Source organism: Mesoplodon densirostris, chromosome 3, assembly GCF_025265405.1.
Source record: "Mesoplodon densirostris isolate mMesDen1 chromosome 3, mMesDen1 primary haplotype, whole genome shotgun sequence".
Classification (NCBI taxonomy): Eukaryota; Metazoa; Chordata; class Mammalia; order Artiodactyla; family Ziphiidae; genus Mesoplodon; species Mesoplodon densirostris.
The window spans coordinates 114292224-114419790 of NC_082663.1; the positions used below are offsets into that span (position 1 = coordinate 114292224).

The 127567-nt window shown below is 40.3% G+C and overlaps 3 protein-coding genes across 4 annotated transcripts; 1 reads left to right on the top strand and 2 right to left on the bottom strand.

The window, feature by feature from the left end:
• Positions 1-20738: 20738 nt before the first annotated feature.
• CDKL3 (cyclin dependent kinase like 3) lies at positions 20739-57992 on the bottom strand. Its single transcript, XM_060093358.1, has 9 exons — positions 57712-57992; positions 57253-57435; positions 53741-53938; positions 45319-45497; positions 28491-28603; positions 26084-26223; positions 23392-23480; positions 21178-21331; positions 20739-21071 (listed from the first exon to the last, which is right to left on the bottom strand). The coding sequence occupies exons 2-9, from the start codon at positions 57415-57417 to the stop codon at positions 20739-20741; spliced, it is 1371 nt and encodes a 456-aa protein (XP_059949341.1). The 5' UTR covers positions 57418-57435; positions 57712-57992.
• A 101-nt stretch (positions 57993-58093) lies between these two features.
• Positions 58094-76718, top strand: UBE2B (ubiquitin conjugating enzyme E2 B). 2 transcript variants are annotated; one of them, XM_060093361.1, is made up of 6 exons: positions 58094-58203; positions 63996-64076; positions 65852-65877; positions 69589-69678; positions 72999-73087; positions 74348-76718. In XM_060093361.1, exons 2-6 carry the CDS (start codon positions 64051-64053, stop codon positions 74474-74476), a joined length of 360 nt encoding a protein of 119 aa, XP_059949344.1. In that variant the 5' UTR covers positions 58094-58203; positions 63996-64050; the 3' UTR covers positions 74477-76718. The 2 variants fall into 2 exon arrangements, with proteins under 2 accessions (XP_059949344.1, XP_059949343.1); XM_060093360.1 differs by lacking the exon at positions 58094-58203 and adding an exon at positions 61761-61923.
• A 7580-nt stretch (positions 76719-84298) lies between these two features.
• CDKN2AIPNL (CDKN2A interacting protein N-terminal like) lies at positions 84299-91613 on the bottom strand. The gene is made up of 3 exons (XM_060091946.1): positions 91350-91613; positions 89907-90006; positions 84299-84679 (listed from the first exon to the last, which is right to left on the bottom strand). The coding sequence occupies exons 1-3, from the start codon at positions 91586-91588 to the stop codon at positions 84668-84670; spliced, it is 351 nt and encodes a 116-aa protein (XP_059947929.1). The 5' UTR covers positions 91589-91613; the 3' UTR covers positions 84299-84667.
• Between the last annotated feature and the right edge of the window lie 35954 nt (positions 91614-127567).

Below are 127567 nucleotides of genomic sequence, written 5' to 3' on the forward strand. Positions count from 1 at the left end.
AGAAATGTATAGGCATAGTTTCAATAAATATTCTGATACCACTAGATATTGTTTAAAGGACAGCAATTAAAGGAACCAATTTTCTAAACTCAAATCTATCAAACAACAATCCAAGGAAGACTGTTGATAGCAGATTATTCCATTATAAATCTGGTTTTTAAGGTTTTTCATGAGGCAGCAGATGCTTTAAACATTTTAATAATACTGTTCAATGTAATAATTAGTAGCCACAAAGAAATTACTCAGAGATGCCCAAGAGATGCTGCCTGAAATGTATATAAATAATCTAGGGCTCGGTTTGAAAGGTCCTAAGACTTTGGAGTCATTCACCTGAGGAAACCCAAACCCTAGCGTGCATTTTTATTACATTTATCACCTCAGGGAGTAAAAACCACTGATTTAGAGCAAAAAGCACTGCCTCATTAGGATCCCATCTTCACACACTAGTTCAGTCCAACAGGGAACTGAATGGCTAGTCCTGTTAGATCAGGGCAGACACTAGTTCCAGGTCCTGAAAATGCTGGACATTGAGCTCCCTCTGGAGGAGGTTAGGACTAAGTGACTTCAAAGAGAACTTCAGAATCATCTTTACTCTTTGGCAAGAGGGGCACAGAGACAACGTAATAGCCCCTGGATATCTGCTATCCATTAAATGAAAAGCCAATTGTGAAGAGCAAGCACCTTAACCCAAAGTTAGTCTGAAAGTCAATCGGAAGCAAACTTCATTTTATTTACCTCTTTGAGTTATATATTTCGTGTATTCTTTCGATACCATCCAATTAAGCAAGCAAATTACTTCACTTATTCTAAGCCAAGAGAGTTAAGTGAGAGACCTTCATAACACTGAGACAATACTCACACAATTTCTCACTCTATGGCAAGTACTAAGGGTACTAATTTAGGACTTGCCTAGTCTCCTGACACGCAGTCACTAAAGAAACAGAAATGTGGTGACTTAAGGTGGATAATTTAAAATTCTGACCCAGATACTGTAACTCACTTTGTAGAGCATTATTTCTTTTTACCCTTTCACTTGCCTTACCTGAATTTCCTTGTCTCTTTATAAATTTTGAGATACAATTTTTCTAACTTATCTGAGATTCCTCTGAATTCTGTTCCTAAAAAGCATCTTCCAGTTTTACCTATAAATGTAACTAAGCTTCAATTCCTCCGTTAAAACACTAACAAACTGGGCTTCCCTGGTGGCGCAGTGGTTGAGAGTCCACCTGCAGATGCAGGGGACACAGGTTCGTGCCCCAGTCTGGGAAGAACCCAGGTGCCGCGGAGCGGCTAGGCCCGTGAGCCATGGACGCTGAGCCTGCGCGTCTGGAGCCTGTTGCTCCACAACGGGAGAGGCCACAACAGTGAGAGGCCCGCGTACCGCATAAAAAAAACAAAAAGCAAAAAACAAAAAACACTAACAAACTAAGTTCACCTTGTCTACTTCACATTTAAACTCCATGCTGAATGACTGCTATTCATTCCTTGTTCAGCTACTTGAACAATGAATATTAGCATGCTATAGGAAGCACATTCTACCACACCAATAAAATTATTTCATATTTTATTCTTTGGTTTTTTTCAAGTGATTACTATGTAGGTGCTTAATAAATTCATTCATTCATTCACAAAGAAAATGTTATTGAGTGTCAATATATGCTAGGCACTATTCTATGCTGGGGAATATAGCAACAAACAGAACACTAAATTCCCTGCCCTCATGTAGTTCATAGTTTATTGGACAGACACCATTAATAAATAAAGCTTGTCAGATAGAGAAATGCTATATGAAGAAGTAAAACAGGAAATAGGAATGGGAATGGGGAAAATTGTCATTTTAAGTAACATGGTAGAGAAAGCTTCATATATGAGTAAAAGGAGGTTGTCCTGAACAAGAGAAGGTAAAGGAGGGAACCATGCAGTGACCTGAGGAAAGATATTTCTCAGCAGAGGAAACAGCAAAAACAAAGGTTCTGAGGCAGACAGATAGTCAGGAACATCAAGGAGGCCAGTGGGCCTGGAACAGAATGAGCAATAGAGAAGAGAAGTAGCAAATAGCGTCAAAGAGAGGGTAGAGGCATACTGTGTAGGGTCGTGGAGGTTATTGTAATGTCTGTGCTTTTACTTTGTGTGAAGTGGATAGCATGGGGGGTTTTGAGCAGAGCAATGACATCATCTGATTTGTGTTTTATTAAGAATACTCAGGCAGGGGGAGGAGTCAAGATGGCAGTGTGGGAAGACACGGAGTTGGCGTCTCCCCACAACTAGGGCTCCTGCTGGCCGCTGGTAGGGGACTCTGACCCCCAAGAAGATGGGAGGAAGCCCAGAGTGAACCGGTAGGATGTAGGGGGACCAAGAGGGGAGGAGAAGTGGAGGCCACACAAGATCGGCATCCCTGAGGCTAGGGAGATCAGGAGAGGCAGATGGGAGAGACTCTCCAGGAAGAGCAGGAGAGGAGGGGAGGGTGACTGCCCCACCCACTTGGGCCCAGGGAGCCTGCTGAGCGGGTCCCCTGCCCTCCAAGACCCACCCTTAGCCCTCCCCGCCCCCCGACCCTGGCTACATTGGTCCTGGGGGCATAGGAGGGAAGCGGGTGTCGGGGGGGTGAGGGGGGTGGGATCAGGAGAGGCAGGTGGGAGGGGCCCTCCCAGACCCCATACCAGAGGAGCAGGAGAGGAGGGCATTTGCTCTGCCCACTCGAGCACAGGAAGCCTGCTGGGCTCCCAGGTGAGGTTCCCTGCCTTCTGAGACCAGGGGTAGGGGTTCCCGCCTGGGCCCCTTCTGTTCCTTGAACATAAGTCGCACCCGCCACAGCTCCCAGGGCCTTTTCCAGCCCTGTGGGTCCTGAGCATTGGCCCTGCCCACTGCCCAAACCTCGCCCTTGCTTAGGCCCTACTCTCCACAGTCAAGACCTTCCCCCACCCCACATCCTCGCCTTTTTTTTTTTTTTTCTTTTCCCTCCTCCTCTTTTTTACTACTGTGGTACTGATGTACCTTCTGGTTGTTGATTCATCTATATATATATATTTTTTTTTTTTTTCTTTTTTTCTTTTTGCGGTATGCGGGCCTCTCACTGTTGTGGCCTCTCCCGTTGCGGAGCACAGGCTCCGGATGCGCAGGCCCAGCGGCCATGGCTCACGGGCCCAGCCGCTCCGCGGCATATGGGATCCTCCCAGACCGGGGCACGAACCCGTATCCCCTGCATCGGCAGGCGGACTCTTAACCACTGCGCCACCAGGGAGGCCCTCATCTATATTTTTATTTTTACATTCTTTCTAACATATCTGTTAGTTTCCTAGTCTAATTTTATTTTTTACTTTGTTATTATTCTCTTTTTTTTTTTGCTGTCCCACGCTACTTGAGGGATCTTGATTCAGGAGGCTGGGGTCAGGCAGAAGCTCCTGCAGTGGGAGCTCCGAGTCTAAACCACTGGACTGACAGAGAACCTCAGACCCCAGGGAATATTAATCAGAGTGAGGTCTCACAGAGTTCCTCATCTCAGCACTAGGACCCAACTCTACCCAACAGCCTACAAACTCCAGTGTTGGAAGCCTCAGGCCAAACAACCAGTAAGACAGGAACACAATCCCACTCATAAAAATTAAAAAAAAAAAGAGACGGCAAAAAAATATGTCACAGATGAAGGAGCAAGGCAAAAACCTATAAGACCAAATAAATGAAGAGGAAATAGGCAATCTACCTGAAAAAGAATTCAGAGTAACCATAGTAAAGATGATCCAGAATCTTGGAAGTAGAATGGAGGCACGGATTGAGAAAATACAAGAAATGTTTAACAGAGATCTAGAAGAACTAAAGAACGAACAGATGAAAAACACAATAACTGAACTGAAATGAAAAGTACACTAGAAGGAATCAATAACAGAATAACGGAGGCAGAAGAAAGAATAAATGAGCTGGAAGAAAAAATAGTGGAAATAACTGCCGAGGAGCAGAATAAAGAATAAAGAATTGAAGACAATCTCAGAGACCTCTGGGACAACACTAAATGCACCAACATTCGAATTATAGGGATCCCAGAAGAAGAAGAGACAAAGAAAGGGTCTGAGAAAATATTTGAAGAGATTATAGTGGAAAACTTCCCTAACATGGGAAAGGAAATAGTCACCCGAGTCCAGGAAGCACAGAGAGTCCCATATAGGATAAACCCTAGGAAAAACACACCAAGACACCTATTAATCAAACTAACAAAAATTAAATTCAAAGAAAAAATATTAAAAGCAGCAAGGGAAAAACAAAAAAATAACATACAAAGGAATCTCCATAAGGCTATCAGCTAATTTTTCAGCAGAAACTCTGCACGTCAGAAGGGAGTGGCAGGATATACTTAAAGTGATGAAAGAGAAAAACCTATTACCAAGATTATTCTACCCAGCAAAGATCTCATTCTGATTTGATGGAGAAGTCAAAAGCTTTTCAGACAAACAAAACCTAAGAGAATTCAGCACCACCAAACCAGCTTTCCAACAAATGCTAAAGAAACTTCTCTAAGCAGGAAACACAAGCTACGAAAAAGACCCACAAAAACAAACCCAAAACAATTAAGAAAATGTAATAGGCACATATATATCGATAATAAACTTGAATGTAAATGGATTAAATACCCCAACGAAAAGACACAAACTGGCTGAGTGGACACAAAAATAAGACCCATATGTATCCTGTCTACAAGAGACCCAGTTCAGACCTAGGGACACATACAGACTGACAGTGAAAGGATGGAAAAAGATATAACATGCAAATGGAAATCAAAAGAAAGCTGGAGTAACAATACTCCTATCAGATCAAATAGACTTTAAAATAAAGACTGTTACAAGAGATAAGGAGGGACACTACATAATGATCAAAGGATCAATCCAAGAATTATAAATGTTTATGCACCCAACATAGGAGCACCTCAATACGTAAGGCAAATGCTAACAACCATGAAAGGAGAAATCGACGGTAACACAATAATAGTAGGGGACTTTAACCTCCACTTACACCAATGGACAGATCATCCAAACAGAAAATAAATAAGGAAATACGAGCTTTAAATGACACAACAGATATAGACCAGATAGATATAACTGATATTTATAGAACATTCCATCCAAAAGTGGCAGAACACACTTTTTTCTCAAGTGCACACAGAACATTCTCCAGGATAGATCACATCCTGGGTCACAAATCAGTCCTCAGAAAATTTAAGAAAATTGAAATGGTATCAAGCATCTTTTCTAACCACAATGCGAGACTGGAAATCAATTACAGGAAAAAAAAACTAAAAAACACAAATACACAGAGGCTAAACAGAGTGCTACTAAATAATCAAGAGATCACTGAAGAAATCAAAGAAGAAATTAAAAAATACATAGAAACAAATGACAATGAAAACACGACGACCCAAAACCTATGGAACACAGCAAAAGCAGTCCTAAGAGGGAAGTTTATAGCAATTCAATCTCACCTCAAGAAACAAGAAAAATCTCAAATAAACAATCTAACCCTACACTTAAAACAACTAGAGAAAGAACAAAGAAAATCCAAAGTCAGTAGAAGGAAAGAAATCATAAAGATCAGAGCAGAAATAAATGAAATAGAAATGAAGGAAACAATAGCAAAGATCAATAAAACTGAAAGCTGGTTCTTTGAGAAGATAAACAAAATTGATAAACTCTTAGCCAGACTCATCAATAAAGAAAGGGAGAGGATGCAAATCAATAAACTTAGAAATGAAAAAGGAGAAATCACAACTGACACTGCAGAAAAACAAAGGATTATAAGAGACCACTACAAACAACCATATGCCAATAAAAAGGACAACCACAAAGAAATGGACAAATTCTTGGAAAGGTACAATTTTCCAAGACTGAACCAGGAAGTATTAGAAAATATAAACAGACCTATCACAAGTAATGAAATTGAAACCATAATTAAAAATCTTCCAAGAAACAAAAGTCCAGGACCAGATAGCTTCACAGGCGAATTCTATCAAACACTTAGTGAAGAGCTGACACCGATCCTTCTCCAACTCTTCCAAAAAATTGCAGAGGGAGAAACACTCCCAAATTCATTCTATGAAGCCACCATCACCCTGACAGCAAAACCAGAAAAAGATACCACAAAAAAAGAAAATTATAGACCAGTATCACTGATGAACATAGATGCAAAAATCCTGAACAAAATACTAGCAAACAGAATCCAACAACACATTAAAAGGATCATACACCATGATCAAGTGACATTTATCCCAGGGATGCAAGGATTCTTCAATATATGCAAATTAATCAGTGTGATACACCACATTAACAAATTAAGGAATAAAAACCATATGATCATCTCAATAGATGCAGAAAAAGCTTTTCACAAAATTCAACACCCATTTATGATAAAAACTCTCCAGAAAATGGGCATAGAGGGAGCCTACCTCAACATAATAAAGGCCATATATGACAAACCCACAGCAAACATCATACTCAATGGTGAAAAACTGAAAGCATTTCCTCTAAGATCAGGAACAAGACAAGGATGTCCACTCTTGCCAGTCTTATTCAACATAGTTTTGGAATTCCTAGCCATGGCAATCAGAGAAGGAAAAGAAATAAAAGGAATACAAATTGGAAAAGAAGAAGTAAAACTGTCATTATTTGCTGATGACATGATACTATACATTGAAAATCCTAAAGATGCCACCAGAAAACTACTAGAACTAATCAATGAATTTGGTAAGGTTGTAGGATACAAAATTAATGCACTGAAATCTCTGGCATTCCTATACACCAACAACGAAAAATCCGAAAGCGGAATTAAGGAAACAGTCACATTTACCACTGCAACGAAAAGAATAAAATACCCAGGAATAAACCTGCCTAAGGAGGCGAAAGACTTGTACTCAGGAAACTATAAAACACTGATGAAAGAAATCAAAGATGACATAAACAGATGGAGAAATATACCATGTTCTTGGATTGGAAAAATCAATATTGTGAAAATGACTATACTACTGAAAGCAATCTACAGATTCAATGCAATGCCTATCAAACTACCAATGGCATTCTTCACAGAATTAGAACAAAAAATCTTACAATTCGTAGGCTTCCCTTGTGGTGCAGTGGTTAAGAATCTGCCTGCCCATGCAGGGTACACAGGTTTGAGCCCTGGTCCAGGAAGATTCCATATGGCGCGGAGCAACTAAGCCCATGCGCCACAGCTACTGAGCCTGCACTCTACAGCCTGCGAGCCACAACTACTGAAGCCCGCGTGCCTAGTGCTCATGCTCTGCAACAAGAGAAGCCATCCCAATGAGAAGCCCACGCACTGCAACGAAGAGTAGCTCCCACTCACCACAACTAGAGAAAGCCTAAGCACAGCAACGAAGACGGAACGCAGCCAAAAAAAAAAAAAGAAAAACAAATCTTACAATGTGTATGGAAACACAAAAGGCCCCGAATAGTCAAAGCAATCTTGAGAAAGAAAAACGGAGCTGGAGGAGTCAGGCTCCCCAACTTCAAACTATACCACAAAGCTACAGTAATCAAGACAGTATGGTACTGGCACAAAAACAGAAATATAGATCAATGGTACAGGATAGAATGGCCAGAGATAAACCCATGCACATATGGGCACCTATTTTATGACAAAGGAGGCAAGAACATACAGTGGAGAAGAGACAGCCTCTTCAATAACTGGTGCTGGGAAAACTGGACAGCTGCATGTAAAAGAATGAAATTAGAACACTACCTAACACCATACACAAAAATAAACTCCAAATGGATTAAAGAACTAAATGTAAGAGCAGACACTTTAAACTTTTAGAGGAAAACATAAGAAAAACACACTTTGACATAACCACAGCAGGATCTTTTTTGACCCACCTCCTAGAATAATGGAAATAAAAACAAAAATAAACAAATGGGACTTAACTAAACTTAAAAGCTTTTGCACAGCAAAGGAAACCATAAACAAAACAAAAAGACAACCCTCAGAATGGGAGAAAATATTTGCAAATGCAACAACGGACAAAGGATTAATCTCCAAAATATACAAACAGCTCATGGAGCTCAGTATCAAAAAAACAAACAATCCAGTTAAAAAATGGGCAGAAGACCTAAATAGACATTTCACCAAGGAAGACATATAGATGGCCAAGAGACACATGAAAAGCTGCTCAACATCACTAATTATTAGAGAAATGCAAATCAAAACTACAATGAGAGGGCTTCCCTGGTGGCGCAGTGGTTGAGAGTCCGCCTGCCGATGCAGGGGACACGGGTTCGTGCCCCTATCCCGGAGGATCCCACATGCCGCGGAGCGGCTGGGCCCGCGAGCCATGGCCGCGGAGACTGTGTGTCCGGAGCCTGTGCTCCGCAACGGGAGAGGCCACAGCAGTGAGAGGCCCGCGTACAGCAAAAAAAAAAAAAAAAAAAAAAAAAAAAACTACAATGAGGTATCACTTCACGCTGGTAAGAATGGCCATTATCAAAAAATCTAGAAACAATAAACACTGGAAAGGGTGTGGTGAAAAGGGAACCCTCCTACACTGTTGGTGGGAATGTAAATTGATACAACCACTCTGGAAAATAGTAGGGAGTTTCCCTAAAAAACTAAAAATAGAACTACCATATGACCCAGTGATCCTACTACTGGGCATATACCCTAAGAAAACCATAATTTAAAAAAGAGACATGCACCACAATGTTCACTGCAGCACTATTTACAATAGCCAGGACATGGAACCAACCTAAATGTCCACTGACAGATGAATGGATAAAGGAGATGTGGTACATATATACAATGGAATATTACTCAGCCATAACAAGAAACGAAACTGAGTTATTTGTAGTGAGGTGGATGGACCTAGAGTTTGTCATGCAGAGTGAAGTAAGTCAGAAGGAGAAAAACAAATACCATATGCTAAGGCATACATATGGAATCTAAAAAAAAAAAGAAAAAATGGTACTGATGAACCTAGTTTCAGGGCAGGAATAAAGAGGTAGGCATAGAGAATGGACTTGATGACATGGGGTGGGAGGGCAAAGCTGGGGAGAAGTGAGAGTAGTATCGACATATATACACTACTCAATGTAAAATAGTTGGCTGGTGGGAAGCAGCAGCACAGCACAGGGAGATCGGCTCAGTGCTTTGCGATGACCTAGAGGGGTGGGATAGGGAGGATTGGAGGGAGGCTCAAGAGGGAGGGGATATGGGGACATGTGTATGCATATGGCTGGTTCGCTTTGTTGTGCAACAGAAACTAACACAGTATTGTGATGCAATTATACTCCAATAAAGTTGTATTAAACAAAAAAAAGAATACCCAGCCGGTGAGTTGGTAAGAAAATGAAGGTTGAACAAGCGTGAAAGTAGGAAGATCAGTTACTAGAAGACTACTACAAAATCCAGGCAACAAATGTTGTAAATAGCAGTAGAGTGGTAAAAAGTAGTCAGATCCTGGAAATAGTTTAACGGTAGAGCTGAAAGGACGTAGGTTAGAGATGTAGAGAGAGAGAGAAGTCAAGGATTACTGCAAGATTTTTCTCCTGAGCAACTGGAAGAAATGGAGTTGCCCTTAGCTAAGATGGGGAAACACGGAGGAGCAGCAGAGAGTGGGGCAGAGATCAGGACCTTAATTTGGGACATGATAAGTTTGAGATACCTATTATACATTTTAGCAGAGCTATTGAATGGACAACTGGAAATTTGAGTCTGGAGTTACATGGTCAAGTCCAGGCTAGAGAGAGAGAATTAAGAGTCATCAGTATATAAATGATATTTAAAGCCATGCATCTGGATGAGCTCACCAAGGGAATGTAGAGAGAGTGTGGTCTATTCACACTTGTCTAATATATTGTCACTCATCCTAAGATTGCTAAGAAATAGTTATAATTGATTAGTTATAGTTGTTATTTGGAAACCTATCAGAAGGCAGACAAACATAGCACCCTTCTTTAAAATGTCATTAGCAAAAGAAGAACAGATTTGTGCACCTTAATTTTGAAACTTGAAGACCCAGAAAGAATGACCAGTTGGTTTACAGTCATTTGGAAGAACAGTAGATAATAATCACTATGAACTAATAACTTTTGACAAGCATTAGCAGCCAATAAACTATCCAACCTGTCTAACTATGTCTACTGCTAAAGTTCTACTGGCAAACTTCATACTTCAAACTTTCATATTATTGGCAAAGAATTTACAGAATAAATGATCATTACAATAACCAGAATAAGAACAACAAAAAGCACAGGCAAGTCCCTACAAATTCCTGTCCCCATATCTATATCCTTAGGGATACTCTTAAACTAAAAGAACAGACAATCAGAGACATTTTTATAAGATAGGGCTACAACTAGTGACTAGATCTCTCCACTTTCAGAATTCTTTAACTAAACTTCTAGTTCCAGCCATGATTAATAGGTATTGATATTACATTAAACAATGGTAAAACTGGAAAAAATAAATTAAACAACTGTTTTCAGACAATGAACAGCAGATAAAGGTCAATTTCATCAGATATATAATAGTCCTAAATATATAGGTACCCAATAACAAAGCTTTCAAATGCAGAAAGCAACTACTACTAGAACTGAAAGGAGAGATAAATATATAATTACAGTTGAAGACTTTAATATTCCTCCCTCAGCAATTAATAAACCTGTATACTGAAAATTAGTAAAGATATGAGACATAAATACCTCATTAGCATAAACTCAGGTATGGTTGAAAGGGGCTTATTATGAATAACAAAGATGCTCCTCTCACTCCTATCAGTCAGGAAATTATAAAGGTTTTGGGACCTCTGTGTCAGGAAAAGGGGACAAAGACCAAATATTTGTATTTCTTATTATATCACAATATTACAAAGAGCAAATTAAACACAAAATAGAGGAAAGAAAAGATCATAAATCAGTAAAATAAGAAACAAACAATAGAAACAGTAAAACCAAAAGTTGGTTCTTCAAAAAAATTAGGAAAATTGATAAACCTCTAGCTAGACTAACCCCCCAACAAACCCCTACAAATTACCAATACAAGAAATGATAAGGGGAATATCACCTCTTAAATGATAACAAGGGCAAATGATAAACAGTGTTTATGCCAATAAAAATCAACAACTTTGATGGAATGGATAAATTCCTTGAAAGAGGCAAATTACCAAAACTGACCCAGGAAGGACTTCCCTGGTGGTCCAGTGGGTAAGACTCTGAGCTCCCAATGTAGGGGGCCCAGGTTCGATTCCTAGTTGGGGAACTAGGTCCCACATGCATGCCACAACTAAAGATCCTGCATGCCGCAATGAAGATCCCGTGTGCTGCAACTAAGACCCAGCACAGCCTAAATAAATAAATATTTTAAAAAACAAAAAACAAAAAACCCGACACAGGAGAAACAGCAAATCTGGATAGCTCCATATTTATTAAATAAATTTAAGGAAAATTGAAGTTGCATCTTAAAATCTTTCCACAAAGGAAACTTTAGGCCCTGCTGGCCTCACTGGTGATTTCTAACAAATGTTTAAGGAGGAAATAAAATCAATCCTACACAAATCCTTTCAGAAAAAAGAAGAGGAGGTAAAACTTCCCAACTCATTTTATAAAGCACCTTAACACTGATATCAAAAGCAGGCAGGGCTTCCCTGGTGGCGCAGTGGTTGAGAGTCCACCTGCCGATGCAGGGGACACGGGTTCGTGCCCCGGTCCGGGAAGATCCCACATGCCACGGAGCGGCTGGGCCCATGAGCCATGGCTGCTGAGCCTGCGCGTCCGGAGCCTGTGTTCCGCAATGGGAGAGGCCACAACAGTGAGAGGCCCGCATACCGCAAAAAAAAGCAGGCAAAGACAACACAAGAAAAGAAAAGGGACTAAAATCCCTCATTAGTGTAGATGTCAAAATCTTAATAAAATATTAACCAATCAAATTCAATACAATACTTAAAAAGGATCAAGTGGAGCTTAACGCTAGGAATGTAGGGTTAATTTAACATTAAAACATCAATTAATGTAATTCACATTAACAGAACAAAGGAGGGAAATCATAAAACATCTCAGAAGATACAGGAAAAGTATTTAACAGAATTTAATACCTGTTCATGGTATGGACACTCAACAAACAGAAACAGATGGAAACTTCTTCAATATAATAAAAATTATCTAATAAAACCTACTATTAACATCATACTTAATGGAAAAGGCTGAATGTTTCCTCTCTGGTATAGGAAAAAAGGTAAGAATGCCCACTCTCACTACTTCTGTGCAACACTGTCACACATCATAGAAACACTGGAAAGGAAGAAGTAAAACTATCTTTATCGGCAGATGTTATAATTGCTTATATAGGAAATCCTAAGGAATAGACTAAAAAAAGAAGGAAGGAATGAAGGAATGAAGGAATGAAGGAAACCTAATAGAATAAATAAATTTAATTTAGCAAGGTCTCAGAATACAAGATCACAATAGAAAAACAAATTGTATCTCTGTAATACTAGCAACAACCAACTAGAAGATATTAAAAAAACAATACCATCTATAATAACATGAAAAACTAAGACACATGGGAGTAACTTTAATGAATGATGTATAAGACTGCTACAAAGTATTACAGAAAAAATTTAAAAATCTAAATAAATGGAGAGTTTATACCATGATTCTGGGTTGGAAGACAATTTCTAAGATATCTATTCTCCTCAAATTGACGTATAGATTTTAACACAATCCCAGTCAAAATCCCAGCAGGCATTTTTGTAGAAATTGAAAAAAAAGGACAATCCTTTGATGTAAGGATCAACAAATATATAAATGTAATAGGCAATGGGCAGACCTATATTTACCGAACCCACCACAGGAACAACTCTTAATTTCCCTGGATGAGATTAGTTACTAAAGCTAACAGGGAGTCTGTTAGAAAGATATGTTATATATAATAATCTGAGCTGTTAATTTTAATCAACCTTTTAATGAGTTGAAGAGATCATAATATTGTAATAAAGAAATTATGTTTCCTTTGTTTTTCATGTCTATTTAGTAAATACAAAATCAGGCAGAGTCCTTGTAAAATACCAGATAATCCCACTTTATTGTTTTTTGAAAAATATGACAATCAAGAATTTTGGTAGTATACCTCTTCTGGGTCATACATAAATAGAAAAAGTTTGTACCACATAAAAGGCACTATCAGACTGAACTAGGAAACTGGAAGAGTGCTGTCAGTTGTTGAAAGGGATAAAAAAATTAACATTTAAACACCATATAATTTTCTGATACTTTATAAATATTATAAGTTATAAATATTATAACAGAACATGTTAGTCAGCTATGTAATCATGTAATAGTAATGAACTGCTTTTAGAAAAATGTCAGATATTTCATTGAGCACTCACTTCAGGAAGCCTGAGCATTCTAGGAAATAACTAACACTTAGGTTATGTGACTAGCAGAGGGCAGAGAGCAGCATAAATACAGTGTGTGTCATATGACAGGATGTGTTACCTACTCAGTAATCACGGCAAGTAAAGAAGCAGGCAGAGAGGAGATGACTTTATAATTCCCAATCAAGACATCACATCAACAGAATTCTTAGAAGAAAGAAGAAAACAGTGAATGCTTTGCTAACAAAACAAAGTTGGATGATGATACCAACGAATTGCTGTCTCAACAGCTCATGTTACATTTCTCTTGTTCATAAAATTAAAAGGGAAGACTTGCCAATTTGTATTTTTAAGATTTAAAAGAAGACACTACCAAAAAAAAAAATCTGTTCCTCTTCAAATTCTTCCCCTTACAATGGCCATCTCCACCCTAAAATTAGAAACTAAGCCAATAAGTGGGATAAGAATGTAAATACATGTTGCCAAAACCTTGTCTGTATTAATGTTAAGTTATATGTAACAATATATTCTATATAAACTACTAAATGATAAACATGCTGGTCAAGCCAAAAGATTTGCTTCAATGCTTTGCTCAATTTCCATCCTTTTAAACAACCTTCATGATGTTTGAATACTGCTCCAGAACGTCCAGTGTGAAACCAAACCCATGTTTCATGCTTATTAAGTGTATTTGTTTGCTCAGAAATGTTTGGTGCTCCCAGACATTGAGATCTCACTTTATTACACACTTAGAAACTTTTCCATCTATAATTATAAAGTTCTGAACCAAAGCTAAGAATGACCACTAATCAAACATGACTGAGATAACAGGTCATCAAATAAAATTATATGACTTAACGCAAGCTGTAGTTTTATTAGGATGTACCAGTCAGGAATTTTTTATAAATTAATGTTCAAATTAAGAAAACATGAATAATTTAAAGATTAATAAATTTTAAAACAAGTTTAGGTGAGTATACACATAACTACACCGGATTTACGATATATCTGTAGAATTCTCTAGTCAGCATTTTTGTGTATGTAATATTAATAAAAAGAATTTTTTTTTAACCACACAGTGATTCTGGGATTCCCTGAATTTTCAGCTGCTGCATTTTCTACTCTACATCTGGCAGGTTCTTCTTCCTTTCAGTTTGTGCATTTCCTGTATTCTAAAAAGTAAATAGAAACAGGACCTTAATTGAGGAAATGGTGAGTCTTTGGCTAAGGAAATACAGCCACAGATAAGTACTTGTAATTTGCACCTGGTGGTTATTTTATAAGGTACAGGAAGACTATTTAGCAAAGTATTCCTTATTATCATCATGAGACAAAACTGAAGGTGGCTTTCCTATGGACTCTTCTCTCTTGCCTAACTCACTCATCAGCAGTAATTAGAATTTCTCTCTAGGTCACAGAGTCTATTCAGTTCATGTATATACTATTAACTGGGAAGTGCCTGGATGTGATTTGGTAATTCAAAAACAAATGAATGAATAGAACAAATAAGTTGCCATTCCCTATCTTAGTTTTTAAAAATACGTCATATTCTCTCAAGCTCTAAACTAACAAACTACCAACTCGAAATTTAGGAAATTTTCTTAATTCTGACATTAATTTATTAAAAGCATTTGAACCAGTCATATGCAATTTCAGTAGCTTGTCAAAACTGCATTTGAATGATTAGTACAAATAAACTACAACAATCATTGATGACTTCTGGGTATTTCTAACAACTACAACTCTTTCAATGTTACTCTTTTTTTTTTTGGCGGTACGCGGGCCTCCCACTGTTGTGGCCTCTCCCGTTGCGGAGCACAGGCTCCGGACGCGCAGGCTCAGCGGCCATGGCCCATGGGCCCAGCCGCTCTGCGGAATGTGGGATCCTCCCAGACCAGGGCACGAACCCGCGTCCCCTGCATCGGCAGGCGGACTCTCAACCACTGCGCCACCAGGGAAGCCCTCAATGTTACTCTTAAAAAGATCGTCTTTTCAGGAGTTCTACACCATATGTACAAAAAGGGGTTTTCCTTTCCTACTTACTTTTGTATTTTTAAAATGACAGAACTGTCTTAAGAGTTCCTTTCTTCCTGCATTAAAATGTAATTTTAGTTCTGGGGGCTCTCATAGGACAGTAGGATAAACACATGTAGCACATTACTAGTCTGCCCAAACTCAAGAGCCCTAACTCACCCAATCATTCAAAAAATGTGCAAATGGTGTGCTGTTCAACATGCTGTGACCCAGGTTTAAAAGTTTAAAGCCACCTTATTACTTTTTATAACAAACTAGAAGATAACCATTAATGCCTTTCTTGTTCTACCTAGAAAATATTTCTTTTCTGCAAAGTTGACTGTGGAGTTGTTAACAAGTTCTAGTCCAGGAATAAGGCATAAATGTCACTGTGAAAATATATCTAACAGTGTCTGATAACTCTTACCTGAATGTTGTAGAGATTAAATAGACTTAGTTAAAATACCTTCTTACATAATTTCAGATCAAAGTTTCTATCTTCTAATTTCTTCAAATTTCCTTAGGAAGTATGTACTAATTTTATCATGAATAAAAATGTAGTCAATTTTGTTTAGAAAATAAGAAACTGAGATAAAGTTAATGACCTCACAGGTGTACAGGATAGAAGGCTGTCAATATAATTTAATTCAGTGGGTGCTCAGCATAATCCCTTTCCCTTAAAAGAGTACCTTTAAAGAGTATTCATTTAGATGTTGATGGCTTCAAGATTCCCAAATAAAATTCAAGATTATCTGATAGCTGAGAGCAAATCTTTGAAAATAGGACAGTAGGTAGAGAGCAGAGATGGGGGAGTAAATTGTACAAAAAAACAGGAAGAAAAAGGCCAAAGACAAAATACATATGTTCTTGTGGCCAGTATAATCCTATGTTTATACCATTATTCCTTTCCTCTGGCATGGTTTACCCACCACCAGGTAGTACACATAACACACATACTATTTTCCCTGAGTACCATATATTCAATCACTCAACATTCAAATGAGAGTTCGTATTTACTACCCTCAAAAAATAACTTTTAAAAACCTTTCATAATTGGTTATTCTAGGAAATTTTAGTTCTGTTTCTAGAGGTCAAAGATTACAGAATTATGAATTTTTATCTGACTTTCCAACAGTAATAACTAAAAATATATACTCAGTCAAGGGTTCTAAACAGCATTACTTAGTAAAAGCTATAAATAAAAAAGTCTTACCTCTTGTTTTTCTTGATATTGATCTGTATTAAGTTGGTATTTTAGATGAATCTGTTTTCCTTGATTCCCTCTTCAGCACTTTTATCTGTTTAACTTTTGCAAAAATATATACAACAATGAGAACTTGTTACTCCTACCTTGAAATTTTACTTTCCTTTTCAAGAGTTTTAAATGGAAATTCTGATATACACTAAAGTCAGTTTCTGAGTTTATTATAAAGGAACTGAACAAATCATGAGTTGTAATGGTATTATGTGCCAAATATAAATGATTTGTTATATAATTTTACTAACAGTCTACCAGCCTGTCCTCTAAATAAAGAGGACATTTATTTATAAAATTCTGAGTGTAACTGTTAAGTGGATCAGATAATTCCTCTTGAGCTATGCAAGTACTATTTTCTTGCTCTTATATTATCTTTTCACAAGGTGTCACTGTTCTTCAAAGAAACATAATAATAGCACTGCAAAAAAATGAGTTTCATTTTATGAGCTCAGTACATGTTATAAATCTTAATCTACTAAATCCTTGGATGCCTGAAGCACACATATCATTCCTCCTATTATATGGGCAAGTTATCACAGAGAAACAGAAGAAACTGATTTACCCCAGGTCATATACTAAACCAAAACACCTTCCTCAAATACTGTTCTAACATTCCAACAAAATTGAGCTAATGAAAATTTTACTTTTTAAAGTTTTCTTAACCCTCTTTTAAAGTTATCTCCTTTAAGTCTTACCCATTATTTGATTATGGGAAAAAATTTTTCATCAGCTGAAAATATTTTGCATAGCAATATACTCCTTTCTACCTAAATCACATTATAACATCTAAGTTATATTACCAAAAAAGGTCTTGTAAAAGATTAAGTCTGTAGATTTCCAAAGCTATGCAACAAATGTGTACCTTCCAGTCCTTTCATCTCCTTTGACTGTACTGTGAAAGGCAATTCTGGGAAATGGAATTCTTTCCTGTTAGTTCTGGAAAAATTCAGCTTCCTTTTGTTTCCATTTGCCATTTGGTCACTTTGACCTGTTCACTCATTAAACACACCCTTCTCCATTTGGCTCTAAAAAAAACAAATAAACAAGAGTTAATTTGAAGAAAGGTATGTAACTACTTATTGAATGACAAGCCTACGAATGCCAGCCATTTGGATGGTATAAGATAGGCATACAAATAACTATCTTTGCAAGGTTATTTTAATAAGTAAGAAGTAGAAGAGAGTACCATCAAACATATAAACAGATCAAACTCCAATAAAAATTTTATAAACTTTTTCTAGCATATTCAATATGCTGAGAATAGTCTTGATCACGAGAACCACAGCCTCAACTTTTAATTTTTGATCCTATTCATTGCATTTTGACTTTGGACAAATTGCTTCAGTTCGTTTTATTAATAACTTATTTTTCTATTTACAAAATGATGTGCTCTGGACACTGGGAAAACCCAAAGGAAAAAATTACTTGTGAACTCAGCATTTTGGAAAAACTTTTGTGTTACCTGTTTTTGCTCACTTGACAACAGATGATAGAAACTTTCTTAGGTTAATGAACACTCTTCTACAATGTAATGCATAGTATCCCACTGTGTGGATGTACTTTAACGTACTTAACCAGTCACTTGCTCTTGGATGGATTTGTGTTGTTTTCAATGTTTTACTATTATAAATAACACTGTGCTTCAATTTTTTTTTTTTTTTTTTTTTTTTTTTTTTTTTTTGCAGTACGTGGGCCTCTCACTGTTGTGGCCTCTCCCGTTGCGGAGCACAGCCTCCGGACACGCAGGCTCAGCGGCCATGGCTCACGGGCCCAGTCGCTCCGCGGCATGTGGGATCCTCCCGGACCGGGGCACGAACCTGCGTCCCCTGCATCGGCAGGTGGACTCTCAACCACTGTGCCACCAGGGGAGCCCCTGTGCTTCAATTTTTAATTGAACTATTTTCCTATGTGAAAAATGAGGAAATGAACTACATTGATTATGTTTTCTTCTGAAAAGATTTATCTATTTGGTAATTGCTCTTAATCTAAAAAGTAAGTTAGGGGCCTCCCTGGTGGCGCAGTGGTTGAGAGTCCGCCTGCCGATGCAGGGGATACGGGTTCGTGCCCCGGTCTGGAGGATCCCATATGCCGCGGAGCGGCTGGGCCCGTGAGCCATGGCCGCTGAGCCTGCGCGTCCGGAGCCTGTGCTCCGCAACGGGAGAGGCCACAACAGTGAGAGGCCCGCATACCGCAAAAAGAAAAAAAAAAAAAAAGAAATAAAAAGTAAGATATTAAAATCATTTCTTGGAAGTGAAAAACCAAAAAGTCTTGTGACTTTTTAAAAAAATATATTTATTTATTTGGCTGTGCCAGGTCTCCATTGTGGCATGCAGGATCTAGTTCCCTAGCCAGGGATCAAACCCGGGCCCCTGCACTGGGAGTGTGGAGTCTTAACCACTGGACCACCAGGGAAGTCCAGTCTTGTGACTTTTAAAGGTGAAAATCTTAACTTCTTTTCCCAAGTCACACATTAAATACACAAATCAAGTTATAAGAAATTAAAATTGTGAAAGCACTAAGGAAATGATGACCTATTTTCACCTCAGGAAAAAAAAAAAAAGGAAACTAAAAGCACGTTAAAAAAAATGTTAGAGCCCCAAACATAGAGAAAATGACAGAAGGTGGGGGGATAATGTTGAAAGAGGCCATATTTTAATGACGAGCTTCTTGCCTTACTTGAGTGGGACTTGTATCCTCATGCCTATTAGATATAACTTGTCCAACAGATTGTGAAGAAGTACGTCTCTTTTTTGCTCTTTCAGTTAACCTATTATTTAAAAAAATGAGAAGTTATTAGAACTTCCCAGAAGTGCTTCTGTTTTAGCTTCAATAATGATGTTATACCATGGTAGTCTACTATTTGAACAATAAGTGCGAAAATGCAACTGTTAGTCCTTAAGTACCAATTGCTCTAAGTAAAAAGGTGAAAACAGTGCAGAGAACAACTCACTCATGGCTAACATCAGTGGTGACAACCATGTTGTGAGGTTACTCCAGCTGGCCTACTTGGTCCCTTCTGTCTGTTCTGAACCTGGATCTCTTAACTACTGGGTTCATGAACTTCCGAGCTGTCTGACCAAGGCTAGTTTGTAACTATGGTTATTGCAACCATGGTTTAGGAGTCACCTCAAGAACGACTGGACACCTGCTGTCTATATTCTGTTGTACAGACATGTCCACTTGCCACCTCTGCAGACCACTAAGCTTCACAACTTATAGCCCAAATCAGTCTGTTAGGATTGGCTTAGGATAACTGAACTAAGCCTCCTTCTCCAACTAGAGCCATAGTAATTTCCCTAAATTTAGAATGGGCCCTGATGCCTTGCTAGGCAGACCCTTGTCATCCATTACACTGCCCTTGATTAACCAGACTCATGGTACGAGTCTCTCAATCTGTATTAGTGGTTAAATCTAAAATCGGTCCAATATGCTATTTTTCTCCCAAAATTTGACCTTGAAAAGCTACTTGACTACACACGATTATTTTCAACTATCTTTTCTCCATTTAGACAATTTGCTATGATACAAAAATAAAGCTTACTTTATTATTCAAAGGCACACCAATACCAAAACTGAGGTCACACTACATTTTTCTCTTCAAATGGGAAGTAATTTTTCTGAGGGACTTTTTTTTTTTTAATGAGGTTTTTCCAAACAGCATTAGTGAAAAACTAAACACCTAGATAGCCAAGAAAAGTTAATTTCTTCTGTAGCATTCATACGAAGCACTTAGTAATGGCCCATTATATGATTATAATTTCAATATACCTTCAAATTCAGTTTATATATAGACACTACGAAGTTGATTCTTTGAAATACCATTATATAAAAACACTGTAGGGGCCTCCCTGGTGGCGCAGTGGTTGAGAGTCCGCCTGCCGATGCAGGGGATACGGGTTCGTGCCCCGATCTGGGAGGATCCCATATGCCGCGGAGCGGCTGGGCCCGTGAGCCATGGCCGCTGGGCCTGCGCGTCCGGAGCCTGTGCTCCGCAACGGGAGAGGCCACGACAGTGAGAGGCCCGCATACCGCAAAAAGAAAAAAAAAAAAACAAAACACTGTATTACTTATGTCCATTATCTTCTGTTTCTTTTCTATTAAAACTCACCTTGAATTGTAATGGGAGAGATTTGAATTAGGATTTGAAGCCATCAAATTCCTGCTAGTTAGACTGATGGGTGGCATCACCATACTACTTCCAGCATGTGGATTGTCTTTCATGACCATAGAGTTAGTGCTGGGATTGACAGGGTTTGGTGGTTCACTGATTACAGGTTTTATATCTTGAGACATAGTATGAGCAGTTTCAGCTGCATCCTGTTGACAATGTCCACCTTCACACTCTATCTTTTTTGGTTCTAAGATATCTCCTTTTCCTCCTTTAACTTTAATAACTCTGACTTTGATTTCCTTGGGCTTTTTCTCTTTTTCCATTTCCTAGAAAAGATACACCCAAAATCTGAGTCAGGAGAACAGTTATTTTTATCATTAGAGTACTAACTATAAAATAGTTATACTGGCTAAAAAGAAGACCGATTTTTACCTTTCCCAAAACTGAAGTACTTAGCAGTGTATTGGTATAAATTGTTTTTCTATCATCTTTCATAAATTCATTTTCTTTAGAATTCTCTTTTGGCTTTATGAATGAATTGACTTTTGCTTCTTGTAGCAATTTAGCTCTCAGTTCTGGTATGAATCTGATAAAACAAGCAATATCAAATACTTTTATTTATGTTGATAGAGTATTTTATCTTTAAAAGACTTTCTAATCAATTAATTTGCATTTGAGCTACAGCATAAATAAGTTATCAGTAATGCATGCCGAGAGATGGCACAATATTTACCTAAAACAAATTGTTTCCTGGTAAAGATACATCTTTCTAAAATTTTTCCATGGTAATCTACTATTAATAAACCTTTTACAAGATAGACATATGAATTAGATTCCTTTTGTGATGCAAAGTTTACTTAATAAAAGCATCGGGTTTTTTTTTTTTTTTTTTTTTTCCGGTATGCGGGCCTCTCACTGTTGTGGCCTCTCCCGTTGCGGAGCACAGGCTCCGGACGCGCAGGCTCAGCGGCCATGGCTCACGGGCCCAGCTCCGCGGCATGTGGGATCCTCCCAGACCGGGGCACGAACCCGTATCCCCTGCGTCGGCAGGCGGACTCTCAACCACTGCGCCACCAGGGAAGCCCAAAAAGCATCGTTTTTAATTTTGATAAATATACTATTATTTTCAAGGAAGACTCAGGCCACTTTGTCCCTTTTGTGGTTCTTCAAAGTAACAGGACTTAAAAGATGAACTAGTTTCTAAAATCTTACTCTAGACAAATATTTTCAGAACAAAATGTAATAGAATACATCGATATTGAAGGGAGATTGTTTTGGTTTTAGTTAGACTTTTTTAAAGTTATTTATTTTTTAATAGAAAATCCATTCACATGGCTCAAAACTCAAAAGGTTATACCGAAAAGTCTCCTTCCCACCCCTCTCCCGGAGTTGCACAGTTTCCCTCCTTGAAGCAGCTACTGCCATCAGTTTGGGACTGAATGAATTCTACCATGAATGAATTCTTCCCTAGAATTATAGTAAAGGGTAGTGTGAGGAGATGAAGAAAATAACCAGTATCATTAGTTTGGCTGAATAAGAAAATGCACATTTCTGTTAAAACTTGCTTGCATTGCAGAAGGTCCATGAAAAAAAGAGGCCTCTTATCCAAGTAAAAGGTCTTCCCCCAAACATTTTCTGAGGCTTCTATTATTGGAACTCAAGAACTTTCACCCCATAGTAGTAAAATCCTAATATCTAAATACCCAAGAGAAATCAGTCTATGTAGAATTGATAGGAAGCAATTTTTTTATTCAGTAACTGACACTTCTTATCAATGGCACTTTTAATATATCTTCTCATATTTTTAGATTAAAATTCCTGAAATGCCTGAAGTTCTAGTTACTCTCAAAGATTCCCTTTTCTTTGCCTTTTTCTATTTTGGTCTATCTTCAATGGAGGTCCTGGTCTTTTTTATGCCTGATCTTAACTCCATCACATTTTTAATTAATATTCATGTTTGTGACCTCGTATCCAAAGGCAAACTGAATGATTTTTCAATTAATGAGAAACTTTTCCCGTTTCTTTCAAAGCCCAAATAGAAAATGGTGTGTTTTTTTAAAAAGCATGGCTGACTTATGAATCTACATTGTCATTATATATTTTAGATACAATGTGAGACAGAGACAGGCTTTAAGAGGCATGGTCCCTGTCTTCAAGGAACTTCCAGTTTGATGGGGAGAACAAAACAACAGGAACTGCAACAGAGAACATGTAAAGCAGAGAAAAAAAATCATCTGTGAAATGAATGCTAATTGTAATATGTAGATCAGAGATGCTATCAGAGAGGAAAAACTGGACTATTCTGAGTCAGAGGTCTAAATGGTAACAAAGCTAGAAACTATTGATTGTTTATTTAATGTTATCTCTGGCCTATAATGAGAACTGAAAATGCATGTGAAGAGCTTAGCACACTGCCTAGGACATAGTAACTGTGTAATGAATGTTATGTACACTTTTTTTTATTATTAGAATTTTCACCATGACACCTGTAAGTCTACCATATACTTAGTCAATACAGAAACTCAGTAAGTTTTTGATAAATTGAATTCTTCTGTTGTGTAACATTAACCTACATAGCAATTTTCATGCTAGTAAAACATCCTAATATAAGACACGAAAAAGTCCACACTCACTCAAAATGCTTACTTTTCAATAAATCCATCTCTAGTAAAATATTCATGATGCAAAAGATCAGTAGATGATATCCTCTTAGAAGGATCAATTTGTAAACAAGCCTAGAAAATGAAAAAAGATTCTATGTTAAACAAACTCTTAACAGGGCTTCTAAAGGTAAATGTTAAATTTATTTCACAAATGTAGGTGTAATTAATTACCCAGAGCTAAAATAGTTCTTGAAAAGATGGAATTAGACCTCAGGAACTTCTGACAGTGAGTTCTGACCACTTATTTCCCTAAGAAATTTGTACTTGTAAGGCATTATTACAGGTTAAATGGTCTGTGATTCTAGCCAAAACAGAAGTCTATTTCTGCTGGAATCAGCAGGAATTAATTAGCTCATTTTGATCCTCTTATCAGCCCTGTAAGGTGGAAAGTTCATGGATTATCATTTCCATTTTACAGAACTAGAGGCATGATTAGTGATTTTCGAAACTAGAATTTTAATTCATATTGTCTGATTACTAATCTGGTGCTCTTTCTATGGCATAAAAGTTTCACAAATATCCAAGCCCCCAAATCTTTCAATAACCCATTATCAGAACAGCTCTTTTCTGTTTCTCTATCTTGGGAGGACTTCAACTGAATAGAGAACCAAAAAAACCCCACAAAACAAAAAGAGACAATGGAAGTAAGAGTTTTGGATAAGGGGCTTCCCTGGTGGTGCAGTGGTTAACAGTCTGCCTGTCAATGAAGGGGATGCGGGTTCGAGCCCTGGTCTAACTAAGCCCGTGAGCCACAACTACTGAGCCTGCGCTCTAGAGCCCGAGAGCCACAACTACTGAGCCCATGCACCACAACTGCTGAAGCCCACGTGCCTAGAGCCCGTGCTCCTCAACAAGAGAAGCCACCGCAATGAGAAGCCCATGCACAACGATGAAGAGTAGCCCCACTTGCCACAACCAGAGAAAAGCCTGCAGACAGCAACGAAGACCCAATGCTGCCAAAAATAAATAAATAAAAATTTAAAATAAAAACTTATAATATTCAATGTTAGATTGAGAATGGAGATTTATATCCAATGCTACTTGAGTATAAATTAATGAAAGCTTTCTGGAGAAAAAAACAGCAAAATATATCAAAAGTCCTAAAAAGTGTAAACCCTTTGGTCCACTAGTCACACTTCTAGGAATTTATCCCAAGCAAACAATACAAGTTCATAAAGACATATAAAAGATGTTCACTGTAGCAACTTTACCAATAGTGAGAGAAAAAACCTGAAAACAAATGTCCAAATTGCAAGATCAGTTAAATAAACTATAGTACAGTCATACAATGAAACACTGTGTAAACCCTAAAATTATGATGTAGCTCCACATTTACTGACATGGTAGTATGCTTAAAATACACTGCTAAGTGAAAATAAACAGGTTACACAGCAGTGTGTAAAGTATGATACCTTTTAAAAAGCATAAACTTCTATGCATGTAGTTGGTTGGGAAAAGCCCAGAAGTACATAAACCAAAATGTTAATAGTAATTTTTCCTGGATTGTGGGGTTGGGAAAATCTTAACTTCTCCTCTCTGTTTATCAAGTATTCCTATTTTTCTTATGATCATTATATATTCTTTGTATGATCAAAACTATGACACGAAAAAAGAAAGAAACTGAAGTGAAAATATAGTAAACAAGTCTTATCCTTTAATAAACTCTAGTTCTTTCCAAGTACCAAAGAAACAACCTTCTTCCTTTGATAATACTCTTTAGATGTTACATGTCATATGTTTAGTTTTATCTAAATAACAGCAACAACAGTTAATATTAACAACATTTGTTGATAGCTTATTCAAGGCTCTGTGCTGAGAATATTTCTACCATTACCTCATTTAATCCTCCAGCTCCAGAAAATAAATATTGTTAATGTTGTTTTATAGCCCAGTAAACTGAGGCACGGAGATTGACTTGCTCAAGTTTACAGAGCTAATTAGTGACAGAGCTGGGTTTTAAACAAAGTTCATGTGAATCCAGAGCCCCTTCTTATAAACACCACACTATACTTGCTTTGAAATTTAGGTAACTACTTTTTTAAGGGCTGTACATTGGAAACAAGGTACCTTAGTTGACCCTGGGAAAGGAAATTGGCTGGAAAGAGAAAATAAATAGAAACAAGTAACTCTCTCACATTTTGAATTTTGTACTAAGTATGCTGGTATATTTATTATGTAGTTCAAAATAAAATTTAAATTTTAAACTAACTTAAAAGTGCTATATAATGTTTTTGCTTCCTCCGATTCAACCTGAATTTTGGTACTGGTGTATCCTCAAACAACATTAAAACTGCAGCTGCGAACGCCTTGTGAATACATTAGAATACCACTGTACAAGGAACAAATCCCCTGGGTAGATTGCTAGGAAGACTGGCTGTTAAGAGGTGTTGATAAACATGGTAAGTCCTTTAAATTTTCCAGTTTATCCCTAATTATCAATAAAATTGGGATAAACAAAAAATAATAGAAAGGATTACCCCAGGGGCCTTTCATTTCTAACAGTCTGTGACTTTTAACTTCTCTGAACTTAAGACATAAAGACAGAGGGATATAGTAACTTTTAACAGATAACATTACTTCATGAATCCTTTCAGAATTTCATTAAAGTAATATCCTAAAACTGTATTATAATTTATGCAAATTTCCCAGTATAAGTCCTTAATCTCTTAACATACATGAACAATATCTGCCAACAATCCATTTAGCTTTGGGTATTTTTTTCTTGCATTTTTGGGGTGTTGAACTTGAGGAAGGACCACCCCAGCAAAAATGGGATTCTTGGAAAAGATATTCTGCAAGTGAGGTGTCAAATTGCCTGAAAAGAGAAAAAATATATACATAAGAAAACCAGGAAATTATTCTACAATCAAAATAATAAATTGTTATGTAGTCTGCATTAAATTACTAAAAAGGGAGAATAACAGTTAAGTTCTTTTAATTTTTTAAAGTTGAACAAGGAACTATCTGAATACAGCATAAAAAATGTGAGTTTCCCCAGTAATCTATTGATAGTACATAGGCAGTAGAAAATATAAAACCACATGTGCATATTTTTTTCCCAAAATACAAGACATATAATGCCACTAGAAAAGGCACATTCAACTTTTACATATTTCTATAAGGGTATATAAATGGTTTAACTAGCAAGTGTTCATCAGCAAAGCCTTACTCAAAACAGCTAAAATACTAAAATTATATAGAAATAGGAACCCTGCAAAGAAGAAACAAGGCTATAGAGTAGTAGTAGAATGGAAAGAACTATAAATAGGAGTGGAGAGAGCTAAGTTCTAACACTAGTTCTGCTATAACTAATTCTGTGACCTTGGGCAAATCTTCCTTTTCTGTGCCTTGGTTTCCTCATTTGTAAAATAACAAAATCGATCCCACCATCTCTAGAGGTCCTTCTAACATTAATCTCATAACCAGAACTTTAAAGATGACAGAAAAGGGGCTTCCCTGGTGGCACAGTGGTCGAGGGTCCGCCTGCCGATGCAGGGGACGCGGGTTCGTGCCCCGGTCCGGGAGGATCCCGCATGCCGCGGAGCAGCTGGGCCCGTGAGCCATGGCCGCTGAGCCTGCGCGTCCGGAGCCTGTGCTCCTCAATGGGAGAGGCCACAACAGTGAGAGGTCCGCGTACCACACACACACACACACACACACAAAAAAAAGATGACAGAAAAAAGTATGATGCTTTAAGGCTCTGAACTGTATCTTTAATCAATATTTACCCAGATACACGGTTTTTATAGTTGTTCACAGTACCTTTCTCATGATCCTGTAATTACATTGTTTATGTATAGCTTCCTCACCACAAAAAAGGCTCCTCAAGCTCCTCATTCAGAGGTATATATATATAAAATCCTTGAAACTGCATGAGCAATGCTAACCATGAAAATGTTTTGGTAGTCAAAGCAGATCAGCTCTCTGCTTATCTACTGTGGTTTAAAAAAAAGTTTTCTCAGTAAATAATTGGTTTTCTATCTCCAAGCACTTTTATTTATTTATTTATTTATTTATTTATTTATTTATTTATTTAGGCTGTGTTGGGTCTTCATTGCTGTATGTGGGCTTTCTCTAGTTGTGGAGTGGGGGCTACTCTTTGTTGCGGTGCACGGGCTTCTCATTGCGGTGGCTTCTCTTGTTGTGGAGCATGGGCCCTAGGTGCGTGGGCTTCAGTAGCTGTGGCGCTGGGGCTCCGTAGTTGTGGCTCGTGGGCTCTAGAGCACAGGCTCAGTAGTTGTGGTGCACGGGCTTAGTTGCTCCATGGCATGTGGGATCGTCCCAGATGAGGGCTCGAACCCGTGTCCCCTGCATTGGCAGGCAGATTCTTAACCACTGTGCCAACAGGGAAGTCCTCCAAGCACTTTTAAAAAGCATCAAAATCAACTCTATTAAAAGTCCTCTTTGAAAGAAGCAAATATTTGTAGAAGCCAAACTTTTAAAACAACTTTCAGACAAATTGAAGTAGGTTCCTATTTTACTATTTTTCTTAGTATCAACCATCAAAACATGGCATAGCTATTTGCATCCTGGCAAAGAAAAATATTATTTGCAAAAACAGAGGAGAGGGACTTCCCTGGTGGTGCAGTGGTTAAGAATCCGCCTGCCAATGCAGGGGACACGGGTTCGATCCCTGGTCCGGGAAGATCCCACACACCACGGATCAACTAAGCCAGTGTACCACAACTACTGAGCCTGTGCTCTAGAGCCCGTGTGCCACAACTACTGAAGCCCATGCGTCTAGAGCCCATGCTCCACAACAAGAGAAGCCACTGCAATGAGAAGCTGGAGCACCACCATGAAGAGCAGCCCCTGCTTGCCACAACTAGAGAAAGCCTGTGTGCAGCAACAAAGACCCAACGCAGCCAAAAATAAATAAATAAATAAATTTATATTAAGGAAAAAAAAACGGAGGAGAATTTTCTACCTTTTTTATCAGCCCAAAGCATCCATCTACTCCCATCTATCAAAAAAATACACTTCCCTGTTCTTATAAAGGAAACATGAAATTTGAAAATCAAGCAGAATTGATCTGGAAACACTTATTTGAGGCATTTAACAGTATATTTCAGTAATACCTACCTACTTTTAACACAACTTTATGAAGTAAATCCAAATCAGAGCTGCTAGGAAGATAGGGATTTCCAGTGGCCATCTCAATGATCACACAACCCAAAGCCCAGATATCCACAGGTCTGAAACAGACAAGAATAAATCACTTTTCATAGAAAAATATATAAAACATCTTTTCTGAAATACTTTTTTTTTTCTTTTTTTGGCTGCACTGTGGGGCTTGCGGGATCTTAGTTCCCCAGCCAGGGATTGAACCCATGCCCCCTGCAGTGGAAGTGCAGAGTCCTAACCACTGGATCACCAGGGAATTTCCTAAAAAATAACTTTTAAAATAAAGTTAAGGCTAAAGAAAACAGAATGGTTAAATGGTATCATTTATCAATTTTCACTACAATATCATATAGCAACTTTAGGATATATATTAAATATTATCATGTTTTATTAGTAACTTAAATAGTTTATATTCAAATTGCATGAGAAGCCATGTAGCAGTCCAAAATAATTAATTATAATTCTAAAATTGTTTCAAATACTTATATAAGGACATTATGATAAATGGTTTATGATGTAGAATAGCTGAATACTAAAATCATCTTGTACTTAGAAAGTAAAAATTAAAAATCTTAAATATTTTATCACTTACTTTCATTTATTTATCTTAATGCATTGTGAGTCATCCATAATTCAAGCTTTTTTCCCCACATAATCAGTTTTTTAAATAGATAAAAAGATGCCCAAACTTACATTCAGAAGAAATTATAAATAAACACTATAATGAGATCTATTTTTCACTGATCCAACTGACAAAATTTATAAAATTTGATAACTGCTATGTTGGTGAGGCTATGGAAAATGAATACTCACATGTACTGCTCTGGGAGTATAAATTTAAACAACTTCTTTGGAGGAAAATTGGCAAAAGCTACTAAAATTTTAAATGTACATACTTTTGACTAAACACCTTTATTCTTAAGAACTTATCCAAAGATCTACTCACACTTGTGCACAAAGGTAAATTATAAGAGAATTTCACTGCAGCACTGTTTGTAGTAGAAAGATTGGGAACAACCTAGACATCCATCAATACAGGAATAGCTATGTAAGTTTTTGTACAACCACACAATGAAATATTACTCAGTTGTTAAAAAGAATAAGGTAGGTCTATCTGCATGTGTTAATATAAAGTGATCTCTGAGATAAACTCTCAAGTAAAAAAAGCAAGATTCATTAAAGAAATCAGAGGAGATCTAAATATAATAAATGGAGAGACATTCCATGTTCATGGATAGGAAAACTCAATATTGTCAAGATGTCAGTTCTTCCCAACTTGATCTACAGATTCAACGCAATCCCAATCAAAATCCAATTTGGAGGGGACTTCCTTGGTGGTGCAGTGGTTAAGAATCCACCTGCCAATGCAGGGGACATGGGTTCGAGCCCTAGTCTGGGAAGATCCCACATGCCGCGGAGCAACCAAGCCCGTGCACCACAACTACTGAGCCTGTGCTCTACAGCACACAAGCCACAACTACTGAAGCCTGTGTGCCCGGAGCCCGTGCTCCACAACAAGAGAAGCTACCGCAATGAGAAGCCCATGCACCGCAACAAAGAGTAGCCCCCGCTCGCCACAACTAGAGAAAGCCCACACACAGCAATGAAGACCCAACGCAGCCAAAAATAAATAAATACATTTATTTTTAAAAATCCAATTTGGATATCAATAAATTGATTCTAAAGTTTATATGGAAAGGCAACAGAACCAGAAAAGCCAACATGATGTCGAACAAGAACAAAGTCAGAAGAAAGACACTATCTGACTTCAAAATGTACTATAAAGCTACAGTATGTGAGACAGTGTGATATTGGTGAAAAAATAGACAAAAAGATCAAGAGAACAGTATAGAGTGCCCAGAAACAGACTCACAGAAATATACTCAACTGATCTTTGACAAAGGAGCAAAGGCAATTCAGGAAAGAAAGTCCTTCTAATAAGTGATACTGGAACAACTAGAAATCCATACACAAGAAGAAATGAACCTAAACATAGAGCTTACACTTTTCACAAAAATTAACTCAAAATGGATCATAGACCTAAATGTAATATGCAAAACTATAAACTTCTAGACAATAATATAGGAGAAAATCTAGATGACCTTGGGTTTGGTGATGAGTTTTTAGATACAATACTAAAAGCATAATCCACAAAAGAAAAAAAGGCTAAGAAGTACATCATTAAAATTTAAAACTTTTGCTCTGTGAAAGACACTGTTAAGAGACTGAAAAGAGAAGCCACAGAGTTGGAGAAAATATTTGCAAAACCCATAACTGATAAATGAACTGCATCCAAAATATACAAAGCACTCTTAAAACTCAATAATAAGAAAACAATCAGGGACTTTCCTGGTGGCACAGTGAATAAGACTCCACACTCCCAATGCAGGGGGCCCGGGTTCAATCCCTGGTCAGGGAACTAGATCCACGTGCATGCCGCAACTAAGAGTGCATGGTACAGCTAAGGAGCCCACGTGCTGCGATTAAGGAGCTGCTGAGCCGCAACTAAGGAGCTAATGAGCTGCAACTAAGAAGCCCACTTGCTGCAACTAAGACCCTGTGCAACCAAATAAATAAAGAAAAAAGAAAACAATCAAATTAAAAATTGGGCAAAATATCTGAATAGACACCCTACCAAAGAAGATATACACATGTCAAATAAGCATATGAAAAGATGTTCAACATCATATGTCATCAGGGAACTGTAAATTAAAACAATAATGAGATAGATACCACCAAACACCTATTAGAATGGCTAAAATCTAAAACACTGACGATACCAAATGCTGGTAAGGACGTGGAGCAACAGAACTCTCACTCATTGCTGTTGGGAATGCAAAATGATACAGCCACTTTGGAAGACAGTTTGACAGCTTCTAACAAAGCCAAACATAGTCTTACCATACAATCCAGCAAAAATTGCACTCCTTGGTATTTAGCCAAATGAGTTGAAAAACTTATGTCCAGAAAAAACCTGCAGATGAATGCTCATAGCAGCTTTATCCGTAAGTACCAAAACTTGAAAGCAGGTAAGATATCTTGCATCAGGTGAATGGATAAACAAACTGTCAGACATACATACAATGGAATATTAAGTGATTACAAAGAAATGAGCTATCAAGCCATAAAAAATATGAAGGAACCTTAAATATACATTGCTAAGTGAAAGACGCCATCTGAAAAGGTTGCGTAATGTATGACTCCAATTATACGACAGTCCGGAAAAGGCAAGTGTATAGAGAGATTTAAAAGATCAGTGGTTGCCAGGGGTTCGGGGAAAAGGAGGGAAAGATAAAATGGTAGAGCACAGAGGATTTTTTGGGCTGTGAAACTATTCTGTATGATACCATAATGGTAGATACATGACATTATACATTTGTCAAGACCCATAGGAAACACAATACGAAGACTGAATATTAATATAAACTATGGACTTTAATTAATGATAATGTATAAATATTGGTTTATCAATTCTAACAAATGTATCAAACTAATGTTATATGTTAATAATAGGCAAACTGTGCTGTGTGGGTGGGGGTAGAGAGGATATAGGGAAACCCTGTACTTTCTGTTCAATTTTTCTATAAACCTAAAACTGCTCTAAAAAAGTAAAGTATATTAATTAAAAAAATTAAAAGAGAGGAAAAAAAGCAAGATTCTATACAATATATATAGTATGTTGCTATTTCTGTTTAAAAGGAAGGAGATGTGTGTCTGTGTATCTGTGTTTCTGTGTGTATTGCTAGATAATGATTTTAAGGAACAAACAACTTAACTGTGGTGTATACAATTTGTTAAGCCCACATTACAACAAAAACTGGATAATAGGAACTTAAAAGCTTGCTTACTTCACAAGTTTTAAGAACTTACAGCAGAAACTAACACAACACTGTAAAGCAGTTATACTCCAATAAGAAAAAAAGAAAAGAAAAAAAAGAACTTAATAGAAATTTATAAGTTTTAGTGAGAAACAGTAAAATTAAGACCAACTTACTGCCTTCAAAGTTTTAAGTAAATTATTTTTAGGCACTCTCCCTACAGTATGAAATTCCTACTCACCTCCTCCACTTCTAACAGAGGCACTAAAAACACTCCTACACAAATAAGTTCACTTTTTCCCAGCTTGTTCTGAACTTTCACAGTTCAGTTTGGTAAGGTAAGGCATTATCTGCAGAATTGTAAAGAATTATCTAGGCAGGCCTTTCAAAGAGCAATAGTAGACAAAATACATATAGTTGATTGTCACTGTAGTGCTAATCTTAATGGGCTCCCCCATTATCTGAAGTATGAATAACTCCTAGGATAACATGCAAGAATAAGAGGCGGATTAAAAAGAATCACATGGGGGAAGAACTTGGAGATCTGCTGACCTACTCTCCAGTGAAACTGCTAAAAATTATGGAAAAAAACCCCACAATAATTAAAACCTCTAGAAATAGTCCTAAGGGCAAACAGTGAGGGAAGGACTTGGAGATCTGCTGACCTACTCTCCAGTGAAACTGGTGAAAATTATGAAAAAAAACCCACAATAATTTAAACCTCTAGAAATAGTCCTAAGGGCAAACAGCAAATGAAGAAATATCTATTCAAGAAAATCTATGAAGGGACCTCCCTGGTGGCACAGTGGTTAAGACTCCAAGCTCCCAATGCAGGGGGCCCAGGTTCAATCCCTGGTCAGGGAACTAGATCCCACATGCATGCTGCAACTAAGAGTTCACATGCCCAACTAAGGAGCCGGCAAGCCACAACTAAGGAACCCAAATGCTGCAACTAAAACCTGGCGCAACCTAATTAATTAATTATTTATTTATTTAAAAGAGAAAATCTATGAAAATTTGTTTAAAAAGATGAGTCTGTGGTATCTGAATCAAGACCACTCTCTCCCTCCTCCACTCTAGCTCAGTAAGGCAAAGACACTACCCTACACAGTTCCAGCCAAGAACTTCAGGCTTCCTTTTTCCCTAGCTCCCAGTCAGAGGGCTTTATTCCCAAGAGGAAAACTTCAGTATTTCTCATATTTCCCCCAGTTACCTGTTCCTGAGGCTAAGTCCTGGGTGAGTGTGGAGAAAAACTTCAAAACAGCAAGAGAAAAATAATTCATCACTTACAGAGGAATCTCCTTCAGATTAACAGTCAACTTCCCAATAAAAACAATCTAGGCTGGGGACTTCCCTGGTGGTCCACTGGGTAAGACTCCACACTCTCAGCGCAGGGGGCCTGGGTTTAATCCCTGGTCAGGGAACTAGACCCTGCATGCATGCTGCAACTAAGAGTTTATATGATGTAACCAAGGGTCCACATGTCGCAACTAAGGAGATCCCGCATGCTGCAACTAAGACCCAGCACAGCCAAAACAGATAAATAAAAGTAAATAATAAATAAATATTAAAAAAAACCCAATCTAGGCCAGAAGGCAGTGGTACAACATATTCAAACTGCTCGAAGAAAAAATTATTAACTAAAAATCCTATATCCAGCAAAGTTATCTTTTAAAAATGAAGGTGAAATAAAGACTTCCCCAGATAAACAAAAACTAAGAGAATTTGTTACCAGCATGCCTGTGTAACAGGAAATACTAAATGAAGTTTTGCAGGCTAAAAACAAGTGACTCCAGACAGTAATTTAAGTCCACACAAAAAACAATGAGCCCAGGTAAAGGTACTTATGTTATTATAAAAGACTGTACATTACTTAACCATAAAAAAGAATGAAATTTTTCCATTTGCAACAACATGGATGGATCTAGACGGTATTATGCTAAGTGAAATAATTCAGACAGAGAAAGACAAATACTGTATGATATCGTTTATATGTGGAATTTAAAAAACAAGACAAATGAACAAACATAGCAAAACAGAAACAGAATTATAGATATAGAGAACAAACATGTGGTTGCCAGAGGGGAAGTGGGTGGGGGAAGAGAGAACTAGGTGAGGGGGGTTAAAAGGTACAAACTTCCAGTTACAAAAATAAATGCGCCAAAGGGATGAAACATACAGTATGGTGAACATAGTCAGTAACTATGTAATATTTTTGCATGATGACATATCATAACTAAACTTATCATGGTGATTATTTGAAATGTATAGAAATATCAAATCACATAGGGTTATAGGTCAATTACATTGGGTTGGCCAAAAAGTTAGTTCGGGTTTTTCTGTAAGATGTTATGGAAAAACCCAAACGAACTTTTTGGCCAACCCAATACTTTAAAAACAAACAAACTCATAGAAAACGAGATTAGATTTGTGGTTACAACAGAGGCAGGGGGGTGGGGGGGAGGGGAAAATGGATGAAGGTAGTCAAAAAGTATAAACTTCCAGATATAAGATAAATAAGTACAAGGGATAACGATAAATATAATTAACACTGCTATATGTTACATATGAAAGTTGTAAGACAGTAAATCTTAAGAATTCTCATCACACAAAAATTATTTTCTATTTCCTTAATTTTGTATCTATGTGAGATGATAGATGTTTACTAAACTTACTGTGATAATCATTTCATGATGTATGTAAGTCAAATCATTATGCTGTATACCTTAAACTTATATAGTGCTGTATGTCAATTACATCTCAATAAAACCAGAAGAAAAGAGTATAAATTCCTATTTTTCTCTTTTATTCTCTTGATTTATTTTTAAAGCAATTGTATAAAATACTGTGCATATAGTATATTGTTGGGCCTATAGCATACAGAAATGTAATATATGTGTAACATTATTTGCCAATAACAGCAAAAAGGAGGTAAGAGAGAGCAAAACTGTTTTGGCTAAGGAAATTACTATAGATTATAAAGTAATCATTACAACAAGGCATTTTTGGGTTTGTAACATTAATAAATTATTATACACAGCAAAAATACCACAAAAAGATAGAAAAGGGAATAAAGCTATATAGGAGTAAGTTTTCTATGTATATATCACTGGAATTAAGCTAATATAAATCTGAAGCTGATTATGATAATTTAAGGTGCACATAATAAACACTAGAGCCACCACTAAACAAATCCCAAAAAACTATAGTAAAAAAAAAATCATTAAAGAAATTGAATTGAGGGATTTCCCTGGCAGTCCAGTGGGTAAGACTCTGCGCTTCCAGTGCAGGGGGCACAGGTTCAAACCCTGGTCGGGGAGCTAAGATTCCCACATGCTGCACAGTGTGGCCAAAAAAAAAAAGAAAAAAAGAAACTGAATTGATACATTACAAGATATTCACTTAATGAAAAAGGATAGCAGTAAAATGGGAACAGAGGAACAAAAAAGACATGGGACACAAATAAAGAAATAAAGCAGGTGTATGGACTTCCCTGGTGGTGCAGTGGTTAAGAATCTGCCTGCCAATGCAGGGGACACAGGTTCAAGCCCTCATCTGGGAACATCCCACATGCCGTGGAGCAACTAAGCCTGTGCACCACAACTACAGAGCCTGTGCTCTAGAGCCCACAAGCCACAACTACTGAGCCCACATGCCACAACTACTGAAGCCCGCGTGCTTAGAGCCTATGCTCCACAACAAGAGAAGCCACCGCAATGAGAAGTCCATGCACCGCAATGAAGAGTAGCCCCCGCTCGCCACAACTAGAGAAAGCCCGTGCACATCAACAAAGACCCAACACAGCCAAAAATAAAATAAATACATAAATAAATTTATTTTTTTTTTAAAAGGATATATTAAAAAAAAAGCAGGTGTAAATCCAACTATATCACTAATAACATTAAATGTGAATAGATTCAACAATCTACTTAAAAGGCAGAGATTGTCAGCCTGAATTTAAAAAAAAACATAATTCAACTATATGCTGTTTACAGGAGACACATTTAATAAATTTTACACATTTATTCAAAGATACAAACAGATTGAAAGTAAAAGGAATGAAAAAGCTACATCATGCAAACAACAACCACAAGAAAACTGGACAAAGTAGACTTCAAACAGAAAATGTTACTAGAGATAATGTTATAATGATAAAAGTGTCAATTCATCATAAAGCTATAACAATTATAAACATGCTGAGAACAACTGGACAGAAGATCAACAAGGAAATAGAAGACTTGAATAACACTATAAACCAGTTAGACCTAATAGACATCTATCGAATACTTCATCCAGTAACAGAATACACATTCTCTCAAGTCACATGGAACATTCACCAGGATAGACTATATGGTAGGCCATAAACAAACCTCAATAAATTTAAAAAGACAGAAATGATACAAAGTATATTCTCCTATCACAATAGAATACAATTAGATATAAGTAATAGGAAAATTTGGGAAATGACACATTACTAAATAACAAATGTATCAAAGAAGAAATCAAAAGGGAAAACAGAAAATACTTTGAGATGAATGAAAATGAAGAAACAAAACAAAATTTAGGGTATGTAGGTAAAGCAGTGCTTAGAGAGAAATTTACAACTATAAATGCCTATATTAAGAATTAAGACAGACAACACACCTATCCCTATCTACGCAGTGGTACTATATACAATAGCCAAGACATGGAAACAACTTAAATGTCCATTGACAGATGAATGGATAAAGATGTGGTATACATATACGATGGAATACTACTCAGCCATAAAAAAGAATAAAATAATGCCATTTGCAGCAACACGGATGGACCTAGAGATTATCACACTAGTGAAGTAAGTTAGAAAGAGAAAGACAGACACCACATGACATCACTTATATGTGGAATCTAAAATACAACATAAATCAACTTATCTATGAAACAGAAACAGAAACAGACTCACAGATATAGAGAACAGACTTGTAGCTGCCAAAGGGGCTGTGGGGGTGGGGGAGGGATGGATTGGAAGTTTGGGATGAGCAGATGAAAACTATTATATATAGAATGGATAAACAACAAGGTGGTACTGTATAGCCCAGGGAACTATATTTAATATTCTGTAAGAAACTGTAATAGAAAATAATATGAAAAAGAATATATAACCATGTATCAATATAACTGAATCACTTTGCTGTACAGCAGAAATTAACACAACATTGTAAATCAAATACCCTTCAATAAAATTAATTTTTTAAAAAAAGAATTAAGACCTATCAAATCTACAACCTAACCTTCCATCATAAGTCACTGGAAAAAACAGAACAAACTAAAACTACAGCAACCAGAAGGAAGGAAAACATTATTAGCTTAGATTAGAGTGAAAACGAATGTAACAGAATTTTTTAAAATAGAGAAAAATCAATGAAACCAAAAGCTGGTTCTCTGTAAAAATCAACAGAATCGACATTTAGCTAGAATGACTAAGAAAAAAAGAGTGAAGACTCAAATTACTGGAATCAGAAATGAAAGAAGTAACATGACTACCAACCTTACAAACATAAAAAGTACTATCAAAAAATACAATGGGGGGCTTCCCTGGTGGCGCAGTGGTTGAGAGTCCGTCTGCTGATGCAGGGGATACAGGTTCGTGCCCTGGTCCGGGAAGATCCCACATGCTGCGGAGCGGCTGGGCCCGTGAGCCATGGATGCTGAGCCTGAGCATCTGGAGCCTGTGCTCCGCAACAGGAGAGGCCACAACAGTGAGAGGCCCGCGTACCGCAAAAAAAAAAAAAAAAAAAAAAAAAAAAAAAACAATGAGCAGGGACTTCGCTGGTGGTGCAATGGTTAAGACTCCGAGCTCCCAATGCAGGGGGCCTAGGTTCGATCCCTGGTCAGGGAACTAGATCCCACGTGCATGCCCCAACTAAGAGTTTGCATGCCACAACTTAGGAGCTGGTGAGCCTCAACTAAGGAGTCCGCCTGCTGCAACTAAGACCTGGCGCAACCAAATAAATAAATAAATAAATAAAATATTTTAAAAATACAATGAATAACTGTATACAAACAAATTAGAGAATTCAGATTAAAGGACAGTTTCTGAGAAAAACACAAACTACTGAAATTGGTTCAGGAAGAAGTTGACAGGTACTTCCTTGGTGGCCCATTGGTTAAGACTCCACGCTTCCACTGCAAGGGGCACGAGTTTGGTCCCTGGTTGGGGAACTAAGATCTCACATGCTGTGTGGTGCAGTCAGAAAAAAAAAGAAAAAAGAAAAAAAAAATAGACAATCTAAATAACCTATAGCAAGTGAAAATTTTGAATTAGTAATCAAAAAACTACACCCAAAGGAAAGCACAGGCTCAGAGGGCTTCACTACTGAATTCCACCAAACATTTAAAGATGATGATCATGTGAATTCTTCACAAACTTTTCAAAAAATAGAAGAGGTATGAACAGTTCCCAACTCCTTTTTAGAAACCAGTATTATCCCAATACCAAAATCAGACAAAAACATCACTAGATCCAAAAAAAAAAAAAAATCACTAGAAAAGAAAACTACACACCAATATCTTTTACACATATGGACACAAAAATTCTCAACAAAATACTAGCAAACTGAATCTAGCAACATATAAAAAGAATTATACACCATGATTAAGTGGGATTTATCCCAGGAACACAGGTTAGCTCAACATGGAAAAATCAATTAATGTAATACATTATATAAATAGATTAAAAAACAAAAATTCACATGATCATCTCAGCAGGTGCAGGAAAAGCATTTGACCAATACCCTTCCATGATAAAAACCCTCAATAAACTAGGAATTAAAAGGAAACTTTGTCAACACAATAAAGGGTACGTATGAAAAACCCACAGCTAACATCATACTTAATAGTGAAAAGATGGGGAGCTTTTCTCCTAAGTTTTGGAATAAGACAAGGATGTCTGCTCTTACCACTTCTATTCAACATTGTGCTGGAGGCTCTGGTCAAAGAAATTAGGCAGGAAAAAGAAATGGAAGGCATCCAGACCAGAAAAGAAGTAAAATTATCTCTACCCACAGATAACATGATCTTTTATACAGAAAGTATAAATCCACTAAACAATTATTAGAACTAATAAGTTCAGCAAGGTTGCAAGATACAAGATCAATACACAAAAATCCCTTGAATTTTTTTACACTTGCAATGAACAATCTGAAAATGAAATTAAGAAAATTTGATTCACACTAGCATCAAAAAGAATAAAATACTGGGACTCCTCTGGTGGTCCAGTGGTTAAGACCCTGCACTTCCACTGCAGGGGGTGTGGGCTCGATCCCTGGTCAGGGAACTAAGGTCACACATGCCACGCTGTGTGGCCAAAAATAAAAAAAAAATTCTTTAATTAAAAAAATAAAAGAATACTTAGGATAAATTTAACAAAATAAATGTAAAATGTAACAAATGGGGCCTAATTAAACTCAAAAGCTTTTGCCTAGCAAAGGAAACCATAAACAAAACAAAAAGACAACCCACAGACTGAGAGAAAATATTTGCAAATGATGCAACCAACAAGGGATTAGTCTCCAAAATTTATAAACAGCTCATGCAGCTCAATAACAAAAAAACAGAAAACCCAATCAGAAAATGGGTGGAAGGCCTAAAGAGACATTTCTCCAAAGAAGACATACAGATAGCCAACAGGCACATGAAAAGATGCTCAACATCATTAATTATTAGAGAAATGCACATCAAAACTACAATGAGATATCACCTCACACCAGTCAGAATGGCCATCATCAAAAAGTCGACAAACATAAATGCTGGAGAGGGTGTGGAGAAAAGGGCACCCTACTACACTATTAGTGGGAATGTAAATTGGTAAAGCCACTACGGAGAACAGTATGGAGGTTCCTTAAAAAACTAAAAATAGAGCTACCATATGATCCAACAATCCCACTCTTGGGCATACATCCAGAGAAAAACATGGTTTGAAAGGATACATGCACCCCAATGTTCACTGCAGCACTGTTTACAATACCCAAGACATGGAAGCAACCTAAATGTCTATCAACAGATGAATGGATAAAGAAGATATGGTACATATATATACAGTGGAATATTACTCAGCCATTAAAAAGAATGAAATAATGCCATTTGCAGCAACATGGATGGACCTGGATATTATCGTACTAAGTGAAGTAAATCAGACAGAGAAAGACAAATATCATGATATTGCATATATGCGGAATCTAAAAAAAAATGGTACAACTGAACTTATTTACAAAACAGACTCACAGGCTAAGAGAAGGAACTTATGGTTACCAGGTGCAAGGGTGGTGGGGAGGGATAGATTGGGAGTTTGGGATTGACATGTACACACTGCTATATTTAAAATAAAATGCCTCGGGCTTCCCTGGTGGCGCAGTGGTTGGGAGTCCACCTGCCGATGCAGGGGACGCGGGTTCGTGCCCCGGTCTGGGAGGATCCTGCGTGCCGCGGAGCGGCTGGGCCCGTGAGCCATGGCCGTTGAGCCTGCGCGTCTGGAGCCTGTGCTCCGCAGCGGGAGAGGCCACAACTGTGAGAGGTCCACATACCGCAAAAAAAAAAAAAAAAAAAAAAAAAAAAAAAGCCTTACCATGAAAAAATGTAAAATGTATGTGCTAAAAGCTATAAAACATTGTTGAAAGAAATGAAAGATCTGAAAACATCTTATGTTCATAGATGAGCAGACTTAACATTAAGACGGCAATATTCTCCAAACTGATTTATAGATATAAAATCCCTATCAGAATCCTAGCTGTCTTATTGGCCAAAAGAAAAAAAAATTGATAAATCTGATCCTAAAATTCACATGGAATTGCAAGGGTCCCATAACAGCCAAAACAATCTTAAAAAAGAAGAACAAAGTTGCAGCACTCACACTTCCTGATTTCAAACTAGCTACAAAGCAATAGTAATCAAGACAGTGTGGTTCTAGAACAAGGATAGAGATACGGATCGATGGAACAGAATCAGAAGTCCATAAATAAACCATCTGATTTTCATCAAGGGTGCCAAGACCATTTAATAGGGAAAAAAATCATGTCTCCAACAAATGGTGCTGGAACAACTGGCTAAACACATGCAAAAGAATGAGGTTAATTAAATTAACTTCATTTAAATTAACTTCATTAAATTAATTAAATTAACTTCACATTTAATTAAAAATTAACTCAAAACAGATGAAAGACTTAAATCTAAGAACTAGAAGTATAAACCTCTTAAAACAAAACAGAGGGGTAAATCTTCACAACCTTGGATTTGGCAAAGGATTCTTAAATATGACACCAAAAGCAAAGGCAACAAATGGAATAAACAGATAGAATGGACTTCATCAAAATAAAAAAAATTGTGTGACAAAAGACACCATTAAGAAAATGAAGACAACTACAGAGTGAGAGAAAATACTTGCAAATATATACCTGATAAGGAATTTGTATCTAGAGTATATGAAGAATTCTTACAATTTAATAATAAAAGCCAATATAATTTTAAAATGGGCTATGGATCTGAACAGACATTTCTCCAAGGAAGATATATAAATGGCCAATAAGCACATAAAAGATCAACAATGAAGTTCAACAATCATTAGTCATCAAGGAAATGCAAATTAAACCCATAATGAGATACCACTTCACACCCATTAGGATAACCAGAATCCAAAAGTCAGATAATAACAAGTCTTGGTGAGGATGTGGAGAAATTTGTAACCCTCATACTCTGCTGGTGGGAAAGTAAAATGATGCAGACACTTTGAAAAACAGTCTGGCGTTTCCTTAAAAAACTCGACATGGGGCTTCCCTGGTGGCGCAGTGGTTGAGAGTCCACCTGCTGATGCAGGGGACACGGGTTCGTGCCCCAGCCCGGGAAGATCCCACATGCCGCGGAGCGGCTGGGCCCGTGAGCCATGGCCGCTGAGCCTGCGCGTCTGGAGCCTGTGCTCCGCAATGGGAGAGGCCACGACAGTGAGAGGCCCGCATACCGAAAAAACAAACAAACAAACAAACAAACAAAAACTTGACATGGAGTTACCATATGACCCACAATTTCAAATCCTAGGTACATACCCAAAAGAAATAAAGACACATGTCCACAGTAAAATGTGCATACAAGTGTTCACAGCAGTATTATTCATAATAGCCAAAAAGTGGAAACAATCAAAATGTCCATCAACTAATGAATGGGTAAATAAAATGTGGTATAACCATAAAATGGATATTATACAGCCAAAAAAGATAAAGTACCGATACATGCTGCAACATGGATGAATCTTGAAAATAGTATGTTAAGTGAGACAAATCAGTCCCAAAGGACCAGATATTGCATAATTTCACTTATATGAAATGTCCAGAATAGGCAAATCCAGAGAAAATGAAAGTAGATTGGTGGTTGCCTAGGCCTGGAAGGGTTGGGAGGAAATGGGGAGTGACTGCTTAATAAGCACAGGATTTCTTTTTGGGGTGATGAAAATGTTCTAAAATTGAATGTGGTAATAGTTGCATGACTCTGTAAATATACTAAAAACCACTGAATTGTACACTTTAAATCTGTCAATTGTATGGTATGTGAATCATATCTTTAAAAGAGCTGTCATTAAAAAAGGCTAGATTAAACTAAGTAGATACACTTTTGCATAATAAAACTATTAAAAATGCAAGAAACTGATTATAATAAAAGTCAAGGGACTTCCCTGGTGGCACAGTGGTTAAGAATCTGCCTGCCAAGGCAGGGGACACAGGTTCGAGCCCTGGTCCGGGAAGATCCCACATGCCGTGGAGCAATGAAGCCCGTGCACCACAACTACTGAGCCTGCGCTCTAGAGCCTATGAGCCACAACTACTGAGCCCATGCGCCTAGAGCCCGTGCTCTGCAACAAGAGAAGCCACCTCAATGAGAAGCCCATGCACTGCAACGAAGAGTAGTGCCCGCTCACTGCAACTAGAGAAAGCCCGTGCGCAGCCATGAAGGCCCAACGCAGCCAAAAATAAATAAATAAATCTATTTTTTTAAAAAAGTCAATATCATGGTTACTTTTGAGGTTAGAAAGAGTATTGTAAGTGGAATAGGGAACATAGAGGGTTTTCTGGGGTAGCCTACAAAATTCTATTTTTCCATCTGGTGATGGAAGTATACATTTGTTGTGTGAGCTTTTCTTGTATCTGTGTTTTATTTTACATGTTTTAAAATGTAAAGATGTTAAAATTTAACATGTTTTAAAAACTCACTGGCAAATTTATTTCAAACACAATGTGAAGCCTTGCATTAGAATCCAAACTGACTATATACAAGGCATTAATTTTGGCTCTCTAGAATACAAGAGATTACACCTATCCTCAAGGAATTTATCTTTCAGCAAGAATAATATTTTAAAAAGAGGTAGATAGAACTAGGCCACATTAAATATTAACTGGCACAAAATTTACATATAATGTACAGCAAGATTTAGAGGAGGATATGATTTGGGGGAAGGGATAGGAATAAGGGGGTACATCAGGAAAGGAATTTAAGTAAAGTATCACAAATAGGGTAAAACTGGGAGAGATCTTACAGAGGCTACATTGATTGAGCATTTACTGTATTTTCATTTTTCTCATCCATTAAATCATTTAATCCTCACAACAAACCTATGAAACTGGTTCCATTATTATTTCCATTATACAGATAAAGTAACTGAGGCACAGAGGTGGTCTGTGTATGGTATCAGTGATAAGTACAGTTGAAAACATACCCTGGATAGACTTTGGGTAAATTAGTTTACTTTTCTTAGTAAACTTACTCACTTTCTTACTTTTTTAGTGTCTTACTACCTGCCTTAGTGTCGTCTTATTTGAAATGGGGATAAAATACTAGCACCTTCATCAGAGGGTTGTTGTGAAAATTAGATAATTTAATGCATGTAAAACATTTAGAACAGTTTCTAGTTTTAAAATAAGTACTTAATGATGTTAGATTTTTTAAAAAATAAATTTATTTATTAATTTATTTACTTATTTATGGCTGCATTGGGTCTTTGTTGCTGCGCGTGGGCTTTCTCTCTAGTTGCAGTGAGTGAGGGCTACTCTTCATTGCCGCGCACGGGCTTCTCATGGCGGTGGCTTCTCTTGTTGCGGAGCACGGGCTCTAGGAGTGCGGGCTTCAGTAGTTGTGGCACGCAGCCTCAATAGTTGTGGCTCGCAGGCTCTAGAGCACAGGCTCGGTAGTTGTGGTGCACGGGCTTAGTTGCTCCGCGGCATGTGGGATCTTCCCGGACCAGGGCTTGAACCCGTGTCCCCTGTATTGGCAGGCAGATTCTTAACCACTGCACCACCAGGGAAGCCCCGATGTTAGATATTATTATAATAACAGAACAATGGCTTCTAGGAAAAGCATGTGAGAATTATCCCCCCTCCCATTTCTTGTATTCAGTTGTACAACTTGGTCCCTTTGTTCTTCTAGATTCATTATTTGTTTATTAGATTGCTGTTTCCTATACTGTTTTGCAATAGACTGAGACCTTTCTACTTTTTGAGGCATCTAGAACAGTTCAATTTAAAAATTATTTGCCAGTCTTTGCAAAGATTGTGCCGTATTCAAGAAGCAGGAGATCTGGCAGATCCTGTGGTAACACTGGCAGAGTGCAGTAAATGTAGAGCGCACAGATAAGCGGAGGAGGCAACTCTGTTAAGGGTGGGGCACAGCTTAAAGCAGGCATGGATACAGCCTGACGGGTGACTGCATAGGTCTTCTGGGGCTGGGGCCACTCAGCCCCAGAGGGCAAGCGTGGTAATGTCAATAGCAGCAGGGCAGGTGCCTAGGGTCTCTCTGCTCTATTTTGGGGTGTCCCTTTTCTAGCCCAAACCCAGATGCAGAAGGCAGAGGGTGTTAGTAGTATGGGTAGTAGTCAGTAGTATGGGTGACAAATACACCAAGGGAAAAAAAGAGACGGCTAGGAAAGGCCAAGCAGGATTCCCAAATATACTTACTTTCCATAAGATGTATCTTTTAATACTAATTCTGGAGCTCTATACCAGTGTGTGGCCACATAGTCCGTATAAATGTCTCCAGGAGCTGCTAGCGTTCGTGCAAAACCAAAATCACAGAGTTTAGTAATTCCTGACTGGGATACTAAAATATTCTCAGGTTTTATATCTCGATGAATGATCTAAAAACAAACAGAAGATGCAATAGATTAAAATGAGGTTTCATTATCTAGAAAATCTCTCAACAATTACACAGAGAGAATCTAGCTGATTAAGACAGTAAAGCTATTTTCTTACCAAATGCAAATGATTAACTACACAATGCAAAAGCTAAATAGTTATATACTTTCAGTTCTTGCCCCATCCATCATCTCCAAACAAAGCCAAGAAAACAGACATAATACTGAAAAGGTAAATCACATTCATAAAAGGAAAAGTAATTAAAAGAACTTAATGGGAAAAGTTTAACTTTCCTTTAACCCCATGTCACACTCCAAGAACTGCTCTTTCATTTCCTTCACAGCTAAACTTCTTGAAGACATTATTTTTACTCAGTCTTCACTCTCTGTCTGACCACTCATTCACTCCTCAAGGTAATGCAATCTGTCTTCTGCTCCCACATTCAAACTGCCCTAGCCAAAGTCATCAACAGCCTCATTGCTACATCCAACACACACCCCTCAATACATATCTTACTTGGTATCTTAGTGTAAAAGATATCAACCAGTCTTCCATTCCTGACTTCTGGGACCTAAAATTCCCCAGTCTCCTCCTATGGCAGTTCCTTTTTCTCTATCTGTCTGTAAATGTAGGGTTCTGGTCTTGGGCTTCTCTTCTCTTACATCTTGTTTCCTGCACAATCTCAACTACTTTTTTTTTTTTTTTTAGCACTTTGTTCACTTGGTTATGGGAACACCATATTCTTTTGGGCTTCTTCCCATCCATTGGCTGTTCCATCTCAATCTCACCTACTATTACAGCCTTAGTAACTATCCATAAACTGATGACTTCCGTATTTCTATTTCTATCTTTCCTGGCTTCCACAAGGAATGGAAGTCCACAAGAAGTCCCACAGGGCTGAACCACACATCCCACAAACTCAGCAAATCCAAAACTAAACGCATCATCTTTTCTCCCAAACTCATTTGTTCTCAACAGTCCTTTAGCTCAGTAAATGGAACCAACATAGATCCCATGGCTCAAGCCAGAAATCAAGGCACTTTTCTCCTTCAGGTTCCATACTCTCTCAACCTGTCTACTTCTCTCCCTAGTTCAAGTTCCCTCAGTTCTCTCATCAAAATTACTAGCTTACCAAATGGTCTTCCTGAATTCACTCTAATCCCCTCCAATCCATTGTCCACAGTGAAATCACAGTACTATTTTAAAATCACATGTATGATTATGTCACTCCTTCAAGGATTCCCTACCCCACAGGACAAATTTGAAGCTACGTAAAATGGCTGGTAAGGCCTTATAGGATTTGGTCTCTGCTCACATTCTCAATGTCCCTTCGCCAGCCTATTGAATATTAGCTTCCCAATTCTCCAGGTTTGTGTCATCATTTTTTGCATTTGCTGATGCTGTTCTAACTGCCTAGAACACTTTGCTTGGCCAACTATTTCCTCAGGTCTCAGCTGAGATGTTTCTATTAGATGTTCCTTCTATATGTGCTCACATTATTCTGCACTTCCCCCTTCACAGCATTTGTCATGCTTGTTATTAATTGCCTATTTACTTTTTTGTCACTCCCATTAGACTGTAAGTTCCATGAGGGCAAGATGTATGTCTGTTTTGTTCAGGCTATATCCCCAGGGCCCAGTACAATGCCTAAAACAAAGAAGGCATTTAAAACCTCTATCAAATGTATTAAGCATATTCTCATCACCAGAAAAGTATCATGACACGAGTGAAAATATCTTGGTGACAGAAATGTGGGATCTTTCCTTTTTTATACAACTTGCTGCTATAAGCCTTTGGGGTTGGCTCTTTTTCTGCCTCACTCTTCCTCCTAAATGGCCAAATAATTAATTTAGGGTAATGAGTCACCTTAAAGGAGACATCTATAACACTATATTAGTCCTTTTTTACTTCTACAACTTTTATTGAGTGACTACTATATGCCAGGCACTATACCAAGATCTGAGGATATAACATGAGAAAAAATAGACATGGAAAAGCACGTTAAGATACCACTTCACACATTCTGCCTACTACACATCCATCACCCTCCTCCTCAGTACTCTAAACATGGGGGAGAAAGATTCACTCAGCTGATGTCCTAATGTTCTCACTCGTTTTAACAACTAACACCATGACTACATGCAGAACTCTATCCTTGAGAATCAAGCACTCTCTGAATCCCAACTTTTAAAATTCTGTGTTTTGACAACATCCTCCTTGGTCTTCCACAATCACTGAGACCTCTATAAACACAGTATTTCTTTCTATGTGTTTAGATCTTCTTTAATTTCTCTCATCAATGTTTAATAGTTTTCAATGTATAGGTCTTATATATCTTTTGTCAGATTTTCTCTAAGTATTTTATATTTTTGATGCTGTTACAGTGGTATTTTTAATTTCAATTTCTGATTGTTGCTAATACACAGAAATACAATTAATTTCAGTATATTGATCTTGTATCCTACAACCTTGATAAACTTACAAGTTAGTTCTCTTAACTTTGTTGTAGAGTCCATAGAATTTCCTACATAGATGATCATGCCATCTGTGAATAAAGACAGTTTTACTACTCAAAAAAAAAAAAAGATACCACTTCACACCCACTGGAATAGCTATGATCAAAAGACAATAACAGGAGGATGCAGAAAAACTGGAATACATTGTTGATGGGGATGTAAAATGGTATAACCACTTTGGAAAAAGTTTGGTAGTTTCTTTAAAAAGTTGAAACATAAACTAACCATGTGATGCAGTAGTATTCTTAGCTTGTCCTATTTCTATTCCTCTCTCCCCAGCTCCTGGTAGCTTTGTAAACTAACAGCCCCCCAAATCATGGTGAAAACTAGCAGCCTAGCAGCCACCAGAGGGAGTAGTATAGGGTTGTATCTCCTCCAAAGCGCCATTCCCAGGTAATAGTCATTATTTGACATGTCTGGCAGATCACTGGAAAATCGCACTAGAAGTTTTGTCTTTACTGACCTAACTCAGAGCTGGCCCAAGCAATCAGCCTTCTTAGCAGCCACTATATAACATTAAAGCCACCTGAGGAAGCTATAACAGGACAAACAACAAGCTGACCAAAATACTTAATTAAAAAGAAAGGCTGTTTAGAATGGATAAACAACAAGGTCCTAATGTATAGCACAGGGAACTATATTCAATATCCTGCATGATAAATCATAATGGAAAAGAATATTAAAAAGCATGTCTCTATGCGTATAACTGAGTCACTTTGCTGCACAGCAGAGATTGCCGCAACATTGTAAATCAACTATACTTCAATTAAAAAACAAAAGAAAGGCTGGAGTTGAAAGGTATTATAAAGTTTAAGAGCACAAATTGTGGTGAGACCAACAGGTTCAAATCCCTACTTTACCCCTTGATATTGTGAGAGTGGGGCAAGATTCACAAACATGGCTTCTTTATCTATAAATGGGGGTGAAATAAATATATATTTCCTAGTGTGGTTTTGAAGAATATGCCATTACATATGCCTTAATATCTGTAAAACACTGAAAATATTTAAAATAGTGCCTCATGCGTGCTAACTGCCATAAAAATGATTACTATTATGATTCTTCTGTAAAAAAGAATTGAAGACATTCTCTGTATTCTGACATGGTGTGACCTCCAAGATATAATGTTAAAACAAAATATGTGTGTAAAACAAGAGAAAGAAAGAAAGAAAGAGAGAGAGAGAGAGAGAGAGAGAGAAGAGAAAGGAAGGAAGGAAGGAAGGAAGAAAGAAAGAAAGAAAGGCTGGGAGTGAGATGTCCATAAAGGGTTTGAAAAGTTCCAACATATTCCTGAGAATCATGAAGGGTACATGCACAGCTGTGCACACACCCAGGAAAGACCTGAGATTGTCCCTAAGCTCTCAAGACTGGCAGACTTTAAGGTTCTACACAAGCAGGAAGGTAAGGCTAAGGCAGAGTTGTGAACTGCCTGCCTGAACATTGAAGACATGGCCCAACACAGAGAAAGAGCCCTCAGTAAATATGGTTGAGAGATTTACTGGTTTCAAGAATTGAAGGAAATTTCTGTCCAAACCTTAGCTGACCACTAAACTAACTGAGCAGAGATTTTAGTGGTCAAACATGATAAAGAATTCAGACTTCACAGAATTAGTTCAGCAAAGTAACTAAACAAATAGCAAAAACTACAAACCCTGAGAGATGGGAAATTCTGACTTCCAGAGTTACCACATATTATTTTAAATGTCCAGTATTCAACAAAAAATTACAAATGTCCAAAAAAAATCCCCCCAAATAGGTGTGAAAAGAAACAAATATGGCCATGCACAGGGAAGAAAAAAGCAGTCAATAAGAAGCTTTCCCTGAAGAAACCCAAACATTGAAGCCACTAGACAAAGACTAGAATTGGCTATTTTAAATATGTTCAAGGTTAAAGGAAACCAAGTCTAAAGAAAAGTATGAACACGTCTCACCAAATAAAGGATATCAATAAAGAGAAAGAAATGATTTTTAAAAAAAACCACTATCGAGAAGGCAAAAAGGCAATCCACAGAATGGGAGAATATATTTGCAAATCATGTATCTGATAAGGATCTAGTATACAAAATACAGAAAATACAACTCGACAATAGAAAAACAAATAACCCAATTTAAATATGGGCAAAGGACTTGAGACATTTCTTCAAAGAAGATATACAAATATAAACTTGCTTATTCTGGATTTTTCATTTAAATGGAATTTATACTTATGTCTTTTGCATTTTGACTTTTTTCATTCAACATGTTCTCAAGGTTCACTCATTTTGTAGCACGTATCAGTACTTCATTCCTTTTTGTGGTTGAATAAATCCCACTGTAGGGTTGTACCGCATTTTGTTTATCCATTCGTCAGCTAATATACATTTGTTTCCACTTTTTGGCTACTTTGAATAATGCTGCTATGAACATTCCTGGGCAGGTTTCTATGTGAACATATGTTATCAATTCTCTTGGGTAGATACCTAGGAGTAAATATGCTGGGTCATATGGTAATTCTATGTTTAACTTTTCGAGGAACTGCCAAGCTGTTTTCCATAGCAGCTGCACCATTTTACATTACCACCAGCAGTGTATGAGGGTTCCAATTTCTTTACTTCCTTGCCAACATTCATTCTTGTCTGTTTTTTAAATTACAGCTAGACTACTGGGTGTGAAATGGTATCTCATTGTGATTTTGATATGCATTACCATAATGACTCAGGATATTGAGCATCATTTCATGTGCTATCAGCCATTTTTATATCTTCTTTGGAGAAATGTCTATTGAGTCCTTTGCCCATTTTTAAGTTGGGTTGTCTTTTTGTGTTGAATTGTATTTTATATATCCTGGATACTAGTTGCTTATCAGATATATGATTTGCAAATATTTCCTCCCACTGTGTGAACTGTCTTTTTACTTTCTTGATGGTGTCCTTTGATGCACAAAGTTTTTAATTTTGATGAAGTCCAATTTGTCTTTTTCTTTGATTGCTTTTGACGCATTAATACATGATTACACAGATTTACACCTATGTTTTCTTCTGAGTTTTATAGTTTTAGCTCTTATGTTTAGGTTTTTGATCCATTTCAACTTAATTTTTGTATATGGTGTGAACTATCAGACTTTGGATTCAGTGAGTTTAATTCTCCTTTATTTTGTAGTGAAATGCTCCAAAACTACATAGAACTCCTTATTACAATGATTTATAATAACTCTGCTCCATGTGCTTGAATATTTTTAATTTTTTTTTTTCCGCTGCACCATGCAGCTTATGGCATCTTAGTTCCCCGACCAGGGATCGAACCCTGGCCCTTGGCAGTGAAAGCACAGAGTTCGAACCACTGGACCACCAGGGAATTCCCCTTGAATTTTTTTGACTATTGATTCACTTTCTTTGTTAGTTTTAAGATCATTTATATTTTTTTCCATTTTGATTCCATTAAGGCATTTTTGTTTGTTTTAGTGAACTATTGTTGACTTACAATATTGTTAGTTTCAGATGTACAGCAAAGTGATTCAGTTACATACTTTTTTTTTCAGATTATTTTCCATTATAGGTTATTACAAGATATTGAATATAGTTCCCTGTGCTATACAGTAAATCTTTGTTGTTTATCTATTTTACGTATAGTAGTTTGTTATCTGTCAACCCCATACTCCCAATTTAACCCTCCCTCCCTTTCCCCTTTGGTAACCATAGTATGTTTTCTAGGTCTGTGAGCCTGTTTCTGTTTTTTTTTTTTTTGCGGTGTGCGGGCCTCTCACTGTTGTGGCCTCTCCAGTTGCGGAGCACAGGCTCCGGATGCGCAGGCCCAGCGGCCATGGCTCACGGGCCCAGCCGCTCCGCGGCATATGGGATCCTCCCAGACCGGGGCACGAACCCGTATCCCCTGCATCGGCAGGCGGACTCTCAACCACTGCGCCACCAGGGAGGCCCCTTGTTTCTGTTTTGTATATAGATTCATTAGTATTATTTTTTAGATCCCACACATAAGTGATATCATATATTTGTCTTTCTCTGACTTATTTAACTTAGTATGATATTCTCTAGGTCCATGCATGTTGCTGGAAATAGCAATACCTCATCCTTTTTATGGCTCAATAATATTATATATATCTATTTAGATATATATATATATATAATCTTCCTAAACCAATCAACTGTTGATAGACACTTGGGTTGTTTCCCTATGTGCTTGAATTTAAACACCCATATAAGCTCAAAATTGTTACTTTAGTTTTACCTCCTCTTTGAAGTTTTCTACTCTCAGGCTAGCCCATACTGGTGTCTCCCATTATTCAAGAAATATTTTTAAAGTCTACTACAGGCAAGACACTATAGGGATACAGATAACATATAACTATTCCTGACTCCTTATCTGCACTATTTAATGAGCACTTAAAACACACCTGGTGTTAAACACTACTACCTAATTTGATCTTTATAAAAAATCTGTGAGGTACTATAGTATCATTTTACAGATGAGGAAAATGAAGTTCAGAGAGGTTAGATAACTTCCTGGGGCCACAGAGTAATGGGGCTACCACCTTTCATTGTGCAAGTGTGAACTCCACAAGTTGTGTGGTTATCCATACATAAGCTGGTGGGTGAAAATCCAGGACAGTCTGATTCCAAGGACTGTGTGCTCTTAACTATTACATTATACTGCCCCCACCCCCCACACGGATCCAGTCAGCAAGGAAATTACAATCTGAATTTCCAGTTGCTATCACAACCACATTTTTCAAAGCTGCAACATGAGATGCACTATTACCAAGACAGCAAATTAGAAATTAAGGTATCTGAAAAAGCCTAGGGTATATAGATGTTATGCCTATATCACTTATTAATAAAACTATTTTTGAGACTTGTACTGTTATTTCACAAACATACATCTAACTTTACAGAAAGTAGAGCTCATGTTGGGAACAAAGTATGTCCATAAAAACCTGCTGAGATAAACATTAACTAAACAATGCTAAGAGGCAGCACTAAAAATCCAAACAGTTGATCTTTTCCTTTCTTGACTTAAATGACAAGGCTCTACACCCCTCAGCCACTTTCTCTCTTTTCTTTCCCTAAAGGCATCCACTTTCTCTTGCTATTCCCCTGGCCTAGTTTCCAGTTCCTACCTCCAAACCTCTCTTCATCTGAGCTGGCTTGACTTTCGATATTTTAATGTACTTTCATTAATAAAAGATGCCCCAGTTGACTGTTGATTCCTCTATGCCTCCTTTAGCATCCCATAGTTGGTCTGCCCTATAGCTATAATTATTATGTGTTCAATATGTTTTTTGGTTCTGCAACTGAATTATAAGGTAGTAACTCCCCTGATCTTTTCTCCATTTTCAGGATGTCAATTAATATTGTCCAGAAATATAATTTTAACAACTTTCATAAAAACAGAACAATGTTTAAAGGGCACTTACAATTCATATTCATCCTACAGTTTGGCTTATTTTTAAGCACTTACATTATTTTTTTTTTAACATCTTTATTGGAGTGTAATAGCTTTACATTGTTGTGTTAGTTTCTGCTGTATAACAAAGTGAATCAGCTATGTGTATACATATATCCCCATATCCCCTCCCTCTTGTGTCTCCCTCCCACCCTCCCTATCCCACCCCTCTAGGCGGTCACAAAGCACCGAGCTGATCTCCCTGTGCTATGCGGCTGCTTCCCACTAGCTATCTATTTTAAATTTGGTAGTGTATATATGTCAATGCCACTCTCTCACTTCGTCCCAGAAGCACTTAAATTATTATTGTGAAGATATTCAATTGCTCGAAGAATCTGGAAGAGGTATTTTCTAAGTCGTTTACTCTCTAGTCCATGACAATAATGTAACTCATCTAATACTGTGTGGTCAATAAATTCAAACACCAAATGAATTTTCTTTTTCTGTCTAAAAACTTCAATCAGATTGACCAGGTTTTCATGACGAAATTGCTATTAACAAGAGAAATGGATTTTTAGTATTTCATGCACCATAATTTGAACATATAAGACCCATATAATTTTAAAAAGAAGAAATATTCTGTTTCTTTTCCTCCATGCATTTCAATAAAAATTTCTCAACTGATTTGCTTACATTCCTATTTTTTTAATGTTAATCTATTTAATAATTAATATTTATAGAACAGAGGGAGATGTATTGCTTTACTTCAAGTTGACATTTGGTTGCCTACTAAAATAATTCAGAGTTAATGTACTAAAATGTAACTTGGTATTCTGCTAAGAGATATCTTCCTATCTTTTAAATTGGTTTGTGATTAAAAGGTCCTTATGTTTTCAAATGAGCATGGATTCCAGTGCCACTGAGCATGTAATCTGAATTTACAGAAGTTAATTACTCTCTGAGATTTGTCCTGAACTCTCAAGAGTAAAATATAAGTTCCAGGTGGACGTTATAAATTCACCACACTGTAACAAAAGGGTATCAAAATATCCAGAAACTTTTCATATATGTGAAATACCAATTTATATTCATAGGAACTCTACATAAATATACAATTATTTGTGGGTACATTTTTGTTCATTGTCTGTAATATTCTATTAAGCAACCAAACACATTTTTAGACTGGTAAGCACTCACTGTCAAGATAATTTCAAAATGTCAAAAATGGCATGTATCAGCTTAGAAAACAAAAGGTTTATAATTTTATGCTGCTTATTCTATTTTTTAACACACTGACTTAATTACAATCAATTTTCAAATATTTAACTTTTTCAAATTACCAAAAATATTTATTCATTTGGCTAAAAATTAAGGGGTATATTTTTGATGTTGGATTCATCAAAAAGCTATACTTGTAAGAAAAAAAGTTTGCCTTTATTCCAATGGCACAACATCCATTTTTCTACTTACCTGTACTAATACATAGACTAAATTCCTCAAGACATGACTAATAGAAAAACATGCCAAAATATAATGCCAGATTCCTTTCCTATTTTTGCTCCCAATCCAATTTCCCTGGCTGGTGGGGTGCCAGAGTGCTGCAGCAACAACATGCTGGCAGTAGCAAAAAAAAAAAAGACTGCCTTTAGACACTATAATATTAATCCTTCAACTAAGGACTGGTTTCTTGACCAGTCTTAATTTTAAAGGCAAAAGCAGATAAGGGTGAATGCAAGTTAATAAGCATTAAGGAACATCCATCCAGAGGTAAGGAATCAGTGACTTTCTCAGATAAACCATAAAACCACTAGAAATACTCCATTATCCTTTTTCAGGCTGTTTACTTCTGTTTTACTTTATAAATAGAAAACTTTTCTACAGATATTCTCACTAATTACTCTAATTTATTTAATGAAATTCTAGCAGATAAAAATTTAGTTCTAATTAAGTCATTATGGCAGTGTTTTTAGACTAAGAATGTTAACTAATCCAAGAAATCTCTCGTGGAATTAGATCTGATCAAACTAAAAATTCTACAAGAAATAAGCCAATGAGAAAAAATAGTTAAGCTATCTCAAAACAGTTTGCATAATAGTTGTAATAGTAAATTTTCAAATTCATCTCTGTGTTCTTGCCACTTATTGGTTATTTTTACAAAACAATTAAGAAGAAAAAAATAATTAGCTTAAATGCAACAAAGGTGAAGAAAGAGCAAAAGATATTGCCTGGGAAAAGGTCTCCTTCTAGTCAGATTTTCACTTACGGTGCACAACAGTTGTCTTACAGTATTATTATGTTTTAGGTCATCAGGATAAGGACAGGTATCGCTCACAAAATCATAACATCTTTACTGACTTTAACTTTCCTTTTCATTGTCTAGAAATAGAGAAGTTCCAACAATCCACACATGCCTAATATATTTCTTCTATTTAGAAAGCAAACTGATCCATCATATCTAATATAGACTTACAAAGAAAGAAGAGAATATTACTTTTGTATCAGATAAAAAAGAACAAGAACAGTATCTGTTTTCTTCATCACATGTAAAAACATCTAGGCAATGAACCTTAAAGCATCTAGATAAATTCCAATAAACAAAATACATTATGTATATTTATTTTTAAAATCACTAGTTTTGTACCCAATTGCCAATGAATCTTAATGCTCCTTTCTTTACACTCCTGAGGTCTTTCCACTGAGTGGACCTATCATACCTACATGAAATTCTATCTTGTCCCCTGATCTCTCCTGTTATTGTTCTCCACCTCTAAACACCTACCTATCATCTTTACTGCACTGTATTTGTCACCTCAAATTCAACATTTCTAAAACCGAACTAGTTCCCAAACCATGTCTCTTTTGGGTCTTTCATATTTCTATCAATGGTAGCAATCACTAAACCTCAAAGATACCCTTGATTCCCCTTCTGTTTCCTTCTACACTTTCATGTCTTCTTTAGTAATATATTATGTTCTAACTCTACTTTCCATTCAAATTGCTGCATTCTAGCAAGGACCCTCACATTTAACAGGATTCCTGAATTAAAAACACAACAGATCTCCCTATTTTTACTTTCTCAGTCCTCCAATCTATTCTAAAAAATAATGCTAGATTAATATTTAGTTTCTTTACTCTGAATTCAAAACCTCACACCTCTCACAAAATCAAGTTTTGATTCCTTAGCCTAAAAGACAAGACTTTAAAACCTACCTCCAGCTTACTTCTCTAATCTCACCTCCTTCTATTTCCATATAAGAAACTCTACAGGCAAATGCTCTGTGTCCTTTCTGCTCTGCTCTTTGTCCTGCCTTCAGCCTCTCTGAGCTTATGCTGTTCCCCTAACCTGGAATACAACAGTCTCTCCCTCCTTCCTAAATTCTACATACCCTTTAAGGCCAAATTCATGTTCCATTTCCTCCAAGAAACATTCCCTACCCAACAGGACTTTGTGTTAATCACTTGGCTTTTGTTATCAGCCACTTAATATTCAGTATTATTTTTATATGCCCTCTTGTCTAATTAATAAAAGTCCTGAAGAGCAGGTACTGTCTTTTACGTCATTATAGTCACAGCATCTGGCACAAAACCCTGCACAAAGCAGACATTTTTACTAAGTATTATACCTGGATATTTCTGAATAATTATTTCACAATATTTGGCATAGCTTTTGTTACATTATACGTAAGAACATATATCTAGTATCACTGTAAAATTACAAAATGTACACAGTAAGGTAAGCTATCACACTTGTTTTTCTATTATATGTCCAAATACATGTTAACTGAAATATTCATTATATAATTTTTTATTCCATAACAACTTCCCTTTTGACTTACAGAAAGCAATTAAGGCAAAAGAAGCAAACCTTTAGCAACTTTATTTCTCTCGTTGCAATTTTGTTGACAGACTTTTCTGGTTTCTCATAAAATATCTTAATGGCCACTATCTGCCCAGTATCCTTATGTTTACACTTCATGACTGTTCCATAACTTCCCTCTCCCACTTTTCCAAGGGTTTCATACATCTCCATTTTCAAGCCCAGCTTCTTCTTTATGAAAAGAAAGGGGGTGGGGAGGGAAAAGGTTAAACATTTATACCTTTATTTATTCAAGGCAGATAATGCATTTCCACAATAAACCCACACTTAAAAATACGTAAACAGGAAAAGTAGGAATCTTTTCACAGATTCTGTTTGTCTTTGGGAACTCTGCTAGTTCGGCAGTAAGGGGGCCTTGTGGGGTTCTGGCCCCCACCAGAACTTGGGGAGCTTCCTGCTGTCAAGATCATTCCCACCAAGAGTTAAGATTCGCTCACTACATGTCACCTATTCATCATGAGTGGGGTCTCCACATGCCCGCGTCAAATATGAGGTTCCCGCAAAGCTGCAGTCGCCAACAGGTCAGGCCTTGGGGCCCAAGAAAACCTCGGTCCCACCCGCTCCTCAAACCAGGCGTCTTAGGGTCCTGGACCAGTGCCGCGCCCTTCGCCCCTCAGTCGACCTCGTCCGGACAGCCGCCGCCGCCTCAGCCCATTCTGCAGTCCCGCCGGCCCGACACCGCGCAGTCTCAGCCGGGAACCAGACACCGACCCTACCTATCCCGTCAGCTCCCAACGGCCTACTGCCATGGCAACGGTGCACCGGGCCTCTCGCGCGGGGCCTAGGGCGCAAGACCGGAACACCGGCCAGGCCCGACCCGGAAGGAAAAAGAGGGAACAAGCAGAAAAGCGTTCCTGGTGGGCGCTAACTGAAAGCCTCCTTGAGGGTGTAAGTGGGGAATACGAGCTGCTGTCGATCAAACTGGGACCACTACACAAGGTTGGTTTTGAGCGGCGATGGGGGAGGGTCGCATTTTGACGGCAGCTTGAGTGACAGCGGATCCTCTCAGGAAGGGGAACCGGCGTGGAAGTTTATCCGACCTGCATCTTAGATGCCCCCAGGCCCGTGAACACTTGCCACTTGTGCCGGATCCTAAAAGGATGCCTGGTGTCACCAGGCAGAGATTTCTTGTAAAACGAGACTTCCAAATAAGTCTTGTGTAAATATAGTTTTCTAAGTTACCTAGTTACGTTAATATTCCATAGATCTGATTTCGACCTCAGTTGTTGACATTCATCCTTAAAACAGGGATAAAACGATTCATAAATCAAGAACATTTCTTGAACACCTTATATGCTTAAAACTTTTTTTTGAACTCATAGTAGTCCTCCTTTTAAAAAACTCCCTTCCTACATGTCAAAACTCTAAAAGTCCCTCTTGAAAAGCAAATAATTCAGAGGGCTCCACCCCCCCCCCCAAAAAAAGAGGCCTTAATCTAATTGCTTAAGAACTAGACATGAGGTTCTGCTGGAGTGCCAGCCTCCAATGAATAAACTGAATATCACTGGAAGTGCCCAAGGAGTGCTTGTTAGGGCTTTCATTTCTTTTTTCTGTAAAAAGAAGTTAAGTGTAAGAGGCCGAATCTCACTGTGCTGCTCGGAAATAAGAGAAAGCACTACTACTATCCAATAAATGCTAATCCAGTTGGTCTCACCCCACCATGCACGTTAAAATCACACCTACAGAGCTTTTTAAAAGGTCCCATCCCCAGAGATCCTGATTTAAGTGAGTTAGGGTAAAGGAACAGGTATTTTAAAGCCTTCCTAAGTGTTTTCTATGCTGCTAAGGTTTATACTGAAAGAGGTGTGGGGGAGGAAGGAGAGGTGGTCATGGTTTTTTGCTTATCACCACCAAAATATTCAGAATTGTCTTTCCTTTTGAAAAGTTATTCAACCATGTTATAAAATACTTTACATCTATGAATAAGAATATCATAGTAGGGCTTCCCTGGTGGCGCAGTGGTTGAGAATCTGCCTGCTAATGCAGGGGACACGGGTTTGAGCCCTGGTCTGGGAAGATCCCACATGCCGCGGAGCAACTAGGCCCGTGAGCCACAACTACTGAGCCTGCGCGTCTGGAGCCCGTGCTCCGCAACGAGAGAGGCCGCGATAGTGAGAGGCCCGCGATAGTGAGAGGCCCACGCACCACGATGAAGAGTGGCCCCCGCTTGCCACAACTAGAGAAAGCCCTCGCACAGAAACGAAGACCCAACACAGCCAAAACTAAATTAATTAATTAAGAATAGAATTCTTAAAAAAAAAAGAATATCATAGTAAATCTTACAGTGGACCCAGACTTGCTGTAAAGCACATTTATTAAATATTTGTTGTTGGCTTAATATTGACAAGGGACAAAGCATGAATCAGAGTACCTGCTGTCAGTGAGCTCACAATCTAAAGCTACAGTCTCTACAGTATAAAATTATAGCTTTAAAACTATTCTTTCTACAAATAGGTTATGGCAGGCCTGGTAACCAGGACAGCCTATGATTCTTTCTTATACAGTAAAGCTCTAGGACTTAAATGAAATCGCCTCACTTGATTTTCTCAAAAGCGTTACTTCATTTAGGAAAAACCATAATCTGTAGATTTCCAAAACAATTATAATAAATTGCTAGACAAATGACATAACGGATTTTTTTTTTTTTTTTTTTTTTCTTTTTGCGGTATGTGGGCCTCTCACTGTTGTGGCCTCTCCCGCTGCGGAGCACAGGCTCCGGATGCGCAGGCCCAGCGGCCATGGCTCACGGGCCCAGCCGCTCCGCGGCATATGGGATCCTCCCAGACCGGGGCACGAACCCGTATCCCCTGCATCGGCAGGCGGACTCTTAACCACTTGCGCCACCAGGGAGGCCCGACATAACGGATTTTTTTTAAAAGTTTCTCTTTGGCATTTCACTGTAGGTAACCCTACCAGTGTGTCTTCATCCTTAGTTATAGAGAGGATAAGGATTGCTGTGGCAGGAAGGCAAAAAAATAAGAATATTCACCTTATTAGAGAACTACATTTGTGAATGCATGTCTATCAAGAGTTAGGCCTGGCTAACTTGATTACCAAGGCAGTTACTAAAAACAAGAGAAAGAATTCAGGGATTGAAGAAAGGGGGGTACCAGCAAAGTAGAGAACGTTAACCCTTTCTGGTTCCATGAAAGTATGGGCAACGCTAAATTCCTCATTCTATCTTCCTATAACACCTTGGGCTGAGGAATTGCCCGAATGGGTTAAAAGAGCACAGAGTTCAGACCAACAAAGCCCTGAAGAACAGAAATTGGCGGCAATAGAGGAAAGGAACTCAATGACTAGAAGTAATGTCAGAATCCCAATGGTCAACATCCCCGAGCCCCCTAGAGGGGGACATTTCAGGTCATTTACTTGCTAGTGTAGAAAACCTGAAATAAGTTACTCAGGCTAGATACATAACCCCCACCCACGTTTGCATGCTCTCTGCCCCAGATCTGAATCATAATATTAGGTTTCTCTGACAACCAACCACCTATTGATACACTCTCTTGCGATCACCCCCACATTTCCTGACAAATACAACGGTACCCTATTGTAGACAAATCCATGGACTCACACAAAACCTCAAATAAGAGCAGACCCATAAAGGAAAAACAATTCCGTAATTCTATGGGGATTGTAAACAAATATTAGATAATCTATACACCGTTCTTTTATCTCTGCCCAGAATTTCCAACCCTGGAAACCCACTGCAATGCACATGCAGGATTTTTGGTGGCCCTAAGGAAGCATTTCAGGGGATTTTACTTAGTATGGGCCTCAGCATTGAGCAGGGGAAAACGGAGGTCCCTTCACTGTTCCCCACATACCAGATTTGATAAGCCATTGAGCCAACTAGGGGGCATTTTAAGTCCAAATTATTTTTGGCTCTATTTTAAAGATTTAAGAAGCAAAACAAACTATTGCTTCCGACACCACCTCATCAATTGCCGTTCATTAGACAAACTGGACGGAAAACTAATAAAGGTGTATACCCGCCCTCAGCCCCGTAAATTTAACTACCCGGTTCAAAGACCTGGCAGAAAGTCGAATCCAGGCGACGCTCTCACGTGACCCGTTCTAATCGCGTCATAGGGACACGTGGTTCTACATACTTCGTCCCCTCCCCCTCAGGCGTGGATTGTTGACAACGCCGCCGGCAGTCACGTGATCTTACGTCATCCTACCTTCTTTCCCTGATATCTCTGGCCCCGGATGCATCCCTCTCTCCCCACCCGGTTGAGCCTAAACTAGTAAAAGAGGGGGAAACGGGTTGGTGTTTCGGTTTCGGTGTTTCTTAATCACAATCTCCAACCTGAGCACAGAGAACAATAATTGGTCGACTAGTTCAGGAAGCCAAAATGGATAGGGTCCCTGCTAAAGGGCTCCCATAACGAGCTCTCCTACGTCCCGTCCCCTTCTCCCCACCCCTCACTCCATGGTACTGGCGGAGGGCGGAGGGATCTGGAGGCGGCGGAGGGAGACGTCATTGCAGGGTTGTTTGTGCAACCTCGGCTGAGGCAGTGACCCACAGTGATTCGGCCGCCGCGCCGGCGGGTGGGGGGGCTGCGCGGGACTCTTTTTTTTCAGACTGACCGCGGGGCAGCTGGGGAGCATGTCGACCCCGGCCCGGAGGAGACTTATGCGGGATTTCAAGCGGTAAGGGCCTTCATCTTCGCCTGGATGACGGCTCCTCCCTAAAGCTACGGGGCTGCAGGGCGGGGATCCGGGACATCTTCCTCTCATGACCCTAAGAGGGCCGCTGTGGGCCCAGCGGGACGGACGGAAGCCCAGTCCTAGCCCCCGTTAGCACTCTCTTGTCCTTGCCTGTTCATTCGTCCGACGTAAGAAATTTCGATACCTCCTCGCCACCCCCTCCCCCTCAAAAAGTAAAAAGATGGCCATGGGCTGTCCTAGGATTCCCTGCTGCCCACTTGTCCCAGTTGCCCGGTGTCTCGCCCTTGCGTTCAAACCTCATCCCCTGCCCCTGCACCTTGCGGTACCTCCTCTCTCTGCCCTAAAAGCAAGCGCGTGCAGAAGCCTTTCCCCCCGCTAGCTGCACCAGTTAGCTTTGTTCGATGGCCTTGCGGTCGCCTTCGAGGGCCAGGGTTGGGGCCAAACCCTCCCTCCCTTCCCATTCTTTCTGCAGTGAGGGTGGGGTCTGATGCTCTAGGGCCGGAGGTTAACAGATCCTCCGAAACCCGACTCTCTCCCCGCCCTCCTGAAAGGACCTTGAGAACTAGCTTAGAGGGCTGGGACTCGGGCTGGCAACCCCAGCTGCCAGTGCTTTCTGGAACTCAGCTCTGTGGCCTGGTGTATAAAAGCCCTATCTATAGCCTCCAAAGCCTGGGGAAATGCCGCCTTGGAGACTGGCGCTAACCTGATATTCCCTGGGCCTCCTTTTGTAAAGTAGGGTTTTGTTAGGAGGTGTTGGGGTTAGAGAGGAGGAAGTGACTTTTTTACAGTTGTTTCCCGTTGATTGAATGCTTGGAGGTACGGGGAGAAAAATGACCGAGAACACTTAGCATTACGCTCCTCTGCGCATTTTTAAGTGTTTTTTTAGGGAGACCCGCCCTGCTTGAGGCAAAATACCTAGTGTAAAAACTTAGAATGGCGGCTCAGGAAGTAATCTCTCAACTTCATTATAAACCCTTAAATGAGGCACTTGGAAGCCATTGTTTGGGGCTTTGGCCAGTTTATCATTGAGTGTATTCGTAACTTAGCCTTTATCTTTGGTGGGCGGGCTTCAAGCAGCATATCGTCTAACGCTTCTCTTCGTTGTGGCCTATTCTGCTTGAGGTTGACTAAAAAGAGCCATTCTGGGGGGTGACTAATATCAAGTATCATACCACATGGCAGTCTATATATATATAATGTAGCATTTTTTTTTTACTGAGATGATAGTCTTTAAAAGGAGATGCTCTTTTTGGTGCAGAACTCGCTTTCTACAGCTTGAAACCAGTAGATTTAAGATTAGCTCCCATGAGTGAAATTCAAATATTAAAACTTCCCAGTTCGTGGCCATTGTTACCCTGGTTTCTCACTGCAATTCACTGCTTAATTCTGAGTTGTATACTTGGCATCTTTGGTAGTTTTCCAAGGGTCTTCGGTTGCAAGAATTTGATTATGACAAATGTTGGAAGGTAGCTTTGTATTGAGTTGCATGATCTGAGAGGTAGATTTAGTGTTGGTGCAGAGCTTTTAAAATAGGGACTGAGGGGAAAACCTAACCAAAGCTTTGATTACTTTAAAACCTATTGCTAATTGAAGCAAATGGGATAAAGTAACTCTACTGCCTACAACTAGTTTCCTAATTAAATTGGATATACGTGTGTTTTCAGTCATTTAGTGTTTACAGTGAGGTGGGGTTTTTTTTGTTTTGGTTTTGGGGGGAGGAATATTTGGTGGCCATGTTGCACAAGTAGCTGTGGTTAGGACTCACGAAGGCTTTGCATGTTCACAACAGTAAAACCGTTTTTTCACTTGAGGTTTTTACTTTGTTGTTACTGTTGAAGGCAGTTCTTGAACAGATATCTTAACTTTGGTGATATTTGAAGAGGGATGACTCCAAAGCACTTTTAAGTCATGGTTTATTCCAGCTCAGCACAAGAACAAGGACATTGATTTACTTTGTTTCTCAAAGTAGATGGTGTACAGTCCATAGGTGTTCTGTTTGGCGTTTTTAGTGGCCTTAATGTTCAACTTTTAAAATTTCTACTCTGGATTTCTAGATTGCAAGAGGACCCACCTGTGGGTGTCAGTGGCGCACCATCTGAAAACAACATCATGCAGTGGAATGCAGTTATATTTGGGTGAGTTGAAAGAAATGACAAATGGTAGGTGTGGTGATTCTTTTAAGAAAAGTGAATGTATAACAACTAGGAAAGGGAGCTGAGGGATCAGGGATCTTACAAAAACTGCAAAGGTAAAAAAAAAATTCTGAGAAGAGTTTCGGCAGTTACATAAAATTTATGATTTTATGATCACTTTGGGCTTTACTTGATAAAAATATCATTTGAGACTAAAGGAGAAAGATAAATTATTTTGTGGAAAATGTGCCAAGCAAATTCTTACGCTTGCATTTTACTAGAACTGTAAAAAGGCTAGGAACCAAAAATACTAGAACTTCCACCATGGTAAGGATGTAAATGAAATATGTTTCACACCTCAGTGTGAAATAACTGCATGGAGCCTTTTGAGATGCATTCTTACCTTTTACAGATAGTATATATTTTATATATGCTTTTTTTTTTTTTTTTTTTTTTTTTTTTGCGGTATGCGGGCCTCTCACTGTTGTGGCCTCCCCCGTCGCGGAGCACAGGCTCCGGACGCGCAGGCTCCGGACGCGCAGGCTCAGCGGCCATGGCTCACGGGCCCAGCCGCTCCGCGGCATATGGGATCCTCCCAGACCGGGGCACGAACCCGTATCCCCTGCATCGGCAGGCGGACTCTCAACCACTTGCGCCACCAGGGAGGCCCCTATATATGCTTTTTAATTTAAAATTTCCTTATGGTTTTTCTTTAGTTTTCTAGAACTGGATTTTATTTTCTTTCACTCTTTTTAAACTAGGGTTTTGCACTAAAACTCTAAAGGAATACTTTTGTAAACAGAATTATGAATTGCTATTGAATCAGTTATGAGGGTCTACGTTAAAGACTAGTGGAAAAATGAGTGTAGTTCACCCTTGTAATTCAGGCTGTTAGCATGCTTCTTTGAGATCCTGAATGTGCCTTGCAAGTGGTAATTAAACTTCATGTTGCTGCTTAAGAAAGATGAAATTGGAATGTGGTAGCAAGGAAAAGATTTGGGCAAAAGAAACTGGCTTTCTTGGTGACATCAGATAAATCCAGTCGATTTGAACAAGAACTGTTGCTCTTTTGAAAAGCAGGACACTTTGGTGTCATAATTATCTTTTTTTAATATAAATTTATTTATTTCTTTTTGGTTGCATTGCTGCACATGGGCTTTCTCTAGTTGCAGCGAATGAGGGCTACTCGTTGCAGTACGCAGGCTTCTCGTTGCGGAGGCTTCTCGTTTCAGAGCACATGCTCTAGGTGCTCAGGCTTCAGTAGTTGTGGCGCACAGGCTTAGTTGCTCCGTGGCATGTTGGGATCTTCCTGGACCAGGGCTCGAACCCTTGTTCCCTGCATTGGCAGGCAGATTCTTAACCACTGCGTCACCAGGGAAGTCCGTGGTGTCATAATTATCTTAAACTAAAGGGTATTGATTTCCATCTTACTGATATACATTGAAAGTAAGACTTTTCCTCTTAAGAATACAGATACTTACAAAAGGGTTGGTATTTATGAACTGAATTCTTTTTGTGCTAAAATTATGACAAGTTTTTTTTGGTTTTGTTTTTTGCAAAGCCACCCTAAAAGGAAAACTTTGAAAATTAAAGTTACCCTTTATGTCTACATCAATAAAAATCCAGGGCTGAGGTGATACTAAATTAACAATAACTTAAATACTCCACAAATTACCAGAATGAGCCCCTCTTTCCCTGAGTTTATTCTTTCCACTTGTGAAAATCAGGAAAAAGCAGAATGAAAAACTTCTTTTAATCAGAAATCTTCTTGTTTTCAGACCAGAAGGGACACCCTTTGAAGATGGTAAGTCATTCTCAATGTTTTCTATTAAGAGGCTTCTTTTAAGTAGGGAATTGTAACACCAACATATCTAGTTAACTAGTTTCTATTGTTAATAGGTCAAATTGTAACAAAATAATGCTACTGAGAATTTATAGTTTACAAAGGACTTTCTTCTCAAATCAGCTTGATCACCTTCATTACTAGTTCCCTCTGTTACTTTGATATTGGCTGTAGAACTCTAAGCCTAGATTAGATGGTGGGATCTATGTTGAGAATAGTTTAAATGACCTTGTAGCATGCTAAAAGTGTCCCTGAGGTAAACATCAGGAGGGTAATCATGCTTTTTTAACTTTATGTATATTGATCAGGTGCTGAGCTGACATTGTTCTTAATCATACACAGCGACCAGTAGCTTCACGTAACAGCTAGCATTTGACACCCGTAAATAGTTACCATTCTGCAGGATCTTTTGCTGCATTTTGCTCTTCACCAAGAGCCAGGAAAATGGAAAACTCCTTCTAATATGTATTATAGTTGAACTTCTCAAATTGATTTTAACCAGATACTTAGTTTCCCTAATTATAGCATGAATTTTTAAAAATTGTTAAACAGGTTTGTCTTAGTTATCACAATGGCTTCAGAATTAACCCATTGAGGATATTTTTACAAATAATGATTGCAGAAGTATTTTTAAGGAGATAACCTGAATGTTCAATAGGGGAAATGGTTAAGCAAATTATGATATATCTAGACTCTAGAATATTATATACCTGTTAAAGAATAAGGTAGATCTGGACGTATATCTGAGGAGACAAAAAAGTTGCAGAATGTATGTTGTAGTACCACATTTTTACTAAATATATACATGCAAGTGTGTGTGGTTAAAGGGGGTTATATACCATACTGTTACCAGTGGTTACCTCTAGATGGGGGTAAGGAGTTGAAGGGAGGTACTCAAGGAGTTCAGCTTTTTACTTTATACCAGAGGATTCTTAAGGGTGGTCCATAAACCCCTTAAGTTCCCTGTGACCCTTCCAGGGGTTCCATGGGGTCAAAACTCTTCATACCAGTAGTGACACATTTGCCTTTTTCATTGTATTAACATTAGCTCTGAGGGTACAAAAGTGTTAGTGGTTGAAACTGGCCTTAAGCAGTTTAGCACCTTGGCATATATCAAGACAGTGGCGCCAAACTGCTGGGAGTCATTGTATTTTTTGCATTTTAAAAGATGCCAGTTTCAGTTTAAAATGTCTTGATGAAAAAGTGGGAATTGATTAATATTACTAAATTCTGACCGTTGAGTATGAATCTTTTTAATATTCTGCGTGATGAAGTTGGAAGTATGCATGAAACACTTCTCTTGCATACCAAACTATGATGGTCGTCTAGAGGGAAAGCAGTTCTACAGTCGTTTGAGCTGCAACTTCAATTACTGCTTTTTTCATGGAACATTTTTTACTTGAAGGAATGACTGCAGACAAACTCCGGTTATTTAAGATTCGAGTATGTATTTGGTTGACATATTAAAAGTTACCAAAATGAGCTGTTAGGCCAAGGAAAGTGACTGACAGTATTTGTAGCTGCTGATAAAATGACAGTTTCCCAATACTTTTAAGACTTCTCTCATGAGATCAGTAGATGGTATTACCTGTTGTGATTTTTTTTTTGATGGAGTGTATATATAATGAAATATGGCAACATTTAGAAGATTTGGATAACTCAGTGAACCAATATTTTCCAGATGGCCAATGTATTAGAAAATTATGGATGGATAAAAGATATATGCAATATGCAACAGTTGTTAATGTAACTGATGCAGAAAGTTTATGTGGTTTCAGATTTTACATTGCAGCTAACCTTTAAAAACGTACCATTTCTTTGGTGTAATATCAAAGAATATCTACAATTATCTGAAAAGGCTATGAAAATATTCTTTCCTTTTCATTTACATATTTGTGTGAGGCCTGATTTTCTTCATGTACCTCAACCAGAACAGCACGTTGCAACAGATGGAACGCAGAAGCAGCTAAGAGAATGCAGCTGTCTTCTATTAAGTTAATCATTTAAGAGATTTGCAAATATGTAAAACAGTGTTACACTTCTCACTAACTTGGTTGGGGGACATATAGTTATTTTCATTAAATGTTACTTAGGTTAATGTGTAATGAGTTTACAGTTGTTAATAAATATGTTAAGTTTTCCTTGAGTTATAGTATCTAATAAATATAGATAGTTAGAGCCTGTGATGTGCTGGAGGCAGCTTATACCGATTGTGAGAATAGATTGTTTAAAAATTTTGGGGAATTTTTGCAATTTGGTTATTAAAGAGCCCATATTTTAAAATTATTTTCAATTTTTGGTGGAAATACCATAAAATGGTATGCTGTTGCATGTATCTCTTCCCAACTTCACATTCAGTGACTTCACTTTGGAAGCTTGGCGTGGTTGGGAGTAAGACTATAAAGGGGTCCTGAGACCCCATAATGTGAATTTAAAAAGGTTAAAAAAAGCTGTTTCATATTTGTGTTTGTCTGAAGTGTTTACGTTGTACATTTTTATAATGAAAATTAAAACTGTAAAACTATATAATTAGGTATAAGGCTATCTTTGCTAATGAACTGTACATTTCATAGAATCTCTATTAATATATCAAAATGTGAATTAAATATCATCTTTGATTTTGTTTGTATCTTTGGCCTCCCTAATCCCAAATTTCCAAACAAAAAATGTAAAGAGGTAGAGGTTACATACTGAATATATGACTAATGAAAATAAAATATTAAATATTTTACTGAACACATGCCTCTGATACTGGAGTCATGAGTTTAGAATTTAGGGTGAGAAAGGGTTTTTGTTCTGTTTTTTTAAACTGCATTGATAAAATAAGGAAAGAAGCTTGTGGAGACATCTGGAATGGTTTTAAACTTTTATTGACTTCATTAGGAATAAGCCTCAACTTACTATGCCCAAGGTGTTGTGGTTGGAGCACCTATCCAACCTTCAGGTAGATTTCCTCAAAATAAAAGGACTCTGGATAGTGAATAAATGCAAAAGGAGGCTAGAAAGACAAACACGAAACTAGTAACGGTGGTTGTTTCTGCTAAATAGATTTGGAATTTGAGTTAAGAGCTCTTCTTTGTACACTCTGAACAGATTGACTTTATTATAAATGCATAATTTTTTTTAAATGCCTGTCTCTTTTGACCATAAGATAATGATTTAGACTGACCAAAATGTACTGTATTGGTCTATAACCAACAGTAGGCAGTTACACTAATGCTTAACTGATTCTTGGCATACTTAAGTGATAGGGACAGAGCAGACTTTTCACATTAGTGGCCATGCCTCCAATCTGAGTCCTTTGTCATGTGGTGGTGAGCCCATCTCAAAATCATTTGGCACCCCCTTCTAAGTTACAATAAATTATTTGTAGTTCCTCAAACGTGCATTTAAAATTTTGGTAGCTAGGGCAAAATTGCTTTCCAATAATATGACAGTTAATGTTCCCACCAGTAGCACATGTAAGTGCTGTACCCCCCAAGTGCTTGCCAATGCTGTATGTTATCAGTACATAAATAGTATATTTAGTATGTTTTATGTGCTAAACCAAAATTGACATTAATTTTTGTGTGGTCGTGCAAAAGCCAGCACGGGCTTGGGATTTCATTGATGAAGAGAGAGAAAAGTTATGCTTGTCTTTACTGTAATTATTTTGGTTTGTTTTCTATCTAGGTACTTTTAAACTAGTAATAGAATTTTCTGAAGAATATCCAAATAAACCGCCAACTGTTAGGTTTTTATCCAAAATGTTTCATCCAAATGGTAAGTAGCAATTTATTAGCCTTTGAAAATGATAGGAGGAAAAAAGAGTTGTTTCATCCTTTTAGGTCTTGCCCATACTTCTTGTTATTAGGGCCCACTTCTAGATGTTGCTTCTATGTCAATATTAACCATACTTTTGTAGTCTGGAATCTTATCAAGGTTCCAGATTTGAGGTAAAGTTTTGTTTTAATAACTTCTGATTTTAAAGTAATATCTATTTATTTATCAAAATGTGAAAGATACTAAAAAGAATTTATAGCTTAAAATTTAGCTTGCAGGTAAATGTACAAAATTAAGATCATGTTGTATGTAAAGTTAAGTAATTTATATATAACATGAACATTTTCACTTATTAGATATTCTTTTGTATCTTTTTTTTCTCCTCCTTTGGCCGCGCCATGCGGCTTTTGGGGTCTTAGTTCCCCGACGAGGGATCGAACCCGGGCCCCCAGCAGGGAGAGCGCGGAGTCCTAACCCCTGGACCACCAGGGAATTCCCTATATCATTCTTAATGGCTGCAAAATGTTCTGTTATATGAGTTTATCATTATTTATTTAATCATTGTCCAGTTGGTAATTTCTAATTGTTTACAGTTTTAAACAGCACATTTTTCTTGAAAATAAATCTTCTCAAATACCCATGAATAAGTTTTTAGAAGTAGGATTACTAGGTCAAAGGTTTGTATGTTTTTAAGGGTTTGTTAAAAATACAGTTTTCCTCCCTTGTTACTATTTTTACTTTTAGCAGTTTATTACTAGTTTCCATAAATGATTGCTAAGTGACTCTTTTGTAATTAAATTTGCTCTTCCTGACTTATTGCTCTTTACTTCTAATAAATTTGTATTCCTGGATTATAAATTACTGTATGAAAGACTTATTTTCCAGAATATTTAAGTTCTCTTTCCTTTTTATATCATTTGCACATTTAAATGTAGTTTTCCCCATTAGTTAATTTACTTTCAGGAGGAACATTTTCAGAGGTCCTCTTGATTGTGCGTCTAGTCTAGAACTACAGACTACGTGAGAAAACTGCAGGCAGATAGGGATCTCCATACTCATAGGAGAGAGGTGTGTTTGTGTGTCTGGAATCAAGGTGACTTCCCAATAATAGATTAGATCATAGATTTAGCCTTTGTGCTTTATTGCTGTGAAGTTGCTTTTTCTTTCAAGGTCTTCCCCCACTCAGAGGCCAGGCAGCTTTAATTTTATTTTCTGTTTCTGTTCTGAGGAAATTTTCAAGTCACTTATTATGATTTATTCTACTGTAGCTTTACTAGCTTAGACTTGTTAGTGAATCGACCCAAACTGTAGTAAGGGAGCTCTGTAAATCAAGGTAGAAAAGACTGTGGAATGTGCAAGGAGTATATGTGTATAGGTTTAAGATTTTCAGCCTTAACAAATTTATAAGGAAACAGTGTATTTGATTTTTCTTTTATCCCTTCATATTAATAACATGGTTTCCCTTTTTTCCACTATCAGTACCTTATTTAGTTAACTTCCTAGTTTGCTTTTTTTTAAACATCTTTATTAAAAAATTCACATACTGTGCTACTCACCCATTTAAGTTGTACAATTCAGTGGTTTTTAGTATCTTCACTGAGTTGTGCAACCATCACCATTATCAATTTTAGAACATTTTTATCACCCTCCCCAAAAAATCCCATGCCTATTAGCAGTCACTCCCCATCCCCATCCCCCCCTGCCTCCCAGCCATAGGCAACCACTGATGTATTTTCACTCTTCAGGTTTGCTTATTCCGGACATTTCATATAAATGGAATCATTTAATGTATGTGGTCCTTTGTGATTGATTTCTTTCAGCTGACACAGTTTTCAGGTTCATCTGTGTTGTAACACATACCTGTACTTCATTTCCTTTTATTGCTGAATGATAATCCATTGTATGGATAGACTACATTTTGTTCATTCATCAGTTGATGGATGTTTGGTTTCTAGTTTACTTTTGGATTACTTCTCAAAAATAGTTACTAGTTCAAAACTTTAAAATCATTTTACAGTTTTATGGGTTTTACAGAGGTGATGATTTTTGCTTTGGACTTGCTAAGTTTGACGTTCCTATGGGATACACAGTAAGCGACTGACTATGCTGCTTTAAAGCTGAGAGTTAAATCCGGTCTAACGCTTACAATTGGAAGAAACTAGCACATAGATAGTAATAATTGAGGCCATGAATAAAATTGCCCAGAGGGTGTGTAAAGGGTAAGAAGGAAGGGGACCGAGGATAGAGCCCTGAGGAATGACAGTACTTAAGTGTAATTTGCCTCCTCTCCCCAAAAAGGCCTCACTTATTCCTGTTTGATGCAGAGTGGTCTGGCTTGTTCTGCATTCCACAGTTTGGCAGTATCTGTAACATTTAAATGCATTTATCCTTTGTCAACACAGCGATTCTGCTTCTGGAAATTTATTGTAGAGATAAATAATCTGGCAAGTTCTGGATAAAAATTTATGTTCATTGTATTCTCATATAATCAGTTCAGGAGGGGGGAAAAGCCTCTCAAATGTTAGACTTTTAAAACGGTAATCACTTTATTTTTATTTTTATTATGAAAGGAATGCATACTTATTGGAAAAACAAATCATAAAGTACAAGGAAAGGTAAAGAAAATAATACCCTTCATAATCCTACTATTTACAGATATCTACATTTTGGCATTTAGTCTTACAAATGTTTTTGTGACTGCATATACTTCAAATGAAAATATTTATAAATCTTTATAAAAAATGGAATTATCCTAAATAAGTAATTGGAAACTTATTAATGTAATATATTGGTGGTGTCATTCTACATTAATTAATATATGGTAGATGTATATCATTTCTGGCGGCAGTATTGGTATGTACCATTAATAACGTACCATTATTTAGCCAGTCCCCTCCCTGTGGACCAAAGGTAGTTTCCAGTTTGTCACTTCTATAAAGAGTATTATAGTGAACATCCTGTAAATAAAACTTTGCATGTCCATGATTATTACTTTTAGAGTGGAATTGCTATGTCAAAAAATTAGCTTTTTTATCCCCCCAAGAACCTTATTTAGGAATATTTGGAAATGTGGAATTTAAACAGATTTGCTATATGGTATGTGATGAAAAAATTTAACTCTCACTCAGCCTCCTGATCAAAAGGCGCATAAAGAGTCCTTAGTTTGAGACTGATTTTCCTGTGAGACAAAAAGTTTTAGTTATTGACTAATGTTCAAGATTTCTGACTGAGCCAAGCATTCGGTTTGTGATAAAAGTTTCTCTTTAATTGTTAGAAATGACAAAGTTAATATGTAACCAATTTTAGTGTTGTCTTTGCAGTGTATGCTGATGGTAGCATATGTTTAGATATCCTTCAGAATAGATGGAGTCCAACATACGATGTATCTTCTATCTTAACATCAATTCAGGTAAGCATGTGTTAGGATGCATCTTAACTTTTCAAGATTCTATGGGATACAACTAGCTCCTTCAGGATCAATTTAAAGGCCAAGTGAGCAAACTAACCTTCCCAACACTAAGGTAACCAGTGGCAGAGCTTGGACAAAACCCTCATGATTTTTATACAACCGATCTGCTTTTTCATTCCTGACCACATTGGATCAAATACACAATCATTCTGATCAAATTTAAGTATAAAGTGTTCTCACAGGTCAGGTGTTTGTTTTGTTTCGTTTGTTTTTGGGTTTTTTTTTTTTTTTTTTTTTTTTGCCACACCACAGGACTTGTGGAATCTTAGTTCCCTGACCAGGGATTGAACCCATGCCCCCTGCAGTGAAGGTGCAGCATCCTAACCACTGGACCACCAGGGAATTCCCTCACAGGTCAAGTATTATTCGTACCCACAAAGAAGAGTCTTCTTGGGGAGAGATAAAGATGATTGTTTAGAAAAAAACATAGGGACCTCAAGAAACTGCCAAGTGCAGAGAAGCATTGAGTATGTTGCCCCATCCAAGAAATTCTATTTTAAATGAAAGTAAATAACTATTTGCCAGAGCACTCTGGCAGAATATTTCAGAGTTGACCTTGAATGACAGCTTGGGGGAGGGGTGGGGGGTGAGTGATGTTTTAGTTATATGGATTTGAGAGGAGCAGAAGTAACGTTTTTGGTTTATGACCTTTTTAAAGTTTTTTCTGTCACACTTCTGCTTTAATTCAGGTCACCTTATAAAGTGTTTTCAGCTTTCCTGTTTCATTCCCTTGCTGCTAGGTGCATATGTTTTGTTGATTAAAGGAAACAAGGTACACTACCCAACTTACTGTCAGAAATTTGCAGCCTTACCTCAGTAATAGAGTTTAACTTTGGAAAATGTTAGTTGCTAAGCTATTTTATAGATATTGTGTGTTAACCAAATCAAGTTGTTTATTTCCTAGTTAATGTCTCAGTATGCTGAAGAATACTATTCTTTTCCAATTTCTTTGAGATTAGAGGTCTTAAGGCAATTAAGAACTATCTGTTTTGAAAGCTTAAGTTTTCTAGCAGCAGGAAGCTTCTTACTGTATCAAACCATTTCTGAAAGTACTTAGATCTAAAAATATGTAAGACATACTAATTTCTGTCTTTCTTCATAGAATAATTTGTTTTATACAACTTCTGTGCTCCATATCGGACCCATGTTAATATAAAGAATAACTCTACAAATATGTTTTATCTCTGTCTTTCCTTCTAGTCTCTGCTGGATGAACCAAATCCAAATAGTCCAGCCAATAGCCAGGCAGCACAGCTTTATCAGGAAAACAAACGAGAATATGAGAAAAGAGTTTCGGCCATTGTTGAACAAAGCTGGAATGATTCATAATAGACAACTGGTCTGTTAATCTTTTTCATCATTGTTGTGTATAATTTACCTCTCAGTAGAAAGGCTAACAAATTTTAAGTGCCACAGGTTTTAAGGATTCTGCAGAAAAAAAAAGTCCTTTGGTTTAGAACCTACAAAAGCTTGTGTATCTTGATTAATGTACTTTTTATTGCATGGTGTGAACTAAGTTATTGCTTACATAAATTTGTAATATATCCTGTTTGTATTTTTTTCCAAGTGTATAATGTTGGTGTGGAGTTTTCATGACAGAATATACACATTTTGTAAATCTGTACTTTTTTCAAATATTGAATGCCTTATTTTTGAATTCTTTAGATTTTTAAATTGGAGAAAAGCACTTAAAGTTTTTTATATATGAATATTACATGTAAAGCTGTTAAAATACATAACTTCAGTGCAAGAGACTTTGTCACTTATTTCCTTATCTGAGTAGGAGGGGTTAATAAGTCTCTAGCTCTCCATCAGCTGATAGTTTCATTTCTAATTTCAAAAGAACAGATTTATATTTTATCAAATTCTTCAAATTTGATTCTAAACACCAATTATAATCTCAAACTTTATTTTGAATGTACCTATATTAGTTTCAGTTGAGCAATTATATACATAACTGGTTTGATTCTGTCCAACTCTGTATTTAGGCCACTTGTTACTGTTTCTTCATGCACTACTTACTGTTAAACTCTACCTTTTGGGATTTCACAACTTGCACCTCCACCACGAGGAACTGGCACCTCTACCATGAGCAGAGAGCTGATGCAACTTATTTTGCTGCTTGATAGCACTTTAAAAGATTTTTGATAATGAAAAAAGTAAACCGTCAACATTTACCAAAAACCCATGCCCCACTATTAACAATAAATAAGAACTTGTTGCATTGGTTTGAACAAGGCACATATTTGGAAGGAATCTTGGTGTAATTTAAATATTTGAAAACTGCCTTTAATGCAATTGCCTTTTTTTTTTTTTTTTTTTTTTTTTTGCGGTACGCGGGCCTCTCACTGTTGTGGCCTCTCCCATTGCGGAGCACAGGCTCTGGACGCGCAGGCCCAGCGGCCATGGCTCACGGGCCCAGCCACTCCGTGGCATGTGGGATCTTGCCGGAGCGGGGCATGAACCCGCGTCCCCTGCATCTGCAGGCAGACTCTCAACCACTGCGCCACCAGGGAAGCCCCTGCCTATCTTTTTATTCTGGAAAAATGTTTTAACACCAGGGCCTGCTGAGTTGATTTCTCTTGTGGAGATTTTTTTTTTTTTAATCTCCTAAGTTGTATAAAAGTTGTACTGCATTTTAGCTTACTGGATAAACAAAACACAGTATTGAAGAAAGCTAATACAAAGCTATTCTATGCCTTCACATAGTATACAAAATGGAAAATATACAAGTAAATTCCGTTGAACCACCTGTGTAGTCTTTCTAGCAGTTAAAAGAGCTGTTTCATTAACCCCAAGAGCTTCTTGCACATTCATACTAGCTTAGTAAGCTAACAGCTTCTTTTCTATTGAAAGACTGATTTCTCTACTGGAAGACTGTAGGATGGCAATATCTATAGGTTCTATTTATTAAGCAAATTTTAGAAAGGATAAGTGCTGGTGTTTCCCTTTTAAAGTTAATACTTGGGAAATTTGGGGGTAAGTGTATGATCTTAGGGAACTTTTGATACAATTGAGAGTTAACTCACTGGAATTATGCCCCCCCCAAAAAAGATGCTTTATTTAAAGGTACTTTTTGGTCATATCAAATGTGTGATACTTCTATATTCAGCTCTAAAACAGTTTCTTTAGACATGTACTCCAGTGACTGTCTCTTAGATTAAATATACAGTAGCTATGATAGTCTCCCCTCTTATTTCATTAAATGTTATTTGGATACTACTTCAAAATCTATTTTTATCCTTAACCTGTTTTCCCTATTTAAAACTGAAATATTTCAAGTATTGATAGATAATTATGAGGAAGTTACATCTTACTTCGCAGGGAGTTAATGAGCTCTAACTCCTAAATTCAACACATGCATAAAACTCATCTAGCCCCCATTCCTACTGGAGAAAATTCTTAGGGAATGTTCCATCTCTCAATTACTTTCACAATTTTTTTCTTCAGCCTTGGAACAGATTCCTATTTCTTTGGATGAATACCAGATGTACTTCAATTTACAAAGTCATGTCATGCAAAGAATGTTTAAAATTTACTACATAAATTTTATAAATGTATGGTACGGCCAGAGGCTAAAACTAATTTATTTTGGTACAAATTTGGATTCATGTTAAAGATTAAGTGCATTTGTGATGTGCAATTCCTCTGTAACAGTACTTCTCACATAACTTTCTGTGCAAGGCACTATTCTAAGCACTTTAACATGATCACATTTCAAACTCGGAGTAATCTTATGAGGTGGGTACTACCATATTACAGATAAGGAAACTAGGTACAGATCAAGTAACTTTCTCAAGGTCAACCAGCTAGTATGTGATAGAGCTGGGATTTGAACCCAGGCAGTCTGGTCTTTTAACCAATAACTATACTATCCCTTAAGAGATGTTAAGGGATTGAGTTTAGTTTTAAAACTCTACTGAACTTAAATATTCATCCCAATTTGTGAAAATATCATGTTGATTGAGTTGATAGACTTGTGTCTATCCAGTGAAGAGGTTTTCACCATTTTCCACTTTTTTTTTTTTGTAATCAAGTAAAGTCTGGATATAGGAACACTGATCTCTGATAGAAAGCACTCTTGACTTACAGACCAGTTTTTTTCCCCTTCCTAGAAATATCCTTGAGTCTGTACAGACACACACACACCCCAAAATTTTAAAGTTCCATGAATATGAATAACTTCTGAAACTGATCTAAAAATTCTTCCTCATGTAGGTGGAAGGTAGTGGAGAGGAAAGCTATTGAAGGTGGCTTATTTGGTAAGTCTGTTGTGTGCCCAGTAAACGTGGTACCTGTCTTAATTTATTCGTTTAGTACTCTTTTAAAAGACAGAAGCCTGGGGCTCACAAAACAATTTAGAGTTATGTCTAAGGTAACCTCAATTCTCCCAGGTTTTAAGAGAGGTCAAGTTTTTAGGTCTTGGTGGTGTTTATTACAATTCCTTTCTACTGCATTCAGCAATGCAGAGTCCCAAAGGAATCTGGTATGTGGGGATTATGTATGTAAACAGAGAAGTCCATAGATGGAAAGCTATTAAAGGTAAATGAAATTGTCCATAGGACAGGGGCCTTGTGCAAAGATGGTACTTCAGTTCCCATCTAGTTAGGGAAAAACTAAACTGTTGTCTGATATGAGGAAATTCTAGTTATCTTGTTCTAGTATATGATATAGAGCACAAAGATATATTAGAAACACACACACAGATGTGTGTACTGTTTTTTCAGTAATTTCTCCCCACCATCACTACAGGTTTTTAAAACAATTTTTTCAATAATAACCTGAGGTTTTTAAGTTTTCTGTTCATAGCATGGACTAGGGCTTTCTTTTAGTTGGGCCCAAAAGATGAACGAGGTGCACCCTATACAAAACTCTCTTAGTTCAGCAACATTAGTTCCTTGCTGGTTGAAATCAAGAGCCCTGGAAGGAAAAGCTCCAAGTTTTCCCTTTGGCATATGGAGGACTCAGACTTGGGCTAGAAGCCTGCATGGACTGTCAGGAACTCTGCCATTGACTTAGTGCTAAAGCTTGGCCACAAGATGCTTTTGTTTACCAGTGGCTTCTGGAATCGTATATTTGGAAAGACTCTATAGAGTGTACTTTGCTGAGTAAAAGCAAATAACCTTTTAGCTGGTTAGAGAGGTCTTTACATGGTGATGGTCTTCGTTTGGTTACAAGTGTGATGCTTCTGTAGTCCTTTGGGGGGGGGGGGATATTAGAGCTGACCTCAGGCTCCATCAACCTGAATCATTTAGTTGTCATTCTTCCTGGAATGCAGGAGGGCTTTTGTGGTGTCTTGAGGGCTGCCAAAGTGCAAATGTAAGCACACTTAAGGCAGACCTCCTAATGCTGCTTCCTGTCTGAAGCCCTCTTCCCTTCCCCCTTTACAAACAACGCCTTGTGCCAAGAATACTGCAGCCCACCAGCTAAATTGGACTAGCAGCACTCTTGAACAGAAGAATGTCAAATGCCGAGAGATTTGCAGCTCTTTGGCTGGCATCTGCATAGTCATTCTACAAAACTTGAGTTGGGAGATTTTAAGTTTTTATGTTTTGTATTTTTGTGTTGGGGCTAGTAGAAAGACAACAGGAACAGGAAGCTTCTTGTTCTTATAGCCATCCTGAGCAGAGAATAGGAAAGAATCCAGAGACTTTAGCTCATGGCTTCAGCTTCAGCTAAAGGCCTAGAATATCGCCTCCAAAGAAAATCTAGATTAGTGACCTTACTGTATTGTAGTGGGCCTTGGCTATAGGACTGTACCTGCATGAACACATAAGACTGTGGTTTCAGGTGGAGACTCCCTGGAACATCAGCTGGAAAGCTGCCTTTAGAATGAAGACTGTCAATCCCAGGGGTGGGTACAAGAGATCTCTCGCAAGCCAGAAAGATCAGCGAGGGCAGTACTGGGGCCTGGTGGTAAGTTGATGATACCATCTGTTAGGGAGAAAGTTTCCTTCCTAGCTTTCGTTAGCCCTTACACATTGGTTCCTTGGCAGGGGCTGGGTATTGTGCACAGAGCAGCTTGAGAACAGACTACAGTCACCATGGCCCCCTCTCAAGACCTAAGTTTGAGGGATCAGGCTGTAAGAGCAACAATGTAAGTACCAAAGATTGGAGCCAAACACTGGGAACTGCTTTCCAGATAACCTCTGGCAGTATATGCACAGGCCTAGGGAGGAGGGCAACAGGACAGCAGTGGACCTCCAAGGGTCCAAGCTCTGAATCCTCTGGGGACACTTTTTAATTAGCGGCTTTGTTTTTTGTTATAAAAGTAGAACCTAGTCATAAAAAATAAATTTGGTAAGCACAAAGGTAGAAGGAAGCATGAGTCATTCTCACCACCTGAGAAGTTGAGAACAGCTGGTTTAAGGGGAAGTGAGGACTGTAGGTGTTGGTCCAAGCCTAAATGTTTCCAATAGTCTGGGGCCCAAAATTCACACCCAGAGTGATAAGGAGGGCTTCCCTGGTGGCGCAGTGGTTGAGAGTCCGCCTGCCGCTGCAGGGGACACGGGTTCATGCCCCGGTCCGGGAGGATCCCACATGCCGTGGAGCGGCTGGGCCCGTGAGCCATGGCCGCTGGGCCTGCACGTCCGGAGCCTGTGCTCCGCAACGGGAGAGGCCATGGCAGTGAGAGGCCCGCGTACCGCAAAAAAAAAAAAAAAAAAGTGATAAGGAATCTAGTCAGTTTACAGTGAGAGACTCCAGGGCAAGCCTTCTGCCAGGCAGCTATGTTCATGGAGAAAGGAGCATACCCACAGCCTTTGCAATCCCCAGACCCCTAGAGGTAGGGATTCCAAGGCTGGCCACGTGCTGACCCCTTTCCCCATCCTGCTCTGCCCCCTGTCCAAAACAGCCTGGCACTTAATTTGTGCTGCATTGTTCAGTGCCTGCTGCCATTTGTTCTGTCAACATAACTGATACATTGGCACCTAATGGGTGCCAAGCTGCATGTTAAGTCCACCCTTTTGCAGCTTTGGGAGTGGAGACTGGTCTGGTGGGGTGATTATGGGTGGCCACTTTTATGTAAATTTTAGTTGAAACATTTCATATCTTCCCAGCGTGGCCTCAAAGGGAAAGTAGGGCAGAAATGAAGCAATTCACTAAGTGCCAGGTACTTATACAGACATTGGTTTTTCTGCGAAATCCTCCAATAAAGTAGGAATCGTCCGCACAGTGCAGATCCCTACACTGAGGAACTCAAGAGGAAGGAATTACTACCAGTTCACAACTACTGGGGATAATTTAACATTCTTAATAAGAGAAAATGCCGAAGGGAAGGAAAAATGCACCCCTAACAGCATGAGATTTTGGTGCTAAAATTCACAGCAAAGTAAGGGCTTTAATCACTAGGCTCATGCAGTTCAAGGTTGACCTTACTGTTAATTGCCCCTCCACTAAAGCAGGGGTGGACCAAGAGCTGCCTCAGGGGGCTTGCCTGGTGGGCTAGTGGTTAAGAATCCGCCTTGCAATGCAGGAGACGCGGGATTGATCCCTGGTCAGGGAACCAAGATCCCAGGTGCTGCAGGGCGGCTAAGCCCACACGCTGCAACTATTGAGCTTACATGCCGCAACTAGAAAGAAGCCTGCGTGCCACAACTAAGACCCGACACAGCCAAAAATAAGATATTAAAAAAAAAAAAAAGACCTGCCTCAGGCCCCTAACAGCTTCTTTCTCCTAGGCAAATAAGTTGAAGGGCCATATTCAAGGATATTTTTGGTTCACTGGCCTTTTTTTTTACTAGGCTGGGAAAGAAGGATGGGACTTGGGCTGTGACTGCCTGGATTATGTTCTAAAGAGGTATCCTTGTCTGACAGCACTATCAAGGAAAAAAGCTCTGGTTCACATGCCCAGGTCTAGAACAGGTAGGAATTAGCTCCATTCTAATAGGAGCTTAAGAGTCTCAACTTTTACTTTCTATTTGGTTTCCGAGAGAATCTGTTCAGGTGATGTAGTCTTTGTTACCCCACCTCCTCAGCTGGTACTGTTGTCTGTGAGCAAGGATTCAGGCCCACCTCCATCTCTGATAGGAGCACATGCAAAGGACTCTGCCTCTACTGCTGGCAGTGTGGAAAAAAAAAACCTTCCAAACCAAAATGAGAAAGGCAGTCAATACTGCCACCCCTTGCCCTGGGTGTCGTAACTTAGAAGGGACAGAGTAAACTTTGGGAAAGAAATTAGCAGGCTTGCTTTTCATTTAAATAAATAGGTTCTGGGGCCTCCCTGGTGGCGCAGTGGTTAAGAGTCCGCCTGCCGATGCAGGGGATACGGGTTCGTGCCCCGGTCTGGGAGGATCCCATATGCCGCGGAGCGGCTGGGCCCGTGAGCCATGGCCGCTGGGCCTGCGCATCCGGAGCCTGTGCTTCGCAACGGGAGAGGCCACAACAGTGAGAGGCCCACATACTGCAAAAAGAAAAAAATAAATAAATAAATAAATAAATAAATAAATAGGTTCTCTGGCTATTTATTTTAACGAAAAGCAAGCCAGGCGAGGTTCTGTTTCTTAAGAGGGAGAGGGAGAGCATGCATTTATTTGTTGAAGGAAGCAATTTCCATACAACCACCAACCTGTTTAAGTTCTAAAATTCTCACCTCTTAAGGATTATGTTTACTCTTATTCCTACAGAACGGAAAGGTATCCCTAGTCAAGAATGAGAGCCAGGACTAGATGACAAGATAACTAGATGACAGGCCTCAGACCCCAGAAGTTGACAGTCTCCTTCCAGACATAAGGGTACCCAGGCAGCGACTTTAGAGCTGGACAGCTGGGAAACACAAGTCACCTGACGGTTAGGGTATATATATCTCATGTCAGATACAACAATTTGTATTTTCACTGCCATTTACTACAGATAGCAAAGCAACAGAGGATGGGCAGTGATAGTTAATGTGATTCCTCCCAGTGCCCACAGAATAGGTAAGCCACAGGTCCAAATGGATCCTGGAAAAGTTCAGAGGAAATCCTTTCCTTTGCAAAGGTAGAGTATTGATCAGGTGGGTCACAGACTCTGAGGAATGTTTCAAAAAGCAACTTTCTGGATAACATGAAAGGGCATCACTATTAACTGAGCACCCTAAACTGTACTGTTAGTATAGGTCACCCAAACACAGGTCTGAAATGCACAGGTCCATTTATATGTAAATTGTTTTCAATAAATATGTACAGGATCTGCAGTTGGTTGAATCCATGGGTTGTTCAAGGATCAACTGTAGTTGCTTCTCAAAAGGTCTTGAGACTTACGTCTTTTAACAGATAAGATCCTCTCCTAGTCATTACTTGCAGTAATACTTTACCATGTCCCTTCCTGTGATCTCACTTGATCCTCACCCCATCTTGGGGAGGGCTGTATATATGGAGAAACCAGTAGCTTGCAGCTTGTATCTGGTGTGAGCTCCAGTTTCAGATCTAAGAGAGGGCCATTTTACTTGCACAAGGAGTGCTGCAATGCAAATTTTAGATTTCTATGCCACTTTCCACTCCAAAAGAACAAAGGATAAAATTCTAAAATACTGATTAATTTTATAGGTGAGATAGCCACAGAGGTTGTGAAGGTAAGATGAAAAACAGGCAGCTTATCCTGGGAAGAGTAATGGGATCCTGAAACAGAAAAAGGATATTAAGTGAAAACTAAGGAAGTCTCAATGAAGTGTGGATGTTAGTTAATAGTGTATCAATATTGGTTCATTAATTATAACAAATGTACCATACTAATGTAAGATGCTAGTAATAGGGGAAACTGTGCAGAGTATATGGGAACTCTGAACTATCTTTGCAGACTTCCTGTAAATCTAGAGCTGTTCTAAAATAAAAGCTTGTTTTTAAAAAAGGGCAGCTTAAACTGAGGAAATAGAGAAAACCCACTAGAAAATGGCACCAGAAAATTTGATTAACTAGACAAGTCTTCAAAAACTATATAAAGACTTTGCAATGGATATGTTCCTGATAGGACATTTTATTTTATATCTTATAGAGAGGCCAAGGCTCACTGAGCACCGTGCTTGGCCCTCTAACATCTTAATCCTTGCCATAGGTCTTTGTGGTAGGTATTTCTATGCTCTTCATTTTCCAGGAAAGGCCACAGGAGAAAAGTGGCCTGTCAGAGGTCCTGAGGTCTTCACTTGGCCCACCCTAGTGGTCACTACAGATTAGAGCTAGAAGCTGCACAGAGATGTGGTATGCTGTTTGGCCTTAACCTTGAGCCATGGGTGAGAGTCATCCTACTTCTCTGCTCCCAGACACCACGCTCCCACAGTTGCTCTCCTCTTCAGCACTTCAGTGACCTGAGTTTACCAGTAGATTAAGCTAAGGCAGGTCCACTGTTGTATTCTGCCACCCTGTCCCGTATAGTGATAAGTGAATCCTGCTGTGACTGTTACATTGTTGCCCCCCAAATGAAGTCCCTCTCCGTATTTATGCCTGGAGATAAGTACCTAAGAGTGGGTACTAAATAAGAAAGAGGAACAGGGAGGGGGTAAGAAACATACATCAACTGAAAGGGGGAAATTAATAAAACCAGAATTTCAGAGCAAAGCAGCACTGCACTAATAAGCAAGTATTTCTTGAGGGACTTTGTACAAGGCAGTTCCTCAAGCCTAGAATATTGAAGCCTCAGGCTCCCTGCAGAAAAAGAGAATATGGGCTTTATTCAGCGGCCTGGAAGGCTTTCTAGAGAACCTACAATCAACTGGCTGCCTGGAACAAGCTGTGGAATCTTGTGTCAATGAGTTTTAAAATAAGGCTTTTTTATAGGCTGCCTCTTCCCATGAGCTGGTAGATACCTGAAGCCTATGATTTGATTTTCACTCAACTCTTTAAAAAAAGATGAAGTAGGGCTTCCCTGGTGGCGCAGTGGTTGAGAGTCCGCCTGCCGATGCAGGGGACACGGGTTCGTGCCCCTATCCCGGAAGATCCCACATGCCGCGGAGCGGCTGGGCCCGCGAGCCATGGCCGCGGAGCCTGTGTGTCCGGAGCCTGTGCTCCGTCCGCAACGGGAGAGGCCACAGCAGTGAGAGGCCCGCGTACAGCAAAAAAAAAAAAAAAAAAAAAGATGAAGTCTGTGTGGCAATAGGGTACATGGATGGTGTAAACTTCAGGTAGAAATAAGGGATATGGTTTACCTCAGTCGGCGGGGAAAAAAGACCATAAAGCAGAATCACACATAAAGGTACATTGTTGAAAAATCCAAAGTGTAAAATTCACTACCTGCCATTATTACATCAACATTAAAAAAAAATAGGCATTTTTAACATTTTGACCAACATTCAAAACCTGAAAATTAAAAAGAGGGCATGATTTATAAATACATAAATATCCATGCATACTTTTACAATGATAGCTACTAGAAGAATGAGAGCTTTTAAAATGCCAATCTAGACAAGATTCCCTTTCATTCCAATTGCCTCTTTCCTACATGTTGTTAATATCAAGAGTCTTAAGAGAGCTGCTGAGGTCAATGTCATATTCATCCCAGCGTCCTTTCCAAGCCTGTAACTAATGATGAAAATGTGATGAATCTTCTGCCTTAGCTTTGATGCTAGGAAAAAAAAGAAAAAGTTAGTAGCCATGTAGTCTAATGAATCAAATTTATAAATTAAAATACAGCAGTGATGCAATATTTATGTACTACCCAGATGGTAGGTAGACTCAGAAATTATTAAGATTTTACTACATACAGAAAATTCAGCAAAACACTGACCATACTATCCATTTGGAAGCCAGAGTCTAATTTTTTTGTCTTGTCACTTGTGATCTATAAATGTTCACAATTTAAAGTGATAACAGAAATACTTAAAAAATAACTTTTTCCATGGCATGCTCTGCAATGAAGGCTTCTAAAAACAGAATCACGTAAACACTTATTGTTCTAAATTAAAATCAGTTGAATCCAGGTAGTAATTTACAACATTTCACATTGAGTCAGGATATTTAGGAGATGTGAAGGTTATAGGTTTCTGGATTTCACACTATTAGAAACTACAGAAACTGCATGTCTTCTAAAAGTGGTGAACTGAAGCAGATATATTCTTTCTGTGTACTCTCTAGCACCATTGGTAAATTTAAACTTGGCTTTAGACAACTTTTAAGCAGGGTGCAAAGAAATCATTTTGTCTGTCACCTTCTATTTGAATGGATTTCCTTAACATTTAGCAGTGCAAGTGAATCAGTCTGAGACTCTTTTTAGTAAGCAGAGTTTTCAAGGTATGACCTATTTCCTAGCTTAAGCCTGTCACTCCAGTCTTTTGAGAAGTGAAGAAGCGAAATTCCTCAGCAAAAACAAAATACAAGAGGGCTTTCTCTTTTTAGGAGAAGGCAGTATCACCTAAAGAAACCACCTTTAGTCCAAAAGGAAAGAGAATCCCCTAAGCCATCTCTCAAATTTCCAATAGGATAGACCAAGGCTATAGCAGAAGAGTTGCCACTGGCTTTGGCTGCTGCAAGTATGGTCTTTGACTCAAGGTGCTGGCAGGTGATTCACTCAGCCTGGGCACCAGGCAACAGACTGGCCTGTGGGGTCAGACAGAGCTTTTCTGGCTTCTTCTATTTCTGTGGATAAAGGGAAAAGAAAGGTTGCTCCATGGAGCATTTATCTTAGGATACAAGACAAAACCTGATTTAACTAATCTGATAAGCTGAAAAAAAAATTTTTTAAATACTCACAAATAGTTGCCATCTTATTAGAATCACATCTCCTTCCACCAATGGAGTGGCTGCTCCAATACTTTAGAGCTTGCCAAGACCGTATATAATGCACAAAAAACCTCTTGAAAGGCAGGCACACTTGTTTTTCCAACTTCTCTTTCACATTTCATATTTAGTCACTTTCCATACTGCCACTTTCCCTCTTGGACAAAAATGTTCTTAGGGGGGACTTCCCTGGTGGCGCAATGGTTGAGAATCCGCCTGCCAATGCAGGGGACCCAGGTTCGAGCCCTGGCCTGGGAAGATCCCACATGCTGCGGAGCAACTAAGCCCATGCGCCGCAACTACTAAGCCTGCAGTCTAGAGCCCATGTGCCACAACTACTGAAGCCTGTGCGCCTAGAGCCCGTGCTCTGCAACAAGACAAGCCACTGCAATTAGAAGCCTGTGCACCACAATGAAGAGTAGCCCCTGCTTGCCGCAACTAGAGAAAGCCTGCGTGCGGCAACGAAGAACCAACGCAGCCAAAAATAAATTTATTAAAAAAACATGTTCTTAGGAAAAATGGAGTAATTAAGGACAGATTTTTTGAGCCAATAATGATAGCTTCTTAGTCAATCACTCCTCTTTCTCCTTAAGACAATGCCTTGGAAATATAAACTCTGACAGTCTTAGTAATAACATCATTCCTAAGTGAGCTGCTGCTCTTTGTTAATTATTGCTCATTAATGGGTAAAGCTGATTGGTCAATCACAAAGTCTGCTAGTAGGTACCTAGGGAGGGCTGTTAGATAACTGAGACTGTTCAATATATTTGTGTCTGAATCCCCCTTTTTCAAAAAAAAATCATACACTGCAAATATCTGACAAATACCACCTGTCAGAGACCAATGCTCATTTCTTTTCTCAGATTCCACATCCCCCTTCCCCCCGCCAAAAAGAGAGTTGGACAGACCACAGAGGTGTACTGGCCTTAAAACTGCAAAATAACCATAAAGTATTTTTAAAATCTTACTTTAAAGAACTTATGTCCCAGGGCTTCCCTGGAGGCACAGTGGTTGAGAGTCCGCCTGCCGATGCAGGGGACACGGGTTTGTGCCCAGGTCCAGGAAGATCCCACATGCCGTGGAGCAGCTGGGCCCGTGAGCCATGGCCACTGAGCCTGCGCATCCGGAGCCTGTGCTCCGCAACGGGAGAGGCCACAGCAGTGAGAGGCCCGTGTACCGCAAGAAAAAAAAAAAAAGAACTTACGTCCCTAAGTTATCTTCACTATTCAGTCTCGGGATACCAATAATGCCAGGCGATTCATTTCCACTTGCTAGCTAGCTTCAAAACCCAACTAAAGGGCTTCCCTGGTGGTGCAGTGGTTGAGAGTCCACCTGCCGATGCAGGGGACACGGGTTCGTGCCCCAGTCTGAGAAGATCCCACATGCTGCGGAGCGGCTGGGCCTGTGAGCCATGGCCGCTGAGCCTGCGTGTCTGGAGCCTGTGCTCCACAACGGGAGAGGCCACAACAGTGAGAGGCCCACGTACAGAAAAAAAAAAAAAAAGCAAAAAAAAACCCAACTAAAATAATTCTAGAGCTAAGGATCAAAGAACTATAACTGACCTTTTCAGGTGCATGGCTCAACATCAAAGTTTTTTTGTTTTTGTTTTTTGTTTCTGGGCTGGCAATGTTGCTTAATGTTTGCCAGCCTCTATCTACTACATGCAAAAACCTCAGGCAAGGGGCTTCCCTCGTGGCGCAGTGGTAGAGAGTCCGCCTGCCGATGCAGGGGACACGGCTTCGTGCCCTGATCCGGGAAGATCCCACATGCCGCGAAGCGGCTGGACCCGTGAGCCATGGCTGCTGAGCCTGCGTGTCCGGAGCCTGTGCACCGCAACGGGAGAGGCCACAACAGAGAGAGGCCCGCGTAACGCAAAAAAAAAAAAAAAAAAAAAAAACCTCAGGCAAGAAGACAAAAAAAAAAAACTGCTACAAAGCTCCCAGGGCGCTCTTTCCAGTGGGCTCTCAGCGTAGCCTTCAATAGAGAAGGGACAGCCTTCAACACAACACAATTCTGTCGTGGCACACATGGCACACAGATCAGATGACTTGTTCTCAGGACAGGCTTACCTGAAAGACTCCTACCAACTGGCCAAAGTCTACCCGTCCTCTAAGTATCTCATTTTTCAGGATCAACTTAGCTTCATTTTCAGTGACATCAACAGTCTAAAACTTGGTTACTAAGAAAACGTAAGTCTTATGTGAAGGAAGTTCAAACATATATAATCAAAAAGTGCTATAGAAATACAGGCTCCCTGTAGGCTTCTTCCAGGTAGCTAGGTGCCAATCATTAGTCTGATGGCAGAGCTGGTTTCAGGGATGCCAAAGTTCATTTCTGAGGACTCTTCTCTGGAGGCTGACACTGTGCAATTAAAGTGTCAAAAATGAACATCCCAGGACAGGGCTCCCTACATTTTTGAGGTTCAAGACCCCTTTACAATGTTTATTAACAGTTTAGAAACTCTTCTCCTCAACACACATACATATACTTCTTCACCCTAGCCTATGGATAATGTTAGAGACATGCATATTAATTACAAAACCTCCTTAGTCTCTTCTGGAGTCTGAAGCCCAAATATCGTGAAGTGTTCTGACCTCTAATATCCCAGTATGACTGGAAAGAGACAGAGAAGTGTAACAAAATTTATGTGAAAATGGATCTTACGAAGGGCAGAATACCTCTTAAGACCAAAAGGCCAAGGAAAGAATCAGCCATGAGCAGTCAGGAAGTAAAGGCTCATCCTATTCCCTGCCTGCCCCTGACGAATGAGGTGCAATCAGGTGGCCGGAAATTATCTAGACATCCCATGCCTGGGCCCCAGGAACCTCACTGCTAGGATACTGAAGGACTTCCTAGAGGTTTTTTTAAAATATTATATAAGAGAATCCAAAAAGTCACAAACTCCCAATTCACAACAGCTCCTGGGCTACAAACAGTAGCTCTGTTAACAGATTTTAAAAACAAAGTAGCCCCTTGAACACAACCTGAACTTTTGATTCCAGGTTCAATTAAAAAACAATATTTTTTAAAGAAAAATATCTGAAATCAAGTGGGGTGTGCTGTTTGGGGCTGAAGTACTTTCTGGGCAGCTGAGGATTTGATTAGCTCCTGACACTCACACTAAAGGGAACCTTTTTATATGCCCAGCTTCCCAAAAAAAGACCCAACTAGGGTGAATCAAGGGCTTACCTATGTTTCTGACAATAGAACTATAAGAGAGGCCAGCAGTCTTTACTCTTTTGCTTTGGTCAATTTTGTAAGCATTTTCTGAGCATCTTCTCTGGGTTATGCCTATACTAGGTTTTGGAATTAGAAGGACTAATATCTTAAGCACCATCTCTTCCCTCAAGAAGCTTACAATCTGCTCTTAAAAAGGTCTGGGTAAAGTGCTAAAGAAATAAACTATGGGAAATGAGGAAGCAATTAATTTTGCTGCCTGAGGAGACCAGGGCAAATGAGAAAAACCATATCTTGGGAGATTGTGAAAAGCAGTTGGGACGCCCAGCCCCATCCTCTGAGCTTCCTTCTGCCACACTCTCCATGGTCCCGGCCAAAGGACCCAGATACAAGGCTCGACAGGCAGCAGCTTACCATGTAAAAAATCCACAGCCTCAGATCAGAACAAGCCTGGCAGAATAGGGAAAAGCTATGATGATATTACTTCATCTACATTTCCATCAGCAAGTCAGAGGGTCCAAACAGGTCTGGTGGGGTCCTCACCGATTGGGGTAAGGTTGAGTTAATGTTACCAACATGATTTTTTAATAAGTGGGAAACTGTAGCACTCTAACCAACATTTTCTTAAAATTCAAGCAAAAAGCTCAAAACAGAATTTTCCTAAAGGAACTGAAGAGGTTGAGCTTATGTGTTACTCTACCAACAATGCATAATTTATCTACTGAGTTGTTCTCTAGTTATGAAAAGGCTTATTCCAATTACAGAGAAATAAAATTAAAGGGCTTAGATTGGGGTAGTACACAAGAGCATTCAGAAAACAATATACTCTAATACATCATCATAAAGGCAGGGGACGTTAGCTCTCTACCATTTCAAATGCACTTGGAAATCCTGTTTACCTTTTTCATTAATTCACTTCTGGTAGTAAATTGTGGCAGGTCTTCCACTTCAATCCCATCAGCCATTTCCATCACCTTGTCTAAAAGGTCTTTGTTGTAACTGCACGATAAAAAGTAGTAAGATTAAAAAAAAAAAGTAGTAAGATAAAAACCGTGGAAGAATTATCGTCACTGTGAGCTAAAAAGAAATTGCAGGTAGCTGGACTATAAACTCAACTCTCAGAGGAACGATTTGATACCACTGGGGAAACTGACAGATGTTCAGCATCAAGTTAGAAAACAGTTCTTGTGTATGTGGATACAGAAGCAGCACTAGGGATGCCAATGGAGCAGGTGTTTTAAGATTTACAAAACAAACAAGACTTACAAAAATACAGGCACTGTACCTCTGGCAGTATATATTCACGGATATGATATGAGGGCCAAAATTCTTTTTTATTTTTTTGAACATGTGGAGTATTGGTCTAATGAAAATAACATTATTTGTTCATTTGTCCAATTTTCTGACATTTGCCTAATCTTGGATCCTGTTAACCAGAATTTACTAGAGGAACCCGGAAGTCAGAGAAAAGGGAGGGATACAGCAGGCACTGCTTCCCCATATCCTGTTCTAATAACTCCCCACATTTGAAAGCAAAACCAAGCAGCTTAGGGCTGGAGGGACCATGTGACCAGACAGCCATAAGGAGCACAGAAACCAGGACTAAGCCAAGTCATCTCATTATCCTAGCACAATTTCAGGAAATGCTAAATAAAAGGGTGTGGGAGCCTCAAGATTTGCCACCTGCTTCATGGAGTGGCAGAGGGAGTGCCATTTCAAAAAGTCCCTTGAAGTCATTTGTTATTTTGATAAAAGGAAAGGCAGAGAGGCAAAGACTGCTTCTTGCTACAGGGTCCAGCAGACTAGGACATGGGGAGAAAAAGACAAGGGCCACAGACTACATCCTGCCATAAATGGTAAAATCCATCAATCCTGCTAGATGCTGCATGACCCTAGGTATGTCTCTTTCCCTCTCTCAGCTTCGTAGATGTAAACTGGAGATCTGAGTTTCTGTCCCTGCACGTTTGCCGTGTGGAAGAAAGGAGCTAATGAACTTAAAATGCCCTCTGCAAAGGTGACAGTCTGAAGTAATTATAATAATAATATAAATAACAATGGCAACTCGAACGCCTAGCATGTATAGAGCTCTTGCGAGATGACAGCCTGTGCTAAGTGCTTTTCACCCTTTAATACTATAGTCATCAAAACTTAATTTTCCAGATGAGGACACTAAAGCTCAGAGAGATTAAGTATCTTTCCAAAGGATTGGCTAGGGTGGAAACCTGCCTTAGGCCTGTCTAGTACGGTTGGAGTTTGGGGGCAGGGTCAGCCTTGGGCAGGGGTCAGCCGTGGGGGAGGACTGCGGATCAGGACAGGGTCAGCCAGCCGCCAGGGGTCCGCACCTGCAACCCAGGAAGAGGTGGTTGGCCCAGACCATGGAGAGGGACAGCAGCTGGTCCAGGCGGCCGCCGCCGTCTGGCGGGTCGCGATAGTCGGGCAGGTGGCGCAGAATGAATTCCATGCGGGCCTTCCATTGCTTCTCGCTCTCCGAGTAGGAGCGGAACTGCTCAGCGAAGTCGGTCGCCTGCCGCACACCAGAAACCAGCTCCTCCACGGCTGCAGCCGCCTCGCCACCCACCATGGCGCCCTCCGCCGCTGAGGGCCGGACCCGCCCACCGCCTTCCGTACACGCACTACGCCACCTCCCCGCGGCTAGAGGGGCCGCATCGGCGAGCGACTGCTCTGGAGGACTGGTCTGGAGCGCCCTCGGCGGGCGCGGCGGCCTCACCCGGCCCGGCCCTTCAGACTTCTGCAGCCGCGGCCCCCGGAGTGGGTCTACCCCGGGGCCTCAGCAGCAGTTCTCGGCACACCCCGCGGGGAACCAGTAGGGAAACTGAGGCCCTCCCAAGCACAGAGTAAGGGCGGCCCTCTCCAATTCGGCAGCCGGATGCCAGCCAGCACTGTACTGTGTCCCTGACCTGGGAATTCCCCGGGCGCCCGGCCCGCAGACCGATGCCCCCAGTTCTGAGGACGTATAGGTGTAGCTGCTCTGGATCTACTTTTATCGATTCCCAGAGGTCTCGACACTCCACCGAGGTTGTGGCCCGCCTTCCTGGAGCCAGTAATCCATCCAACTGAATACCTGCCGGGCCCTAGCGGTGCTGGAGATGCAATGAGAGCAAATTCAGAGTGCTGCTCTAATGAACTTTACAGTCGTGAATACTTAATTGCTCAAGGTAACTTTTCAAAGTTGACAACTTTTTTTGGGGGGGCCTCTCACTGTTGTGGCCTCTCCTGTTGCGGAGCACAGGCTCCAGACGCGCAGGCTCAGCGGCCATGGCTCACGGGCCTAGCCGCTCCGCGGCATATGGCATCTTCCCAGACCGGGGCACGAACCCGTGTCCCCTGCATCGGCAGGCGGACTCTCAACCACTGCGCCACCAGGGAAGCCCAAAGTTGACAACTTTTAATAAAGAAAGTCCCTGAGTGCTAGGACCATGAATAAGCAAGAGACCTGATCCATACTTGGAGGTCAGGGAAATGATGCTGGAGAGCAGAGAGATGAACAAGAGTTAATTACATGAAAAAGAGTAGGGCACTGCAAGAGAGCCTGGCCTGGTGAGAGAACTGCAAGATCTGTATGACAGATCCTAAAGTGGGGGACAGTGGAGGAGATGAGGCTGCAAAGATCACCAAGAACAGTAGGTCATGGAAGGAGTTGTGGTCTAGACCCTAAAAGGAATGGGGAGCCACTGAAGGATTTTAACCAGGTGCATCCAAAAGATGTTGGGAGGAGCCAAAATGGATGTGTCAAGAGGAGATGAGCAGGTGAGTTGGCCTAACTCTGCTGTCTGTCCTAGGGTCGGGGAGACCCATCGACAAACAGAAGAGCTTCCTCATAAGAGGTGCATTTCCCATCCCGTTCAAGTACAATAACTGGGAAACCACTTGAGCCTCCATCAGCCTTGGGAAATTATTGACCTAATAGGCTTCCCCATCATCCCCGATCAAATGTGGGGCAGAGTACAGAGCTGAGCCTAGAATCCAGGATCCAGGATTCCAGTGTAGGTCCTATATTGTGAATGAGGCCGAGGGGCAGAGCCACCTATGTGTTGTCTGCTGCTTCTGCAGCTTCTGATGAGACATCAGGGCCTCCAACAGGCAGAAAGGCCATATAGAATGGAAATATCAGGCAGTCTTATGAGTAGACTGTGCCTGTAGAACCAGCGTCAGGCTCAGTGACATCCCATTGTGGTTAAAAATAGGGAGGCACGCTACTCTCACCCTGGTGAGCAGGAAGAATGTGAACAGGGCTGTGAAACCAAAGACAGACTCAGCTACTCTACATCAGCCAGGAATAGGTGCCCAGAGCTGGGGCTCCCAAAACTGAGTGCAGAATATGTCTCCTGAGGGCCTTGTTAAAATAGCAGATTCCCAAGGAGTTTCCTGGTGGTCTAAGGGTTAGGATTCGGTGCTTTCACTGCCGTGGCCCAGGTTCAGTCCCTGGTTGGGGACCTGAGATTCCACAAGCTGCGGGATGTGGAAAAAAAAAAAAAAAATAGTGGATTCCCAGGCCCATCACTGGATGTTGAGTTTAGGCTCCAGGTAATTGATTCCATCTGCAGCTGGCCAAACTTTGAAAACTGTTGATGAGGGTTCTTTGAACCAAATTCTGGGTCACCTGATTGTATGGTGGAGAGGTTGACCCAGAAATAGGAACCTGGGCTTTGTGACCACCAGCTGCAGCTACACAGCTAACTCCGCCCCCCAGGGTGTGAAAAAGCTAAGAGGTCATCCAGCAACTGGCTCATTTAGTATCATCTTTGATAATGATGAGACATATGAATATGTGTACCTACATACAAACATATTCAGACATGCATGCAGGTTATAACAACTCAAAAGTACACAAATAGGTATTCTTTTTTTATAATATGATCTTGTTAACATTATACTTTCAAAACGTAAAGTAGCCTAAAATGATTAGATAATATTAACATTTTACCAGCCCCTGCGGCAAGTCCAATTACTGCCCAGTTTATTGTTTCTAACTCATTTCTGTGATTCAGGTTTTCTAAAAATTACTTACTTATGTAGACAAGGATCAGTTTTCCTACTTTATCTTCATTTTAAAACATCATTATTATTTTTTTTTTGGGGTGCCATGTTTTTACTCTGTTGACTATTAATGTTTTTTTTTTATTTTACAAATTTAATCAGTTATACATATACATATGTTCCCATATCCCCTCCCTTTTGCGTCTCCCTCCCACCCTCCCTATCCCACCCCTCCAGGCAGTCACAAAGAACCGAGCTGATCTCCCTGTGCTATGCGGCTGCTTCCCACTAGCTATCTACCTTACGTTTGGTAGTGTATATATGTCCATGCCGCTCTTTCACTTTGTCACAGCTTACCCTTCCCCCTCCCCATATCCTCAAGTCCATGCTCTAGTAGGTCTGTGTCTTTATTCCTGTCTTACTCCTAGGTTCTTGATGACATTTTTTTTTCTTAAATTCCATATATATGTGTCAGCATACAGTATTTGTCTTTCTCTTTCTGACTTACTTCACTCTGTATGACAGACTCTAGGTCCATCCACCTCATTACAAATAGCTCAATTTCATTTCTTTTTATGGCTGAGTAATATTCCATTGTATATATGTGCCACATCTTCTTTACCCATTCATCCGATGATGGACACTTAGGTTGTTTCCATTTCCGGGCTATTGTAAATAGGGCTGCTATGAACATTTTGGTACATGTCTCTTTTTGAATTATGGTTTTCTCAGGGTATATGCCCAGTAGTGGGATTGCTGGGTCATATGGTAGTTCTATTTGTAGTTTTTTAAGGAACCTCCATACCGTTCTCCATAGTGGCTGTACCAATTCACATTCCCACCAGCAGTGCAAGAGTGTTCCCTTTTTTCCACACCCTCTCCAGCATTTATTGTTTCTAGATTTTTTGATGATGGCCATTCTGACTGGTGTGAGATGATATCTCATTGTAGTTTTGATTTGCATTTCTCTAATGAGTAAAGATGTTGAGCATCCTTTCATGTGTTTGTTGGCAGTCTGTATATCTTCTGTGGAGAAATGTCTATTTAGGTCTTCTGCCCATTTTTGGATTGGGTTGTTTGTTTTTTTGCTATTGAGCTGCATGAGCTGCTTATAAATTTTGGAGATTAATCCTTTGTCAGTTGCTTCATTTGCAAATATTTTCTCCCATTCTGAGGGTTGTCTTTTGGTCTTGTTTATGGTTTCCTTTGCTGTGCAAAAGCTTTGAAGTTTCATTAGGTCCCATGTGTTTATTTTTGTCTTTATTTCCATTTCTGTAGGAGGTGGGTCAAAAAGGATCTTGCTGTGATTTATGTCATAGAGTGTTCTGCCTATGTTTTCCTCTAGGAGTTTGATAGTGTCTGGCCTTACATTTAGGTCTTTAATCCATTTTGAGCTTATTTTTGTGTATGGTGTTAGGGAGTGATCTAATCTCATACTTTTACATGTCCCTGTCCAGTTTTCCCAGCACCACTTATTGAAGAGACTGTCCTTTCTCCACTGTACATTCCTGCCTCCTTTATCAAAGATAAGGTGACCATATGTCCGTGGGTTTATCTCTGGGCTTTCTATCCTGTTCCATTGATCTATCTTTCTGTTTTTGTGCCAGTACCATACTGTCTTGATTACTGTAGCTTTGTAGTATAGTCTGAAGTCAGGGAGCCTGATTCCTCCAGCTCCATTTTTCGTTCTCAAGATTGCTTTGGCTATTCGGAGTCTTTTGTGTTTCCATACAAATTGTGAAATTTTTTGTTCTAGTTCTGTGAAAAATGCCATTGGTAGTTTGATAGGGATTGCATTGAATCTGTAGATTGCTTTGGGTAGTAGAGTCATTTTCACAATGTTGATTCTTCCAATCCAAGAACATGGTACATCTCTCCATCTATTTGTATCATCTTTAATTTCTTTCATCAGTGTCTTATAATTTTCTGCATACAGGTCTTTTGTCTCCTTAGGTAGGTTTATTCCTAGATATTTTATTCTTTTTGTTGCAATGGTAAATGGGAGTGTTTCCTTGATTTCACTTTCAGATTTTTCATCATTAGTATATAGGAATGCCAGAGATTTCTGTGCATTAATTTTGTATCCTGCAACTTTACCAAATTCATTGATTAGCTCTAGTAGTTTTCTGGTAGCATCTTTAGGATTCTCTATGTATAGTATCATGTCATCTGCAAACAGTGACAGCTTTACTTCTTCTTCTCCCATTTGGATTCCTTTTATTTCCTTTTCTTCTCTGATTGCTGTGGCTAAAACTTCCAAAACTATGTTGAATAAGAGTGGTGAGAGTGGGCAACCTTGTCTTGTTCCTGATCTTAGTGGAAATGGTTTCAATTTTTCACCATTGAGGACGATGCTGGCTGTGGGTTTGTCATATATGGCCTTTATTATGTTGAGGAAAGTTCCCTCTATGCCTACTTTATGCAGGGTTTTTATCATAAATGGGTGTTGAATTTTGTCAAAAGCTTTCTCTGCATCTATTGAGATGATCATATGGTTTTTCTCCTTCAGTTTGTTAATATGGTGTATCACGTTGATTGATTTGCGTATATTGAAGAATCCTTGCATTCCTGGAATAAACCCCACTTGATCATGGTGTATGATCCTTTTAATGTGCTGTTGGATTCTGTTTGCTAGTATTTTGTTGAGGATTTTTGCATCTATGTTCATCAGTGATATTGGCCTGTAGTTTTCTTTCTTTGTGACATCCTTGTCTGGTTTTGGTATCAAGGTGATGGTGGCCTCGTAGAATGAGTTTGGGAGTGTTCCTCCCTCTGCTATATTTTGGAAGAGTTTGAGAAGGATAGGTGTTAGCTCTTCTCTAAATGCTTGATAGAATTCGCCTGTGAAGCCATCTGGTCCTGGGCTTTTGTTTGTCGGAAGATTTTTGATCACAGTTTCAATTTCAGTGCTTGTCATTGGTCTGTTCATATTTTCGATTTCTTCCTGATTCAGTCTTGGCAGGTTGTGCATTTCTAAGAATTTGTCCATTTCTTCCAGGTTGTCCATTTTATTGGCATAGAGTTGCTTATAGTAATCTCTCATGATCTTTTGTATTTCTGCAGTGTCAGTTGTTACTTCTCCTTTTTCATTTCTAATTCTATTGATTTGAGTCTTCTCCCTTTTTTTCTTGATGAGTCTGGCTAATGGTTTATCAATTTTGTTTATCTTCTCAAAGAACCAGCTTTTAGTTTTATTGATCTTTGCTATCATTTCCTTCATTTCTTTTTCATTTATTTCTGATCTGATTTTTATGATTTCTTTCCTTCTGCTAACTTTGGGATGTTTTTGTTCTTCTTTCTCTAATTGCTTTAGGTGCAAGGTTAGGTTGTTTATTCGAGATGTTTCCTGTTTCTTAAGGTGGGATTGTATTGCCATAAACTTCCCTCTTAGAACTGCTTTTGCTGCATCCCATAGGTTTTGGGTCGTCGTGTCTCTATTGTCATTTGTTTCTAGGTATTTTTTAATTTCCTCTTTGATTTCTTCAGTGATCACTTCGTTATTAAGTAGTGTATTGTTTAGCCTCCATGTGTTTGTATATTTTACAGCTCTTTTCCTGTAATTGATATCTAGTCTCATAGCATTGTGGTCGGAAAAGATACTTGATACAATTTCAATTTTCTTAAATTTACCAAGGCTTGATTTGTGACCCAAGATATGATCTATCCTGGAGAATGTTCCATGAGCACTTGGGAAAAATGTGTATTCTGTTGTTTTTGGATGGAATGTCCTATAAATATCAATTAAGTCCATCTTGTTTAATGTATCATGTAAAGCTTGTGTTTCCTTATTTATTTTCATTTTGGATGACCTGTCCATTGGTGAAAGTGGGGTGTTAAAGTCCCCTACTATGATTGTGTTACTGTCGATTTCTCCTTTTATGGCTGTTAATATTTCCCTTATGTATTGGGGTGCTCCTATGTTTGGTGCATAAATACAATTGTTATATCTTCTTCTTGGATTGATCCCTTGATCATTATGTAGTGTCCTTCTTTGTCTCTTCTAGTAGTCTTTATTTTAAAGTCTATTTTGTCTGATATGAGAATTGCTACTCCAGCTTTCTTTTGGTTTCCATTTGCATGGAATATCTTTTTCCATCCCCTTACTTTCAGTCTGTATGTGTCTCTAGGTCTGAAGTGGGTCTCCTGTAGACAGCATATATATGGGTCTTGTTTTTGTATCCATTCAGCCAGTCTGTGTCTTTTGGTGGGAGCATTTAGTCCATTTACATTTAAGGTAATTATTGATATGTATGTTCCTATTCCCATTTTCTTAATTGTTTTGGGTTCGTTATTGTAGTTCTTTTCCTTCTGTTGTGTTTCTTGCCTAGAGAAGTTCCTTTAGCATTTGTTGTAAAGCTGGTTTGGTGGTGCTGAACTCTCTCAGCTTTTGCTTGTCTGTAAACGTTTTAATTTCTCCATCAAATCTGAATGAGATCCTTGCTGGGTAGAGTAATCTTGGTTGCAGGTTTTTCTCCTTCATCACTTTAATTATGTCCTGCCACTCCCTTCTGGCTTGTAGAGTTTCTGCTGAGAGATCAGCTGTTATCCTGATGGGGATTCCCTTGTGTGTTATTTGTTGTTTTTGCCTTGCTGCTTTTAATATGATTTCTTTGTGTTTAATTTTTGACAGTTTGATTAATATGTGTCTTGGTATATTTCTCCTTGGATTTATTCTGTATGGGACTCTCTGTGCCTCCTGGACTTGATTAACTATTTCCTTTCCCATATTAGGGAAGTTTTCAACTATAATCTCTTCAAATATTTTCGCAGTCCCTTTCTTTTTCTCTTCTTCTTCTGGAACCCCTATAATTCGAATGTTGGTGCATTTAATGTTGTCCCAGAGGTCTCTGAGACTGTCCTCTGTTCTTTTCATTCTTTTTTCTTTATTTTGCTCTGCAGCAATTTCCACTATTTTATCTTCCACCTCACTTATCCGTTCTTCTGCCTCAGTTATTCTGCTATTGATCCCATCTAGAGTATTTTTTATTTCATTTATTGTGTTTTTAATCAATGCTTGATTCATCTTTAGTTCTTCTAGGTCCTTGTTAACTGTTTCTTGCATTTTGTCTATTCTATTTCCAAGATTTTGGATCATCTTTACCATCATTATTCTGAATTCTTTTTCAGGTAGACTGCCTATTACCTCTTCATTTGTTACGTCTGGTGGGTTTTTATCTTGCTCCTTCTCCTGCTGTGTGTTTTTCTGTCTTCTCATTTTGCTTATGTTACTGTGTTTGGGGTCTCCTTTTTGCAGGCTGCAGGTTCGTAGTTTCCGTTGTTTTTGGTGTGTGTCCCCAGTGGCTAAGGTTGGTTTAGTGGGTTGTGTAGGCTTCTTGGTGGAGGGGACTACTGCCTGTGTTCTGGTGGATGAGGCTGGATCTTGTCTTTCTGGTGGGCAGGTCCACGTTTGGTGGTGTGTTTTGGGGTGTCTGCGGACTTTTTATGATTTTAGGCCACCTCTCTGCTAATGGGTGGCGTTGTGTTCCTGTCTTGCTAGTTGTTTGGCATAGGGTGTCCAGCACTATAGCTTGCTGGTCGTTGAGTGAAGCTGGGTGCTGCTGTTGAGATGGAGATCTCTGGAAGATTTTCGCCGTTTGATATTGTGTGGAGCTGGGAGGTCTCTTGTGGACCAGTGTCCTGAAGTTGGCTCTCCCACCTCAGAGGCACAGCACTGACTCCTGGCTCCTCAATTTGGGATGATTTGTTGTCTATTCATGTATTCCACAGATGCAGGGTACATCAAGTTGATTGTGGAGCTTTAATCCGCTGCTTCTGAGGCTGCTGGGAGAGGTTTCCCTTTCTCTTCTTTGTTCTCACAGCTCCTGGGTCTCAGCTTTGGATTTGGCCCCGCCTCTGCGTGTAGGTCGCCGGAGGGCGTCTGTTCTTCGCTCAGACAGGACAGGGTTAAAGGAGCAGCCTCTTCGGGGACTCTGGCTCACTCAGGCCGGGCGGGAGGGAGGCGGACAGAGTGCGGGGCGAGCCTGCAGCGGCAGAGGTCGGCGTGACGTTGCACCAGCCCGAGGCGCGCCGTGCGTTCTCCCAGGGAAGCCGCCCCTGGATCCCGGGACCCCGGCAGTGGCAGGCTGCACAGGCTCCCGGAAGGGCGGTGTGGACAGTGACCTGCGCTCGCACACAGGCTTCTTGGCGGCGGCAGCAGCAGCCCCAGCGTCCCACGCCCGTCTCTGGGCTCCGCGCTTTCAGCCGCGACTCGCGCCCGTCTCTGGAGCTCCTTTACGCGGCGCTCTTAATCCCCTCTCCTCGCGCACCAGGAAACCAAGAGGGAAGAAAAAGTCTCCTGCCTCTTCGGCAGCTCCAGAGTTTTCCCGGATTCCCTCCCGGCTAGCTGTGGCACATTAGCCCCCTTCAGGCTGAGTTCTCGCCGCCAGCCCCAGTCCTCTCCCTGCGCTCTGACCGAAGCCCGAGCCTCAGCTCCAGCGCCGCCTGCCCCGGCGGGGGAGCAGACAATCCTCTCGGGCTGCTGAGTGCCGCTCGGCACCGCTCCTCTGTGCGGGAATCTCTCCGCTTTGCCCTACCCAGGTATGTGGGGAGTTTCTTGCCTTTTGGGAGGTCTGGGGTCTTCTGCCAGCGTTCAGTAGGTGTTCTGTAGGAGTTGTTCCACGTGTAGCTGTATTTCTGGTGTATCCGTGGGGAGGAAGGTGATCTCCGCGTCTTACTCTTCCGCCATCTTACCCGGAAGTCTCAGGAACATCAGTCTTTTTTTTTTTTAACTTATTTGGCTATGCCGGGTCTTAGTTGTGGCATGCAGGATCTTCAGTTGCGACATGTGGTATCTAGTTCCCTGACCAGGGATTGAACCCGGGCCCCCTGCATTGGGAGCATGGGGTCTTAGCCACTGGAGCACCAGGGAAGTCCCAGGGAACATCAGTCTTTCATAAAGGACTGTAAGCAAACCTGCTCAACCTTTGCCCCAGAGCAATACATTATCTTTTTTATCTGGATGGTAAACAAATTTACCCTTTGCTCTGAAGGTAGACACTATCCCTAGGCTGCTTCATGGACAAAACATCCTTGAAAAGACAGTCTGGAACAAAAGGGCAGTTAGTGTCTAACTCTTAAGATGTGCAGATATGTGAGAAACCCATGGAAAATTATTTCCCAGCATAGGTTGAGACTTTTTTTTTTTTTGCATATGGTTGTCTAATTGGTCCAGTACAATTTGTTGAAAAGATTATCTCTTTTCCATTCAATTACTTTGATACCTTTGTCAAGAATTAATTGACCATATATGTGTGAATCTATTTATGGACTCTCTATTCTGCTTCATTGATCTATGTGTCTATCTTTTTACCAATACCATAGTGTCTTGATTACTGTAGCTCAAGAGTTAGCAAGCTTTTTCTGTTAAGGGTGGGCTATGTATAATTCCTGTTGTGTACTTTTTTTTTTTTAATTGTAGAATTTTATTTATTTTTTTATACAGCAGGTTCTTATTAGTTATCCATTTTATACATATTAGTGTGTATACTTTTCTTTGTTTCTTTTTTCAACCATTTAAAAACATAAAAAGCATTGTAGCTTATGGGCCTTACAAAAATAGGCTGCAGGCTAATTTGGCCCATGCTGTTGCTTTATAGTCTTTTTTTTAAAAAATATTTATTTATTTATTATTTATTTGGTTGCGCCGGGTCTTAGTTGCGGCATGCGGGCTCCTTAGTTGTGGTATGTGAACTCTCATTTGCGGCATGCATGTTGAACCCGGGCACCCTGCATTGAGAGTGCAGAGTCTTATCCACTGCAACACCAGGGAAGTCCCTATACAGTCTTAAGATCAGGTTGTTTAAGGACTTCCCTGATGGCGCGGTGGTTAAGAATCCTCCTGCCAATGCAGGGGACACAGGTTCAATCCCTGGTCCAGGAAGATCCCACATGCCACGGAGCAACTAAGGACTATGCACCACAACTACTGAGCCTGTGCTCTAGAGCCTGCGAGCCACAACTACTGAGCCTGCATGCCACAACTACTGAAGCCTGTGCGCCTAGAGCCCATGCTCCGCAAAAGAGAAGCCAACGCAATGAGAAGACTGTGCACTTCAACGAAGAGTGGCCCCTGCTCACCACAACTAGAGAAAGCCCGCACTCAGCAATGAAGACCCAACGCAGCCAAAAATAAATGAATAAATAAATAAGTTTATAAAAAAAAAGATTAGATAATTTGAGTTCTCCAGCTGTGTTCTTACACAAAAATGTTTTGGCTATTTTAATTTATTGCTTTTCAATACAAATTTTAGCATTAGTTTCTCAATTTTTAGAAAAACAAAGCTGCTAGGATTTTAACTGGGATTGTATTGAATCTATAGATCAACTGGGGAAAAATTAGCATCTTAACAATATTGAATCTTCCAATTCATAAACATGGTATATCTCCATGTATTTAGGTCTTATTGTTATGGTATATTTTAAAATCCGATGAAATATTAGATTTAAAACACATTTGCCACTTTATTTGTTCTTCCTTCATTCTCTACTTCTTACTTTCCATCTGTGTCATTTTTCTTCTACCTGAAAAATTTGTTAACATTTCCTTTAGTACAGGTCTGTTAATGGCAAGCTCACTTTTTGTCAAACTTAAAATGACTTTATTTTGCCTTCTGTATTCGTTGTATGGCTGCATAACAAACTACCCCAAAGCTTAGTGTCTTAAAACAGTAACCATTTATTATCTCACAGTTTCTCTTTAAAAAATTTTTTTTTAATTTATTTATTTGGCTGCTCCAGGTCTTAGTTGTGGCATGCAGGATCTTTAGTTGTGGCATGCAGGCTCTATAGTTGCAGCATGCACGATCTATTTCCCTGACCAGGGATCAAACCCAGGACCCCTGCATTGGGAGTGCAGAGTCTTACCCACTGGACCACCAGGGAGGTCCCTGACAGTTTCTGTGAATCAGGAATTCAGGTATGGCTTAGCTGGGTGGTTCTGGTTCAGGGTCTCTGCTGAGGTTTCAGTACATTTGCTGGCGAGTACTTTAGTTATGTGAAGGCTTGTTTAGGGCCACAGGAGCCACCTCCAAGATGGCTCAGTCACATGGTTGTTTGTCTCAGTTCTCAGTTTCTCACTACATGGACCTCTCCGCAGGGCTGCTTGAGTGTCCTCACATGGTGGAGGTCTTCCTTCAGAGTAAGTGAACCAAGGAAGAGTAAGGCAGAGCCACAGTATCTTGTATGACATGGACTCATCGGTAACATACCATCACTCTAACTTATTCTGTTCATTAGAAGTAAATCACTAACTCCAGGGACTTCCCTGGTGGTCTGGTGGTTAAGACTTCACCTTCTAACGGAGGGGGTGCGGGTTCAATCTGTGGTCAGGGAACTAAGATCCCACATGCCTCATGGCCAAAAGAGCAAAACATAAAACAGAAGCAATATTGTAACAAATTCAATAAAGACTTTAAAAATGGTCCACATCAACAAAATCTTAAAAAAAAAAAAAAAGAAGAAGTAAATCACTAAGTCCAGTACACATTTGAGGGCAAGGTGTTTTAGGCTCCACCTTTTAAACAGAGTGTCAAAGAATTTGTGAATGGATTTTATAAATTTATTTATTTATTTAATTTTTGGCTGCGTTGGTTCTTCATTGCTGCACGCGGGCTCTCTCTAGTTGTGGTGAGTGGGGGCTACTCTTTGTTGTGGTGCACAGGCTTCTTGTTGCAGTGGCTTCTCTTGCTGCAGAGCATGGGTTCTAGGCACGCAGGCTTCAGTAGTTGTGGCACACAGGCTCAGTAGCTGTGGCTTGCGGGCTCTAGAGCGCAGGCTCAGTAGTTGTGGTGCACGGGCTTAGTTGCTTCACGGCATGTGGGATCTTCCTGGACCACAGCTCGAACCCACGTCCCCTGCATTGGCAGGAGATTCCTTTTTTTTTTTTTTTTTTTGTGGTATGCAGGCCTCTCACTGTTGCGGCCTCTCCTGTTGCGGAGCACAGGCTCCGGGCGCGCAGGCTCAGCGGCCATGGCTCACGGGCCCAGCCGCTCCACGGCATGTGGGATCCTCCTGGACCGGGGCATGAACCCATGTTCCCTGCATCGGCAGGCGGACTCTCAACCACTGCGCCACCAGGGAAGCCCGGCAGGTGGATTCTTAACCCCTATGCCACCAGGGAAGCCCTGTGAATGGATTTTAAACCACCACATCTTCTTTTATTTAAAACATTTTTTCTCTTCTCTTCTTTCCTCTTCTTTCTTCTCCTTCTTCCTCTTCTTCCTCTTTCTACCCCTCCTCTTTCCTCCTCCTCCTAAGATGATCTTCTAGAACATTTTCCTCACCAATTCTTTTAATCGTGGGCCTGGAAACCTTGAGAGAATTCTAGAAGATACTTTAGAAAATACTCTAGAATACTTCAATTCTTTTACCGCGAATTTATTTCTCATGTCTACCTTGCATTGGTTAGTAAGTATAGCATAAGCTAAATATTAGTGTCTCTGGTATTTCCTTGTTAAGTAAAGTTTTGCTTTTCTGCTGAAAGAAAAACCTATTTTTCCATTTTGAGGAAGTATCCATTGATTCCCAGTTTACTGAATGTCTTGTTTTTAATCAAGAATAAGTATTTGGGGCTTCCCTGGTGGCGCAGTGGTTGAGAGTCCGCCTGCCAATACAGGGGACGTGGGTTCGTGCCCCGGTCCGGGAGGATCCCACGTGCCGCGGAGTGGCTGGGCCCGTGAGCCACGGCCGCTGGACCTGCGCGTCCGGAGCCTGTGCTCCGCAACGGGAGGGGCCACAGCAGTGAGAGACCGGCGTACTGCAAAAAAAAAAAAAAAGAGAGAATAAGTATTTGATTTTATCAAATGCATTTTCAGTATTTATAAAGTGATTACATGATTTTCTATTTAGAACTATTAATATGATGATTTATATTGATAGATTTTTCTAATATTGAACCTTATTTCCATTTCTAGAATAAACTCCATTTGGCCGCTGTATATTATTCTTTCAGTGTGCTTCTCTGGATTCTGTTTGCTAAAATTTTATTTAGGGTTTTTTCATTAATATTTATGAGTGAGATTGGCCTTTTTTTTCTTTATTCTTATAATCTTTATTATATTTTGGTATTAATGTAGTTATATTTGCTTTATGAAAATAATTTGTAAGCTTTTCTCCTATTTTTAGGCTGTGGGGCGTTTTAGAAACCATTGGAATCATCTGTTCTTTAAAGATTAGGTTTGTAGAATTCCCCTGTGCAACAATGAACCTGGTGTTTCTTGGGTTTTTTTGGGGGGGGTGAAGGGTAAGTATTTGACAAGTTTTATCAATTTACTTTGACAAATTATCTAATAAATTATTTATTATAAATTATATATTACATCTGTATACTTATATTTATGCATAATATATTTATTTCATTAAAATTGTTTTGACAAATTATTTTATGCAGATTGGTGTATTTTGGTTTTCTATCTTTAGTTTTCTGATAAAATTGTACATTTCATATAGGTTTTCAACTTTATTTGCATAAAATTGTATAATGTATTCTGTTATGGTTTTTTGTTTTGTTTTTTACTTTCTAATGTTTGTTTGACTATTTCCCACCTGTAATTTCTTACTTGAGGTATTTGTATATTTCCTCTCCTTATTTAAATGATTAAATTCACTTGAGACTGACCTAATTTACAGATTTTTTTTCTAAGAACAAGTTTATTTATTTATAAGTTCTACTTTATTTTTGTTATATTAACTAATTAATTTCTGTATTTGTCTTAATTTTCCTTTTGCTTTCCTTTGGTTTACTTTTAAATTATTTTTCTAGATTTTTGAATCAGCTGTTTAATTCACTTATTTTCTTTCATTTATGTTGATATAATCATTGGAGGCTATTAATTTTCCTTTGAGTACTACTTTAGCTATACTCATAGATTCTTCGATATGATATGTTCATTATTATTGTTTTCTACAAATTCTACAGTTTTGAATTTGTATTTTCCCTTTGATCATGGAATTATTTTAGACCTCCCACACACCCCCAAATAGAAGGGCACTTTTTGTTTGTTTTCTGAATATGTTATAAATGTCAGTGTTTATTGTGTTATTATAGGATGCTATCTATATTCTTTTTACTGTGGGAATTTAATGAGGTTTGGTTTGTGGCCTATTTATAATCTTGTGTGTATGCAGGAATATCCCAGAGCACTTGAGAAAAAAGTATGTTCTCTATTCTCAGGGCACAATATTTGATGCATATCAATAACATGTACATTTTTTATTGTGTTTGTTGGACTTCTAGATCCTCATTTAATTTTGACCACTTGATCTGTTTTGGATTGAGAAAGGTGAAATCAAAGCCTTCTCTTATTAGTGTGTGTTGTGATGGGATTTCTTTTGTGTTATGATTCCTGCTCATCTTGTAAGAAACTCATAGAATTTAAGCTGTGTTAAGTAGTTCAAAATGGAGTCACAGTGGCCAATGTGAATTTCCATATTAGTTGTTTTGAAACATCTGATGTAGGATTGTGAGTGTCTTAGTGTTAGAAACTGAGAGTGTTACTTCAGATAAGAAATTTGTTTGGTAACATCTTAGACTTCACTGGAACAGAAGGTACATCAGATAGAGACTAGACTCCCTGTGGTGTAACCATTATACCCTACTGGTGGACTCCTTAAAATAAGACCCTTTAGTGAGGTGACTTGAAGGCTCTTTGCTGGAGGACCCAACTCCAGGCTGCTGAGAGCTGTTCTAGACTCAGAGGAGCAGAGGAGCAGAGGGCAACTTCTCACTCGGGCTTGTTGTGAGACCTGTTGAGGGACTGGGGACCACTGCGGAGATGCCTCCTTCTGAGGACTTCCCCGTGGAGTGGTTCATTACCCCTTTTTTATTTTCACTACTTTGACTAACCTGTGTTGTGCATTAACTGTGTGCAGTAGACCAAGTGAGTGTGCATTGAGTATTCGCTATGTTTCATGCATCTCCAGTCCTGTGTTCTTACCTAGCCTTACCGCTGGGCCCTACCACAGTGTGTCTTTGTCTAAATCTCCTTGTATCTCTATAGTTCTATTATGTGAACGTTCCTGCTGTGTTATTTGGTACATAGATATTCATAATTTAAATTTTCATGATGGATTATAGCCTTTAGCATTTAAAAGTACTTCTCTTTACCTTGTTTAAAGCTTTTTGTCCTGAATTCTGTGTTGTTAGATATTAAGACTTTTAATGTTTGTATTTTTCTGGTATGCTTTTCCTTGCCCATCCTTTCATTATTAACGTTTCTGAATCATTTTGTGTATACAACCTAGAGTTGGATTAGGCTTTGCAATCTACTTTGCAAACCATTTTTAAAATAGATGAGTTAAACCCACTTATATTTATTGAATTGACAGATATATTTGGTTTCAACTCTGTCATATTATTTTATGTTGTGTTTTCATTATATATTTTTGAATTTGCCCTTTTTACTAATGTAGTCTTGATATTTAGGAAGGTTTGTATTTTTGCTCTAAAAGTTACCTTTATAAAATTCCCTCAATCCACTCTTTTTGGGGACTGTATCTTGATTCCCTACTATGAGCAACAATAAAATTATCTTTTAATTTCATCCTCTCTGCCTCATCCCTCCTCCATCATTTAGTCAATAGAATTAACAATCTTAGTGTTTATGTTGCATATGATTAAGCTGCTACTTGATTTGGAAACTTTAAATACTATCCTTTGAATCAAGTAATTTGAGGTGATCAGTAAACTCATTCTTATTCCTATCTTCTCTCTTTCTTCTTCAATTTTTTATTAGTAATGAGAAATGTCTACAATATTAAGTAAGGCATGTAACATCTGCATTCTGATCTGTCACCCTAATCTCTGTATTTGTTTTATTTCTACAGTTTAATACATTCAGTGCTCAAGGAAGCTCCTTTTACCCTGATTTCCTCAGGCTTGCTTAGGGGTGCTGAGACTGCTGTCCCATGGTTCTAGCAGGTTCCTCTGAAAGGGCTCATGAGAATGATATCCTGACTTCTTACAGATTTTTAAATGTTTGTCTGCAGGCTTTACACCTGAAGATCAGTTTGGCTGGATAGAATTCTTGGCCTTGCAGCTGTGGCTTCACTGTTTGTGGTAGTGATTGTTGCCCTGGAGAAGTGGTGGAAGGGTGGAGAGGTAGGGCCGGGGGACTTGGACTTCAGACATGGACTCCTTGAGAAGTCACCTGTTCTCTGGATTTCAGAGCTTGGCTGAGGAGAGCTTCTCTGTTTCCCAGATTTCTTTACAGCCTTTGTCTCTAGGAAAATGGACCCACTTTTAAAAGTTTTCTTTTTTTCCAGTGCTTTCCAAGACTTTCCACTGTCCCCAGTAATCTTGCTTTGTTCAAAATGACCTTGATCTCATAGTTTCCTTTCAGAATAGGGTCCTTCCCTTCCAGAAGGGAATCATTGCTGGAGATTTCTGCTCTCTGAGGCTCTACATCCCCTCCTCACTCAAGGTTTTTCACCAGCTTTCCTGCTCATTTTCACCTCTGGCTGCTCTTAACAACACTTTGGAGGTTGCATTTTTCTCCCGGTTTCACCACATACGTAGTTGGCAGGTTTGTTATTGTCCTTGTTGAGTGTGAGACAATTCAGAGCTAAACTGCTGCCATGTTCCTTCTGAAATGGAACATTTTCCTATTTTTAAATTATAATAAAAATATTAATGCCACTAAAACATCCTTTCAACTAAACCTCAATGGACATCAGGGTTTTTTCTTTTCCTTCTGAGAAACTCCTAAAAGTGAAATTCCTGGTTCAGAAGGGCATGCACACTTTTAAAGCTTTTACTGTGTTTTGCCAAAGTACCCCCTAGAAAGTTTATACCTAAGTTTCCATATCTACCAGCCACAGGCTTCTTGTTTAAAGCCGGTGAACAGTTACTGCAATCACTGCTCGAACATTCTAATATTTCCAGACGGTCTTGAGCAAAACTTTCCTTCTCTTTGTGTAGGCCCCCACTTTGCGGCTGATACTCTGTAGAAGTCCCCCACCCAGAGGCTGTGGCATGGAGGCCTGAGGCTGGAAAAACAGCTTGTCATTATTTACCTTCCAGCACTTTCAGCTCTTCTCTTCCGATCTTGGTCTTGAAAAGGGGGGTCAATCCAATAGGTGAAAACACTCCTGGAAATGGCTCAAGAAGGCCTCCTAGTGGGTGGTCAGATGAGAGCACTGAACCATGGACCCCCAGGGTTTCCTTTTTCTCAGCAAATAACCTAAATTCATAGCGGTCCTGGAGGTATCAAAGGGAAAAAAATACCTAGTTCCCCTCCATACATGACAAAACTATTTCAAAATAGCCAAATGGACTGGAGAAGCGGTTTAATTCTTGCCCATCCTGCTTTGGAAAAGTTGAAAATGCAGGTGCATTTTCAACGTTAAAATACCAAGTGGAGAGAGCTCTTGGATCTGGCTTCTCAAGCCTTTGTACAGGTTTTCCCAGCCAAAGCTGGGAAACATTAAAAGTTTTGAAACCCTGGGATCCATGGCTATTAAAGAAGTATCTAAATTCTAGATATTCCTCTCCTAGGGCTTCTCCCATATCCTGACTAGCCAACAGCAGAGGGCTCTCACAGGGACAAATAATATGCACAACTTTTTTTAGTCTTCTTATGATAATTGTCTCAAATTAACATCACAAGGCAGTGGAAATTACATTCCCCAAAGGCTTCCTACTGCAGGAAGTTACCCTGCTCCTTACTGCAAAGGTAGTAAAGATTAAAATCAGGTTAGCCTGTTTTGCAAAAGTTTGTTAATCCATCATTTATATTCATATAAGATGCTGTTTTTAATCAAAATGCATGAATGTTTTAACTTGTTGTAAATGTAAGCTTAAGTTTTTTCTGTTGAATTAGACAAGTCTCTCTGCCAGAAAAGTTAAAATTGATATTCTTATAACAGCAGTTGAGCGGCTGCTTTAACCTAACTGAATGGGTATTCAGCGCTCATATCACAGAAAGTTCTAGTTCTTCGCTCTTTTGTACGCCTCGGGCCATACCAGGAGTTGAGTCTGAGTGCCTTATATTAAGCACAGCACTGATGAACTGAAGTGCTCACAGGGAAGGAGATGGAAGAGGGGAGTCAGAGACCAGGTTACATGGGAGCAAAGGACACAGTTGGAAAGGCCCTAGGACTGTCTTCAGATCTTGGAAGTGCTGTATTGTAGAATACGGCTCATTCTTCATTGCTTTCCAAGGCAGGCATAAGGCCAAAGAGTGAGAGTTCTATAAAATTAGATTTAATCTTTAAATAGAAGAACTTTAAACAATTAGAGATGTCAGAAAAATACAAAATGCTTCGTTGGGTTGAACCGAGCTTCCAGTCATCTCACATCTACAATAAATTCATGATTGAACTAGATACATAATTAAATATTTTACGATTAAAAAAATATGGGGGCTTCCCTGGTGGCGCAGTGGTTGAGAGTCTGCCTGCCGATGCAGGGGACACGGGTTCGTGCCCGGGTCCGGGAAGATCACACATGCTGCGGAGAGGCTGGGCCCGTGAGCCATGGCCGCTGAGCCTGCGCGTCCGGAGCCTGTGCTCCGCGACGGGGGAGGCCACAACAGTGAGAGGCCCGCGTACCGCAAAAAAAAAAAAAAAAAAAAAAATGGCCACAGCTGTTTGTTGTTAGGAAGACCTGAAAATGTTTAAGAAAAGCAGACTCTTTTGTTATTCTATTAGTTTTGCTGAATAGGACCCTGTGGCTGATCATCTTAATCCCAATTGGAGTTCTGAAACCTGCTGCTTGCCTGGCTGCCTTTGACATCTACTCATATAAGGAATAATTAATAATAGTAAAACAACAAAAATGCTTTATATTTGTGTTCTCCCTCATTTTTAAATATCTAAATTTTAGCTGTTTCTCTTTCTCTATATACATTTATGTATATGTATTTCCAAATTATGTATTTATATATTCCAGAAATAATTTTAGCTTTCAGGAGGACTCACATATCCTTTGTATTAATTCTATTAACCCCAATGAACAGTTTCCCCAGCACAAAAGGGAGAAAATTATTACATTCCTACTGTTAGTCAGTGGTGGTAGAGGATTTCCCCGCAGTTCAAGAACAAAATCCTCCTCTGAGAGTGAAACTCTTAAGTAAGCACACAGTACACTTTTTGTGTAAGAAATTTGCTTAAGGAGATAGTTTTTCCAAACAACTCAATCAAAAAATGGGCAGAAGATCTCAATAGACATTTCTCCAAAGAAGACATCCAGATGGCCAACAGGCATGAAAAGATGCTCAACATCACTAATTATAAGAGAAATGCAAATCAAAACTACAGTGAGGTATCACCTCACACCAGTCAGAATGGCCATCAGCAAAAAGTCTACAAATATTAAATGCTGGAGAGGGTGGAGAAACGGGAACCCTCCTACACCTTTGGTGGGAATGTAAATTGGAACAGCCACTATGGAGAACAGTATGGAGGTTCCTTAAAAAACTAAAAATAGAGTTACCATATGATATAGCAATCCCACTCCTAGGCATATATTCAGAAAAGATGAAAACTCTAATTCAAAAAAATATACGCACCCCCAATGTTCATAGCAATACTATTTACAATAGCCAAGACATGGAAGCAACCTAAGTGTCCACTGACAGATGAATGGATAAAGATATGGAATATGGTACAATGGAATATTACTCAGCCATAAAAAAGAATGAAATAATGCCATTTACAGCAACATGAATGGACCTAGAGATTATCATACTGAGTGAAGTAAGTCAGAGAAAGACAGATATCACAAGACATCACTCATATGTGGAATCTAAAAAAATGATACAAATGAACTTATTTACAAAACAGAAACAGACTCACAGATATAGAAAACAAACTTATGGTTAGCAAAGGGGAAGGGGAGGGGGAGGGATAAATTAGGAGTTTGGGATTAACAGATACACACTGCTGTATATAAAACAGATAAACAACAAGGAGCTACCATTTAGCACAAGGGACTATATTCAATATCTTGTAATAACCTATAATGGAAAAGAATATATATATATATATATATATATATATATATATATATATACACACACACACACATATATGTATAACTTGATCACTTTGCTGTACACCTGAAACCAGCACAACATTGTAAATCAACTATACTTCAATTAAAAAAAAGAGAGAGAGAGATAGTTTTTCAATAAAAAGCAAGAAGGGGGAATTCCCTGGTGGTACAGTGGTTGGGACTCAGCACTTTCATTGCTGGGCCTGAATTCAATCCCTGGTCAGGGAACTGAGATCCTGCAAGCCATACAGCCCGGCCAAAAAATAAATAAACTAGCAATTTTGGGGGTTTGGGTTTAAAAAAAAGCAAGAAGAGGTGATATGGATGTGGTTCCACTCCTGAATTTAGCTAAGTTTATTTTTTATCTTGCCCTGCCCCTTCTCAAGAAAGAAAATGCAGCAAAGGGATGGTGATGACTGGCAAGAGCCCTGGGCTCATCTCCTGTGCTCTGAGGAACAGATGGAGGGAAGCAGCCAGGCATTGGGCCCTGGGGTGGACACTGCTGCCTATCACAGGGCAAGAACTGCACTCTTTTAATACTTTTGGACTCACCAAGACTGGCCAGGGACTGGTTGGCACCACACCACGACTAGATACCAGATCACTTCTCAGCATCTAACCAGGAAGTTCTGTCACCTGTTATATACTCTCCCACACTGTGAATATTAATTGCAGACAAACTTTCTGGTTCTGCCATCTCTTTAGCCACAGGATTAAGCTGTGGAGCTAGTGAAAAGAGAACCACATTTTAGTGTGCCAGATTTAGCACACACAAAAAAATACTGGAAGCTAGCTTAAATTTGAATTTCAGATAAACAAATAATTTTTTAGTGTAAGTATATCCCAAATGTGTTTTCTCTGGCAACCTGCCACATTTTTCCAATCAATATTTAAGACTTTGAAAGAAAAATGAATGAATGAATGGTGAGGAAGATCAGTAGGACAGAAACAAATCACAGAGGTGTAATTAATGCATGTCTAACACTTTTAAAATTTTTGTTTTTGTCAGTTTAAAATATTTTCTATTAATTTTTCTTAATTTTTAAATTTTCATAAAAATAACATATATACCCCCAAAATTAAAAAGTTAAATAGTACTGAAAGAGACATGGTGAAAATGGAGTTATCCCACCCAACCCCAGATCCCTGTTTGATGCTCAGAGGTACCCAGTTAATCGCTTTCAGCTGTTTCTCCCAGTTTTAACCTCCTTTGCCATCTTTCTAAATCATATATTTATAGTGTTCTTTTGTTGATTTCTCAATTTTAAACATTACCCATTTTCTTGCAATCATGGAAAATGAGAATTGGTTTCTTTTACCTTCTTCCACCTACATCCTCCTTCCCTTTCCTCCAGCTTCCCAACACTGTATCACAGCCTTTGGTTAAATCAATAATCTGTGTTAACGTTATTATGGCTCTGTAAATTTTTTTGTGTTGCCTTTATCTTCTTTTACAGTTTTTGTGTTGTGGGGTTTTCTGTAGGTAGCAATTGCCTCAGATTTTTTATTGACTCAGTTTTTGGTAAACTTTTTCTCACAAACTTATTCTCACAACTAATTCTCACAACCATCTAATTGCCCCTCAACATAATTTTCCACCTAGTCACACCTGTTAGGTAATCCATCTGGCCCATCTCTGTCCTGAGTCCTCTATTCTCTGGCTCAGAGGGGGACATCCCTAGGCCTACTGCCCCCTGGCTTCCAGGTCTCCTTTACCATCATCCTGGGAATCCCTATGCCCTCTCCGGGGTATGTCTTCCTCATTCTTGGATTGTCCTCTTATTTGGGTGGAGAGCTTCCTGAGAAAGGGAACATGAGAGGCAAATTACTTGTGATGTCCCACGTCTTCAAGTGTCTTTTATTCTACCATTTCTCTTAATGGTTTAGGTTTGGATTTCTAAGCTATAAATAATTCTCACTCAGAATTCTGAAGTCCTGACTCCATTATCTTCCAGCTTCCAGTGTTGCTGCTGAGAAGTCTGGTGTCTTTCTGATCTTTTCCTGATCCTCTCAATTGACCTGTATTTCCTTTCTGAGTCCTTTTGGGGTCTTTTCTTTATCCCTGGTGTTCTGACATTTCATGAAAATGAACCTTGAGAGAGAAATCTTCTTTTCTTTCCCTGAAGATTTCATAGCATTTGTAAAGCTTTCTCCTCCTCTCTAAACTTATGCATTCTTTCTCCCTCCCCCACACCTATCTCTCATGCCTAAGGCTTTCCTTAGATGTCTGGGGATCTTGGCTCTCAGATCATATTTAAGAGTCATGTGCTGAAGAGATGACTGGATGGTCAGCATGCTTGGGTAGAGCTTGTCTACCAGTGGATTGCCCTGTAGAGGGTGAGCTGGCTCTTCTATTGGGTGTCTGTAACAGTATCATGTCTGTATCTGTAGGCCTTTCCCTTGAGTCTGCTTGGTTTCTTCAGAAGAGTTCTTGAGTCTTCAGCCTGGGGTGTGCCTGGTTGCCAGGCTTCCTAGAAGCAGGGTGAGGAAAAGGGGCTGGAAGTTTACCTCTTGGTATCAGGGTTTCCATTTATTCCCCATATTTTCAGTTCTGTACTCCATACTCACCCTCCATAGTGCCTGATGAGCTGACCCAAATTCCCCATGGGCACTTGAAGTCTCCTGCAGGAGCAAGCGAGGTGTGGCGACCCCACTGCCCACAGGGACTGTGCTCTCATGCAGTCCCCACCAGTTCCCCACCCCGTGCCCCATGTGCAGCTCTGCCCTCCCTGTCCCAGCAGTCTGCCCGCTTCTCACCCAGAAGCCCTCTGTAGGCATCAGGCCTTCAGCCTCCCCCTTGCTGCCATGTGACTCGCCACTCCTTCCTCTGCTTCCTGCCTTCCAAAAATGTGCTGACATACTTCATCTGCTGCCATGTCCTCCCTTATTTGCATAAACCTTGTGGATTTGTAACTCTTTTTACTCCTTTATGGTTGTTTGTAGTAGGGCTTTGGGAGGGAGCAGATGGAGATTCATGAGAGGCTCTTTTGTCACATTTAGCCAGAAGTTCTTTAGAGTCCATTTTCACTCTGAAGTACTTGAGGGGAACAATTTCCAGGCCAGGTTCTGAAATAACTCCTGCTGTCAATCAACACAGTTTTTATTATGTTTTGGGCTAGGTGTTTCTTTGTGGGAAATGGAGCAAAGTCCAAACACACACATTGTTTAATCATATTAGTAAAACACTTCTGACCTTTTGAACAAGATCCAAACGGGTTTCTCTGCTTTTGTCTAGGAATGGGGACAGAAAAGCATGAGAGGCACTTTGAAACATGGTCCCAGCCCCAGTGCTTACCAGACCTGCTCTGTCTTTTGGGCTTGAATAAAAGCAGGGAGAATGCTGAAATACCATCTTCTTTGAATTAATCATGAGCCCCACCTCTCCTGCTATCCTGTGTTTACACATTACTGCTATTGTGTTGTATCTGCTGGTGGATCTCCTTTCATCTGCAGCCACACAAACCCTCTTCATTTAAAGCTGCACACATGGCTCTTGAATTAAGAGGGCATTTTAGCAATAATTCCTCATTCCTCTTATTGAAGGGCTCAAAGTCTTAGGGAAGGATCACTGCTGTTTCAATTGACATCTAAAGTCCAGACAAGCTAAGGAGAGAGATCAGGGCCAGGAGGCTGTCACAGGGAAACGTGGCTCTGTGGGTGGGGCAAGGGGTTAGCAGGATGAGTAGATCAGGATGGAGAGGGCCTTGAATGCCACACTAAGGACTTTGCACTGGCCTACAGGCAGTGGGGAGCCACCAAGGAATCTTGAGCAGGACAGTGACCTAAGATAAACTGTGCTTTGAGAAAATTAAGCTGATAGCTGTGGGTGGGAGGGTTTGGAACAGGGAGAGGCTGGAGTCTAGGTGGTCAGTTAGACAAAGTGGCTCTTAATCCTGGCTTCGTAGACCACTGGGAGAGCTTTTTAAAAATCCAGACCCTGGCCTCCACCCTGCTAGATTGTTTCAGGTTTCTGGGGAGGGGACCAAGAATCTGTGTTCTAATACATTCATCAGGTGCAGCAGTGAGCTAGAAGGCTATTTTTTAAAAATATTATTTATTTAATTTATTTATTTTTGGCTGTGTTGGGTCGTCGTTGCTGCACACGGGCTTCCTCTAGTTGCAGCGAGCGGGGGCTACTCTCCGTTGCAATGCACGGGCTTCTCATTGGGATGGCTTCTCTAGTTGTGGAGCACGGGCTCCAGGCGTGTGGGCTTCTGTAGTTGCGGCACGTGGGCTCAGTAGTCGTGGCTCACGGGCTCTAGAGCACAGGCTCAGTAGTTGTGGCACATGGGCCTTAGTTGCTCTGCGGCATGTGGGATCTTCCCGGACCAGGGATCGAACCCATGTCTCCTGCATTGGCAGGCAGATTCTCAACCACTGCACCACCAGGGAAGCCCTAGAAGGCTATTGAGACATGCCAGTAAAGGGCTCCAGACCTCAAACACAGGGCTGTGGCTCTGGGAGGCAAAGGAGGACACAGATTGGAGGCAGGCTGCCTTCAGGGTGGGAAGTGGGGGGAGGGCAAAGGGGAGAGAGGGAGTCCCACCTGACCCCTGCCTGTTTCAGGACCTGAGGGGAGGGAGGCATAAGGAAGACCATCAAGTTGGGCCTGGAGAGCCAAATGGAGGCTGGGCCCCTCCTGCAGAAGAACCTAGAAGAAGATCAGATGTAGGAGAAGATAGCGACAGGGGACATTTAGGATGCCAAAGGGGCCTGGGACTTGGGGGGAGATGACTGCAAGCATCTGGCTCCCACTTGGAGTGGAGTATGTGAAGCTGGGAAAAGGAGACTACGGTTCACATCCCTCCAGTTGCACACACACATGGACACATGCATGGCTACATGTGGACACGGACGTGGACACACAGTCTTCTTCGGCAGGAGGCAGAAAGTGTGGTGGTTCAGAGATTGGGCTCTGGAATCCAGCAGCCCTGTCCCTGTGACTCTGGGAGCCTCAGCCTCCTCACTGACAGAAAGCCAATGACGCTAGCAGTTAACTCAATATGGTTGTTGTGATGACTTGATGAGATGCTGTATGCCAAGGCTGGGCACAGAGCCTGGCACGCAGGGAACACTCCATCATGGTAGCTCTGAGTAATACTAAAAAAAATGTGATCTGACTTCTGAAGCCAAGGAGCCATAAAGTATTTCATTCAGTGTATCTCATTTCTGAAGCCAGAGAGTCATAAAGTATTTCATTCAGTGTTAGGAGACAAGTCCACGGGAAGGCATGAAACCTCTCATTTGTTGCTATCCACTCTGGGTGGCTTTCTCTGGGTGTGTCTTGATGAGTCCTTTGCCTTTTATTTCTAGGACTCCTGGAGAAATGACAGTCCCTTGCTGCTGCGTTTAATTGGAGAGGATCTCAGAGACCCGAGATTATAATTCTGACATGTTAAATGCCGAGCTCTTCGAAAGTCTGCCCTTGCCCTCGCTGTCACCCTGAACAGCTCTGAGAACCCAAACCCTGCAGCCCCCAGAGTGTGCCCTGGGTCTCTCAGCCAGGCCTCACCTGGGAAATCTGAGTGATGGTGACGTGCAGGCAGCAGGAAGACACACAGTAAACCTAGGAGCCTGTGATGAGCTCAGGAGAGGTGAGTTGATGATGTGCTATTTATAGCCCCACTAAGAGGCTCTGGCCGCCAGCTCCATGTGAGGCTGGGTGGAAATGATGCCTTTGTGGAGCTGAGAGCACAGAATGAAACTGGTGATTCATGGGCAGCAGCCACTTGAAATACAAACGCTCCTGCGTCCCAGCCCTGCTGGCCTTTCAGACGCCCACTTTGGAAGCATGTAGAACAGAGTTGCTAGCCTACTGTCTCCAATCTTCATGCCTTTGGACAGGATGCGAGGACAGGCAGGTCCTGCCTCACAAGGGACCTAAGAAGGGCAGCAGTGCTCCTCAGAGAACCCCAAGACCCTGAGCCCACCCCTCCCAGGGCCTCAGCCAGAGCCCAGGTCAGGGCTGAGTAAGAGGCAAGCCCTGGGCTCAGGAGGCCTGCAGGTCAGAGAGAAAAAGGACTGTTCCTGCTCCTGCCCTCTGTCTCCAGGGGCAACACTGGCCACACAGCAGCTTTCTGATGACGCCTGTTCTGCTGAACCTACAAATATGTACAAAGAGGAAATCCTGGTAGTTTTAAAATACCCCCCCAATTCCATAGCCCAGTACCTGTCACCTGAAATAGCTGTTGTTTATTTTCCTTGGTAATGTCTTGGCTTCCAGGCCAAAGTATACTTGGAGGCCCCAACTCAACTCACACTCTGTGAGGAATGTGCTGGGGGTCTCTTAGCTTTGTCAGCCAAAACTGGATTGAAAGGGTCGAACCAGAATAATAAGGCATAACTGAGCTCTGGAGCCAGACTGTCTGGGCTCAAATTCCATCTCCACACTTGCCAGCCATGTGGCCACCATCACATTCTTCTCTTAGACCCAGTTTCCTCCCTGGTAAAGTGGCGGCAATAACAGAACTTACCTCAGGGCTTCCCTGGTGGTGCAGTGGTTGAGAGTCCGCCTCCCGATGCAGGGGACACGGGTTCGTGCCCCGGTCCGGGAGGATCCCACATGCCGCGGAGCGGCTGGGCCCGTGGGCCGTGGCCGCTGAGCCTGCGCGTCCGGAGCCTGTGCTCCGCAACGGGAGAGGCCACAACAGTGAGAGGCCCACGTACCACAAAAAAAAAAAAAAAAAAAAAAAACTTACCTCAGTGGGTTGTGGGGAAGGTGAAAAGAAGGAATGTACGTGAAGCGGTCAGCGCAGTGCCTGGCACGCGGAAGGACTCAGTAAGTGGGAGCTGCCACTGCTGCGTGCTTGTGCTTGTGCTTGCTGCAGCGTCTTGGCCCCTACACTGACACCATAGCCTGTGGCCCTGAGGCTCCTCATGGAGGTGGTGCCCTGAGCCTCAAGAGAGACCATCTGTCCCTCACAAGCACAGCCCGCATCAGGCTGCCCAGCACGATGGAGTCCACCCCTGGGCAGCTTGGCCCTTTGCACTGCCTGCCCCTGGGCATGCCTAGGAATCAAGTGCCTGTCTTTTGGGTTGGGGCTTGCTTGGGCTTGACCACTCTACTCTTCCACTCCTCTGGGCCTGGGGTGGCCCTTGGGGGCATTAACTATCACCTCCCAGTGGAGGACTTCACCTGAGGGCCCCACGTATTAACTTGAGGTCTGTAGCCAGCAGGCTGCCCACCAAGGCGGGGCCTGCACGGCAGACAGGTTGGGCCCACCTCACCTACCAGCTGGGCATACAGCACAAACTGCTGAATCATGAAGGCCCATGAGGCCTTGGCTGTTTGTACGTTCTCTCATCTCTAGCTGTCAGCCAAAACATAATTGTAGCTGTCACTTTGGCAGCAAGATGCTGTGATGTGTCCTAGTACAACTGCCTCTGCTCCATGGCAGTGAGCTTTGGGGAGGTGGGAGGAATCTGCAGCTGCTCCCATGGAGAGAGCCGTTCTGGAAAGTGACCTGTGCAATGTTCAGCCAGGTGCAGCCTCAGGGGTGGTGTGAGCACCAGGGTAAGGCCCTGCATTAGAACAGGCACTGGCATGCCTGCACCCACATCTGCATAATGCAATTCTTTTTTTTTTTTTTGCGATACGCGGGCCTCTCACTGTTGTGGCCTCTCCCACTGCGGAGCACAGGCTCCGGAAGCGCAAGCTCAGCGGCCATGGCTCACGGGCCCAGCCGCTCCGCGGCATGTGGGATCTTCCCGGACCGGGGCACGAACCCGTGTCCCCTGCCTCGGTAGGCGGACTCGCAACCACTGCGCCACCAGGGAAGCCCTTGCATAATGCAATTCTGAAATGAGGTATTTCGGGCAGCTACAAGGGCTTGGAAAACAGCCTTTAGACTTACACAGAAGTTGGACTCCAGTGTGCCTGGGCTGAATGAGTAGTTAGACAGTGGGGTACATGGTGTAGGGAGATGGTGCCAGAGGTATACCTAGGGCCAGATTGTGAAGCAAGAGGCTTGAAGGCCAGGCCATGGAGCTCGGACTTGATCCTGCAGGTAATGGGGAGCCACTGAAGGACTTAAGGGAGAGAGTGATGTAGTCATATGACATTGAGTGCCTGGGCTCAAACATCCAAAGTAGTGGCACTAGGTGTAAAGACCCCCCCCTCCCCACAGCAGTGGTGTGCTGCATAGGAGGGTGTTCTGGAGTGCATGGGGCAGCAGCCCCAGGATTCAGGGGTGACTAACTCTGTGCTTAGTGGGTAAGTGTGGGAAGGGTCAGCTCTAGTCAGGCTAGCTGCAGGTGTTCAGCACGTGAGAGGAGGCTCATGCCTTCCTTCTTCCTTGGTCCTCCTAGGCCAGAGTTCATTAATGAGGCACCTGTGTGCAGATGTGCCAAATGCAAGGGACTGCACACACTCATGCCAAAGGTCAGGGGAGGCTCCTGGGGCTGCGAAATGGTCCCACTGCCTGTGGGTGTTGCCTCCCTCACCACACACACACTAAGAAAACAGCAGAGACAAATATCCAAGCTTGGGGAAATTCCCTAGAAGGAAGGTTCTATCCTCACGAACTTAAAAAACTGCCAGTTCATAGGCTGGTTAATGAAGACAGAGAATATGGAGTGTTGGGAGCCATTACTAGTGGGTGAACCACCCATGAGCATGGAAGCCAGAGCATATCTAGACCATCATGTAAGTCAGGAGGAAGACAGGATTCAACTGACAAAAATTGTGTGTACCCTGCTCAGAAGTGCATTGTTGTGCAAGCAGTGGTTTGGCAGTCATTATTCCCTTTCAGCTGCAAGCCAGGGAGGGCGGGATGCCTCTCAGTTGTCAGGAGAGGAAGGGAAGGGGGAAGGAATGTTCCCATTCTGGAATGATCTTCCATCAGTGTTCCCTGCGTTGGGCTGCCAGGAAGGCAGAAGGGAGGGGATGCGACAGCTATTGAACAGTGAGGAAGGTCCCTCACCTGCACGGCCCCTGACACAGGTGTGTGTGGAGGGAGGGTGCCTGGAACCCTTTGGCCTGTGGGTGGAGCCTGAACCTTATCCTCTTCCCTGAGGACCGGCAGCACATTGTAAACCACCACTGGCTGCCCAGGGCTGGCTTGGAGCAATATGCCAAGATGTAGTTTTTCCTATTTGGTGTGCTTTTTCCTTTAAATTTTAACATGTATCAGGTTTTTTTTTTTTTTTTTTTTTTTGCGGTATGCGGGCCTCTCACTGTTGTGGCCTCCCCCGTTGCGGAGCACAGGCTCCGGACGCGCAGGCTCAGTGGCCATGGCTCATGGGCCCAGCCGCTCCGCGGCATATGGGATCCTCCCAGACCGGGGCACGAACCCGTATCCCCTGCATCGGCAGGCGGACTCTCAACCACTTGCGCCACCAGGGAGGCCCAGGTTTTTTTTTTTAATATACAATCAGAAAAGTCCAAACAACCATATGTACAGCTTAACAAATAATTATAAAGTTAATGTTATTTTTTTTTATAGAGCAAAGTATAAAAAAAGAAAACAGATGGCCCTTAAACCTTTGCCTGGCCAACCTCCACTGAAATTCTTTTAACATAGTTTAAAAATTAAAATAGTACAAAAAGATATAAAATGAAAAGTAAGTGCCCCCTCCCTCCCTCTTCCCCACAGGTGAACACTAACAGTTTCTTGTGTATCCTAAATTTTTTTCTCTGCATCAATAATATTTCTGGAGTATGTGATCACACAAGATTTGTCTGTATTTAACAATAAATTTTAAAAGAGGATATAATCATGTCTGTCCCAAGATATAAAATCAATATGTGTCAAAGATTTAGTTTAACTCATTAATTAATGAGAGAACCACTAAAACATTACAACCAATTCAAAGGAGAACTCAAACTATCACACATGATAGTCAGATAAGGAATGCTGAAATCATTTCAGAAATGGATGCAAAATTGGTCAGAATCCACAAGGCAATAGTCAACTGTCTTCCACTAGACACAATCTGTATAACTGTGAACAGGAATTATTTGCATTACTATTAAGGTTTTACAACTTCACTTTCATCTTTAGAGCTGAGAAATACCTAGTCAAAGACACAAAAGGGGGCTTCCCTGGTGGTGCAGTGGTTGAGAGTCCGCCTGCCAATGCAGGGGACATGGGTTCGTGCCCTGGTCCGGGAAGATCCCACATGCCGTGGAGCGGCTGGGCCCGTGAGCCATGGCCGCTGGGCCTGCACATCCGGAGCCTGTGCTCCGCAAAGGGAGAGGCCACAACAGTGAGAGGCCCGCGTACCGCAAAAAAAAAAAAAAAAAAAGACACAAAAGGCAGAAAGAACCTAGGTGGGTAAGTTATTCAGGACAACCACTAAATTTCAACATCTTTCACAGTTTTCCCTACACTTGTAATTGGCTCCCTACCTATATCCCTCCTTGGAATTCCCCTGCCGACAACCCCTGCTGCCCTGTTTGTACCAGTTGACATTGCTGTACATGTTCCAGGTGATGGGCCAGGGCTGAAAGCCTAGCCTGGGAGAACCAACAATCACCCAGGCTGAGCCAGCCAAGTGCTCCCAAGGCCCTGACAGTTCTTTGGTTGTGGGCCCTGGAGTTGTGAGTCAGGCTGACTCAGGACTGGCGGTCATGTTGGGCCTTGTAAAAGATGGTTAAGGGTTTTGTGAAAAAGGGAAGAAATTAGAAATGCAGGGAGAAAGGGCCTGTAGTCCAGCACAAAAGACAAAATGTTTGTCTAATGAGCTTCCATTTCCTGGGATGACTTTGTACATTTGGATTCTGTGAGAGTCCTCTTTTTGCTGGCGTCAGCTTGGGTGGTGTCTGTTCCAATAATTCCTTACCCAAGGGAGTAGCTGACATGCAAGATGTATTATGACCTAAGGAGCTGGGGTGGTGTCTGAGGCAGTTTCCCACAGAGCCCAGGGTCTGTGTTGGCACCACAGGGCATTATGTCAGTTGCAGAGAGCAGGGGGCAGAGTGGGTCTATGATACAGAAGAAAAGAACAAATACCTGCCTCACTCTGCATCCTTGTACAACACCTCATCTCCTATGAACAGGTTTTCTTATCTTAAAAATGGGGGACGATGCTCCTTTCTGGCTTCCTCCCTGGTCCCCATGGAGGTCCAGTGGGAGGCATGGGTGTGAGTCTACTGCCCAGGCCAGTCATGTGGTAGGAACTAAGCCCACAGCACTGGCAGGATGGGAGAGCTCAGCCCCTCTGTGCAAAGTGCTTTGGGAGAAGAGGTTTTGTGCAGAATGACCAGTCATGATTAATTGATGGGAGGCTCTCAGGCAAAGGATCAGATTTCACAGATTAATACACACACACACACACACACACACTTTGGCTCTCTTGAGAAGGAAATGTTCATTCAGCATAAGGCAAGCGTATCTAAATCAAGATTTTCCATACCTTCAATGGGTTCCTTTCCACCATCTTCATTCATTCACTGAGCATGTACTGAGCGCCTACTGTATGATGAGCACTGTCCCAGACACTGAAATCATGAGACAAAGAGTTAGCTCCTGCCCTTGCAATGTTGGGAAGCAGACATACGAAAAGAGCTTTACCAAGGAGTGTGATAAGAGCAGAGAGAGGAAAACAAAGGATATTCTAGCAGCACTCACCCATGACCCCGGTGTGGCATCAAGGATCCTCAGGGCATGGCCAGAGGAAAGTCTAGTGTTGCTGGAGTGCCATGGAAAGTAAGGGGCTGGCTGCAGTGGGGCCAGTCATGTAGGGACTCGGGGGCCTCAGGAGAAAGTCCATACTTCACTCAAGAAACTGAGTGCTGTGGTCAGATTTGTACTGTAGAACTGTCACTCTGGCTGCCCATGAAGAGTCGTTAGAGGGGAACAGACTAGAGGCATAAAGACCTGTTAGGAGGTGGCTACAGGCATCTGAGCAGGAAGTGATGACCTGAACTGAGTAAAACAAGTGGAGGGAACTGATTCAAGAAATGTTTTGGCCAGGATTTAACCTGAGAAACAGACAGTGATGACCGTCAGATTTTCAGCAAGGACAACCATGTGGTTAGGGTGTCGCCATCACAGGAGAAAGAAACCCCAGGAGGAGAAGCAGGTTTGGGGGAGGGGGATGGGCTGGACAATGGTGAGTTCAGTTTGAGATGTGGTGAGTATGAAGGACCTATGTACATGCAGGTGGAAGCAGTCTGAGGCAGATGGACACACAGGTCTGAAATCTAGGGAGCAGTTCAGGCTGTGAAGCTGGAGGGAATGTGGGCACAGACAAATTTACATGAGTGTGGCTGGGGAGGAGAGGGCAGGGGAAGAAGTGGAGGGGCATCATGCCCTTCGGCCCTAAAATTCTCACCTGCTGAGAATGAGGGTGGGGAAGGGGCTGAGGGCAAGGAGAGGATGCTTGGAACACCTGTTAGGGGAAATACCACAGAATCTGACCTAGGCCTAGCAATACAGGGGCCCTGGTGGCTTTGGAGGTCATAAATCTGCATTGGCACTGACCTGTCCTCCTCAGGGTCTTCTCCAGGACATAGAAGGCAGGAAGGTTGGTCGGCCTGTAGTACTTGGGCTGCAGTCTTACAAGATAGTTGTGGCAGAAGGTTCATTTCCTTTTGAGTGTGTAGCAGAGAGAGCTAACTGTTCACCAACAAAAAAAAAGTGTATCCCTTGCCCTGCCATAGAACAGAGTTGAGGCTAGGAAGGGGCTTCCCAGCAGAGGCTACATTTCCCAGCATATACCCCTCCTCTTACATCTGTTACATCTGAGAGGAGTCAAGTGACACATTCTTGCCAATGGAATGTTGATCAGGGATGACATGTATTTTCCAGCCCCAAATAGTTAAGAAGCAGATGTGCCTTCTCCACCCTTCTTTTCCTCTTCTAGTTTGAGGCCCCCTTGGAAACCACATGTTGGAGATGGCAGAGCCACAAGGTGGAAGGATCCCGGTCCCTAAATCATCACTTGGAGGACACACACCACTGATCAGGAACACCCAAGTGAGTTGTCTGTGAACAAGAAATCAGCTATATTGTCTGAGCCAATATACATTTGGGGATTTGTTTGTTATAGCATCTAGCATTATCCTAACTAATATAGGGTTTAAGAAAATTGTTGGTTGTTCAGATGATTCTGATGCGGCCAGACTGGAGAATCAATTGAAGCCTCTCAGGACAGAAAGTCTTTGTTGAAGTGCAAGAGCAGGAGTGGAGAGAGGACTGGAAAAATCTAGAAAGAAGGAGGTCAAGGCCTCTGGTAGAATTCAGGAGGCTAAGATTTCAGGGAGAGGCTATCCTGCAGTGTGGCAAGAGCCAATGGGAAAAGGTAAGGAACATTAAGCAGGTCCGGGAACTGTGATGCTGGGGGTCAGGAATCATGTTGGATGGTTAGTCCACTTGGAAATTGTGGTCTGTGACAAAGCAGGACATGGGGTGGAGAGAAAGTGTCAGAGGTCTGGCCACTGTCTTGCAACCAGGGCAGTGGGAAGAAGTGCTTTAGTTAAAAACTAGACTAACCATCAGGACTGCTATCACTAAGCCCTGTCAGCTGCCATGACTGAATGGATCTGAGCAGGGTGTCTCATCATTGGTGAGGATTTGTTCATTAGGCCACAGAGATGCACACCTGAAAGCTGGTCCATGAAAGGAACACCTGTAAATGCTGAGGCAGGCTAACTCCATCCAGAAACAGAAACAGCCAGACCCACAGCAAGAGTGCTTTCTTCAGTTGGTAGAGCAGCTTGGCACTCTCCAAATTGCTTATTTACACATCTGTTTGAGCCTCATGGACATCCCATATAAAGACAGTGTCCCTCTGTGCCAGGTAAGGTCACCAAAGTGTTAAATAAATGATAGCACTCAGGAGGGAGTGGAGCCAAGGTCTCCTGATCCTTGGCCAGTGGTCCTCATTATAAAATTCCTTTTACAGACATTTTTAGACATTAACTACCCATCATCTTGGGAAGATTTAGGCCTCAACATGCCCCTGGCAGCAGGAATGACGGGGATGGCCTCCAAAGGCACTTCCAGCTAGCAATTCTTAAAAGAGTTTCTGAATGAGTAGTTCCAAAATAAGACTAGGAATAGGAATGACAGAAAACTCAAAATAATAGTTGTGAAAATAAGAGAAGTTTATGTCTCTTAAAAAAAAGTCTGATGTATGGGCCTCCCTGGTGGCGCAGTGGTTGAGAGTCCGCCTGCCGATGCAGGGGATACGGGTTCGTGCCCCGGTCTGGGAGGATCCCATGTGCCGCGGAGCGGCTGGGCCCGTGAGCCATGGCCGCTGGGCCTGCGCATCCGGAGCCTGTGCTCCGCAACGGGAGAGGCCACAACAGTGAGAGGCCCGCATACCGCAAAAAGAAAAAAAAAAAAAAAAATCTGATGTAAATGTAAGGGTTGCTATGGCCCTCCACAATTTCAGAGGGTCAAGGCTCCTTCTATTTTGTTTTTTTTCCTCTATTGTTGTGTAACAAATTACCTCAAAACTCAGTGGCTTATAACAACAATAAGCTTTTCTTACCTCACACTTTCTGTGTGTCAGGAATTCAGGAGTAATTTTGCTAGGTGACTCTGGCTTAAGCTCTCTCATAAGGTTGCAGGCAGGATGTCAGAATGGAGCTGTGGTCACTTGATGGCTTGACTGGCACTGCAACATTGGTTCTGGCTGATGTCAGGAAGCCTCAATTCCTCACCACCTATAATCCTCCATAGGGTTGCTTGAGTGTGCTTACAACATGGCAGCTGGCTTCCACTAGCCTAGAGCAAGTGCAGAATCTGCAGTGTCCTTTATGAAGTAGTCTCAGAAATCACACTATCATTTCTGCAATATCCTGTTGGTTACACGGGTCAGTCCTGTTGAATACGGGAGAGAATGAAACAAGGACATACCAGTAGTTGAGAATTACTGGAGGCCATCTTGGAAGTTGGGCTACCACATCAGCCATCTTCAGGGAGTGGCTTCATCCTAATATTCTAATATGGTTGCTCTAACTCCAGCTGTCACATCACAGAAGGTACTTTCTGGCTGGCATGAAAAAAGAAGAAAGGAAGAAGGCATGCCTTTCAAGAAGTTGCATACACTATCCTACTTATAGCTTATTGACCAAAACTTAGTCACATAGCTGGAAAGGAGGCTGGGAAATTTAGTATTTATTTTGGATGCCATGTACTCAGCTAGACCAGATATTGGGGGACACTTGGCAGTCTCTGACACATCAGCAATGTTCCTGTGTATATTTCAAAGGATGGTGTGGGGAGGGGAGCACAGAGGACATCACTCTCTTGGGTTACTGACCTGGCTAAGGACTTCTGACCCATCTTGTCTGGGAAACATATGTGTGTGTGTGTGTGTGTGTGTGTGTGTGTGTGTGTGTGTGTGTGTTGCAGGGACAGGGGAGGAGTGCAGATAAGTGCTTTATCCTGTAATTAGTGAATCTCAGTGTCAAGAGAAAATAGTCCTTAGAAGAACTCAGGAGACAAATGAACATTAAAAACAGACTGAGTCCTAGAAACTCATCCAAGAGTGGTCCCAAGAATTAAGATGATCCAGAAAATGAGAAGACCATCACAGGAGACACTGTGAGAGCAGCCTCATTCTGCACCCAGACCTGCAGGTTTAAATAAATTCTAGGCAGCCCAACTTATGACCCAAATG

Coding starts and splice junctions, on each gene's coding strand:
- UBE2B (XM_060093360.1), top strand. CDS start 61,880: ATGTCGACCCCGGCCCGGAGGAGACTTATGCGGGATTTCAAGCG. Junction 61,924..63,995: donor CTTATGCGGGATTTCAAGCG/GTAAGGGCCTTC, acceptor CTGGATTTCTAG/ATTGCAAGAGGACCCACCTG. Junction 69,679..72,998: donor CAAAATGTTTCATCCAAATG/GTAAGTAGCAAT, acceptor TTGTCTTTGCAG/TGTATGCTGATGGTAGCATA.
- CDKL3 (XM_060093358.1), bottom strand. CDS start 57,417: ATGGAGATGTATGAAACCCTTGGAAAAGTGGGAGAGGGAAGTTATGGA. Junction 53,939..57,252: donor GAGAAATAAAGTTGCTAAAG/GTTTGCTTCTTT, acceptor TCTTGTTAATAG/CAATTTCGTCATGAAAACCT. Junction 23,481..26,083: donor TGTTGGCAGATATTGTTCAT/GTATGTTAAGAG, acceptor TTCATTTTCTAG/GCTTGTTTACAAATTGATCC.
- CDKN2AIPNL (XM_060091946.1), bottom strand. CDS start 91,588: ATGGTGGGTGGCGAGGCGGCTGCAGCCGTGGAGGAGCTGGTTTCTGGT. Junction 90,007..91,349: donor CACCTCTTCCTGGGTTGCAG/GTGCGGACCCCT, acceptor TTTATCGTGCAG/TTACAACAAAGACCTTTTAG.